General features: G+C 43.0%; 3 protein-coding genes across 4 annotated transcripts; 2 read left to right on the forward strand and 1 right to left on the reverse strand.

Annotated features, from left to right (window-relative positions):
- Window positions 1–2,717: 2,717 nt before the first annotated feature.
- On the forward strand, window positions 2,718–75,778 carry ATG10 (autophagy related 10). Of its 2 annotated transcripts, XR_005954274.1 has the most exons (9): window positions 2,718–2,811; window positions 4,895–5,020; window positions 9,090–9,209; window positions 40,615–40,741; window positions 47,190–47,287; window positions 60,456–60,553; window positions 60,839–60,952; window positions 73,203–73,435; window positions 75,704–75,778. XR_005954274.1 is itself a non-coding variant. In XM_041426652.1 (8 exons), exons 2-8 carry the CDS (start codon window positions 4,907–4,909, stop codon window positions 61,326–61,328), a joined length of 684 nt encoding a protein of 227 aa, XP_041282586.1. In that variant the 5' UTR covers window positions 2,718–2,811; window positions 4,895–4,906; the 3' UTR covers window positions 61,329–63,332. The 2 variants fall into 2 exon arrangements, 1 of the variants encoding a protein (XP_041282586.1); XM_041426652.1 differs by lacking the exons at window positions 73,203–73,435; window positions 75,704–75,778 and adding an exon at window positions 61,316–63,332.
- RPS23 (ribosomal protein S23) lies at window positions 66,410–68,773 on the reverse strand. The gene is made up of 4 exons (XM_041426653.1): window positions 68,692–68,773; window positions 68,281–68,440; window positions 67,084–67,204; window positions 66,410–66,609 (listed from the first exon to the last, which is right to left on the reverse strand). Exons 1-4 carry the CDS (start codon window positions 68,693–68,695, stop codon window positions 66,463–66,465), a joined length of 432 nt encoding a protein of 143 aa, XP_041282587.1. The 5' UTR covers window positions 68,696–68,773; the 3' UTR covers window positions 66,410–66,462.
- A 1,129-nt stretch (window positions 75,779–76,907) lies between the features above and the next one.
- Window positions 76,908–91,692, forward strand: ATP6AP1L (ATPase H+ transporting accessory protein 1 like). The gene is made up of 7 exons (XM_041426654.1): window positions 76,908–77,033; window positions 82,568–82,608; window positions 83,420–83,481; window positions 84,965–85,212; window positions 88,317–88,367; window positions 89,200–89,443; window positions 91,053–91,692. The coding sequence occupies exons 1-7, from the start codon at window positions 76,945–76,947 to the stop codon at window positions 91,353–91,355; spliced, it is 1,038 nt and encodes a 345-aa protein (XP_041282588.1). The 5' UTR covers window positions 76,908–76,944; the 3' UTR covers window positions 91,356–91,692.
- Window positions 91,693–143,263: the final 51,571 nt, after the last annotated feature.

The following is a 143,263-nucleotide window of genomic DNA, read 5'->3' on the forward strand; positions in this document are numbered from 1 at the left end:
TGTTAGCAAAAATGGCCTACAGAGAACACTCCACAGTGAAAAATCCTCCCCCAAAACTCAGGGGTGGGTGGCACCATGGTGTTTCACTTGACAAATTAAAAAAACATCCATTCAAAAGAAACAGCAAAGAATGATATAAATAATTAATTACAATGATTAAATAAGGGCTATAGCATCACAGCCTACAATGACATCACCTAAACTATGCAGCTGATTTTAAAAATGATGCATGCAGTGAAAATACCCATCTATGAGGGCACCATAGTCTGTTCAAATAATACAATTAATACACATAATACAATTAATAATCCTCCAGAATAACTTAATGAAGTAAAACTTTGTTTATATATATCTAATGTTGAAAACCACAGAGTGATATGGAACACTTCATTGATCACAAGTGGTGAAAATCATCTTTGTACATGAACTCTGGTATTTATTTGAAGGACTTGGCTGCTAACAGGAATTTTAAGAACAAAGAGAGATATAGTTCTCAGGACTATAAGAAAAGGAAAAAGAAGAAGAAAAAGAAAAAAGAAAAAGAAAAAGAAAAAGAAAAAGAAAAAGAAAAAGAAAAAGAAAAAGAAAAAGAAAAAGAAAAAGAAAAAAGAAAAAGAGGAAAAAGAAGAAGAAAAAGAAAAAAGAAAAAGGAAAAGCAAAATAAAAATAAAAATAAGAAGAAAAATAAAAATATAAATAAAAATAAAAATAAAATTAAGAAGAAGAAAAAGAAAAGGAAAAAGAAAAAGAAAAAGAAAAAGAAAAAAGAAAAAAGAAAAAAGAAAAAAGAAAAAGAGGAAAAAGAAGAAAAAGAAGAAAAAGAGGAAAATAAAAAGAAAAAGAAAAAAGAAAAAAGAAAAAGAAAAAAGAAAAAACCAAGAAAAATAAGAAGAAGAAAAGAAGAAGAAAAAGAAGAAGAACAAGAACAAGAAAGAAGAAGGAAGAAGAAAGAAGAAAGAACAACAAAGAAGAAGAAGGAAGAAGAAGAAGAAAAGAAGAAGAAGAAGAAAAAAAAGAAGAAAAAGAAAAAGAAGAAACCAAGAAAAATAAGAAGAAGAAAAAAAGAAGAAAAAGAAGAAAAAGAGGAAAATAAAAAGAAAAAGAAAAAAGAAAAATACAAGAAAAATAAGAAGAAGAAGAAAAGAAGAAAAAGCAAAAGCAAAGCTTTGGCCCTCCTGAGCTCTCCACACCCAGAAAATTACAAGGAAATTTGGAAGTGCACAGTTGGGAAAATGTCACATCACAACCCACGATTTGCATACAGAAGCTTTCCCTGAGTAGTGTGGTCTCCAGACTGGTGGGGGTAGCTGTGGTTTACTATACACACAAGAACCCTGGAACTATTTAAAACAGCAGATTATAGCTAAATAGGTAAAACAAATGTTTTATGTCTATCCTGTTGTACTGCATTCTGCACGCCCTACCTTGGACTGCTTAGCTGTGCCAAGCAAGATTTTACCACTGGAAAACGTATGGTTTAATAGACTCTTTAATTTAAAAATAATTCCAACAGCACTTGCGTAACAGAACAGCTTCAATGCTCCTCCCAAATTCTCAGACCTACAGGCAATTACAGGAACAGCACAGCTGGGTCATGGAACACTGGAATACATGCTGGCACCTCCTGGAAATGGCCTAGGAAGTGCTCAGGTGACCCCCTTGCCATGTTAACTCCACACCACCTCCAGTTCAAAGAGTAACATTATACATTTTGACAGCGGGGACAGGAAGGTGACTAGGCCTGCTATTGCCGAGCGCTTGGTGCAAAAACAGCCTGGGCTGGATGCACGGAGGGCTGGCTCCTCCAGGGCTGGCCGGGCACCCGCACCCCTCAGCGGGCTGGGCTGGGCGGCTGCAGCCCCCAGGGTTCCTCATCGCCCTCAGGACCTTCACACCCCGCAGGCACCTCCAGCCCGTCCCTCCCTCATGGCTCTGGGCCCCTCATCCCTCATTCCCGCTGCCCCTCCAGCCCCTCATCCCCTCGAGCCTCTCATTCCCCTCAGCCCCTTCACCCCCTCAAGCCTCCCATTCCCCTCATCCCCCTCCAGCCCCTCATCCCCTCGAGCCTCTCATTCCCCTTATCCCCCTCAGCCCCCTCATCCCCTCAGCCCGTCCAGCCCCGCTGCCCCTCATCTCCGCCACCCTCACCCCTGCTTGTCCCCCTCAACCCTGCAGCCCCCTCAGCCTTCACCCCCTGGAGACCCCCATTCCCTCACCCCGCTCTTTTCCTTCGGTCCTCTCATTCCCTTTACCCCCTCGTATCCCTTATCGCCCTCATCTCTTTCATTCCCTGCATCTCGCCATTCCCTCTCATCCCCCTCGCTCCTTCATTCTCTCGTCCCTCTCACTCCCTGAGCCCTCTCATTCCCCCATTCCCTTGCTCCTTCATTTCCTCATCCCCTTTGCTCCTTCATCTCTCTCGCTCCTTCATCCCCCTCTCCTTCATTTCCTCATCCTCTCGCTCCTCCATTCCCCCATTCCCTCACTCCTTCATCCCTCTCGCTCCTTCATTCCCTCATCCCCCTATTTCCTCATTCTCTCATCCCCTGCATTCCTTCATTCCCCCCCTATTCCCTCAGTCCCTCATTCCTCCCATTCCCTCTCACCCCCTCAGTCCCCCATTCCCTCCCGCTCCGACCCGCGCGCACGCGCAGCCGACCCCCAGCCCACCCCCCACCCCGGCCCTAGGCCCGGAGCGGCGTGGGCGCGCATGCGCAGCGGGGGCGGGACCGGCGCGCGCCCGGAGCGGCGGGAGGAGGAGGAGAAGTAGGAAAAAGAGGAGGAAAAGGAAAAAAGGAGGAGGAGCGCACGGTACGTGAGGGGCGGCGAGCGGGGCTGGTCCCTCCCGCTCTCCCCGACCCTGTCGGATGGGGCCGGGAAGACCGTGGAAAGGAGGAGAAGGAGAAATCTGTGCGGGTCTCGCCTGGCCTCCGGCAGCCAGCCAGGCCCGTGTCCTGCGGGACGGGCCCGGGCGGGTCGGCTCGGGGCTCCTTCACGGGGTCTGGAGAAGGGAACACTGAGGGGGGATCCATCCACCCATCCGTGCAAACATCTGCCAGGGCTGCCAGAGCACGGGCCGGGCTCTGCTCAGGGCTGCCAGTGGCAGCAGGAGCAGCAGTGGCCATCCCATGGAGGGCAGCGAGGTGCAGGCCAGCAGGAGGGAGAACTCGTGTCCATGGAGGGGCAGAGGCCTGGAGCAGCTGCCCAGGGAGGGCCTGGAGTGTCCCTGTGTGGAGCCGTGCCAGCCCCAGCTGGACACGTTCTGTGCCACTGCCCAGGGCACCCTGCCTGGCCAGGGGGAGCTCCAGGGGGAACCTCCCAGACCCAGGGGTGTGGGATTCTCTGATCCTTCACAGCTGCTGTTTTCCAGAAGCACGCAGCTCTGTTTCAGCCCTGTGAGGGAATTGTGCACTCCTCACGTTTTTCAGTGAGGGCGATTTGCATTCCTTCATCAGGGTTGGGGAACTTAGGGAATTGCAGAAACACCTGCACTGTCTGTTTCCTGCTTTTCCCCTTTCCTGGCATCCAAGAGGCACAGAGCCTTGGCTTAACTGCTGTTGAGAGCAATGTGTTCCAAGTGCCAATAAGTAATTTTTGTCGTGGGCAGAGAGGATGATGGTGCGACTCAAGGTCAGATACTGGAAAATAATGAGCATTGTGTGAGGTGCTGTGTCACTTGTATTTCTTGTTAAGGAGAGTTGTGGTCTGGTTGTAATGGTTACAGGTTATTGTTGCTACAGCCACTGACAGGACAAGGGGAATGGCTTTAGAATTGAAAAAAGTGAATTTGGAGTAGATCATGGGAAAAAAATCCTTCCCTGTGAGGGTGAGGAGGCCCTGGCACAGGGTGCCCAGAGCAGCTGGGGCTGCCCCTGGATCCCTGGCAGTGCCCAAGGCCAGGCTGGACACTGGGGCTGGAGCAGCCTGGGACAGTGGGAGGTGACCCTGCCATGGAACAAGATGAGTTTTATGATTCCTTCCATCCAAACCTTTCTGTGATTCAGTGGTTTGTTTGTGGTGCTGCAGTGCTGCCTGATGTGTCCACAAACACATTGAACCAGCTCTGTTTATGACACATTCTGCTTGAAATGGGCAAGGGTTGTGGGGAGGGGGCAAGCAAAAATGGCCAAATGATCTGAGAAAAACTTTATCTTGAAAACCCTGTCAGAAAAACCTTTGAGCAACAGGGAATGTTTTGAAGCCGTATTTTTTGGGCTGCACTGCACTATTAAGGAAATACAAGTTAGAAGTGCAGCTCTGGGCTGCCCAGTACAGGGAAGATGCCACAATACTGGAACCAGCCCAGCAAAGAGCCCCAAAGATGATTAAGGGTGTTTGATGTACGAGGCAAGGCTGAGAGAGCTGGGATGAATCAGCCTGGAGAAGAGAAGGGTCAGTGGGATCTTCTGAATTCCCATAAATAGGTGGTGGGAGGGAATAAAGAAGATGGAGCCAGACTTCCTTCAGTCGAGACAACACAAGAGGCAGCAAGCACAAACTGATAGGTAAATGCTCCCAGTTGCACAGAATAAAAAAAATATTCCCTGCGATGGTAATTGAGCACTGGAACAGCTTCCCTGGAGAGGCTGTGGCATCTGCATCCTTGGAGATAACCAAACCCCAAGTGTAAACAATCCTGGGCAACCTGCTGCAGCTGACACTGCTGAGAGCAGGGGGAATGGACCAAAGGTCCCCAAAGGTCTCTTCCAGCCTCAGCTGTTCTGCAGATCCACGATTCCCTGATGGAACTGAGGAAAAGTCTTTGTGTTATTTAAAGCAATATTTATTTTTTCCCCCTTATGCTTTGTTATTTTGCTGTACAGTTGCTATGAATTAGTGGAATTTCTTGGTGTTCTTCTCATCTGCCAGCACTAACCTTCGGTTTGCTCTGCAGGTGTCCTGTAGCATGGCAGGTGAAGAAGACTTCTTTTTGGAGGAGAAAAGATTCAGGCAGTTCTGTGAAGACTTTGTTAAACACTCGCAGCAGATAGGAGATGGCTGGGAGTGGAGAACCAGCAAGGTAAAACAATCAGAGTGTTGACCTTTAGAAACTCTTGGTGGGCTTTTTGAGCTGCTGCCAACCACCACAAGCTGAAACATCCTTTAACTGCACAGGTGTGTTGGGGTGAGGGCTTAGGCCAGTGCAGGTGTGGAATAGGGATGTGGATCTCTGAATCCTGGCCAATCTATCAAAACCCTTTCTCAGCTCTGGGCAGAACCAGACAATGAATGTCACTGTGAAATTCAATCCCTCCTGCTCTGGGCAACTTTGTGTGGTTTTATGTCCAAGGTTCACTTTAACTCTTCAGCTGAAATAGCACATAGCCTTTGTTCTAGATCCTTGCCTTAGTATTTTCATTACAATACCTGTCAGTTGTGTACAGCAGCCAGAAATATCTGCCAGTATTAGTGATCAATTCTCATTATTTGCTGCTTCTCCATAACTTTCAGACCCCTACAATAATAACTACATATTGTTTCTAGGTCATTAATCAAAATTTTAAATAGCACAGGGCTAAGACTGGTCCCAAAGGACCCCATTAGAATCACTTCTTTTATGATGATTTATCCGTTTTTTTAAGTTACACTTGAGATCTGTGAATTAATAAATTTTCATCCTATAGCAGAATGTATAAGATTAGTAAGGGGTTGTTTTAATATTTTTAAATTTCCACTTGTGGAATCCACTGATATCTTGGGGAATTCTGACCATGTATTGTTCCAACTTATATGTTTATCAACCAACCAGATCTTCTGAAATTGCACAGACAAATTCTGTTTTCTTTAAGAAAAATGCTTTTACTATAGATATTTTTTCATTTACTGAGTTCTATATGGCTTTTGTTATTTTGCTGAGGATAATGTTAAACTAATATGTGTATAGGTACACAAATTATCCAGTATATGTATTATAGTGTAGAAGTATGTATTGATACAGTATATAAAAATTATTGTTACAGTATATGAAGATGTGTTGATACATGCTGGCTTTCTTCAGCATGTAGGTTTTAATGTTCTCTTTTTTGTATGTTCTTTCTATTGTAGAAAATCTGCTACTCTAAGCTTTTTTTTTTTTAGTTTAATGGCTTCAGTGGTTTCCCATGTTTTCATGAATTTTTTTGGAGAAATGTCATGCTTTTTCCAATGTGTGCCATCGTTTTTACATGTGTAGTTGTACATTAATATTTGTAACCCTTTCATCACAGACAATCAGAGTTTCAGTAAGAGGGAGGACCTTGGACTTAGATTTGTTCCATCTAGGAGTTTTTATAACAGTGCAAATATTAGCAAAGTGTTACAATGCACCCTTTCTTACAGAAAACCATTTGAAACTTTAGATTTCAGTTCAAGGCTATATTTGTGAGGATTTATTCAACAAAGAAAGATGCTCTGAGCCTCTACTGGGAATTTAATACATGGGTCAAAGTCTGAACTTTCTGTGAAATAAGAAGCTTTGCTGGAAATAGCAGAATGAGATAGATTTTTGTTCTCATATAAAAAAATTCTAAGAGGGCTGTTTTCTTTTTTTAATGGGCCAAGTTGGCGACTCTGTGATTTCAGTGTGTGATAAAAACCTGGCCATGGAGACCATCCATTTGCAGTGTGGAGTCTGGGAAGAAAGCTTTTCCTCAACAAGATGTCTCATTGTCTTTTTGCCTTTTTTTTTTTTTTTAAACCAGTATATGTGTTGTGGGTAGTTTGGGGCACTCTTAATTTTGCTGATGTAATGCACTTGGATCCCATTCCTCATTCCTGACTCACGTGAATAGGGCCATTGATAGCAGTGAGACCACACAAGTGAGCCAGGCTGGTAGAACTGTGTTCCCGTGTTTTCTGTGGAGATTAAATTTAGATGATGAAATACTCATTGTTCTCGTGGAGCTGGCTCTTGGTGCATAAGCTCACATGGCCCAGGCAGAACCCTGTATTTATAGCTGTAAGTGAAATGTTCCAAATGATGTTATTTTTATAATGTGTTTTCTTGGTTTAGGGTTTTTTTTCCACCGGAAGAAAGCTGTAAAAAAGCCAAGAGCACCTCTCCTGCAGGAGCTGGTGGAGCTGAACTTGGGTGCTGCTGTTAATGGTTAAATCTTGCTGTGGCAGTCGAGATTTACCTGAAGCAAATGAGACCCTGTTTGCTCTCTGCTTTATGTTTGTTTCATGTTTAGTGAGGTTAATCCAGGTAATCATACCAAAAGCTGCATTAGTTCCCTTTGGGTTGTGGCACAGCTGCAGTAGGAAGGGACTCCCTTAGCACATTAGTGGGATCAGGGTTCTGGCTGCAGCTTTGATTTATAGGGGTGTAGAAGAGTACAAAACACTACAGAGTGCAGCAGGAGGGATGCTGCTCCTTGCAGCCTGCTCTGACACAGCTACAGAGACTGCTGGCTCCAGGTCTCCATCCATGTTTTCTCGTGGCTCTCCCAGGATGCAAGGGCTGTGAAGTTTGACTGCACTCTGTTGGGGGCAAGAACTGGTTCAGGGAGGAGGAGGAGGCTCAGTCCAGCCCTGCTCTGGCACAGCTCACTGTGCCGTGGGGCATTTCTCCTCTGTGGGTGGCTGCAGCCCTTCCTCTGCTGCTCTTAGTGGGACAAATACCTCTGCAGGTATCTTTCCTCCTGCTGGCACTGTTGGGAAGCTCCACGAGGACACACTCGAGGTGCTTGAGAGTGAAAGAAGAGAATTTTCTGTCACCAGTTTAGGCTTAGTTTTTCTTTCACCATTCTCTGTGCTCTGTGTTTCTCCCTGCACAGGCTGCGCTTGGCTCTGCAGCCAGGATTTGCAGGAAAGTTTGGTGGGTTCATGCTCTTAACGAGTTTTATTGAGAAAATAAGGCATATAGTAGGAGAAGTGAGCAATGTAGTTGCATATAGTGTTATTAATGCTTAAAAATCCATGGAAAAAAGTACATGTAGAGAGCATTATCTTTTTTTTTACTGAGTGAAACTTGGTCAGAACAAAGTAAACAAGTAGCTCATAGTTGATTTTGGAGGTACGTTTAATCTACAGTGTCTTTGGAAAGAGAGAGCTAGTGTGTCAATATAAAACCTGTGATGGTTTAAAGGTAAAAATAAATGGCATAAACTGTGTCAGCAATGACAAATTAACCAAAGAGTTAAATCATAGTTAAATTTGCAGTCTTGTCAAGAAATTTAATGCTATGTTGATGAATTTTGTGGTGAGACTGTTTTGAATAGAATCCTTTTTCATCAGATGTTGTGCATATGCTGTTTGTCTAAAATAAAATGTAATGAAACAGCTAATAAACTCCCAATTTATTTGTTTCCTTTGAGAAGTAAATCCTTGACGTGTAACTACTGTTGTGTTCTGTACTTGCTTTCTTCCTTTCAGATTGTACCTCTTATGAAACATTTTCTCTCCTCTTGCTCCTAATTAGGAAAAATAAAATGTGCAGGTAGACAGGCCAGTAATGCAGGAAAACTCCTAAACCTTTCTTCTGCCACTCTGGGATTGCACAAGAGCACTTAACAGCTGTGGGCTGTGTGGCCTGGGAAGCAAAATGATAAAATGGGAACTGGGAGAAGGCACAGCTTGGTCTGTTTTCTCTTACGTTTGACCTCAGAGGTGATCAAGAGAAGGAAACAAGTTGTGACTCTGCATACATAAATTCTGAAGTGGTTTTGTTTTGTTTTCAGAACTTTGTGAAGTTAAGGGGGAAACAGAGCAAAACCCAACCAGCCTCTCAAGAGCTGGGAAGTTAATCCTGGCATGAATGCATTGAAATAGGTCAAAATCATTAATAGCTCTTCATCTCTTCATCACCTTGGTACACTGCCTTCCCATTCTTTGGCACTTACCCTGATCCCCAGGGTGCAGTTGTCTTATTCCATTAATAGCTGTATTAAACTTTATTTTTGCTGTTGAGGTCTGTGACTTCCTTCAACACCAAGAACTGGTGTAAACCATCCGTGAGAAGGTGCTGAGGAGCACTGCAGTCATCGGTGCCTATAAAAAGATTTGGAGCCTGTGCCTAAATACCATGCTCTGTTTATTTTCTAGAACAGTGAAGGCATTTGCCACTTTGGTTACAGAAAATTTCTTTTTTCTTTCTCTTTTTCTGAACGCAGGACCTTGGTGATGGTTATCTTAGTAAGACACATTTCCAAGTAAGAAACAGACACATCTCACCAGACCTCAAGGAGAAAAACAATGATAACACTGAACAAATGTTATTTGCACATGTAGAAGTAAGTACAGATTTTTGAACTTGCGTGTTTATAAAATAAGTAATGAAATTAGAAACCACTATGCTAGTAAGTCCTTTCAGCAGGACTTCAGATTTGGAGTTACCAGTGGCTTTTAATTAATTGTCCTTACAATTATAGGAAAGGTAATTAATACACCTCATTGAGGTATACAGAAAATTGGGAAGAAATGAAAAAGATTCCAGCATCCTTTATGTAGGTGTTCTCCTCACAGGATATTTCTTGGCAGCTTGATTCACTAACATTAAAGAAACTTTTTTTTGTGTGTGTGTATGTTTGGAAAAAGGTTAATCATTGAGATTGATTTATCTTAGAGGTAAGTGTTAGTTAAAAGAATAAAGGAAAGTTTGAGGTTAATACTAATTTGAAGTGATATAAATTGAGTAAGACTTTTATACTCAGTGGCTACTTTTCTGCTGTGGAACTGACTTAAAGACTGAGCAATTTTTTGAAACTGATGGGGGACAATGAGATGTTCCTGAAGGAGAACAAGTGTCTTTCTTCCAGAAAATGAAAACTGTTCATCAAACTCTGGTCGGACTGATGTGAATAATTATTTACTTGCTTGGGTCTTCATTAGACCTCTAGATTGTTGACTAATCAGGATATAAATGATAGGAATTTGCTCCCTTGTTATGTTGTTCCCGTAGAAAAGAAAATAAATCTTGGATTATAATAGACTGAAAGCAATGTATTCTGTGTGCTGTAAGCTGTTGAATAGGTGGATGTGTGGTGGTAAACTTTGCAGTTACCTTTTCTGCAATTCCTTTCCTTTTTTCATCAGCACTCTGATTGCATTTTTTTCTCCCACTGAGACTCTGGTACATTTAAGACATTTCTGGTCTGAAATGAGTATTCTTTTGGCCTGGTTTCTGAAGGAAATGGCACTTAAAACAATTGTGCTGTTAGTCTGTGATACAGTCATTTCTACTGATTTTTGAGCTCACTCACAGGTTTCAGCTGCATTTTAAAAAGGGATAGATATCCAAGTCATTTAACAAATAGCTGAGGCATTTTTCAAGTTTTTCTTTAAATTGTATTCTGGTGTTTTGTAAAAAGAAGGTGGGTATCAATGCTTCAGGTGTTGTTATTTAATTGTCATTAACAGCAGTGTTTGTATACTTCAGTCCTGACTTGTAACAACAGATTACTGTTTATATTGAAATTTGGTTTTGATTATTGTGACCTTTTTTTCCTTAAATAATGAATCAAGTCTTCGTTACAGAGTGCATTTTAAACGAACACCTGTAAAAAGCTATTGAGTCCTTCTTCTGTTGTCACTTACAGAAAATATCATTAAACAAAAAAGATTCAGAATCTCTAACATGCTGAAATGTTAAATACACTGAAATATTATAATAAATAATATACTGAAATAAGATTCCAGGCCAACATTTGTGATTTTCAAGATACTGAAGTGAGCAGTCCTTGAGAGATTTGGAAAACTGTCTTTGTTTTTAGCCACAGTAATGTGCAGGCTGGAAGGACCCTCTTGGAGAAGGAGCCTTTGTACTTGTCATGTAGGAGCAGTAAAGATGAAGAGTGAAACAGGAGAAGGGTCTTAGAAAATTATGGAGGTTATAAGAACATAAAAAAAAAATTAATTTCTTCTCCAAAATATTCAATGCCTAATAGAGATGATGTAAAATTTACATTCTACATTGAGCTGAAGGGTAACCAGACTGTTAAAGTTATTTAATCTATCAAACAGGAAAATGAAATTAGCTTTGGATATGTAGAGTAAAGCTGTGTGTTTAACACTAAGAAATATGGAAGTGGTGACTGTTGAGAGGTTACATTTCCTTAGGCATAGCAGTTCCTGTGTAAGATGCATGTTCTTTTTCACAGATACTGATTGCTAGAGACCAATTCCACTCTTAATAACAATCTGTTATTTAAATAGGTGTTAGGTTTTGGTTTTTTTTTTTTAGTTTTAATATATGTTGCACCCATAAATCACATGGTGTAATGGAATTACTGCAATCTGTTTGAGTAAGTTATTGAAATACATTCTGATGAAAAGCAAAAGTTGTGATCTTGGTGGAAATTGGAAAGGTTTCTTCTACCTATATGCATTCAATATTTACTCTTTTTTTTAGAAAATTAATACTTGTTATTTTTGTGTATTTGGAGCTTTTAAAAAACTCTAAATAGGAAATACAATTTATTTTGTAAACAAAACCAGCCATTGACTGGTAGTTGCATATTTCACAAATTTCAGTTCCAGAATTGCTGTTATGATCTTGATTTTTGTGTATTGTATCTCTATTTGTATCTTATTGGAATATTTCCATCTGACTAATCTGATGTCCTCCAAGGTGTGGTAGATATGATGCATGTGCATATAATAATATAATTAACCAGGAACAGTAAGAAAGGAAAAATACGGAAATTAAGATCTGAGTAATCAACATTCGTTGTTAGGAACAATCAGTGTTGACACGAATAAAAAAACAATGTGCTGTGGAATATGCCAGGGCATAAGAGGCCAGAAGATTTTCCTCCCCTCATTTTGAAATCCAGTTCAAAGGTTAGAAATAGAACATCAGTTTTGGCAGACAAGGTGAAAATTTGGAGGAAAATCAGAAGACAGATGTTTTGAGTGAAGTTATGGGAAAGTTATTCATAGCAAGGATTCAACTCCTGTGTAAGGGGTTGAACCCAAGACACGTTAGGGAGGGGGTGATGTAGAATAAATCATAAATATATCCTGTTGTAGTGGAGTACAGTTAGGATGATAAAACTGCAGAGGGGTAAAATTATCATTGTTATACTCATTTTTAGTCTATGAAGAGACGCTGAAACCTATGATAAAGATATGATAAAGAAAATACACAAGTAGCCTGAAGTAACTTTATTCAAATAGCAAATCAATTATCAGTTATCACAGTTTCAAAAATGTGCTAATCTTATGGGATCTACTAGAAACCTGACCAATTTACTTGGAGTTTATTTCACCTCATTGATTAGCACGGATGGTTAATGTTTCCAACCTTCCATCTCATTGCTTGGTGTCTAAATATCAGGAGCCTTCCTGGTGAAGGAGTGATGAATAACTTTGTATTCTGGTCTTTTCCACAGAGCAGTCTGTATTATGTGCTGGTTCCTTTTATACAAGTTGTGTTTTCATCTGAAAACCAAGAATAAAATTCTATGTGGGTTTCTTTCTGCTTATTTTAGATATCTGCAATATAGAGCTTGTCACTTAAATCTTTGTTTCAGCCTGAGGAGTTAAAAAAGCTTTTTTTTTGGGTATAAATCAGTTGACCTATTTTAGGTGTCTCCTCTAAGAGAGGATGAGTCTAAAAGTGTGTGGTTTTCCTCAGGGGTGATCAAGGTTAAGCTACATGGCTGTAGGTGCCTGCATGTTGTCTTGTGAGCCCCCTGCAACAAAAGGTGGCTCTGGGCTCCTTAGAGCACTGGGAATTTGTGCTGGTGACTTCACTGGAGCTGAGATTTCACTTTGATGGTGGAGCTCATACTTAGTTGAGGATTGTGTTTTGTAAAGTAGCAACTTAAAGACAGTTTAAGGAATTTTGTCTTTTTATACTTGGCAGTGTCTCAGTTGTCAAGCTGTTTATCTTAATGAGGTGCCTGGGGATCCTGTCTTAGGCAGACCCTATTTTTCCATTTTTCCATCCTCCTGGAAAAGGATTCACACTGCTCTTCTGGTATGCCATCCTCTGATTTTTGTGGTTTTAGTTTAATCAAAATGTTTATTTCAACATTCTGATTGGTAAACAGAAACTACTAATGGCATTGTGACTGATGATGAACTTCAGGCCAAGTTGTTGGAGGATGCTCTTCTGACCAGTGAGATGAGATTCAGTCCCTTGGATATGAACTGAAGAGTCATAAACCTTTTAGAGGCTCTTCCAAAAGAATAAAAATAGCCTGAGATGCAAAGCAAGGGACAGATAGGAGCACATGGGCGCCATTTGAAAATTTTTAAGTTGCCATTTTGTTCTGGTTAAATTTTTATTGAATCAGTTGTTGTCTTTCTGAGCTGCTCTGACTTTATGCCAGCTGAGTGTCATCTGTACTTTTCCACAGACAGCATAAATCTTGTGTAACCACCATAAAGCGTTCTGGCTAATTCAACAACAATCTTCAGTATGTATTCTTTCTTTATCCAAATCAAATCAGTCCTCCCAGGACATCTGTCAGGGTCTTTATCAGTGAACATGGGACTGTGTTTTCTTTTCTAGCAAGGACAGAACAGTTACATACATTATTGCATGAATTGTTGATAAGGTGAAAAATACTGTACAAGATCCAAAGTGAAGGTAGTTCTCCTGCCTCAAAGAGCTTATACTCTAAACGAGTAAAATGTGAAAATCTGGATTCACTTTATGCATTCTCTTTGTTTGTTATTCAAATAGCCCAAGGGAAGCAATAACTTGGAGTAATAATTCTCAGTGTGTGGTTTGTCTCAGCTCCTCTGGGTATTGCAGAAGAAGTGAGTCAGCATGGAACCATTCCTGGAGCTGGAGCCACTGCCACTTTATGAAGGAGTGGGCAGGTTGGGAATGCTGAAGGTCTACTCATACCTGATATTGCCTTTGGAAAACGAGCACTGAGCCCCAGCAAGCATGCTGATGAAGGTCTGCATTTGCTGCACTGTGGGCTCCACCTTTGCTGGCAGCTGTTCATGAGTGTTGGTGAGGATCTGCCTGATGGGGGATGTGGCAATGAGTCTGACAGCTTTCTTAAAGATTGTAATTCCTTTATTTGCTGTTCAGCTGTGCTTTTAAGTTTGTAGAAGATAGAAAACTACACTTTTTAGCAATTATTGATAATTTTTTTCTCTAAACAAATCCAGTATTTTTACAATTAGGAACAGCTTCTTTTTGTTTTTTTCTGTGCAAAAATAAATAAGATGAACGCAGTGTAAACATTTGCATAACCACAGTATTTGTTGGATGGTTAAGTGAAAACCCAGCAAACAGTGCTTAAGGAGAAAAATGTAAATACATTTAATAGAATCCAGCATTCACTGCAGGAAATTATGAGGGTACCTTAGTAAAGAGGAAGAAAATCAAGTATTGCATACCCAGACCATCAGTTTGTAGTAAATGTGTCGGGCTCAAGAGTAGTGAAGTTGCTTGTGTACCAGCACTGTTTTCAAATGTCACAGAAATGAAACCCAAATGGAGACCTGTAAAAATAAATCAAGAAACCACTTATGCAGGAGAGTTCTAAAATGTATTGCAAAAACACAGTGAAGATCCTCATGACTTTGCTTAAAAATCTATTAATCTGAAAGTGGAATTAGCCTTTATTAAACCACAGGAAAATATTCCAGTGTGGATTTTATTAACTGTTGTCTGCATGGAAAGGCTTGGCAAAATAAAGGCATTGTTTAGAAATATCAGGGCTGGAAGAGACTTTGGTGGAGGCATTGCACCCCTTCCTTGAGCTGGAGAAGAAGAAGAAAAAGAAAAAGCAGAATTCCTCAGACAGAAGCCACCTGAGTCCCAGCCCTGCTTTGGGGCTCCTTCTGTGCCGGGATGCCTGAGTTTTCAAGGAGGAAGTTTAAATGCTTCTGCTCCTGTAAAGTTCTGGAGGCACGGGAGGTTTTTGTCTCCCACACACAGACCTTTGTGCATCGTTTTCTGCATGTCACTTTGGAATCCTGGCAAATCTTGTTAGCAGTAGTTAGATTTAGTTTCCAACAGCTTTGATGACATGCTGTTGGCTTGACTGTCGTTGAGGGTGGTGGGACCCTGATCTGAATTCTCTTATCTTGCACATTCTCTGATTGCTGTTCTGTTTCACCCACTAATAACTTTCCACAAATCTTAGGAAATATATCAAAAGCAAGTATATAACCTAATTATGATGCTTTTGGGAGAGCTGGAGCAGCGCTTTGTATGACCCCCAAAAGTGATTAATTTTCTGTTTAGATGTTAGCATGGAGTGATTTCAACTTTTTATCTGCCATCTTGGTATTCAGAGCTGTCACTTAATATTAGAAGAAAATGCTACTTCAGACGCAGGAAAAGATGCTCTAATTAAGGTTTGGTAACTGAATGTGACAGATGAGTTGGAGTCAGCCTGGTTGAAGGCATGATGTCATTCCAGCACAATGTCTTTCTTCTGCAGTAAATAAACCTTCATTTCCTGTGGAGCACGCTCTGAGGCTGTGGGGAGTGAAGGTGATTTTCCCAGAATTTGAACTTTGAGAGAGCAGTAATGCCAGAGACAAAACTGTTTATAAGCTCACCCTTTTGTCCTGGTGATCCTGTGTTTTAGATAGCAAGAAGGGGTGTTGCTGTTTTGTTTCCATTTAGTGCATTTTCTCGTGATGTCTGGAAAGGTGTTTTGAAAAACCTTTACAGTGCTTTTAGATCAGAATCAGAGTATTTACACTTTTTTTAATGCTTCAAGGTAAAATTTAATTAAATAATTCTAGTTTGATTTAATGTCACAAATGTACATTCTGGTGGGTTTTCTTTGTACAATAAGTCATTTTTATGAGGTTGTAAAAAATATTTTTTTTAAATTGTGCCAGAGAAGACTTGAACTGTGGTTGTCTTTACACAGTAAATTGTGTTAATTTACCTTAGAACTGTGTGTAATTGCATATACAACAGCAGTATCAGAGATGTCTACCTACGTGGACTGTGTGCTTCCCCTCTCAACTTGCTGGGTTAATACGATTTTTTACAAGTCTTGGTGACTCTTCCATCAAATGTTTTGATGCTTGGCATGCCTTGATAGCTGGGCAAAACATCAAGAGATCCCAGCTTCAGCAGTTTTATCAGTGGAAAGGCTTGTGAGAAATTAAAATCTGTTTTTCTGTTTCCAATTTGAAAAATACTACTGCTGTGGTCTTAATAGGACAGACAGTTTTGGAAAAAAGACATTTTTCCTTTCTTGTGTTGTTCACTTCCTCTCTCTCCCTCCTTTTTTCTCCTCAAAAAATGTTCAAAATGCCGTGAATGGAGGAGATACTGAACTGATGGCCATATCAACAGTGCCTGTGTTGGCACATTTGGCCACACTTTGGCTTCCTTTTATTTAATATATTGAACTAATGCACGTTGTAACACAGTACCACTGTGACATTTCCTAAGCAATGCTGTGTGCCTGGTGATAATGGGAATGCAGAGTTTTGGGGAGATCTAAATTCCACAACTTTTATACAGTTTTGGTATCAAGACACTTTAGGATGCACTGGATCACGTGGGTCATAGTTGCTCAGAGTTTTGTAATCACTGAAATACACACATTGCAGAAGGATTTTTTCTCCAAAACGTGCATTGGGATGTGATGTTAAATACCACAGAAAGATTAATGTTAACATTCTTGCATTCCTGAAAGGAAATCTCCAGTATGTTTGTAACAACCTGACCATGCCAGGTGTAGGTAAATTTTGTAGATAAATACACATTTTCAAATACTTAACGACATTAATTCACAAATGAGAGACAAGACACTGTAGTTTTTGTCAATACTGTTTCACCACAATATAAACAAAATCACAATCTGGTCAATTGTTAGCTTTTTACTTTTAATGGTGAACCTCAAAACACTTCACGTTTCCAGCCTTGCATATATGCCTGCTTTTGTTTCTCTTAAATTAAATTGTACTGGTTCAATGTTATGCTCTAATTTTCTGGGGATGATGATGCTCATCTGTATTGGAACAATGCTTTTATTTTGGCCAAGTGCCTGTGTTTTTAGCAGTGTCATATGATTGTCTTTCAGTGTGTTTGGATTGCTCGCCTGCAGCACACAGGTCGTGTTGGCTCAGAGTGAATATTGCAGATTTAGGGCCTCAGAGTGGCTTCCTGAGAACCAGGCTAAATGGCCAAACTTCCATATGTTGCTGCTTTGTGGAAAATTCATGGTTATTGTCCTTTTAGCTGTGAGGTCCAACTGTGAGTTTTGTTTCCTTCCCAACACCATCTCACTCTCATTGTCTCTCAGCTCTCAAGATACATGAAAAAATGCTTTTCTCCCCTTTGTTACAAAGAATGGTTGTGATTTTCTGCTCTTGAAAAAGATACAGTCTCATACTTTGTTTTCCGCAATGCATGATAAGGTTTTCTTTACCATAAATCTTATTGTTAGCCTTATTAATTAAGAAGCAGCCACTGCAGGTTGGCATTAATATTGTAAATAAAGCAATTCAGCTTTTTTCTTGAGGTCAGAATGTGCTGTTTCTCAAGAACATTATAGACTGAAATTGTGTAATCAGTGTGTGATTTTGAGGTCAGGTCCTTTCTAGATATAACTAAAGAGCATTGAAGTTCACTGAAACCTAGGAACTTGTGCAGGAAAATGTGTTCTAGAGTTACAAATTATTTTTCATGGATCGTAAAAATATCTTATTTTTCCCCATACAGACCAACACACAGAGAGAAGACACTTCTTTTTTACCTTGTAGGAGTCAAGACTTAATATATATACTTTGAAAACATGTCTATATATAAAATGTGTATATAACATAAGACTTTTTTCATACTGCACTGATACTCAACATAATGCTGCCAATGCAGAGTGCTAAAATTTGGTACTAACGAGATTATGAATGCCCCAATTTAAAAATTTCTTTCCTAGTATATGGCAGAAATTAATTTGGTTCTGCCAACTTCTGTGATACAGGTGTTTTTCTGAATGAGCAAAACAATAGATCTTTAATACAGACCAGGGTTTTTTTTTCACTTGAATTGGGTTTGTTAATGTTGTGTAATCTTTCTGCCCTCGTTTGCCAAGGACTAGTTCAGGCAGCACTTGGACATGCTCGCTGGCTTTTTAAATGAGACACTCACTTCTGAGTGCAAGATACTGAAAGCACATGGGATATTAATGCCTGGGAGTGGAAAATACACTTCTTGGCATAAATGGATGGAACTGGGAATATTTTGCTTAATGGGTGGCTTTCTCTGATGGTCTGGGGTGGTAGCAATGAAAATGAGTTATTTGCATTGACTCAGACATCTCTTACCATCATTTTTCTCTGAGTTCTGAGGAAGATATAATGTTGTACACTAAATAAGATTTAGGTTTCCTGTTTGAAGAGGAAAACAATAAAGTGTAAGAACTTGTTGAGATCATGAGATAGACATTTTTCTGGGATAAGTGATCAATGAAGTTGTGGAAAGGCAGACGTGTCTAGTATGGGAGAGAGAAAGCTGAGAGACAAAAGACTTGTGCTGTAGGTCATACTTTATAACATAAGCTTTGTGTCCATCCAGTGATTTTTGTAATATGATCATTAGTGTTTCCATCTGTATTTTGTGTTTTTCCCTATTTGATAGCGTGCCAATACAATTTCTTTCCCAGACAGCTGAACCTAGCTCGCAGACTGACAGGGCACAAAAGAACCCCCCACCTTCAAAGGGAAGCACATTAAAAAGCTCAGAAATCACCCGAAAGCGTTAACGGCTCTGTTGGCTGTTACACGATGGGATGCAGGAATTGCAGTAATGTTCTCTTCCATCTGGTGCCTGCAAACTTGCTGTTTTCGGAGGCATTCACTGCTGTAGCAAACTGTTCACTTATTCATTCTTGTGTAGTTGCCCGTTATTCTTTGGAAAAGACTTGGGTTGAAAGCGGCTCGGTTCTTTGTTGCAGAAGTGCTCAGTGTCAAACATATTACGAGGAGATGTCAGTCCAAATGCAAATACCATCAGCTCTCAAAGCCTCTCCGCCTGTTGTGTATATTTGGAATGTGCTGTGAAGGTGTAGTCCCAGGAGCGAGGATCTTGACTGACAATACTCAAAGGAAAATCATGCAATGTCTGTGCCAAAACGTCTATCTCAGGCTGAAATTTCAATTTCCGCTTTAAATTTCCTGGCTTGTGTTAGCTAACATTACAGCCTTGGTTTTCCTTCTTTTCCTGGGATCTCAGTGGTTATTTTCTTTGTTGCATCTGGACTGGTTAATTTTCAGGAAGGTGAGATAGCAACTGAGTGGAAGGTGTTGCTCTGAGAGGGAGGAATGGTTTAAGGAACTCAAGCAAGTGAAGACACATTTCTTATTGCCAGACCATGAGGTAAAGGAATTCATATATAATTTCTGAGCACAAACCACTCAGAAATGTCCAAATTTTGGTCATCCCTGAACATCTAAAGTCACTGTGTTCATGCAGCAGTGGTCTTTGGTGATGTGTTTGTAACAAGGTGGGTTAGCCATGACCTCTCATACATGATTCTGTCCCAGAATTTAAATTAGTCTCTTCAGTCTTGTGGTGTTGAGCAGGTAGATTAACTTATTAATAGTTTTCCTGGAAGTATTACAGGAATTCCCAGCATTCTGCCCGTTTTAGTTGGATGTTACGTAATGATGACATTTATGTAAATCTTGTGTTGATTTCAGAAATTGTGAGCAGTATTGGGGTGTGTTGAAATGACCTTGGAAACATTAATTTCACTACATGTAAATTTTCAGGTGCTGTACAATGTGCCTTTGCCTTTTTCAGCTTTTTTATTTTCTGTAAGGGTTTGGTGCTGCCTGTATTGTGTGTGGGATGTGGCACTGCTGTATTTCCACGTGCTGCAGGTGCAGTCTCTGAAATACCAGCCACAGGTCTGCTCTTGAGGGCCTCAGGGCTTTTGGGATGAAAGCTTAGCTCTCACAGGCAGGTATGTGGGAGCCAGGCGTCGTGCCTGGATTTGGCTCAATTCCTTTGGAAATGTTCTGGGGATTAAGATTCTGTTTGTCACCACAGTGTACTCTTGAGGTTGTTTTGTGCTTTTGAGTATCTCTAAATTAAGATATTATCTGCTTGAGTTCAGGCAGCAGCACTGCAGATGTGGGTAGATGGTCATGGTGACCTGCAAAACCAGCTATTTCTTCACCAACTAACTTGGAACTTTAGCCCTGAATATGATTTAACGATGAATATGATTTAATGATTTAAGTGTCTAGCCTAAGCAAGCTGAACTCCATCTTCCAGCTTTGTTAGTATTTCAGTTAGTGCTTGTGAAACTTTTGTTTTCCTTCCTACATACTCAGTGAAATCCATACTTTGGGGATGCTGGTAGGTAACACTGATCTTTTTGGAAGGGAGATGTGTCAGAAGAATTAAATACTGTTATCTGGGCCATACAATTTCCAGCAGTTGTGGAAGCTGAGCTGTGTCCGAGCTGACCTGGACCTTGGCAGCACTGGGTCCTTTGCCTCCCTTCAGCAGCAGCTTCTGAGCACAAATGCTTGGGAAAATCAGGCCATGTGGGCACTTAAAGAAAGCAAAGCCAATCCAAATGAGAATCTCTGGTTTTGAAGGTCTTGTCCAAGACTTAGAAGCTAAGGCAAAGTTAAGTGTCTTGAGTAGCTGAACAGGTTTACAAGAGAGAACACAAGAGCTAGAAAAACTTCCCATATGAAATCCTGAAGCCTAGTGGGATGCATGGAATATATTTAAACATCTCCTTTGCAGGATTCCTGTCTTTCAGCAGTCACAGCATGTGTTCTAATACATGTAAATGTATATTTATTTAGTCCAGTGTTTAAGATGCTGAAGTGTAGTTAAAAATTAAAGAGACTATTGAATGAAAATTTTGATCCCGTGGTTTGGTATAAGCTAGAAATATTTAGCACTCAGAAAAAAAAAAAAAAAAAAGTATTACCACCCTATTATTACTCCTGTCCATTTAAATACAAATGTAAATGGCAGACTATCTCATGGGTTTGTAATTGTAAAAATATTTCTAACTGCTGCCCCTTGTTAGATGCTTAAATTCCTTGTTAGATGCTTAAATTCCATATTCCCCAGGTTTTGTCCTATATTTTAGAAGGATAGAAACACATTTTTTGCTGCTTAACATCAGATGTAGTTTTTGTGTAAACCATAACTGCACTAACTTGAATTCTGAGAAAAATGTTAAACATTGGAAAGATGAGACTGCAAAAGGTCTGCTACACCATGGTTAGCAAGGTATAACACTTTCCTTTGGATTGTGTTAGAAAACCTGTTTTGATCTGTTTTTCTGTGATGTGTGCTTCACTCTCTGCCCTTGCCCCTTCTCAGAAATTCTTCTTTCTGTGGAGTGATGCTAACCCCATTTCAGCAAAGCAAAGGTTTTAAAAGATAATTAAGCTCCTGCAAGTTTTATGGAGGTAAGTGGCTGAGTGGAGGACAGGCCATGAAAGTTCTTTGCCTGAGGTAATTTACTGTGTGCCAGAGAGTCCACACCACAGAGGCCTTTGTAAATGTCCCAGCTGGGGCAAGAGCCCTCTCCTTCCTTGGGCCTAACACTTGATGCAGATATGAAGGATAGAAAAATCAGCCACACTAAACATTTCGAAGTAATTCCAGATAATTTTGAGCTTGCAGTATTTAGCAAGCAAGTTGATAAGCAATTTCAAAATATTTTGTCACCTGAATTTGAGGCAATACAAAATAATAAATATGAATTGATTAAAGAACTATGCTTGCATGAAAAAGGAGACTGCTTTTTTTGCTATTGATTTTTTCCTCAAGTGCCTGTGCTTTGGGAAGACAGAGAATGCATTAAATGGAATGTGAGTAAAGGCATCCTTGTATTCCTGGCACAATATGCAAAGTACATACATATTAAAACATTGCATTCTTTGGGGGAGCCCAGCTTAACTGTAGCTGATGCAACCTTTGTCCCTCTGAATGGCAGATTTGAATGCCTGTGAACAATGAGAATACCTTGGCAAGGTATTTTTTTCTCCACTGTTAACCAGATTTCTGGTATTGGACTTTTATTTCCTGTGCCAGGCTTTTTACCTCATCTACCAGCTCTACTGATTTTCTTTGTCTCTGCATGGAAAGTGCTGCCACAGTAGGGTCTCATTATAGAATTTTATTTGAAACCCATGTCTAGAAATACCTCTAAAAATAACTAGACTTTAATGTCCTTTTTTAAAAAGGTATTTCTGAAAACTGCTGAGATAATACTGTGACAGAAATCTTGGTAAAAAAGAAGAAATAGAAAAATAACTTGAGTGGGGTGGTTGGTGATGTTTGTCAGTTAATGTACTTCATTACCTTAAAATGTAATCCCTGTTCTGGTACACTTAGTTTTCTGGAAGGTGTTCTCACACTATTTCAATTAGCTGGTACTTTCAGATTTTGTCCATTGTGTTTCTGAGAATTCACTTTTACCTGTTGTTTTTCGAAGGCAGCTCAGGATCACAGACCTTGTTACCTTGTGTAAGCAGCTGTAGCAGGTGTTCCATCATCTCTTTTTTCAGTCATGTCTGGGAATCTTGCTGTGATGAGCTGTTCCCTTACGTGTGTGAGGCCCTTCACAAAGGACAGCCCTCCTCAAAGATGTAAATAATACGTAATTAAAAAGCATTATCAGTTTTCTGCAGTGATTGGAGAGCAATTAATGGCCATGCATGAGTAATACAACAAAGTGCTGAAGCAAATCAAATTGGAATCAACTGCCTCAAAGTTTTTAAAACAGTAATTATTAAGAACTGAATACTTGACACTTTGAGCTGAACTTATTAATATTTTGTAGTCATAGAGGGAGGGAGTGAATGAAGGAATAGAAAGAAGTGTGAAGAGTAGGAGGGATGTGAGCTGATGCAATATTTTGATAAGGAAGGGGATGAGCCCATTCTAGTACTTTACAGATTTCTTTTTTAATAGCTTCATAATGCCAGAATTAGGTTACAAATGGTTTAATTTTCAGCGGCAGGACAGCAGAAGCGTGAGTTTTTACTGCTTTTTTTTTTCCTTTTTCCCTGTCCATTTTTTGATTTGTCTTTTACTTAAATTTTCCCCTACCAGTATAAAAAACCTGATATTAGAAATTTCTTTTTTTGTAGAGTAGCTACAGCTGTTTTCAGTTATTCCTGAAGTGAAATATTTGTTCTTACATAGTAAGAAAAATACAAAAAGCTTCTTCAACACTTCTCTCAACAAATAGGTTAGGGATACTTGTTGTGGGACTGTAAGTCAATTTGAGAGGATCCACAACTTTTTAGTTTAAAAAAACAGTTGAAACAAGCTTTGAGTAGGTCACTAATTGGATTTGAAGTCAGACTTGTAGAATTATTTCTCCCCACTAATCTATTGCAAGTGGCTTGTTGATAACTATGGCATTATTAAAATTAATTACTATTCTGGTTATTATTTCTAAAAATGGTAAGAGTACTTGGTATGTAACAGCTGATGCATTTCTCTCAGCAGTTGTTTCATAATGAGCACAACCTGAAACTCCTTCAGAATTGGTTTTAGCATGTAGTAAGAATTACAGAACAGCTGGCCTGAGAAAACAGGATCAAAAGGCCGTATCATTAATTGATTCTGTTTAAAATAAATAGATGGACAACTTGAGTGTTTATGTTTCTTAATTTCCAAAGGGCAAATTTTAATTTCTGGAAGAGGTTTAATGGATTTGACTGAAGCACCTTTCTTCAATCAAATGTGTGGGATAGTCTGAGAAGCAGCCATTGTACCTAGATCATTAGAAAAGAAATCCCCAACTTTTAGGAATGGCACAAAAGTATAGTTTAAGCTTTCTAGATTCAAGAATTTTCAGAAATTTTTTGCTTTATATATGGAAAATAGGTCTGAAAAGATGCTGAGACAAATACCAGAAGGTTATTTAACTCTGCATATAGCAGTAGTAAAGAAAGAGAAACAAGCCCAGGGGAAAGATTGCAGACAAAATTATATTTTACTCTGTTCACCAGGTAAATGGAAATAAATTCCTGTTTCCAGTAAAGATTATTTCCGATGAGGTAGGATGTCTGGTGAGGATGGGTCTGATGAGTGACTACTCTAGATAGTAGATGCTTCAGTCAAGGGGGAAACAATTTTTGAATGGAGATCATGCAGAAGAAAGTAGGAGATAGGTTCTACCCTAGAATTTCAGGTGTCAGAAATCTGTTGGGTTTTAGGTGTTTTTTCGATTTCCAAAGGCAAAAAGCTATATATTCATTAGTGGTATTCAGAGTTTTCAAAGAAATCCTTAAAGAAGATTTCAGTAAAGTTTGAATATGGAAATAGGATGGAATGCAAGATGATGTTAAGAAGGAAGTGGATGTATTGAACAATTATCTATTATCAGGCAAAATAACTGATTGACTGGACAAAGACAATTTGGTGCTCCTAATCCATGTAGACTTCAGTAAAACTTTTCATCAGTGGACCACAAGAAAGCAAAGCTGTGTGATAATACCACAAAAATTCACTGTCAGACAAATCTCATGTTTTAAGTTGCAGTTGCAGGAGAGGGAGTCAGAGAGGGTTAATGAAATTGGCTGATGGCAGAATATCTGGAGGCATTGTCAATACAGCAGGAGGTAAGAAATTCCTGTGGAGAGAGCCAGAGGAGCTCGGGGCCTGGCACAACAGAGCCAGGATGAAATTTAGTGGTGCAAAGTATAAGGCCATGTACTTGGGGAGTAGGGGTAAGGTAATGCTGCTTCAGAAGCTTGGGGCTCATTAGTTGGAAATGACTGAGGAGGAGAAATAAATGGGTGTTTTAGCTGATCATAGGATTACTGTGTACTGCTCATGGGCATGAATGAAATAGAGACAGGTTTAGGTTCTGTCTGGCTGTTGCTCTCTGATGGAATTGGTATTAAGCAAGGATGTTGAGGACTTGTCTGTCATGTTGTGTGTTTAATTGCAGCTGCTCCCACTGAAACAAAAAATAAAGAGAATTAAAATGTAATGGATGTTTTATGTTGATTGGAAAAATCAGATTGGGAAAAGAGAAAAGACTAGAAGAATTCTTGTTTAGTGTTAAAAAAAGAAAGCCTGAAAGGAAATATGGTTTATCTCTGTTCTACATTGGGCAAAAAAGGTTTGAAATGCCAAGGAATGAAAAAAAATCTCCTTAAACTAAACTATCATGTTGGCATGAGAATTTACAGTTATAAACTGAGCTTGGGTAAACATGCAGTAGAACCAGAGAAGTTGGATGCTGAAACAGCTTTCCAAAAGAAGCAATAGTATCCTGAAGTCAGTTAGGTTGCAGATAAAAGTATATAAACCTAGAACGGCATTCTGTGGTGTTTTTGATACCTGTGGTAACAAGATACTGAACTTCATCACCTAGGAGGTCCCTTAGCCTCCTCTTTGATAGATCATTGCTCTTTTGTGCAGTCTGTGGCTGCAGTGCAGGATGCACACTTAGAGTTAATGCCTTTGTTTATATGTAAAATCAGATTCTGCAAGGCTGCTTGGAGAGCAAGGAAATCAAAGCAGAGATTGCACAAGAGCGAATATTTTCCCTGTGTGAAACAGGACCCTCATCTTTACATAGCTCTGTGAGAGGGTTTTTACTTTTGGCCTAGATAAAGGGTCCTGAAAGCCTGGGATCTGATTCTGAGAGTGTGTGATCCTCAAAATCCCTCAGATTTTATTCTTTTAAAAAACTGTCTCCCAAGTTCTGTTTTCATGTGAAGTTCAGCTAGGAGTTTCTTCTTTTATGTCCTGATGGATTAAAGAAGGAGAATGCTGCAAGGGTAGTCAATTATTTCACCTTTGTAGCCAGGCTTTGTCTTGCAGCAGAGAAACGCTTTGGTCTTTAAAAATGCAGTTATTAATGACACACAATTTTAGATTATTCATAGCTTTAGATTTTTACCTTTTTCTTGGTAATCTTGTTTCCAGCTCTGTTAACGAGAACATAATATTTTCCTTTCCTGGGTGGAATTTGTTTTCATTTTTCAATCATTTGGTGTTGAAAAGGACTAGAACAGACAGTCTTCTCCAAGGAGGATGTGTAACAGGAAAGCAGCAGGGATGTAGAACTTGAGATAAGTTTGGGATTTTCTAGAGCTCTGCAGGAGTCCTCCCAACTGGAAAGGTCCAAATGAGCACCTGGAGTCTCTCAGGTGGTAGGAAAACACTCTGGCAGCTTCTGTACAGAGTGCCTTGGTTGAAGTTTATACTGAAAAATAAAGAAGCTAACCCTGATGACAGAATTATAATTTTATGTGACAAAATCTAATATTAATATGCTCTTTTCAGGTTGATTTTGTCTGAGTGACTCAGACAGTTGCCAGTTGTGATTGGCATCCAATAGCAATGATATGAACAGTGTCATGTTTCCCCATGGAAATGACAGGGCTCGGAGCAGACAGCATAATTGTTTGCTTTTCTGCACAGGTTCAGATGGGATTGAACTGCTTTTGTTCAAAGGAACAAGTTCATGGGACTGAAGAAGTTATTGTCTAAAATATCAGAGACAAAAGACTTCTGCAGAGGGAAATGTAAATATACAATAAAATGGGCATTGAGTAAGTTGTGTTAAACATTGGCAACTCAACACCAAAAAACCAAATTACACCTTAAAACCAAATTAAAATCTGTAATAACTTTTTTTCACTTCCCAACATGGCATGTGCTTTTTCTTCAGGCTTATCTCCATAACTAAGAATTCAATATTACTATTTTTTTTCTATTTTAGATTAGCAAAGTTGCATGTTTCTATCTTTCTTTCCATCTGATTTTTCCTTTTGCCCATTCCAAATTTGGCTTGGCTCTATGTCTATTACTTAATATCTGCAGTATCAACAATTCCTTTAATGCCTGTGTGATTAAGAGATAAACAAAAAAAATTACTTATTTTGAAAGCACCTTACATTAAAGGGATGAAAGACACAGTAGTTCTGTTGAACCATGGCAAAATGGAGCAAAGCAAATACATCATAGCTAGTCAGTCAGTTTTGGAAAGCTGTGTAACACACACATCATCCTTCATAATTTTAAGGAAATATATGTATTTTTACTTTTTGTTGTAAAATTAATGTTTCTTTTTTCTTTTGTGTGTTCGTCTTTCCTCCAAAGACTATATAAAGAGTTGGTATTTTCTTCTACTGAGGAAAGTGTGGGAAAAGATTATGTTCAGATGTGTTTTAAGTATGCTTTTGGCACTTATTTCAGTGATTAATACTTTTTTGAATAGAAGACAAAATTTTCAAAAGTGTTAACCTTCCTAGTGTTGAAATTACATTTTCAAGTTAAAGATACAAAAAAAATCTTGCATTTACTGTTGCTTCTCTAGCGTCCTGGGTTTACACTGGAAGTTACTTACTAGCATGGTAATATTGTTAATTCTACAGACACAGTTGTAGTGTTTTCCTGGGTCATACCTGATAAAAGTCTTGCACCACCTGAAGAAATGAATAAATTTTGGTGTTTGCAGCTCTGGGTGTTATTGTGGTCTGTTCCTCAAGGTTGCTGGAAATGGAATTCTTTCTGCTGTGAGGGTCTCCAAGCTTTGAAAATATGTCTGATAGTTCACAGAACTATTTGGCAGTGGCTTTGTTTTTAAAGAAGTGTTTAGCACAGAGAGTTGTTATTCTTCAAAGAGTGATTTGTTAGATAGTTTCAAAGCATGGCTTTTACTGTTGGTGAAGCTGTAATAGGTGTGCTCCAAGGCTGTCTGAGACGTGATCAAGTTGTCCTGTAATTAGAGTTCTCCTCACCTGTGGTGAAGCATCCAGCATGTGTTTTACCATTTTCAATTGTAAAATTAAACTAAAAGGACTTTTAAAATACATAGGTATTTTGCCACTGAATGATTACAGCCCAGGAATATTTGATTTAAATTTTGGAATGTTTGGATTTGAAGACAAAGATATCTAAAATATTTGTTGAGTATTTTACTGCCATCACTTGTTTTAAAGGTTGCTGATGTTCCTAAACAGAACCAATATTGAAGTTATTTTACTACAATAGCGAGGTGTAAAGTCACTAATTCGGGGTGGTCTTTTTATTTCTGTAGGTGTTTGGTTTTTTTTTTTAATGTTTGGAAATACTCAGCATTTTGGCCGTAGGGATCAGGATAACTAAATTATACTCTGTTCTGTTGTGATTTTGAAATGTACATTTGATCAAAGATTTTCACTTTTTGGTCTCTGTTTTCACAGAGTAGCTCTTGCTTGTAGGGGGTAGAAGCAAACAGAACGAAATAACTTTGTAAAAGTAATCTTGATTTAGAATATTCAATAAGCTCTGTATTGTCACTTTGTATTGGAAAACCTTCTGAAAATATTCAATGAAACCACTAAGGCAAGAACTTTACCTTGAATTAGTCCATCACTGCATTGCAATGTTTCCTTTCAGCTATTCCTGTGTTAAACAACAAAAAAGTCTATTTAGGACTTTGCCTTTCCTGTTGTATCTTTGTCTTCTTGGGTTTTACTGCTGAAAATTTTGCCTAACTTCTTTTAAGGGTGGAGCTGTAGGGTGAGCAAACATGATGCAGCTTAAAAGTCAATCACTAAAGACTGTTTTTGAGGACAAAAAACCTCAGGACAGAGCTGTTGGATATTTATGATACAGATGGTCAACTATCCTTGAAAGTTGGAACAAACTTTGGGTCACATCAGAGCTGTGTATAATCAGTATTTAATGTAGTGGTCTGCATTCCTTTACCGTCCTAAAATTGGTTGATAATAAAAACAAGAAAAATGGGATTAAATTTCTGTCTAGCTTAATATTAAGTTACATGTTTTAATGTACTGATATGAAATAAATGGATTTTCTGTGACTATGAAGTGGCTTTATTTTTCTCTTCTTTCAGAATTATGGCTGCAGTTTTAAACATTCACTTTTCTTTTGCTTAGTGCTGTGTGGATACTGCAGTACAGGGGAAGGTGTCAAGAGAATTTTTGAGTAGAAAATCCATTTTCTACAAACTCAGATTTTTTTCAGGAACTTAGTTTTCTAATTAGACAAATGAAGTAGTTCATCTAGGATCAGATTAGTCATACCGAAAATGTGACAAGGTTTTAAAGTTTTCTGAAAGTGTTTTTTTTTTTTTTTTTTGGCAAGTTTAATAATCTGCTGCATTGCCCAGCAGAGATGTATTTTTAAATAATGCCCTAATGCACACTACCAGGATTATCAAACTGAATGTCCAGCTGATTCCAAGTGAGCCAGTTCAGATTTATATAGCACGCTTTAATTTGGAAAATCTGACATTTTCTATTTTAATATTTACCATCTCAGACCAGAAGGTTTTTTTGTCCTGTGAAAAGCGCTCATGTTTAACTTCTGTATTGATTAAAGAAAAAGACAAATGTTAAAATCCCAGATTTTGTCATGCAGTGGAAACGGCAGCATTTGGGCGAATCTCAGCATTTCTGGTTCCCTGCTCTGGGTGTAAATCACGGCTGAGGCAATGAGCTCTGTGGAGTGTGTGTGGGATCCCTGGTGGCAGCAGGGAATGAGGGGCATTTGTCTTGTGATTTGTTGGCCCTGTCAGTAATCGTGTGACAGGGGAGAGCAGAGCTGAGATCAGCTCGTGGGCAAGCCCAGCGTGGCAGTGCTGGTTATAAACTCCATTTCCTGCCACGCTTTCCATCTCCTGCTCTATTGACTGCGCTGCCCAGCTTTGTGTCATCAGCAGAATTTGTCAACAATCTCCTGCTTTTGTGCTCAGCTTGTGGAGGAATATTGTAACTAAGATTACTTTACAGCCCAGCTGTAGAGGTGCTTTGTTAGTTGACTGTCTCCTGGTCAATAATTCTCTTTTTAGCTTTTCACGTTATTCTCTCCCCTTTCCCACTTCCTTGTGTGTTACATTTTGAACATAATCCCCATCTTCTCCACTTTAAAGAACTGCTTCCCATTTGGCCTGGTACCAAATATTTTACTGCATCCAGCCAGATTGAATCTCCTGCATTTCCTTGTCCACTAATTCAGTTATCTTATCAGAGGAAGGTATCAGGTTCCTTTGGCTTGCTCTTTCTTTGACAAACCAATGTTAAGTTTTAATCCAATTTCTGCATAGCTCTGTATGATGAATCATTCTTTCCTTCAGAAATTGTTCTAATCCCTTTTGCCATTTTTAAGTACCACTTGAATTTTAGCAGTTCTTACTTTCTTCTTTAAACTTAGGCTTCAAGAAGTAGGGTTATTTGCTTGTCATACCTGTTTTTTGTTCTCTGTAGAGGTTTTCTTTTTGCTGTAATTTGTGAGGTAGTTATTCACTCAGATCTGCAGTTTTATCATGTATGTTTTTTTCAGTAGTTCAGGGTTAGGGTTAGAAAGTTTTTGTATCTCTGATTTAAATAAATATAAGTCTCTTCCAAATTCCAGTCCTTCCCCATTTAAATTTTTCTGCTTTAACTCATGATCTCCCTTATTTCTCAAATATTTTAAAAAATCTTAAAAATTTTTAAAAATATTAAAAATCTTTAAAAATTTAAATATTTTATTTCTGCACAGATGCTGAGGACCCATGAAATGCCTGTTCTGTGGTTCTGTGGTCACCTGGACGTTTCAGGCCAGAACACATTTCCCTCTCCACCATACAAAGATCTGTTACAAAATCCTGACTGCCACTTCTTGAAGTTGTAAAATTCCTGTCTGATCCTAGAAAGCAGAGCATGCTCTTGATTTTCCATTCAAGACATTAAAATTTCAGTAATCTCTGCCAGTCTGACGGCAGATGAGATTCCCACCTGACTTGGTGTCTTGCAGTTGGTTGTTTTTGAGAGATTGAGCAAGACCCAGAAGTCAAATAAACTTAATATCATGTATGCACCTATCTTCACGTATTTTTGCTTGTATGTAATTCTAATCTTTGAGTCAGATTTATTTTATGTAAGCAGCTGTCCTATAATCATCTTAGAACTTTGTTAATCCGCATAAAAATACTTTCGTTTGTTAATTCAGGAAATTTAGGTGAAGAAATAATACCAATATTGCATTCAAAACCACTAGAAACATAATTTCCTGCATCTTGCGTTTGTTTCTTTTTGTGTGGTGGATTTATTTTTTATTTTTATTTGGTTTTTAAAAGTTTTTTTTTTTTTAATATTTCATTTTATTTATTTTATTTTGCTATTTTTTCATCTCTGCTTGTATTCTCTGTTTAGGTAAGAGGCAAATCTCTCACAACACTTTTCCTGGTTTAAAGCTCTAACTGTACCAGGATCCTGTAAATATGAGTGGCCATGGTGTCTTTTTATTGAGAGAGGTCAATTTTGTGTCAATGCCTATCAACATTTGGACTCGATGGTTTTAGGTTTTGCCAGCCTACATGATTCCATGATTCTACAAAATCCAAAGCAAAATCCAAAGCTTCTTTCCTCTGGGAAAGAAGTCTGCTGTAAAAAAGAGTTCCACATACCTGCACTCATGCTGTGCATGGGTGTGTAGACGTTTGCAAAAACAAGCAAATTGATATAAAAAGGCATCATTAGCCTTTTTCTGTAAGTTGGGTGGAGTCCTCTGGAATTCAGCTGATGAAAGACCCTGGGAGCTGGTTTCATTAATTCCTGATCCATTCATGTGTTACTTCCAGCTAAGTCAGAAACTCTTCTGTTACCTGAAACATGATGGAACAGGGACTCCAGCAGTACTGTCTGAAATATCTTATGGACACCAAGCCTTTTTTCTAAAATTATCCGTTCAGGAATTGCAGTTGAGTTGCAGAAACCTATAAACTGAAGTTAGGAAAAAAAATCAATTAACTTGTCTTTGATTTTGGTGCAACACTACCATTTGTAGCCTCTGCCTTATGAATTAAGCTATCTTATGGGATGTTAAAAATATATTAACATATTTTTAATTGCTTTTTCTTCCCCAAATTCCCTGGTTTTGCACTTGGCTGAAGTTTAATATTTAGGGAAGCATGGTCCTGGTTGTCTCCAGTTGATTCCTTTACATTACCAGAGACAATTTAAGTAGTAAATCTCTTGCTGTGGGACCCTGTTTGGGGTACAAGCAGCAGCACGCAGTACAATTAAAGGTTCTTGCAGCAAATGTTTAGGAAAATACTTTCCAAGAGATCTGCACATGATTAGAATTACTGAGTGCTCTCCTCTCTGGCTTCCTGTTTTGGAATTGAATGCCTTCAGGACACTTGGAATATTTCAGTTTTTAGAAGCAAGAGCAATTTAACCAAGTCTGTACTTCATTGTCCTAGCTATGACTTCAGTTAGTTGCAAATAGGGATAAATATATGAAATAACCCCTGAGATACCTTAATCAAATGGAAGGAATAAATTATGGAGCTGCTTTTGAGGGAAATGAGAGCAGATAAAATGTCCCAACAGTCAGAGCCACATTCTGGCTGTTTCTCTGCACATGTGTACAATTAGTGGCTCTTTCCTTGCTTCTTGTTTCCCATCCTGTGGGATAATGAGTTTGAACATTTTTTGGAACAACTCACTAATTGCTTGAAGTATTTTATGTAGGTTATTTATAAAGTTTGAAGGGAAAATTTGGTGTGGTTATTGAACAGTTGTATACAGAACAGTTTCTTGAGGTCCCTCCACCTAGTTCTGAGCAATTCGACTACAGGAATAATTCCTTGAAATGAGATTAACTTATTTAACAATTCAGCCATTATGCTGATTTTTGTGGTAAGAATCCATGAGCTTGGCCAAGCACATTTATGTACATCTGTACCATTTTGTGGTGTTTTTAACCCTTCTGCCACAGTGGTGTTGTCTGGTCTTTGTGTTTGTGGGTGCTGTTGACCCCATGTTTCCCACCACATTCAGCAGTGGAAATATTTGGGTATTCTTAGTTCTGTATTGGGCTTTCTTGTCAAATAAAACACAGTTTGAATGGAGACTGTTAGAGGAGCCATTCCAGACAAAAACATTGTCAATAATTCATGCAGATTTCCTACTTGGCTTTAAAGAAGTGTAAAGCAAATTCCAAGTGGTTAAGTTTGCATCAAGACTTATTATGTACCACATTTCTGGAAATTGAAGAGACCATGTAACACTCCATGGCAGTTTTTCATTTGAGATCAGACTAATAAAGGACTTCTTTACACTATGAATGTCTCCAATATACATTTGGTGTGTTTGTGATCAGAGACATTTGATAACTTTGTGTTTGTTACTATTTAGAATATTCTTACAGAATTATTGTGCTTGAAAATGAACTTAAGGGCTTTTGACCTGCCCCAGTCTGAGTTCAGAGTTTTGTATTTCCTTTGTAGCAGTAATTACAGAGATGAAGGTAAGTGCATCTTTATTGTATCATTGATGAATACAATAAATAGCTTTTAAGAGTGGACAAAACCTGAACGTACTTGACTTAATAGGATCTGCCCCTGTTCCATTTAAAAATTATTAGTAGTTATTATACTTGGGTATTACCAAATGCAAACAGTCAGTGGATCCTAATGTACTATCATTTTTGTGTCTAAGTGTAGGAGCAAATTCAGGTTTTCTTTTGGAGATTTTAGGAGTAACTTCACAACTATTTTGAGTAATTTCTTAATCATTTTTAGTGATAGCTAAAATTTTTGAAATCAGGCTATTTTAAATGTGAAATAGATAATTATAATTTAGTATAATCTTTGTGTTTTCTTAATAAAAGAATAACACATTTGCTTTAGCCCTAACATATAGGTAATAGGATTGGATTGCTCACATCCAAATAAGCCAGTTGTAATTAAGCCACATTGTTTATGATTATTGTTTCTAATGGTTGTGGTTATCTAATACAGTCTATGGCCAAGCTTAGGTTAGCATCTCAAGTAACTTTCAAGATGCATCATTTTGTCAGATATTAACTTAATCAGATGCCATTTCCTTTTTCAAGTGGTCAGCATCCAATTGTTTTATTTCTTGCAGTAAGTCACTGTCCTGGTGTCACAGCTGTTCCCTTGGCGTGTCCTGGGCGGGCAGCACTGCAGCCACTTCTAATTGCAGCCCTTAATTTCAAATGTCTTGTTTTTACAGCGCCAGATTTTGTGATAATTTGAGCATTTCTGTCTGTAACTTTTTCACCAGAATTACTGTTAAACACTGTCTGTCAGTCTTGGCATCGTTTTCATACAGTTTCCCATCTGAGAAATTAATGAGGATTTGAGTTTGTCTTCTAAAAAGTAAAGGTTTGTAGGCATTTGCTGTCAGTCTCCCTGTTGAATTAAGCGTGGCCAAAACTGGGTTGCTGCTGTGATTCACAAAGCAGAAATAATAATCCTTGTTCTAAAAAAATAAAGCTGACCTAAAATACAGCTGAACTGTGCTACTGTTGTCTTCTAGTGTAGCAATTTTTTTTCCTTTTTTTGCCTGTTGTAAAGCACAGAGCCCAGGTCCTGGAAGCACTTCAGTTCTGAAGAAGCAATAATCTTGTGGAATAGTACTTAACCTCAAAGCAGTAGCTTACTCCAATTTGTGCAAATGGAAGATAATGACAAAAATGATGGGAAAATCCTTCAAAAGGAGTCTCAGGGGGGCCCTTGTGGCTCTGCACAGCTCCTGCCAGGAGGGGACAGCCGGGGGGTCGGGCTGTGCTCCAGGAACAGGGACAGGAGGAGAGGGAACGGCCTCAGGCTGGGCCAGGGCAGGCTCAGGGTGGGCACAGCAGGAATTTCCCCATGGAAAGGGGGCTCAGGCACTGCCTTGGCACTGCCCAGGGGGGTCTGGAGTGCCCATCCCTGGAGGTGGCACCTGGAGGTGGCACCCAGAGCCCTGGGCTGGGGACAGCGTGGGGATGGGGCACAGCTGGGACTCCATGGGCTGGGAGGGATTTTCCAACCTCAGTGATCCTGGGATGCTGTGATTGTTCCTGGAAGGCAGGTGGCAAAAATGAGTGAATACAGGCATTACTATCTCTGACTGTTCCTTATCCCACCATACTTCCATGGAAAGAAAACTGCTGTGAATTCCTCAGTCTGAGGAGTAACATTGGCTTAGAACATGGGCTGGGGGCACTGGAGGTGTTTCCAGGTTGGGCTGTCTGATCCTCTGTAAGGTCTGTGTCCGTAGCTTCAGGGAAATCTTCCTTTCAGGAGTTATAGATCTGTTGGTTTGGTCCATCTTCCCTCAGTAGATAAGCTGTGTCCCTCTGTCTCCTTGGATTTGTTTGCCTCATTTCCCAGATTTTCTGTCATTCCCACCGGAAGAGGTTTCCTAACACACCATGCCTCTGTTCCAGCCCTGTGCAGACAGCCTTGTACTCTCTACATTAAAACAAGAGAAAATCTTTCTTCTGTGGGAGGAGAAAAGTCACCAAATTCTGCATTTTATATGTGACAACTCAGGAAGAATGAGGAGAGATTTTGTAACAGCTCCCCACCTTTGTATGAAGACAAAATTCACAACTGCTCCGTTTTCACGGTCCGTTGCTTCTTTTGCTTGAAAAGGCTGTGCTTTCACTTGTGATAGTGGTTTTGAAGCAATCAAAAGACAAATCTAATTTCCAGCTGTTAGAAATGACTGTTCATGCATGAGGAGCTACTGCAGTTTATGTGCCGTGTCTTTTTGGGATGGAAGTCTTGGTTTTGGTGTTTTGGTGTGCCATGAATAACAAGGCTTGGGGTTGAGGTGAGGGGGGGAACTTTTTTTGGGAAATAGTTACTTTGAAAATGACTGGATGCTTTCATAGTGAAGTGGCAGGGTGGTGAGTTCAATCAGAAGATTTCCCTTTGGAAAATGACATGTTTCAGGGATCCACTACCTGTTTACCTTGACTCCACTGGTGACATAGTGGCTTTTCAGGGCAGCTGTGTCTTGCAAAAGAAGGCTCCTGGCACACAGTATTTCAGGCATCAACAACTGATTTAAGAGCCACTTTCTTTCTCTGTTATTGGGTATTTAACCAGGTTCTTCACTTGGATGACTAAATTGTAAGAAGTCTTAGACATTGGGGAGGATTTTGTAGCAGCACACAGAAAATAAATCCATAAGATAACTTTGTTATGCTTCAGACCGCTTCTGCTATCCTTGTGTTTTCCTCATCTGTCACCAGTGATGTCAGCACTAGAGAGCACCTGGAGGTGGTTGTATTCTCCATGTGTTCTTCACTTGAGAGAGCAGTTTATCAATGCACATAAAAGTGGTGCAACTGGTGGTAAAGGGTTTTGTACAACATCCATATTACACTGAAATTCTTCAGGGAGATGCCTGCATTTTTACAGGCTGTGGCAGAGTGGGCTACTTTTGATTAGAGGCTGTAAATTTGAGCACAGTGTGAATATTTAGTAGTGATGAAAAGCAGTGACAGTCAGTAAATGCACTCAGTGTCCCCCTCCCCAGGCAGGGTCACCTCACTGTCCACTGTCTGTGGTCAGTGACCAGCGGTGGCAAAGGCACCACAAGGTCTGGAGGTCTCAGTTGAGTTGAGATCCTGCACAGGAGGGACCAAAACCTGCAGGAAAATGTCCTGCAGAGACCGGACCCACAAGGGCAACAGCAAGAACTGGATCTGGAAGTTTGGGTGCTTGGGAGAACAGCCGGGAGCAGAGCAGAGATAGGATCTCACCACGTGGCCACGCCCTGCTCATCAGCCTGCTTTAATTCTCCCTGATGAACATTGTCCTGCCATTCAGTTTCCATGCTCAAATCTCCCTGTTTGCCAGAGGAAAAGTGTTGGAAGAGCTGCTCCTGAAAGTTCTTGTGTTTCAGTGGTGGCTCTGCACCTCTGAAGAGAGAGGAAGAGTGATACACTTTCAGCTTCAGAGGCTGAAATGAAATTAGATGTAAATGTATTCCAAGCAATGAAGGCAGATTTGCTTACTAATCTGGGTTGCATCTCCTTTTCCCCCTCCTCACACTCAAAGCAGCATTACCAGAACCTGTGCCTGTGTCACCTCTTCCCAGTCCTGCTGTGTTCCTGCAGGAGCATCTCCCAGGAGCCTGGGCAAGGCAGGAGTGAACAGAGGCCAAGGCAGCAAGCAAGGAGATGTGGAGCATGGGAGCTGGGAGAGGGGCAACAGTATCTGGACATCCAGGAGAAATGTTTATTTGCACCACTTCTCTTTTCCCCCAAAAGGGGGCCTGCCTCTTAATTTCTAAGGGAATTCAGGCTGAGCAAGAAAGTCTGGCTCAGTGGGCCTCTGCAGGTGAAGTGGAGATAGGAAAATATTTGGTGTCAGTAGGGAAATCCATTTTTTAGGTGATTCTGTCACCTTCCCAGCTGACCCTGTCTGCCTTGCCTTTCCTTCATGGTCTCCCTCCAAAGGTACCTTAACCCACACCTCCCTGCTGCCACCAAATTACCCAAAACCACAATTAACTCTCTCTGCTGTCAAATTAACTTGTTGCCACAGGTTTTAAACTTGCCTTCTTCCTCATCAAGAGGAATAGAAATAGTACAAATATGTTATTTTGCCTTCAGAGTGACACCTGGCAGTGTTTCTTACCTATTGATTTAAATAATTTAGCATTTTAAAAGGAACAAATCAACTTAATTTGTTTTGGGGATACTTAAAGGTTGAGGACAATTTTATATCAATTAAAATCAGTGGTAATTCATTTATGATGGAACTAATGTAATTAATTAGGTAGTTGCTGCTTATCTTCTTTCTAATACATACATTGCTTTTAAACATCTGCTCAATAGTCCATTATGATAGCACAGGAGTGATTTTACCTGAGAGCAATAGAGGAGCAGATGCTTCCTGATGACAGCTTCCCAATTTATTTAGGAAACAGCCAGTCAGTCCTGGATTCACAGTTTTAACTTGAAGCATGGCAGGCATGCAAGTAAATTTGAAAATCAGAAACAAAAAATTGAGAAACAAGTTTCTTCATATCATTTTCAATGATTGCAGTTTGCTTAACATGCCTTTTTTGCTTAGTGTTGTATATGACATTTTTTAAGGCTGATGTTTGTGTTTTGTCTTTTGTGGTGTCTGTACACCTTAATGTTTTGCAGCAGTTACAAAACCATCCAAATTTAAATTTGATTTCAGTGTTGTCCACTACAGTACTAAAATTCAGCATTAGATCAAAAAGAGTCAGAGCAACAATACAAATAGGAAAAAAAACCTAGAACAATTATTCAGAGAAAGAGATAAATAGGCTAATTTGACATATGCAAAAATAAAGTGAATAAAATTTTCTTTTTTAAAATAAGTTACACCTGTGTTTTGTATTTATGGCTTTATCAGTATCTGGTTAGAGAGTGAAAATGAGGTCTTTTGGGCTGATATAAAACTGTCTGAGGCTCCTTGGTTCTAGTGACCCATTTGTAGATTTTTAGATGTTTTGAAGATCACCTAAAATGACTGCACTCGTTTTATTCATCTCATCAGCAAAGTTCATCTCATCAGCTACAGAGATACCATCAAAACTTGTAGGCTACAAAATGTACTTTGCCTGCAAAAATACTGTGGGCTGTACTTGCAGAGACTGTAAAGAGCACGATTGCACATCAATGATGTGTCTTTTAAAATCAGAAAACGTGAAATTGCTGTTTCCTGAGAGCAGGGGGGATTAGAGTAGCCCTGAGAAGGATTCAGCTATTTGCCTTTGTGTGCAGATCTAAAATAGTCACAAATTAGTCATTTTACCATTATATACAGAATGCAGTGTATGCAGATAGTCTTTTTTTTCTAGAACAGTGGTATTTAACACAGGAACAGGTAGTCTTGCCATTTCCAGAAGTATCTTTTAGGGCAGGGTGAGCTGGTGAGTAAGCAGGAGGCAAGGCCGTGGTATCTGATGAAACATTAATGACTGAGAAGCACCATGTAGGCTCAGTTCTGAGCGCAGACTCTTTCTCTTCCCCACCCCTACACACATGAAAACCATGAAAACTGTAGCTGGGTTTGGGTTTTTTTGTTTTCTTTTCCCACTGGCTGCTGATGGTCTCTTTGCTATTCTTACTGAAGCATTCATCAGTTTTAAAGAAGGTTCAGTGTTACATAGAGAAGAATTTTTTTTTTCTAGTCTCTTTTTTAAGCTGTATTTTACATATAACCACTGGGTATGACTTGTGTGAGAAGGAAAAGAGCATCACTTCTTGGTCTGTCACTCATGTGTGTGGGAACTGGGCATGTCACACCTGTCTTTATCTGATAGAGAAGAATTTTTTTTTTTTCTAGTTTCTTTTTTAAGCTGTATTTTACATATAACCACTGGGTATGACTTGTGTGAGAAGGAAAAGAGCATCACTTCTTGGTCTGTCACTCATGTGTGTGGGAACTGGGCATGTCACACCTGTCTTTATCTGGCCTGTGACGTCAGGAACAGCAATCAGCACTGTCCTTCTGGCAGGTTGACTTCAGGGTCTCTTCACATACAGTTTTTAAAACTAGGTTAACCCAGAGAGCATGTTTTCAAACATTCCCATTCAGTGCTTTAGGCACTTCTTTCCCCATAAGCAAAAAATCAGCCATTTTCCTGAAGACATCTGGGGTTCACCAGGAAACCTCCGCTCCATGGTCATCTGTGATCTTCCCACTTTGTGTCCAAAAATGTATGAGCAGTTCCTCGGTCTGCAGCTTCCCAAGGTCTGGGCTTTCATTTGTGGACTTCTGTCCCTCTGCCTCAGCAGCATCTGGGTGCCTAATACACTAAATTTGGGAGAAGTCACATCAGGAAAAAAACCCTGAAAATATCTTGGGTGTCGTTGTAAGCTGTTAAAGTTTATCAGTTTTTATGTTTTTTCATATATTGATTAATCCATTGCTGACTTGACTAAGGATGTGAGATAAAAATGCAAAATAGCTTTAAATTTCTGGTGTGTTTTATGAACATAGTGTTCTGAGGATGGTTGGGTCTTTTCTGCTCAGTCTTTTCCTGTTTTGCTTGGACAGGTACCATAAGCCAATATTCAGGGTTTCTTGGCAATAGCCAAGTCATGAAATGCACACCCAACCTGTGGGGCATTATGGTTGCTTAGTTCATGCATGTAAATTTGGGGGTTTGAGCAATGAACAAGTCCACACCCAGAGTGTCTTCTTGGAAAGTTTGTTCTTATGTTTAATCTTAATGGCATTATTAATTTAATGGTTCCTTTCCAGAGACATTGAGTTATGACAGCTTTTAGAAAAGTCCAAACAACTGGGTGCTTAGCAGTGTTGGAATATTAATTTGAAATGTTGTGAAGTTCATGCTGCAGCTGTAGTATATCTCAGTCCAATCAGTTTCCATCTATTTTGATTTGTTTCAAATCTACTATAAACTTTGGTACTTTACACCTGGAATATACACTAACAGGGAAAAAAAAACCCCTCTCATTTTAATTATTGCATTTTATGTTATTATTATAATTACATTATATTATATATTTTATATTATTAGCAAAAGCAACTCCTGGCAAAAAGCCTTTAAAGAAAGTAGATCAGAGGATTTTTGGTGGATACATTTGATTTGTCTTTTGGCAAGCAAAACCGGATTATTTAAGGATACACTTCTAAAATGGTCTATACTGAATGTAATGAGGACAGGTACAGCTGTAGTCCCCTTATTGTGCCAGTTACTGTGCCATGAAGATTTTAGAGAGAGCCTTGGTGCAGCTTAGAAAGATCTCAGTTCTGGAAAGGCTTGCAGACAGTTCACAGATTATGGAAGGGAGTGTGTAAGATGTCTTTGCAGGTTTCAGACTCCTCTGATTTTCCTGCTAGCGTTGAGAAATTCCCTTGGGAGTTTGCATGAGTAGTGCAGTGAAAGGGGTGGTGGTTGCCATTATTTCTGTTCTGCGCGTTTTCCGAGTCCATGACAATTTCCCCGGGCTCAGGAGCAGAGGCTGACGTGCTGCTGTGGCCGCGTGTGTCGTTTCAGGAGCCCTCGGATGACTCTCAGGCCGCCGGCGTTTGCAGCGCGGAAGAAGTGGTTCGCTATGAGTACCACGTCCTCTACTCCAGCAGCTACCAAGTGCCTGTGCTGTATTTCAGAGCCTGCTTTTTGGGTAAGGCCAGCACAGACTCCCTGTGCTGCGTGCAGTAGTGTTGAAAATTTCGTTTTAAGTTGAGGAAGAGGTGTAAGAAGAAACTAAGAGATGAGGCTGCTCACCAGAGAATTTTTTGATGCTTTGGACTCTGAGCTCCAGGGCCATGGAGGAGATGATATCATCTCAGCCTGAGGGAGGCTGATCTTTGGCTCCTGGCATCTTGCCTGTGGTTGACTGAAACTGCCCGTCATTTTCCTTGCTCTTTTCTTGAAATGACTACAAAAACTTAGTGCTGCAGGTTTAAACCGGGCTGGGCAATCAGTGGACATAACCACAGTGCTTGAGCCACAGTTTGAGACACAAGGCTGGGGTGTAAACGTGTCTTTTAAAATGTATGCTCTTTTCTGTTTAAATTTGCTGCTTAAGGGAAAACAAAATAATACCGATAGGATATTGAATTTTTTTTTTTGTATTGAAGCTGGCTCTTGGAACAATCCAATCCCATCCCCTCCCTGGTATGTACATCTTGCTACCCCACTGCTCTGTAGCTGTAGCTGCTGTGATTTCAGCCCCCATCCTGTCAGGGGAGGAAGGGGGAACACTCAGCCTGCCAGGGAGGCCACTGTTGGTGTCACTCATTTAATCAGCAGGCACGGGGTGATCACACTGCAGCACTGGCTGTGCTCTGTTCCTCGCTGCCCCAAGCCTGTGTGCCTGTGCTCCAGTGGCACCTGGCTTCTGCCTGCAGTGGTGTGGCCAGCAGGACCAGCTTGTGGCACTTGGGGACAACGTTGAGTGGTGAGCACGGCTGTGTTGGGTTAAGGCTTGGACTCGATCATTTTAGAGCTCTTTAAATGATTCTATGATCAGCATCTTCTGTGTTTTGAATAATATCTTAACTTTATCTAGATAAAGATGTCTGAATGTTGCCAGTGATATCTTTTGCTTTTTAATTAAAAAGTAGCTTAAGCTGCTTTGAATGTGTTTGGTAGATTTAATCACTCTCTGCCTTATATTGTTTAATGGTTTCTAATTTTGCAGTGTTAGCGTTTCAAAAAGCACTTCAGATTCAAAATTGAAGAACAAATTCTTGTAGGCTCCCTGGTGGAAAGATTTTAGTCTGAGGTGCAGTTTCAGGAATGGATAATTTGGGGTAAATTTTCAGAGTGGGACATGGGGAACTGGGGACATTGCTCTGCCTTTACCACCGACAAAACTCATTTGCACACATCCTGTTGCAAATTTATTTCCAGCATTATTACAGGCATTTACAAACGTGCAGTGTTTTGCCTTTGAACTTATTGTACAGACAGGAAGATAAAGGTAGTTTTGCTGTTAGAGACGGGTTAGCCTATTTGTGGTCCTGAAAAATGTCATCTTGATTTTTGCTGAATTTATAGTGCAGTGTCTCTACAGAAGAGGACGGAGATGGTGCAGGTAGAGGAAGTAGGACAGTATCTCTACTGTACTATACTTCCATATAATTAGTATTCACCATAAGCAGTTAATCACCAGAGAAGAGCTCACAGAGACAAAACAAGTTGTTTAGCTTGTCAGCACCAGGGAATCGGAGGTGTTGAAACATGACTCCTTATAGCTGGAAGTGGATATTACAGGAGCCAGTGGATGATCTAATGCACAATCATGGTATTATGTGCCAACAGCTCCCCTTGCAGTACAGAACTGTAATTGCTCCTACAAGTACAATTATCCTTTAAAACACTTCTTGGGAACATTTCACAATGGAAAACAAGGGCTTTTTTTAGATGTTTCAGAAGGTCACCTGGGTTCTCTTCAGCATTTTGCATTCTCTTTTACATTATAACAATATCTGACTCTTGAAGGGAGCAGGATACTAAATGCTGGCAGTAAGTGTGTTTCCTACAGTGTTACCAGCTGGTAGTCTCTGATTTTAATTATGGGCAGCTTACTTTTGAAAATTAAGAATTCTGTCTTCCATGCACGTTGCTGGTCTGCCTGTGTTGTGCTGTCTGAAGGTCCCAAAGCGGGATTTTTGGAAATGTACAGCTGGCACGTGCTCACAATCACTTGAGATACCTGAGCAGAGTATCCTTTGTCTTGTCCCAAACCTGCTGTGAGGAAAACTCAGGGAAATGCCCTGAGTTTTTTTCTGTTGAGGTAATAGTCCATGTGATGGGCTCCTCACTTTGTCAGACAATCAGCCGTGCTCACTGCATTGCTCACCTGCTCTAATCAAGGAACAATCTCCCCAAGACTTAACCTCAATTTCCCAGTCTAAATTCCTACCATTGTTTGTAGGCTCGGCAACAGGAGGGGTTCCTCACAAGTCTGTGAGCTGTTCCTGGTTCCCCTGGGATCCTGCCCATACTGATCCCCGTGCTAATTAGAGCTGGCTTCTGGAGGTAGAGCTGAGCTGTAATCCTTCCAGTGGTTCCACGGCCCTGCCCCGTCTTGCCTTCCCCAGCACAGGGCACAGAGCTGGAATTCAGAGCTCTGCTTCCTCCCTGGCAGTGTCTGCAGTGCCCATCACACCTGGGAGACAATGATTCTTCTGTTCAACCTGGCTGAGGGCTTCTGCAGCATTCACTTCCTCCCTTTGTGTAACAGCAGCTGATGCCAGCCTGTCCAAATCTGCACTCCAACAGACACTTTACAAACTTCTCTAGAATGTTGAAATCAATGAAATCCTGCCTTTCTCCTGCTGCATGTGAGTGCAGCTTACATTTACCTGGTCTCTCAGCCCCTCCTAGGAAAAAGGCTCCCCATGGAGCTGCTGGGGGGATTTTCTTGTGATCTCCAGCTTGGTTGGCATCCTCAGGAACTTGTGCCAGTGAAGACATCTAATTTTCACTCCTCTCTGCTAGAAGTGATGTTCAAGCATTACAGATCGCTTCTTCTGCAGAAGGGAAAATGTTGCATTGTATCCTTGTCCCTTGCTGCTGTCTAAATTGGATTAAATAACTTCCTTTCTTTAACTCATCTTTTGACCTTTTTTTGTTGTTTGTGAGATGAAGTTTGCTACATTAGGTAGTCCAAAGTAAGGTTTGAAATTTTGATTGCAACAGAACTAAAACATTTTGAGAGACATCTAAAATTTTTGTAGTCTCAGGGGATGGATTTACAGGGAAGATCTTGTTCTATGCAAGGACAAATACTTCAGTTGAAAATAGTGATTAAGCATGATGAGACTGTCTGGAAAGGTGTTTGGGAACATTATAGGGTACAAGAAGATATTTTTAGGCAGTGTGTACATAAGAAACATTTTTCACTGCCTCATGATGCTTGCCACGTGGCATATATTCCTAATTTCAGACCTGCTGAAGTCACAGTCAAGTGTCAGGAGCTCACAGCAGAGGCTAATTTCTCCAAAATCAGCTCTGTGCCTGCCACACCATCCAGAAACGGAGCCCTTCTTTCTTCCCCTGGCTTCTGAGACTACCAAATAGGTAGCTGAAGAAATGCATGAACCCCTGCTGATATCTGATGTCAGCAATTAGCCCTCTTGGAGACAGATGGTGTAGGCAATTATCCTTCCCCTTCAATGCTGGCATCAGCCAGATGGGCTGAGCTAGGTCCAGTAAGCTTTCTTTAATCAGCAGAGTATTTTCCTCTTTTCCTACTCTTTAAGATGTCAAGGAGCTTCAGTCTTTTCCTGAACCATCCCCATCTGAAGCTGGGCATTCAGAACCCTCTTGCCATGCATTAGAAAACTCACAGTGAGGTATCAGCAGCACAGGTGAGCACAGGCACCATTCAGGAATCGCCCCGTGTGTAGAGAAAATAATGGCTTGTCTCACACTTATCCTTTTTTTCTGCAAAGGCAGAGGAAGCAGCTGGAAAGCTGGCTAAACACTGAAAAGAAAGAGCAGGACTAATGGGAGTCAACAAGGAACTGCACCCTCACTCCTCTAGAGAAGAGAAAAGGAATGAGGTTTTCAGGCTGACCTGCTCAAAATACTCTCTCAGCTCAGTGGCAGCTAAATCCCTGCCAATAAAAACCATGCTAATCAGTGGTTAGAGAGAGGGAGCTTCTGAGATAGGGCAACTTCCTCCAACCCTGAAGGCATGACTTTCTGTATTCACAACCACACTGGGCCTGACTGAAGTGCTTTCCAGAATACAGATTTACTTCCTGAGCTCAAAAACATGTAACCACTGGGTCCTTTCTCAGAAACACAGCTGCTCTAAAGACCATATCCTGTAAGAACTGGTTTTATTGTGGCTTTGGACATAACTGAAATTGAATAATTTCTGTGATCATATATTCTCTTAAGCTGTATGAGGTTTTTTCCTCTTTTGGCAGTGGTTTCTTAATATTGTTTCTTTATAAAATACATCAGAATGAAGCCTCAGAACAATTTGTGCATCATTTTACCCAAAGTGTCAAATAACCTTTAACTGAAAATCTTAAAAAATGTTAAAAGCTTTTAATTGGGAATCTCTGAAATTACTAAAAGCCCTCCCTACACATGAAGAAAATAGAATACAGCGACTTGGGAAGCCTGAAAATGTTTTCCACATATTTCCATTTTCGCTGAAAATAAACATGGAATTTTATCTACCTAAAGAATTTCTGGTCTTTGCAGAAATTAAGGCCCAGCTGAGATTGCAGCTCCTGTGTGGTCTGACAGCCTCACCTTGCTGCTGTGAGAGGGCACTCAGTATTCTGCCTTTAACTATTCCTTATTTGTGGTGACATGCCCAAGTTAACCCCAGCTGGGCACTCAAGAAGCTTTTCTCAGAAAAGTTTCTTGTAATCTAAACAGTGTAAATAATAAAACTATCCCAGCTGAACTTGGGGTAAGCCTTGGGACGCCCAGCAAGCTTGTCCTTGTGGGTGGGTGGTGACTAAATAAATGCATGGGTTGGTGAATCTGGAGCCTTCACCTTCCTCCCCTGCCCCTTCTCTTGGCTCGGTGCTGCTGTTTCCTTCAGGTTCTGGCTGAACTTCCCAGCTCAGCTCCGTCCCAGGGAAGAAAAGAGGCACGAAGGCAGGAGGCTGCTTGGCTCAGCAGGTGCCACAGTGGGCCCTTGTTGCCAGCAGCAACAATTACTGACTGCTCTGTCAGACCAGCTGGATGTTTGCGGTCTCAGTGGGTTGTAAGAATGTGTAACAGGGTTGCTAAATGTGTGAGAGTGCTGGAAGAAGGGGGTAAGAGAGCCCAAAGAACACAGATCCATGTTTAGAGCAAGTCTGGGAGCTCATTAATAGAATGATTTCACTGTGTGGTAAAGACAAAACTTGTTTTTAACTAGAACGTGGTTAATATTTCAGTAACTTCCCATAATTTGTAAAAATGGGATTAACAGAGTAATCCATTGCACGTGTATGTGAATCTGCTCAGTGTTATTATAAAATTCTCAGAGCAAGGTGTGCAGAGCACAATCTAGTGTGGCAAATCAGATGTTGCACTAGAACATCTGGGGTTATTGTAGATTTTACACTTGGACTTTCTCTGCTGAGAACAAAATTGCAGGTATGCATGGCATTTCGTATCACCTGCACACAGGTGATCTGAGTGTAAGTACATCCTTCTGAAATAAATTTATGCTGTTGTAGCAAATATCTTTGTGAATGTAAGACTGTTCCCAGCACAGCTCTGGTATCTGTCATCACAAGACAGTGGATGTGATGGTCTAAGTCGTCTCACCTTTGTGAGGGTAGCATGGAAAAGCTGATTAATATCCTGTTACCCCCTCAGATACTTCATTTGCCATGTGATTCTGATACATAGTGCTCATATAAGTTCAGAACTTCCTGGGGTTTTTTTAATAAATATGTGCAGAAAATAAAACAGAGGCTGTGGGCAGCTGGTTTGAACTTGTGTCTAAACACAGCATTCAAATATTAATTGTGTGAGTAAATCTTTCTCATTTTACAGACATACAAATGTCAGTACAGTAAAAGTGATGATCAGAGAATGATGGTTTCTGACACCTGATAAATTCCAAGATGAAGCTACTTACTAAAGTCTATCAAAATACTGTTTGCCATAAACAAATATTCATTAAAAATAGACATGCTTATTTTCTAAGTTGTTGACAGTAATATCTTGGCATAATTCTAGCATCACAGCTAAAAACCTGATGCAGTAAAGCTGTATAAATGCAGCTCAAGAAAACATTGTAAACACACCAGAATGCAGTAAACTCTTACCTGCAGAATTTTCTTCCTTAGATTTTCTTCACTGTCTCACTATGAGTTGCATATATTTACAGTAGGTGATTCTTCATGATGTTATTTTGTGGTTTTAAATCCACCTTAGCAAAGCTTTGTTTTACAAAACCAGTTACACTTCACACCTTACAATCAGCACAGTGAGTTGTTACTCTCAGGTGACATAAAACCAAACAGGGAATTTAGGGTGTTCTCTGTGCACCTTCAGCCAGGATTTGAACAGTTTTCAGTTTTAATTTTGCTGTTCTCTATTAAACATACAGCATGCCTAAGAGCTTTGGCTAAAGTGGTTGTTTCTTCCCCCAGATGGAAGGCCTTTAACTCTGGATGAAATATGGGGAAGTGTTCATGCATCCTACCAGGCTCGTCTGCAGGAGGGACCCTGGGACACCATTACACAGCAGGTGAGAATCCTCTGGTCCTTCATGAAATTGGGGAATGAAATATATGCCTGGGTCCTCAGTGGCCTTATTCCTCTCTTGCACAGAAGGGAAGAAAATTAAAATAATATAAAAAATATATGTCTGTATTGTGTCATGCTCAACCATTCACCAGCAATAGTTTCAGTCCTGGATTTTGAAGGGTATATAGGTGTTCGCCATTTAAGGCTTGCTTTGACAGTATCTCACGTTTAAAATACTTCTCCAAAGCCAGTCCTCAAAAATTCAGGCACTTTCTGCATAATTGTGAATTTGGGTAAATACAAAAGCAGACTTGTTTATGTAAATAAAACATATCAGTGCAACATTTCACGGATTGTCTGGTAATCAAATTACCAAACGAGACTGTGTGTAATTTTCAGTTTTAAATAGACTTGCAGTCTTCAGGATTGAACAAGGGAAAATTGGTTTCCTATCCCAAAATAAGCTGGTGCTGTCTAATAGCCACATGGCTCATAGCTGAGCTGATTGTTCTGGTGTCTTCCCTTTGCTCCAGGTCTCATGAGCAAGGCTGACAAAGAACTGAGACTCTCCAGGTGTCAGTTTTTTTCCTATCAGACCAAGATACTAATGTGTCTTCTCTCCCTCCCCTTCCCCTCCTTGATTTTTTTATTTTAGCTGTTTCCAGGTTCTCAGGTCTCTTGCCACAGCAGCATGACAAGGATGTGACATCCACCAGGTCTTACAGGTGCTCCATTAATTCAAATAACACAGTTTAATTACAGGATGCCTGTTTGTAGATGGTGCTCAGCCATGGGAACACGAGCAGAATTCTTGTTTTTTGCAGCCACAGACTATTATTTATCTTAAAACAGCTTCCTTAGAAGCTGCCAAGCCATGGGTGTTCTGGTGAGTGCTGTGTGTGTCTGAATTCCAGTTGTGAGCTGGCAGGTTCTTATAATACACACTTTTCACATGAAACATTAATTATCTGGCTTGTCTGTGAATGAAGATGGAGAAACTGGGTTTTAATAACATAGTGTAATAGTGGGACACGACTGAGAATACAGCATAAACGGATGTTTGGAATGTGTGAAATCAGAGTTGTGGAAGCCAAAAGGAAAATCAGGTCACTCCCACACGGGGATTATTTTTGCTTCTTAAGGGACAGTAAAGTAAAAATTGTCCTGCACCTAATAACTGGAGGTGTGTGTGGGATAGTTACACACAAATTCCTGCAGAAACAAGAGTTGTGGGTGGCAGATTATGTGGAGTGAGGAAACTGATTCTGAGACACTCTCCAGAGGTGGTACAGCGAGCTGTGAGTGAACTGACAAACACAGGAAGAACATTTTGGAGAAATTAGCAGAGTTAAGAGTTGCAAAATGTGACTTTGTGTGAAATAAGGAGATTATGGAAGATAATGAAAACTAGCCTGCAAGCCTCAGATCAAAGCAAGAGTCAGGTCTACAAGAAAAAAACCTGCTTTTCTCTGTCAAATGAATCAGGGTTCAGAACTGAAATACAGAGTTTTGTCTTGCCTTGCTGCTTTTCTGCTGACCCATTTTGTTATGTGGGTTAGGCTTTGCCTGCAGGGACACAGATCCTATAATGCAAGTCACTGGGCAAACTCATCAAATCAGGCTTGAGCACTCTGTACACATGAGCAGCAGAGTAAAAAAAGGTTTAGGATTTTAATCCAAAAGAGATACAAATTTTAGATGCTACAAGCACTCCACCGCTGGGAAGAAAAATTGAGCTTGCCAAGGGTCCATGCATGTTACTTAAGTTTTAACTGGAGCTGATCTGCACTGTGATTGGCAGACCAGGAAAAGAAAGGCTTACTGACTTTTTGGGACTTTTTTTTCTCATATATGTTATGAAATGAGGGTGCCTGACCTGTGCACATTTCTGATACAACTGATATTTTGGTGTATACTCCCTGTGGTAGAATACATCTGTAATAAAATACATTTCGGGAACTGAGACAAGCTGCAGAGAGTGGAGATATTTGACATTTGAAAATTTTAGGTAAAATTTGGACTTTTATAGTTTTGATTATGGTGGAGAGTTATGCTCATTTCCAGAGAAGGCATCTTGAAATATTTTTCCTGACTAGATTACTGCAAAAAGCAGAAGTCAACTAGTTACCTTCTCATAAATAAATTAACATGATAAGGTTGCATAGTATTTTATAATGATAATTGATAAATGGTGATGATTTAATTGCACTTCCTCTAGTAATAACCTTAAAATGCTCAAATGAAGTTCCTGTGATTGGCTTTCTTGTGAGTTAAATCTCCCTGGGGACTTCAGTCATCCCTTCCCTACATCCGGCGATAACTTGCTTTAGCTGTTTTAAATAATACAAATCAATTAGAACACACAGCTGTTTAACAAAACTTCCAAATGTTGCTACAGGTCTCTGTGGGTATTTCCTGATGACTTATAATGACATCAATTTAGCACACCTGGTAAGATCTGTGTGAGCTGGAAGTGGCTTAATTCTGCAATGACAGGAAAATTAAGGAGTATTTATGGATTACTGTTGCATTCCAGAAATGTTGCCAACTGTGATTTTCAGCTTCTTTTTAGGAGGATTCAAAAGTAGAATTACAGATACTGCAGCCCCATCTCCTGAATTGTTTACTTGTGACTTGGTGTTTTTTAATGTTATTTATTTATATTAGTAATTTAAATACCATGTAAACATATATGTATGATGTATAATATTTATATTTGTTATTTATAAGATAGTATACACAAATACATAGTGGTACTGCCTAAACAGCTCAAACTTATTGGGCCCTCTGTGTGTAATAAATATAATAAATAGCAGGTGTAATGTCTCAGTTAAGAAAGCAGCAGCCCAAAAGTGCCATGGTCAAATGCTAAATGGTGAGGCACATTGAGAGAATAAAACTTCACAAGAACAGGAAAAAAGATTTTTTTAAAAAAAACCAAACAGAGAGTGGAGAACAGAAATGAGACAAATGGGGAGAAATCTTCCCAAATATGAAGGTGAACATAATTTGTCACATGGTAGTGCGTGATGTAAGAACCAGGAATTAAAAAAAACCAAACAACCAGATAGCTAATACTGAGTTAATTTGTAGAGGCTGCATTTGACCTTTTATCATTTTGGAAACCTCTCTGAGGATGGGTGGGAGGTGTGAAGCAGCAGGGAGTGACTCTGTGGTTATAGCCAGAACTTCAGGCTGCGTGGCCTTGGTTGGGTCCTCTCTGGGGAGCTGGAAATGCAAGACTGAAAGGCTTTTATTGTTAGGATGGGTGTGGGGTAGGCATTGTCAGGGCATGAATTGTCATCCTGCTGTGGCTGAGGGCTGTACACGGTTTGGAAGTGCCTTCATTAAGATCCAGGACACTGGTGTAGCCTTCACATCCAGGTATTTTCCACAGAGTGTGGAATGATGCTGGAGTGATGGATACAGTCACCTGCTAGGAGGTAAACTGAGGCCCACCGATTTCTCAAGCACCTTCTGAAATTTAACAATAGTGGAAGAAGGCATTGAAAAAAAAAATGTGTAAAGGCACTACTGAATCTCTGTAATTTTTTTTGCCCTGATGGGAATTTATAAAAGTGTAGACAAAGCAGAAGGACTTCAACAGGGGGAGAGACAACACTCTTGACAAATATGTTCCTAAAGATTATGATGAAACTCAGTATTGGTGTAATTAATTCTATGAACACAGGTGCCCAAGTCCATTTTTGATTCTTGTTGCTTCTGCTAATCCACGCCTTCCATTAATTTTTTTCTGTGTGGAAGCAAACTAGCAAGAGAATTTTGTAAGCTGATGAATGAAGCTGATCATAGTCAGTAGCATCACCAACAATTTTTTGTTTTTAACAGAGTGATGTTGTCATAAAGCCTGACCTTCCCCTGAGGAAACAAAGTCGTAAACACAATCAAGTATATGTGCTAAGGCTTAATCAATGCTTGGTGATGATGGAATGTAAAACCAAACATCCAAGGGTAGAAATCGAATTGCATTATTACAGGAGGCTCAGGGGTTGAAAAACTACCCCATAAAACAAGAACAAAACTTGGTGACTTGAAGATCCTGCAGAAATAGTCTTAAAAATTAATCTGTCAGTCAGGATTCCAAGGGGCTCTAGAAGGTGTGGAGCACATGTATCCATACATGATTCCCCTCCTTTTTAACCAATACTGTTCAGATGCAATTACTTCTGCAACCAGTGCTCCCAGGCATGGGAGGTGACACGTTTCATGTGTGACACCTTGGTTCTGGATTTGCCAACAATAAATCAGCATTTTCCTGGTTTAGCCATTTACTGTTGCTGCAGATAAAGTAACTCAGACCATTCTGATACTGACTATATCCTACGTTTGTGAGTAGTGAGTGGTCAGGAATTTTGCATCTGTTTCTTCTCAACCATTCATTTCTTAGTTTCATCTAAACTAGGTGGTTTTCTTCTGTCATGTGATACTTAGCAGGTACTTTTAATATGTCCTTTCTGTCATATAAAAGTATTCAACCAAACCTAAACTGTGGAAATCACAACACAGAACTGCAGCTATTTCTGAGTTAATCCAGCGTCTTTTTCAGCCAGGAGTTAGGAATCTGGAGGACACATTCTTTATAGTACCTCAATAATCTTGTCCATTACATCATTTAATTTATAGCAGTGTTAACAGAAAAATCAATAAACATTATTTCTAAAATGTCAGGGATGTTAATAGTGTGATTTAAAAAAGGAGAAAGAGTCAAAACTCTGAGCAGAACACATTGATATAGTGCTGTAGAGGCACATCTTGCTGAAAATGTGATAGGGAGGATTTAAATCATTACGGCTCAGTCATTTTGAAAAATGTGGTAAGGTATCTATTCTTAGACACAAAAATCTTTCTTGCCATATTGTGGGATTTTGCTAAGTGGGGGAGGCTGTATACAGTATTTCTTAACAGAAGGTTGCTAGGATCACTCTTAACGAATATGAGTTGCATCAACAGTTGCTATGGATCCCCTGCTAATATTTTTGGAAAATTATTAGTACAACTTCCTGAGAAAAGAGAGTCTTACCAGTACAGACTGGAAAGCTATTTGACAGGGGGAAGATGGCAAAGCTGGGTGGGTATTTGTTTCCCACTAAAATCTTCTATGATGTGTTGAACTCCTGGGGTTTAAACCAAGCTGTAGTATTGTACAAGCTACTAAGGAGGTTTTATTTTAAAACTAGCCACTGATTAATAATTTTCAGCTGCCCTGCAGGTAAAGTCATGCTTTTCCCCATAAGACTTCATGGACAATAATCTAGTTGAACTAATTTCATAGAGGGAGAACACCAAATAATGAACTAATACTAAATGTAGAGTAAATGCAAAAGCTTAATGGATAAACAGATGACAGATGTGCAGCGGGTGGCATCGACCAGGACTTGTGCAAGGCATCTGACAGTGTCTGACAGGACATCCTTGTCTCTGAGTTGGAGAGCCATGAGTTTGGTGGATGAACCCCTTGGTGGGTGAGGGATGGGGCTGGGCGGTCACACTTGGGCACTTGGGGTCAATGACTTGGTGTCCAGGTGGAGACCAGGGACGAGTGGTGGGACCATGGGAACCTCATGGAGCTTGGCAGGACCCAGGTCAGGGCAGTCCCAGGCACCAGCACAGGCTGGGCTGAGCAGAGGGAGCAGCCCTGGAGCAGCCCTGGGGTGCTGTGGGGCTGGGCTGGGACCCCAAAGCCTGTGCTGGGAGGGACCCCAGAGCCCTGTGCTGGGCCGGGCCCAGCGTGGGCAGCAGGGCAGGGGGATTCTGCCCCTCTCCCCTCAGTCAGAGCACACCTGCAGAGCTGCCCCAGCCCTGGGCCAGCCCAGGAAGGAGCTGGAGCTGCTGCAGCCAGGCCAGAGGAGGCTCCAGGATGGGCAGAGGATGGAGCAGCTCTGCTGGCAGGAAAGGCTGGCACAGCTGCCATGGCTCGGCTGGGCAGGAGAAGCTTTGGGCTGAGCTCAGGGTGGCCTCGCAGGGCCCGAAGGGGCTGCAGGAAAGATGGACACAGACAATTGCCAAGGCCTGCAGGGACAGCACACAGGGAATGGCTCCCAGTGCCAGAGGGCAGGGCTGGCTGGGAGCTTGGGAATGGGGAATTGTTCCCTGGCAGGGTGGGCAGGCCCTGGCACAGGGTGCCCAGAGCAGCTGGGGCTGGCCCTGGATCCCTGGCAGTGCCCAAGGCCAGGCTGGACACTGGGGCTGGAGCAGCCTGGGACAGTGGGAGGTGTCCCTGCCATGGCTGGGCTGGCACTGGATGGGATTTAAGTCCCCTCCAACCCAAATCATTCCATGATTCTGTAATAATTTACATGCAGAGATGAAAGCGTTGTGAAGTTCCCTGCCAGCTTCAGACTTTCAAGTCCCAGTACTATCGTTACTTGAGTTACTCTTACTCGAGTAATATTTTCCATGCAGATTTGTAATTAATCAAACCAATTACAATGTAATAGTATTGATTCTCAGGATTATTTTCTACTTCTGTGGGAAAATCTGTTTCAGTGCTGTGCATTGCATTTACAAATAATTTTTGTAGCAGTGGTTCTGCTTCCAGAGAGCTTCCCAAGCAGAGGTTTGTGCAGTAAGTTGTAAGACACCTTCCCTGACTGGTGTGGCATTTCTCCTTGTAAGCTGAAGTGGGTTCTGTTCTGCCTTCACCCCACCTTGACTGCTGGCTGTTCACTTCTGGAATGAATCTGCCTACTGAATATTCCCCCCTTATGGAAAAATCCCAAATTACACAACAGCATTGACTGCACAGTATGAAAGAGGTGAGATTCATATATGGCACACTCAGGTCCATTTGAAAGGCCACTGGAGTGGCCACAGGGCATTGTAAACCATATTTTTTTTTAACTTTATTAATTAAAAAAGGTATTTTAAGTGCTGCTAAAATGGGAGCTAGGTATCTGTGCTAACAGAAAGCAGTTTATACCTAAGCACCTGTGCTCTGGAGTGGTGGCAGCAGATGGTGTCAGCAGTTCAAAAGCATTTAGACAAATTCCTGAGGCCACTTGTCCATAAATGGATGCAAAATTACCTGGCAGGAGTGAGTCCTGCAGTGCCTGGGGTGCAGATCTGCTGGAGCAGTGCAGGGAAGAGTGAACCACAGAAGGAGGCCAGGCTTGTGGTGTCCCAGGTGCTGCTGGGGGAGGCAGGGAACACTGCTGGGGCATCCTCTGGAATATCCGGGATTATGGGATATGAACCCTTTCAGGCCACTTTTGTCAAATGCCAGCATGGGTTTGGGGATTTTTTTTTTTTTTTTAATATTATTTTATTTTTATTTTTTCCCTTATAATTTTTTAATCAGGGTAGGAAATCTGTCTCCAGTGTCTTTTCCATACTTCCACAGCTTGTTGGATCGTTCAGTTTTGCACCTTAGATGAATCTCATAACTTAAGAACAGATTTTAAATAGTAATTAATTAAGACTATATGCTACATAACTAAAATGGTGACAACTGAATTAATCTACTTTTGGCAAGCATGGAAGAAGAATCATCTGTTTATTTTCTTAGGAAAATGGCTGAGATGCCATTTCTTGACAATGTAACTATGGACCTGCCAATTTTTAAGTATAAAGTTTTCTTGAAAAATCCTAAATGCATAAGTTACGTGCTTGTGAGAAGCTTTAAAGCCTTAAATTAAGCTTGTTAAGCTTTAGAAACATGCCTGAGTGTCACCTAGTGCTTTGATTCCTCCTGTTCTTGAAATTAATAATTCAAACCTTATTATATATGTATAAAATACATAATTATGGACCAGCAGTGTTGGCTATTCTTGATTACTGTTTTGATTGTCCTGCATTAAGTCTCCTGCCTTTCAGGCATCTTCTGTTAGCTATTTAATGAAATAATTAAATTAAAAAAAAATTAATAAAATAATAAAGTTACAAAATGTAAAAAATATTCACCAGCTCTTCAAAACTATAAATACTCTAGAATCAGGCAGAATTGGGGCATAAAATATGAAATACAGAGTCACAGAATGGTTTGGTTTGGAAGGCACCTTTGCTGGGATCCATGATGGATTTGAAGCAGCAGATGCAAAGTGGTAGGCGTGGTTCATCTCAGAGAAATTCTGGCTGTGTGAAGTGTCCTTGTATTTCTGTGTTGTGGGATGTGCCAAAGCATCTCTGCTTTCCTCAGGAAAACGTAGCCATTTAATTGCCTTCTCAGCTTGGACCTGGTGTTTGATGAAAGAAGGACAGGATCCAGCTTGGTTGGCTGCGTGGTGTTGGAAGTGGTGAAGGTGTTAATAAAAAATCATCACTGAGCTTGGTTGTGGGTCTTTGGGAGCACATGGGAACAGGGACGTTAAATCACTGCAGGGGCAACTGCAAGAGCTGGGGTGTAAATCAAACCAGCCTCCTCACAAAGACAGGCTCAGTAACCACAGAAATCTGCTTTTTGGGGATGGTTTTCACTTCTCTGTGCTGTCCCTTCACGCTTTCCCCTGCTCTATGCCAATGTAGATCTGCTTTGATTCAGCAAAGCAGGAGAGCAGTGCCAGTGGCACTTGCCAGGACATTCCTCAGCTCTGTCCCAGGCAGGGCAGGTTGTTCCACCTTCAGCTCCTGGGTTTGGTGGGGTTTCTGTGTTTTGTTGCAAAGCTGGGGAAACTTGCCTCAGTTATGCCAGCAGGATGAGTTGGCTGCTGGCTGTGAGTTAAATTCACTGACCATAAATAGATTTTATCTGTCCCAGGTCACAGAATCCCTGACTGGTTTGGGTTGGGAGGGACCTGAAAGTTCATCCCATTCCATCCCCTGCCATGGGCAGGGATACCTCCCACAATCCCAGCCTGTTCCAAGCCCTGTCCAACCAACTTCCAGGGATCCAGGGGCAGCCCCAGCTGCTCTGGGCACCCTGTGCCAGGGCCTGCCCACCCTGACAGGGAACAATTCCTTCCCAAAATCCAGCATAACCCCAAGTGAGTAGGATGGAGAAGGCCTGTGCAATTACTGTGCTACCAACAGCTTTATTACTGTGATTTACACCTTCTGTCAGGATTATAAAAGTTCCCTGTGTCATTACAGTTCCTTAACGTGGTGCTTGCAACACAGTGATTCCATAGTAATAGATTTTCCATTGTAGTAATTCCATTATTAGAGGAGAATCCCTTTGACCTCAAGACATGTTTGAAGTTCATGTGTGCAGTTGCTGTTCTGGCTCTGGGACTCAGGGTCAGTCTGAGGAGAGGAATCTTCCTGCCTTCTTTCTGAATGTGTAGACTTGGAATGTAATAGCAAGTAAGTTATTGTTGATGTGTATGAAAATAAGGAATACAGAAGGTAGACTATGAATTGAAGAACATAAATTATATAATCTTGAGTGAAGAATTTTTACTTAAACTCAGCTGTTTGTTTCAATGAATGTGGTCAGAAATTGGGAGAAAGGGAAAAAGTTATATCCTCTTTATTAATTGCATCACTATTTCCTTTTCCTAAATGGATGAGATTATGGGGGGCATGTTTTATTAATTCTGCCTTCTTTTTCTGACCTGGCGACTGCTGGGAAAATGTCTGGAATCAACTGGAAATGGCTGTGGTGTTTGCTGGTAGGGTCCTGCATGAACTTTTTGATACCCCTGTGTGAATTTATTTTTACCAAGCAACATCATGCAAACCAGGCTGGGGAAGAGGCCGTTTCAGGCACAAATCCCCTGAACTATCATCAATGGGGAGACCATAAATGTTGTGATGGATGCTTGAAGGCAGTTTAATGTAGCACTGGAGAAAATAGAAGCCATTACCCCTGGAAGAGCTCCAGTTATGACAGAGAAAATAAATGGTGCTGTTACAAGAAATGTACTGACAACAAAATTCCTGCTGGCTGGGGAGGAGAGCAGCAGAGCACGGTACAGAAACCTACAGACAATTACCCCTTACCTGAAGTAATGTTTATTTTTTATTTAAATCCGACATGGAGAATGCTTGGTAAAATGACTTAATCCAATCTGATGGAAGTTTAGTCTTAATTGTCCTTGTGCTTGGGAGCTGCCCAGTCTTTGCCACTGCTCAGATCAGTGCTGTGACATTTCCCTGCTCAGCCCCTGTGCGTGGAGGGCTCTACCTGCACAGGCAGTGAGCTGAGCTGTGCTGCCAGAGCTCGCTCAGTCCCAGCCTGGGCTGCCATTCCTGGGCAAACCAGGTTCAGGACAAGGGGGAACAGCTTCCCACTGCCAGAGGGCAGGGCTGGCTGGGAGCTTGGGAATGGGGAATTGTTCCCTGGCAGGGTGGGCAGGCCCTGGCACAGCTGGGGCTGCCCCTGGATCCCTGGCAGTGCCCAAGGCCAGGCTGGACACTGGGGCTGGAGCAGCCTGGGACAGTGGGAGGTGTCCCTGCCATGGCACTGGATGGCCTCTGAGTCCCCTCCAACCCAAAGCATTCCAGGATTCTGTAATAATTTCCATGCAGAGATGAAAGCAGTGTGAAGTTCCAGTACTATCGTTACTTGAGTTACTCGGAAATGAAGATTCAGTAATATTTTCCATGCAGATTTGTAATTAATCAAACCAATTACAATGTAATAGTATTGATTCTCAGGATTATTTTCTACTTCTGTGGGAAAATCTGTTTCAGTGCTGTGCATTATTTACAGATAATTTATCTAGCAGGAATGGGATGAGCTTTAAGGCCCCTTCCCAAACCAAACTATTCCAGGAGTCTGTGATTAATTTTCAGTCTGTCCCATGGAACATTTTGTGTCTTGCATCCATCTCTCTCTCCCAGGTTTTTTTAATGGCAGGAGTTGAGGCAGCAGCTCCAGCAGCAGGCACAGAACATCCTCACACATCTTTCCTGCATCACCTAGGAGAGAGGTCTTTCTACAGAAAATAAATGAAGCAACATTTTGAGCTTCCAAATTCAGCAGAGCTGGTGCCTGCCTGTGGAAGTGTTCCTTCCCCATCCCAGCTGGGTCAGACTCAGAGGGATATGCAGATGTGTGATGGATTCCAGCGTGTGGTGCTGAACAGGCACTGCTGTAAATCAGCCTCATAGCTAGATAGATGCAAAATCATAGACAGATCCAAGAAAATAATGCTGTTGATTTCAAATAAACTGTGTGTCAGAGTATTACTGCCCAGAAGAGTTGTGGGCAACCTGCAAATGGGTTCTTGCAGTACAGCGCCAGTGAGTGCTTGTGGGAATTGACTTGAAACTCTCACACTGCCCTGGTGCATGACTGACTGGAAAAAGATTAATTGTAAACAAGAAATGGATGATTCTTACATATTGTTGGTACTGTTTTGGCATTTTTTCCTCATGCAGTCCCAGCAGGACTGTATATTTTTGGTGTAACTGGCACAGGACCAGCCTAGATGAAGGGTGGAATTGCTGCCCTAATATTTTGCTCAGGATGCATTTCAGTGCACGTGGAGTGTCATTGTTCTGCCAGGTATGTGCAGCAGGCACTGAGCTAATGCTAATGAAGCTGATGCAGCACAAACTTCCATTTTTTTTCACCCTTCTGACAGTGTTTGAGAAGGACTTGGGGTTCATCCCACCACAGCCAGCTCACCCTCTCCCAGGGCAGGCTGGGCCCTGGCAGCGGGAGGCTCTGTAGCCCATTACCAATTCTGAAATCATCCAGGCCTTTGATAACTCCTGCATTTTTATTGGCAGCTTCCCCATGCTTCCTCCTCTGAGCTGCTGTGTCAGTGGTTTAACCTTGAGTGCACATCAGAGCCTCACAGGATGCCACTGCGTGCAGGATTTGGAAGGCAGCATTTGACTGAATCAGAGCTGATGCTCTCAGAGTGTTTTCCCTGATGCTCCACAATCATCCCCACCTCAGCCTTCTCCCTTTTTAAAGGCTGCTCCTTAATGGCTCTTGGCTCAGGATTTCTTTTGGTTTCTTTTACTTCTGTGGTTTTCCTGTGAGTGTGTGACACATTCTTGTCTTGAGTAGCATGAAATTCCTGCATTTGGGAAAGGTTTTAGTGTCACTGTTGTCACGTAAGAAGAGGAAGGACTAAAAGAAGAAAGATGTAAAATGTAAAGGTAATGAACTGTTTTAAAAAGTCAAGTCTGGCCTCTGTGTTTCAGTAGTGGTTTGCTGTAGCAAGGAGTGCAGGGCAAAATCAAAACCTGGGGGTCAGGGTGGTTGGGAATAACTTTAGGCTGAATATTCAGCTTTGGGAATTGTCTTCATGCCTTGTTAATAGAGTTGAGTCGCTTCAATCTGGGTTACTTCTCTCTTCTTTCTGGGAATTTGTGAAGTTCGCTGAAATTTTTTTCACAATTTACTTTTTTTAATTTTTTTTTTTTTTTTACTTTGCAGAATAGTTTTGTAAATATTTTTAGCTTTTTTTTTTTAATTTTTTTTTTTCCCTCGTGTCTTTAAGGTATACCATTGGTACAGTCCATGTATTTTCTGGAATTATTTGGAGGCCTAAGTTAATTTGAGCAAATACTGAAAAGGGTTTTAATTCAAAATATTACTCTTTCTCAGAAAAAACCTGCATCAATTCACTTTTGACAACAGCAGATGGTAGCATTCTTATGCGAGTTATCTGTTTGCAGTGTGAAACAAAGCTTTCTGAACACCTTTTTTTTGGTATATTCTGAAGCTTCTGTGAGTTTTTTAAAGGTCTCTTAGACATAAAGGGACTGATCCTCATGAGAACATTTTCAGCATCAGAACCAAGTGGAAGCTGAAGCCACCTTGAGAGCACTTTCTTCTCCCTTCTTGCTGCCTCTCCAAATGGAACCATGTGTATCTCCCAGCACCAGCCTGAAAGACAGCAGGGCTCAGGGTGCTTGAAGGCCTTTTTTCCTGAGGGGAATGGGTTTTGTGTGTTATATTTGCTCACACTCTGGTTTACACAGTAGCTTTGGCTCTCCTCAGCCAGTTAATGCTGATACAGTAACTGGAGTTACTTTCACAAACCCTTGTGTTTTAACTGAAATAGTGGCGTGGCCTGGTTGCTGATCTTATTTCCCTTTCAACAGAGCAGAATATGTATTATTGATGTGTAATATATACAATATATTTTAATTTGTCATGATGGTGATGGGAAAAGCAATGTGAGCTGAGATTCTGAAGTGAGAAAAGTTGCACTGGGGGCAGATTGCACCCTGCCTTGTGTTTTCCAGATGCACGTGATGAGTTTTCTGTTTTTCCCTTCCATGACCAAGCAAATTCTGTTCTCTCTTAGGAGCACCCCATCCTCGGGCAGCCTTTCTTTGTCCTGCACCCCTGTAGAACCAAAGAATTCATCTCTGCTGTGCTGAGAGGCTCACAGGAGCACCGCAGGTGAGGGGCACTGCTGGGCCTTGCAAGGCTTTCTGCAATGCAGGTGAAGTCAGTCAGCTGCAGGGTGGAAATGGGCAAAGCTGCTTCCTTAGTGCCAGCAGAATAAGATCTCTGTAATGTCACTTCAGACCTCAAAATTAAAATACATTTGTGGTAGGAAAAATGAAGGAACAGCCCCTTCTGAAGTTGTTTTGTGGCTGTTGAGTCTGTCTGCAATTCAGAAAAAGCTGGGATAATAGATTTATGGTGCTTTTTTTGTGAGTTTTTTTTTTCTTTTCCCCCTAGAAACACAAATTACATCACACTGTGGCTCAGCACGGTAGGCCCAGTTGTGGGCCTGAATCTGCCTTTGAGTTATGCAAAACTGGCACCTGAGCAGAGCACAGCTGTGCCTGAAAGGTAAGAGAAAAGGAAATCATCCTTTCCTCTCCCACCCTCCTGTTCCAAAGATCAGATGGATAAATGGCAGAACCATTTCCTCCTCCTTTGAAGCTCTTGTGTAATTTAGAACTCACCTGTCAGTGTTTTGCTTACCTGCCTGCCTTGTTGCCTCACTTTGCAATGAAAATTTGTGCAGAGAAGTGCTCAGCCCACTGCTGACAGCCTTCCTGAGTCCAGAGGGCCCCTGAGCTCCTGGGGTCTCTCTCAGGCGTGGAGAAGTGTTTTATATTGGTTCCCCCAGCACAGGGTTGGGGGCCTGGCCTAAGTGCTGCAAGGATTTTAACTTAACTCCTTTTTCTGTGTTTGCTGTCCCCTCTCCAGAGCCCTGAGCTGAAGGAATGGGAGTGGTTAGGCTCTGATAAAGCTGCTGCAGACTTCCCTGGGGATGAAGTGGAAGGGTCCCTCCTGGCTGCTCAGCCATGCCAGAGTGGAAATGGTTGCTCATGGCTTTTTTTGTGGCCAGAACTCGCCACTGATGACGGTGGGAATTGGCTGCTGCTGGGGGAGCACCTCCTCAGCACCACCCAGACCTGACCTCCCCTGAAGGCACTCATCTCCTGCCTCCTGTGCCCTTGCTGAGGCTGCACAAGCCAGAGCCGAGCTGCTGGATCCACTGACCTTACCTCTAGAAAACCTGCACCATCTGTGGGGCAGAAAATGCAGTATAAACACAGAAAAATGCTCGTGGGACGTGGCGGGAGCTTGTGGCAGCCAGGCTGTGGGCTGAGACTGCTTCACCTGGGAGCCACCTTCTCCAGCAGAGCCTGGTGAGGGACCAGCCCGTGTTCCCCAGCACACAGGACATCCTCATCCCGGGAATGTCCCTCACACATCACACCTCAGGGAGCAGACGGGGCCGCACGGGGTGAGCAGGTCCAGCTCTGGAGCTCAGGTGCCCGGAGCAGCCGTGTGGGAACATCTGGCTCTGCCGAGCTCTGCTGCCTGCCAGGGAAGCTCTCCGTGCCCCTGGGAGCTGCTGTTGTTCCCAATTAGTGTTTCTCCTTGTAGCTGTGGTTGTTCACAGGTTTGCTCCCTACCCTGCACTGCTTCTGCAGCCTCCCCTGGCAGCTGTTGGGTTTTGGGGGATTGCCTGGTGCTGCTGCCACAGAGAGGCAGATGATGAGGAGCTTCCCTACCACCCATCCTGGCTTCTCTCCCGCTCCCATTTTATTTGCAGTGTGAAACAGTCTGAGCAGCTGGCACTGGAGCACAGATTTCACTCTGTACATCCAGCAGTTGTCACTTGCACGCAGAGTCGAGGCTGTGCCACGTCAGAGCTGGGAGTGTGAAATGCGTCCAGATTCTGTTTTTTCAAATTACGTTTTTAACTTCCATTGCTTGCCATTGGTGGACATGGAATACAGAGTGCAGGCCTTCAAATTCCATGGTAGCAGAATTTGTTTGGCACACGCTTGGAATTAATAATGAAAACACACAGTTTATTTTCCTCTGTGTCATATCAACCTGCAAAGCCATTTTTCCCATATAAGATTTACAAAATATGGCCCACAGCTACAATGATTTTTTTAACACTTTTGGTAACACATGCTTGATAATTGCATCCAAGTTTTTAAATTTAAGAGAGACTTAGACAAGAGGAAGAGCCAACAAAAAGAGGTAACAGCAGGTTTAAGAGCTGTTAAATGTTCACCCCTGCTCTGTGATCTTCACTTGGGATACCCTGGAACAGTAGAAGCACTCAGCTTTCAAAATGTGGAATTTATATGTAAAGGAAAATAAATATTTTTATTTTACATGGAACAAGTCTCAACACCCATTGCTTTCCACCTTAATTCACCATTTGCAAACAAAGAGGAGGATTATTTGACCAGGGCATTACACTGGGCTCAAACAAGGAGGTGACAGTGCTATGTCTCATCAGTATCAATGCTTCCCTGAAATTTGGCTGGAAAACCAAAATTCAGCTTGTTTACTACAAATACATGGAGGTTAGATACAGAAACAAATACAGGGTAACATAAATATTTGGGACCAAGGAGATAAATATAAGCCCATTTGGATATCTCCTTTTTAATGGCTGGGTGGGAGGCAGGCACCCAATTTCCTGCTTACATTTATGCCTTAATGACCTAGGACATCTTACTGAATTTTTATGCATTAAATTTTATATATATATACATTTTTAAATTTGATATAATTGTGATATGTGATATGATTATATATTTTTTTCTTTTAGTGTGACACTGTTTTGTTACTATATTTTATGTTGTGATTCATTATTTAGTTAAACTATTGAAGATCCTTAGACCTGAGCTTGGATTTTGTCTACATTGCATTGTCTGAACTCTTGCATCCTACCAAGGAGAAAATTTCCAGTTTAGATTTGTAAATTTGCTCACTTGTTCATTTTTGCTAATCTGGGAAGACACATCATGGGAGGTTCTTTCCTTCTGGGGAGCTCTTGTAAGAGAGAACAGTCTCAAAGCTGCCCTGGATTGCCAGAATCATCAAGAGGAATTAATTTTTTGTGTTCACCTAAGCCAAAAAATGTGTTTTTCTGGGGGATGCAGTTGGTAGCCACATACATAATCCCTGATTTGTGTCAGCATGACCAGGTAAGAATTTAACCCCCTGCCAGGAGATTTGGGGTTGCCTGGCTTTGCTTACTAACAGGAACATTCCTTTCCACGCAGGAAATGTGCAGCTACTTAATTACAGCTCAATACAGGCAAGTAATCAGTATCAATTCTTGCTGCAACTCCATGAATTTCAGCAAAACTTTCCCAATAACTTTTTTCCCCCTCCCTCTTTGCTATGATGATGGTTTCATGAGTCTGTTTGGACATCTGTATTTATATTGCACACGTGTAAATTCAGTTCCAGCACAAAGGAGGGACGATTGCTCTTCCCTCTGAATGGTGAAGTTACAATGATTTCCTCAAAAATACTCTCTTCTAGAGAACAGCATGTGTATGGGTATTTATACCTATTTTTAGCAACATGTAGGCTTTTAAAAGTGTTTCAAGGAATTTAGTGCATTTTTTAGCAATAAATTCTTACCACCTAGAATACAAAAAGAAATAATAAAAAAGAAAAAGCCTGAAGCTGGGAGCTGCAAAAGTAACCCTGTAGTGAGTGCTCAGGATTAGGAAAGTGTCACACAGGTTTTTATCTTTTGGATTTCAGGAAAATCTTAAAAACCCCTGCACCACGAGGAAGCTTTCAGTTCCCCACTTGAGAGCTTGTTGTGGCTGTCACCTCCTGAAGACAAATTCACCTTAAGGCAGAGGGGATTTCACTGCTGTGTTTGAACAGAGAATGGATTTACGGAGCGCCCTCTTAACACCTTCCTCAAGTGTCTCACAAAACAACATCTCCTGTGGCAGCGTTATTACTCAGTCAGGTGTTACAGGTGTCAGATGGTTGGCCGGCTGCTTTAATAAGTGAAAATATTAATTAGTTCTGGTGATGAGATGGAAAACGTGGCCAGCTGTGGATTTTCCTGTGTTTTGGAGGATGTTGGGTTCCATAACACATATTTTTTTAGGCTCTAAACCCCTCTAGTAGTGATTTGATGATGTTTTGCTCAGCTCATCTTTCTCTGAGTTCTTCCTGCAGTGTCCAGGTAACACAAGCTATTCCTGGGCACTGGCACAACCACAGAATCACAGGATAGCTGGAGTGGGAAAGGACTCAGAGCCCACCCAGTGCCACCCCAGTCATGGCAGGGACACCTCCCACTGTCCCAGGCTGCTCCAGCCCCAGTGTCCAGCCTGGCCTTGGGCACTGCCAGGGATCCAGGGGCAGCCCCAGCTGCTCTGGGCACCCTGTGCCAGGGCCTGCCCACCCTGCCAGGGAACAATTCCCCATTCCCAAGCTCCCAGCCATGGCTGCCCTCTGGCAGTGGGAGCCATTCCCTGTGTGCTGTCCCTGCAGGCCTTGGCAATTGTCTGTGTCCATCTTTCCTGCAGCCCCTTCGGGCCCTGCGAGGCCACCCTGAGCTCAGCCCAAAGCTTCTCCTGCCCAGCTGAGCCATGGCAGCTGTGCCAGCCTTTCCTGCCAGCAGACCTGCTCCATCCTCTGCCCATCCTGGAGCCTCCTCTGGCCTGGCTGCAGCAGCTCCAGCTCCTTCCTGGGCTGGCCCAGGGCTGGGGCAGCTCTGCAGGTGGGCTCTGACTGAGGGGAGAGGGGCAGAATCCCCCCAGCCCTGCTGCCCACGCTGGGCCCGGCCCAGCACAGGCCTTTGGGGTCTGGGCCCGGCCCAGCACAGGCTTTGGGCCTGGCCCAGGTTTGGGGTCCTGGCCCAGGCCAGGTTTGGGGGTCCCAGGCCAGGTTTGGGGTCTCAGCCCAGCCCAGCCCAGCCCAGGTTTGGGGTCCCAGCCCAGCCCAGGCCAGGTTCGGGGTCCCAGCCCAGCCGCACAGCACCCCAGGGCTGCTCCCTCTGCCCAGCCTGTGCTGGATGCAGCCCGGGGCTGCTCCCGTGCCTCTGGAGTCCCGCTTTGCCCGAATTCCCTCGTTTCCTTTGTCACCACCCACACAAGTTCGTGGCTCGAGCATTTCCGTTTCAGCTGTCCCCTCCCCGCTCCTGTCGCGACACCTGGTGGCGACAGGGCCTCACGACAGCGCCCGGCCGCGGGCCTGCTCCAGCGCCCGCTGGATGCTCCTCTGGAATTTGGGGATTCAGAACCGCCACGGGGACACTCCCCTTCCCTTCTGAGTCCCTCAGGAGCTGGACTAGAGGGGACCAAACCTCAGAGAAGATTCTCACATATTCTTACATTCCTTCTCCATTTCCGTGTAATTTGCTGAATTCTCACATGAATTAAATTCTCACATAAATAAGTGAATTATTTGAATCAGAGCCTTTCCCTCACCATGCAGACCACCTGCAGTTGTAACGGGAATTGTTCACTCTGACTTCAGCCAAATATTTTGAGGTTTTACTGCATTAAGAAACTGCTGAACTGTGCATTTTTTATCTGGCTAAGCAGGTGAAAATTCAGACAGCCAAGTCAGAGCACATCGCTGCTGCACCACAGCAGGTGTTTTCACACTGGGCAGACTTGCCCCAAAATAAGCAGAGTTAATTTATATTAAACAGAGGTGAAACTCTGGGTTGGGTCCATGGTTCCATCCCCCCTTCAGGGCCCAGGAGTTCTGTGCCTGTGCTGATCATACCTGAGGCTGGCAGTGCTGCCACAAACACCATTCCCAGCACTTCAGTGAGGATTTTTCATGTTGAGAAAGGCTCTTTTTTCACAATTATGCATTAAAATTCATGCGGTTTGTGATGACCTGAGGGAATGTTTTGATTCCTGATTAGTAGCTCTAAAGGAAAATTAGGGTTTGGGCTTCGTTGGCCAGATCTAGAGAGAAATGTAATTTTATAATGGGAAGATTTTTGTGACCGCCCCATCTCCTGCAAAAATCCCTGAAAAAGAAGCAGAGAACTCCTTTAAAACACAAGATTTTAATGGTGTTTTTGTCAGAGGATTTCTTCAGAGGATTTACGATCTGGGTCTCTCCTTCTTGCCCTTGTAGAGGGCCAGCAGGGACACGTTGGCCACCTTGACCACCTTGAAGCGCACGCCCGGGATGTCCCCCACGGCGTGGCCCTTGCGCCCGAACCCGGCCACCAGCACCTCGTCGTTCTCCTGCGACGGGACAGGGACAGTGAGAGCAGCCCTGAATCCGTGACAGGGCAGGGACAGCAGAGCCAGCCCTGAATCTGTGACAGGGCAGGGACAGCAGAGCCAGCCCTGAATCTGTGACAGGACAGGGACAGCAGAGCCAGCCCTGAATCTGTGACAGGGCAGGGACAGCAGAGCCAGCCCTGAATCCATGACAGGACAGGGACAGCAGAGCCAGCCCTGAATCCATGACAGGACAGGGACAGCAGAGCCAGCCCTGACTCTGTGACAGGGCAGGGACAGCAGAGCCAGCCCTGAATCCGTGACAGGGCAGGGACAGCAGAGCCAGCCCCAAACATCCCCCCGAGGGAGCTGCACCTGCCCCAGCACAGAGGGTGCTGACCAAAACCCATGAAACCCAATTCCATCAGTGCTAAGGGAATAAATCTGATCAGCACACCTTTTTCCCCACAGGATTTTAGGGTGCTTGGCAATTACCTCGATGAAGTTCAGGCAGCCATCGTTGGGGACAAAAGCTGTGATTTTTTTGCCGTTCTTAATGAGCTGCACCCTGACACATTTCCTGATGGCAGAGTTGGGCTGCTTGGCTTCTACTCCCCTGCAAAGGAAACCAACCAGCAAAGGAATCACTGTGGTGGGCCAGGAGGGGCAGTAATTAACACAAAACCTACTTTTTTACCTTGTGTTCAGTGTTAATTGTCTCTGTATCTCAACACCTGTGAGCTGTTTGAAGTACTGAATTAGCACTCAATTAATATGTATTAATCTAGATTTATGCTTCAATCCACAAAACACCACTTCCTAAGCCAAACAGGAACTTAAATAATCTCCAGATAAATTCAGTAAAAATCTAAAAAAAAGCTAAAGAGACATCCCAAACTGAAATCGCAGAAACACTGCCCCAAAACCAGAGCTGTTGCAGCATCCCAACGAAATTTATAAATTACTAGAGAAAAAAAAAAAAAAAGGAGTAAGTAGGTAGGATCTATGACACACAAAGACTATTTCCTTTCCACTTGTGCCAAAAAATCCTGATCATCATCTATGAAAAAAAGAAAAAAAAATGATTTTCCTGATTTTTAACTAAAATTCCCTAACTTGGAAAAGAAATTTATTTTTTTTACCTCTTGCCACAAATCCCGGTTTTCTCTAATTTTTTATAAAACCCCACACGTTTCTCATTCTGTCGTAAGTTTTGCCAGCCCCTCCCATCTTTTTTTTTTAATAATTCTGGCCCAAGATCTTTATTCCCCTCCCCGCCCCGCCATTTTTTTGCAAAAAACACCCCGAATCCCTATTTTTTCAAAGACTATTTCCTTTCCACTTGTGCCAAAAAATCCTGATCATCATCTATGAAAAAAAAAAAAAATTATTTTCCTGATTTTTAACTAAAATTCCCTAACTTGAAAAAGAAATTTGTTTTTTCTAACTCTTGCCACAAATCCCGGTTTTCTCTAATTTTTTATAAAACCCCACACGTTTCTCATTCTGTCGTAAGTTTTGCCAGCCCCTCCCATCTTTTTTTTTTAATAATTCTGGCCCAAGATCTTTATTCCGCCCCCCCCGCCATTTTTTTGCAAAAAACACCCCGAATCCCTATTTTTTCCCCATCCTCCGGGAGAGCTGCATCCCAGGGGCTCTGGGACGCCCACTCCAGCCGGGAGGATCACCCACACTTTCTCCAGGACGATGCCCTTGGCGTGGGAAGCGCCCCCGAAGGGGTTGGCCTTCAGCGCCGTGCCCAGGTGCGCCTTCTTGTACTGCTTGTCGTGCCACTTCTGGTCCCGGCGGTGGCTGCGCAGCTTCCGAGCGGTGCGGAGGCCTCGGCACTTCCCTGCAGGGCGAGACGGAGGCGGCGTGAGGAGGGGAGGGAGCCATGAGGGGAAGGCGGCGTGAGGCCATGGCGGGCATGCGGCCGGTAATGGCGGACGCGGCCTCACGGCCCGCAGCGCTGCCCGCACCGCACACAGCCGGTTGCGGGCGGGCGGGCTGCGCCTGCGGAGGGCGGCGGGCAGCGCCGGAGATCCCGCAGCCCCAGCCCCGGTCCCGTTCCCGGCCCCGGTCGCGGCGCGGTGCGGAGCTCACCCATCTTCTCCGCGCGGCTGCCGAGCGAGAAAAGAGGGAGGAGAGCCCGCGCCCGCCGCCTATAGCCGCGCCCGGCAGGACCCGCGCGGGCTGCCCGCGCCGCGCCTGACCCAAATACCGACCGGCACCGCGAGGGGCGGCCCGGCGAGCAGAGAGGCTGCAGGTTCGAGTCCCGGCAGGGCGGTGCGGTGAGGACCCCCTCCCGCGTGTGGCCGCGGGTTCGAGTCCCGGGGGTGTCAGATTTGTTGTGCCCTCACAGAAAATCGGGAAGAGAAATTTTGGAACAGAGCTAGGCATGGAAAACCGACATTGATGTATTAGCGCATCAGTGTGGAGTGTGGAGTGTCTCTCTTCCTGTGACCAACACCGAGCTGCTTGCTTTTGTGGATCATATACAGCTTGTTATACCAGTGTGTTTTTTCATTCCAAAACCCGTTTCCAAAAAGCCTTCTACAGACACTAATCAACGTCACGGCTGTTAATACACATGCACACGTGTGCCCCAGCTCTTTTCACCCTCCCCTGGCCGGGGATGAGGTGATGCCCCGGGCTGAGGTGATGTCAGGCCTGCTGACCTTTGCCGCCAAACCCGCTGCCCAAGCCGCTCCGAGGAGCTCCTGGTTGCTACTGGTGTGCAGAACTGCCGATAAAACATCACCTGGTTGTTATTGCTGGCAGGTAAAACCGTGGGTTTTGGGGTTTTTTTTTGGTGTGGGCCCTTGTTTCCACAGAGGCCTTTTGGCGGCCCTGGAATAAAGGGTTGGAATCCCGGAGGTCACGGGTTCGAGTCCTGCGGAGGGTCTGGGGTGGGCCCCCGTGGGCTGGTGGGGCTTGAACCAGGATTTCTGCCTGGAATGAGCCTGTGCTGAGCTGGGATTCCGCTCTTCCCCCAGGGAGGAAGCAACAGGATGAGCGGAAATGGCATAAAGTTGCAGCAGGAAAGGTTAAGGTTGGATACTGGGAAAATTCCCTCCTGGAAAGGGCTGTCCAGCCAGGACAAGGTGGGGTCCCATCCCTGGGGGGAATCAAAAGCAGGGTTGGGGACATGAGTGGGGTGGCCTTGGCTGTGCTGGAACATAGTTGGGCTGACTGATTTTATGGGTCTTGTCCAACCTCTATGGCTCTATGATTCTTGCAGATTTTCATGGAATCATGGAGTGGTGTGGGTTGGGAGGGACCCTAAATCCCATCCAGTGCCAGCCCTGCCATGGCAGGGACACTGTGACAAATGTGTATTTTATGATTGGCTTTTGGCAAATGTTAAAATGAATATTATACATGTTATGTTAGAAAGTTATGCTGTATTAATTTTCTCAAGTCGTGTGTTAAATGTAGTTTTGGGTTATAACATAATTTTAAAATAGAAACTATGCTATGTAGGATATTTTTTTCTAAAGAAAGGACTTGAGATAGCAGCCACAGGACACCTAAATCTTTTTAAGAGAATTTATTGCTCCATTATCAGAATAAACTAACTTCTTCCTGCCTCCTCAGCCCTGAAGATGCCTCAGGATTCAGAGGAAGAAGTTGACACTGACCAGACAGAATCCTGTGTTTGAATGGAATTTATGCACCATGTGTGAGGTGTATGAATATGCAACAGACTGTTGTTTTTAAGCGTTAATGGGGATCCTTTTTTGGGCTTATTTTGCACAGAAAGAGGTACCTGGACTGTCCCTAACTCTCCTAACTCTTTGTTTTTATTGTCTCATATTGTCCTAATGTCAATTGTTCAAATTTTTATTACTCTAATTATAGAGTCCCTAAACCAGGACACTATTTTTATAACCATTTTATTATGAATAAACTTTTAACATTTTAAAAACAAGTGATTGGCATTTTTCACAGACACTTTCCACCATCCCAGGCTGCTCCCAGCCCCAGTGTCCAGCCTGGCCCTGGGCACTGCCAGGGATCCAGAGACATTGTGACTTCAATTTCTGCTCTGCCCCAAGCAGATTTGCACAGGGTGAAGTCCTGTAACAGAAACAAGCTTGTATTCCTAATTTCTGAAAGCTGCTTCAGTCCAAAGCTGCCAAGCTGCATCCATCCAAATCGTGAATGTTCCCTTCCCTTTTGGGAATGTCTCTGAAGAGGCAGCAATTAGATATAAACACATCATTTTTAACACAGCCTGTGCTCGTGGCTTAAGTGGGAAATAGATATTTTGTGTGTTTGCATAGGGCTGGTTTTACATTCAATCTTTATACAATCATTAAAAAAAAATTAAATACTATAAAAATCCAACCTCCCCCTGCAAAGGAAACCCCAAGCAATCCCAAAGAAAACCATCAACACTTTGGGGAGAAATCATTACTGTTATAAAAGAAAGCTCTTGAAAATGCAGTTCCAATGTTGGAATGCAGTTGTAGTTTTGTAATTTCAAAACCATTTTGTCTTTGTGAAAATGCTTTGGTTTACAAAGGTAGGACTACTAGGAATAGTCAAAAGCTGAATAGGAAGACAATTGGTGAATATGACATAAATACACCACGACAAACTGGTATTTATTGGACAAAAATTCATTAAAAAGTCAAGATCTGGGAAGGAGATGGTTTGCCATGGAGCTACTGTGGGGTTTGCTCTTTCTTTTTAAACTACACCAGAACTTTGGGGCACTTCTGTTGAGACAGATTGTCTTTGTTTCTCCACATTCTTCAAAATTACTGCTGTTTTTTTTTTTTTTTTAAATCCGATATGTCATTTTTTAACCCCAGATTGCAGCTAAACACCACACAGCCTCTCCCTCATTCCTCTCCCTCTCCAGGAAGGGAATTGTACCAAAAATTGGTTCAGACAAGAACAGTTCAATAAGTGAAATAAATAATAGTTAAAAACACGTGCCTGATTTGAGACAACAAATAAGAATAAATTCAATATTAAGGCTAATGAGTGCGAGGTGTGCAAGCAGAGCTGGCCTCAGGGGTGTCCCTGCAGGGACAGGGGGTTGGAGGAAGATGACCACTGGTGTCCAACCCAAACCATTCTGTGTCTCTGTGCCCTGCAGAGAGCCTGAGACTCCTTCCTTCCTGCAGACCTGCCCTCCTGGGCACAGCCCTCGGGGCGCTGAGGGCAGCTTTGGAGAGTGCTGCCAGATAAGCGCTTCTAAAATTAAATGTCTCGGGTGGCCAGGCAGACAAATCCACCCAAAATCCCACCACTTATCCTGGAACTCCCGCTATAATCTGATCTCTCAGGCCCGGCGTCCCGTGGTGCTGCACAGCCAGGGGCAGCTGGGTTGTGGCACACACTGGGATTTTTGTGGGGTTTTTTTTGGGGTAATTTCCCCCCTCTGACCCTTCCCTGAAGGTGAAGGAAGGGCTGGAGTCTGCATGGGGATTTCTCAGGGGTAGGATCCTGTGGGGATGTGGGACCCAAAAAGGTAGTCCCGGAATCCCAGGCTGTTTTGGGTTGGATGGAACCCTAAATCCCATCCTGCTCCACACCTTCCAGGCTGCTCCCAGCCCCAGTGTCCAACCTGGCACTGCCAGGGATCCAGGGGCAGCCCCAGCTGGCCTGCCCACCCCGCCAGGGAAGCAGAAAAGAGTTGCAAAAGGATGAATTTTTGCATGCTATCCCAGAAGGATGCTCTTTGGGCTGGTTAGGTTCCCAGAGGGTGGTTGGTGTTGGAACTGAGACAAGACTTTTGTGTATTTTAAGGCCAGTTTTCAGTCCTTGCTTAAGTTGCATTATCAGTGAATCAGAGCAGCAATGATATATTAGATTTAAAAGGTGATGCCTTCAGTGCTGATACCTGAGAAGTGGCTGACACCTCACTCTTTATAATTTAGGAGGCTTTGTGGTGACCTGAAATGGCACTGGGAGGTAACTGCAAACAGCTGGAAATGATTTGTGCTGTGTGTGCCCGAGGAGACGCAGCTACAGCGACAAATTATCCATCTTTGTGCCGTGCAAACCCAGCCTGTGCACAATTCCTGCAGCACAGCTGTCATCCCAGGGTCTCCAAGAGTGTCCTTCTGGGCACTCTGTGTGACAGGGGGTGGCCAGGCTGCCACCTCTAACCTGTCACTCTCTGACTGCTTCACAGCCCTGACAGAGCTGTGGGCCTTTGCACTGGCTGGAACTGAATGTAATTACATTTCCTGTGAGGTAGATTAAAAAAAACCCCAAAAAACAAAATGAAAAAAAAAACCCAAAACCAAAACCAAACCAAAACAAAAAAACCCCCAACATTGTTTAAAGTACAATAAAAACTGCAGGCTGCAAACAGCAGGACAAGAGGGAACGGCCTCAGGCTGGGCCAGGGCAGGCTCAGGGTGGGCACAGCAGGAATTTCCCCATGGAAAGGGGGCTCAGGGACTGCCTTGGCACTGCCCAGGGGGGTCTGGAGTGCCCATCCCTGGAGGTGTCACCTGGAGGTGGCACCCAGAGCCCTGGGCTGGGGACAAGGTGGGGAACTGGGCACAGCTGGGACTCCATGGGCTGGGAGGGATTTTCCACCCTCTGTGATCCTGGGATTCTGCTGACTTCCCACTGACTTTGCCCTACAGGTGATTAATTTGTGGCCAGAAAAATTTCAAGGATGAAGCTTTTTCTGGTTGATTTCAACATAAACCAGACAAAAGTGCAACAGCAATTCAAAAAAGGAATGGCAAGAGCTCCCCTAACCACACCCTCGTCAGGACTGCTGCATGCAAGGCTCCATTCAGAATTTCTTACAAACCCCAGAGATGCTGATTTTGTCATCATTCTTCATCAGAATGAGGATCTCATTTCTTTTCAGGTCCCAAGTGTATTTTCTTATGCTTGAACCTCATAAAAAAGCAGCATTAAAGAAATGTTTATTTGTTGTTACTATCAGCGAGTCATGGGGCGAGGAAAGACTTTTACTCTTGCTCTTTGCTTCACCAACATTCCAGTTGATTGCTGAATAATGATTTATTATCAGTACCCCTAGCATTAATATACAGCAAGAGAGTCAGGATATTTTCACACCGAGTGTATTTTTTTATGCTTGAACCTCATAAAAAAAGCAGCATTAAAAAAAATGTTTATTTGTTGTTACTATCAGCAAGAGTCGTGGGGCGAGGAAAGACTTTTGCTCTTTGCTTCACCAACATTCCAGTTGATTGCTGAATAATGATTTATTATCAGTACCCCTAGCATTAATATACAGCAAGAGAGTCAGGATATTTTCACTGATTTATTCTGGTTTAACCTATGCTGGCAGTTTGGTGTTAAGTGTTTTCTGGGTTGTCTGTGACCCCCCATTTTTTTCTGAGAAAATCTGCAGTATTTTTTCTGAGGTGGAATGGTGATCCAAGACAGCAGGTATTGATAAATTAATAAATGGAAACACAGGAGGTGGGAATGCAGCTGAAGGTGCATCCAGTTGTCACAGAGCATCCTCTGGGGTTCAGCCTGTGCTGACTTTACCTGTGGCCTGCCAGGTATTGTTTATGCTACTTTCTTTCACTTTCTCTGCCCTCAAAGGACACATTTTTTTTCTTCTTTTGTCCCCTACTGGTTTGTATTTCAGAGTTTTTATTTCTCAGCTTTGACTCCCAAGTGGATGAGGACTGCTTGGGAAATATGGATCAGATCTCAAGGCACCACCAGAAAGCCTCTCTGTGCCTTTTCCTCCATTTTTTTAGGAGCCAGCAGTGCTGAGGCATTGGGCAGTGACATTAGTGACCTCACAGTGTTTAGAAAAGTGTGTGATACTTCTGCCCCCCCTTCCCTGGGCTGCTTAAATTTTTTAACTGAGCCCTGTGTCCGTTGTGGTGTAATTGCTCATCATGCATTGCTGGTGCTTCTCAGAAAATTTAGGGGTTATCCTCGAGTGGTTTTTGCTTAATCCTACATTCCCTCATCTAATTTTTCAATCTGGGATTGTCACATAAGCATCTTTACTCCTCCTTAAATTGGATAGAAGCCGCTCAACTGAGGACAAGCTGTTGGGGGATTTCTCAGATGAGCAGATACCCTCTGCATCCCAGAAGGAGAAATGAATTAAGATGGCAAATCCTTTTTAATGATTACAATGCTAAAGCCCCAATCATTCCCTAATATCTGCAGTGCCACAGGCAGGAGCTCCCAGTCAGCCAAGTGAAGCTTCTCTGGTGGTGCCATCAGCAGGTAGCAGGGCAGCACTGGGTGTCTGATGCCTGCAGGTTGGTGCATGGCTGTGTCCTGCCTGATATTCAAGGGTTTTGGAGCTAGGTGACCTCTAAGGTCCCTAAGGTCCCCTCCAGCCCAAGCCATTCCATGACTCTGTGATTCTTAGGGGTACCAGTGTGTCTGACCCACAAATCTCTTGAGGGTGACCCAGAGCCAACCCTCTGCAGTCACAGTCATGTGTGGGGGCTCTGCTGTCTTGATCTGAAACAGCAAACTGTGATTCTGTGGGCATTGCACGGCTGTGAAATGGCCTAGAGCTTCCCACTGCCAGAGGGCAGGGCTGGCTGGGAGCTTGGGAATGGGGAATTGTTCCCTGGCAGGGTGGGCAGGGGCTGGGATGGAATTCCCAGAGCAGCTGGGGCTGCCCCTGGATCCCTGGCAGTGCCCAAGGCCAGGCTGGACACTGGGGCTGGAGCAGCCTGGCACAGGGGAAGGTGTCCCTGCCATGGGACACTGGGCACTGGATGGGCTTTAAGATCCCTCCCAATCTAAGTCCCTCAGCAGTTTTAGAATTCAAACCAACAAAACAATTGGTCCAGAAAGTTGGACACACACAAACTGAATTAGTGCTGAAGAAAGGAAACTGCTTCCAAATATTTGGCTCCAAAGCTTGCAGTGTCTTACTTTCACATCAGTTAAGTTGAGATATTTAACACACATATATCTATCTCATCTCAATAATATGTAAATGACATAAAATATTGTAAGACTTCAGAATACACACCATTATTTCTGTGAACAGAAGGAGAAATTCCAGAGCTGCTCATACACATCACCCTCACATCCCTTTCAGGTTAGGTTTAGTACAGATGAGAAGTGAACCTCAGTGTGATTTTAGAGCCCATCTGATCCTGTTCCTTTTCCCCCGTAGCAGGCAGCTCTCACCCGGGTACAATTTCCCCAGACCGAGTGATCATTGCTTTGGGAGATCCCGGGGAGGTGCGGGGAGCACATGGAGGGCAGTGCTGGTGGGGCTGGAGCGGGGATGGGTCTGGGATAGGAAGGGGATGGAGCGGGGATGGGTCAAGGAAGGAGGGGGGATGGAGCCATGGATTGAACCAGGGATGGAGCGGGGATGGATTGGGGATGGATTGGAGATGGAGCGGGGATGGATTGGGGATGGAGTGGGGATGGAGCAGGGATGGAGCCAAGGATGGAGCCGAGATGAGGCAGGGGATGGAGCCGGGGATGGGGCGGGGATGGAGCGGAGATGGAGCCGGGGATGGAGGCAGGGATGGAGGCAGGGATGGAGCCGGGATGGAGCAGGGATGGAGCTGAGGATGGAGGCAGGGATGGAGCCGGGGATGGAGCTGGGGATGGAGTGAAGATGGAGCCGGGATGAGCCAGGGGATGGAGCTGGGGACGGAGGGGAGATGTAGCGGGGATGTAGCGGGGATGGGGCCGGGGATGGAGCCAGGGATGGAGCGGGGACGGAGTGGGGATGGAGCCGGGGACAGAGCCGGGGATGGATCTGGGGATGGAGCCAGGGATGGAGCCAGGGATGGAGCAGGGATGGAGCGGAGATGGAGCGAAGATGGAGCGGAGATGGAGCCAGGGATGGAGCCAGGGATGGAGCCAGGGATGGAGCGGGGGATGAAGCCGGGGATGGAGCAGGGATGGAGTGGGGATGGAGCTGAGGATGGAGGCAGGGATGGAGCCGGGGATGGAGCCAGGGATGGAGGCAAGGATGGAGCCGGGGATAGAGCCGGGGATGGAGCGGGGATGGAGCCGGGAATGGAGCGGGGATGCAGCGGGGATGGAGCGGAGAGGGAGGCGGGGATGGTGCCGGAGATGGTGCCGGGGATGGAGCCAGGGATGGAGCCAGGGATGGAGCGAAGATGGAGCGGAGATGAAGCCGGGGATGGAGCGGGGATGGAGCGGAGATGAAGCCGGGGATGGAGCGGAGATGAAGCGGAGATGGAGCCGGGGATGGAGCGGAGATGGAGCCGGAGATGGTGCCGGGGATGGAGCCAGGGATGGAGCCAGGGATGGAGCGGAGATGAAGCGGAGATGGAGCCGCGGCTCCGCCCGCAGCCGCCGCCCCCGCTGCTGTCCCGCCCCCGGAGCACCGGAGCGCTGCTGTGCCGGGCGTGGAGGGGCTCTCGCCTCCCCATGGACGGGATCGCTGCCCTGCCGCTCCTGCTGCTGCTCTCCTGCGCCGGGCTCGGCGGCTCCGAGGAGAGGAGCCCCGCGGGGAACAGGTCGGTACCGGGCGCTGGCGGAGCGCAGGTTCTCAGCGCTGTCGTCCGCGCTCAGAACGCGGCTCTGCTCTCCTTTCCAGGTTTGAAAACACCCCGGGCTAATGCAGAAATTAATTATTTTGAAGCAGGCGGTGCGTTAGGGATGTAACTTTGCAACAATTTCGTGAATGTGGTTTACAGTCGGGTGTTTTCTGTGCGTCCGCCCTAAGTTTCATTTTGTTTTGTTGACTCCCACGCTGATTTTCCCTGGTCCCTGGGAAAAGGGAGTTATAAATAGCATAACAGCAAGGGTGTGAAAAGTACTACAAGAAACTCAGGCACGAAAATATTCTGCTTGTGTGGAGTATTTGAAGTGTGAATTCAATATTGCAAGTGAGTATTAAACTTAAAAAAAATTACTGGAGATTTGGGTTTATTATTAATAGTGCTGTTTCACTCTCTAATGAAACACAGTGAGCCCAGATCATAGCAGGGGGAAGAGGGGACTTTGTTGAGCCAAGCACTAAGAAAGTGAAAACAGCCTGAGCAGTGTGAGTTGAATGATGCCCAAAGTCACCGAAAACAGAAACAAAACCACAGAACAAACATGCTGAGGAAGGTCACAGCTGTCAGCAAAATCTGTGCATTTGAGGCAAGAAGGACATGTGGTGATTTGCCTAAGCTTGTATTAAGAGATCTGGTAGCCAGTTACTGATAAATACTACAATATGTTTTCATTAAATAGCTTACTTGCTGCTCTCCTCTGCCAGTTCTCAGATTTCTTGCTGCTCTTCTTAGTATAATTTCACTTCTCTGTCTTTCAATGAGACCAAAATCTGACAGATAACAAGCAGTGGATCATTACCTGAACTTTACTGCAATAAATATTAACAGATGAAGTCATGATCTTGATGCCAGTGAATCAAATGGGAATTTTGCCTCATTGGGAGTGGGATTGTGCCTGCACACTGTTAATTTGCTAGAAGTTTTATGAGCTCGGTTTCTCTTTTTGTGTTAAAAATGGAAGCTTGAGTATCATCTTGCTCTGATCCAGACCCTGTTGGACATTAATTGCATTCAATTGCAATTATGTATTAATCTGCAATTAATTAATTACAAATCAGCCCCAGTAATCAGTGCTTTGTAAAGTATTTATGTAAATCTGTCTCCCTGTGTCAAATCACACATTAAAAAACCAGAAGACTTGTGGGGTTTGTAGATATCTCTTATTGATAGAACTTACACAGAGGCATTTAAAAGTCAGTGATGTTTTTTGTCAGGGTGTTTCCTAAAAAGAACCAGTTCTTTCCTTGAATCTGGTCTCTGCAAACTTCCACATTTATAGCATTAATAACTTCACTGCAATTCCTTATGCTGAGTGTCCCTGGGACTACAAGCAGTGCGTTGCCCCCAGGTGCTCCTCACCTTTCAGAATTTTATTTGTAGTGCATTTGTTATTTTCCAGTTGGATGTCTCATAAATTAGCTGCAACCAGTTCAGCAGCCAGTGAGGAATTCTGCATCTGGAGATTATCAGTGGCAGGGAGATGACCCTGGAGTAATGGAAAAACAGAAATACTGTTTCTGTAGATGTAGAGTGCATTTTCCCATCTGGTGCAGCTCATCAGAGCAGTGACATGAAGAGTAGAAGTGTGGACAAGGCATGAAAACTGCCTGTGGGCTCCCCACTCAACCCCTGCTGAGTGCCAGGATTATTCATGTGGTTATTTGAGTGGAGAAAATGCTGTTTACATGGAAGTCCTCAAGAGCTGGAGTGTTTATCAACTTTTGCAGACAAACAAGCCAGACTTGGTTATCTTTTGTAGATGGATAATGTCATCTGATAAGAGGAAATTTACACTTCTTTATACTTATAATCCTATTTAATTGGGTTTTTCACAGTGATTAGTCATTCCAGTGCTTTGTATTAGGGCTAATCCAATTTCATGTGGGTTCCTAACATGCTTGGTGTGGTAAATTCAAGGTACAGCATACGTGCCTGGGTGCTTCTGGGAGAGCTGTTTACCAATGGGTAAGGGATAATATGGCTCATCAAACATACTCCACTTGTGATCAAATGAATTTGAAATTTCAGACTAAGAGAGGCTGATAAAAGGGTCTCTAACTCAAAGTGCTGGAAATTATTTGCTGTGGAGATTACTCTGGTGCTGGCTATTTCTTTTCTCTTATACATGTAATTACCATTTTTATAATCAAAAGGGAACACATATTTTTTAGTGTGCAGCTATTTTCCCCTTTCTCACTTTCAATACTTTTATTTCCACGGGACACACTCCAGCTGAGGACAACAGGGCTCTGCTGCCTGTGGGTTCCCCAGCTGACCTTTTTGGGTAGAAAAACTGCTGTTTTGGCAGCAGGGTGGCCGTGGCATGGACCACACCCTGGTGACAGCTCAGGGTGAGTGTCAGAGGCCGGTGACAGAGCTGACAACATCAAATCCACCCGTGCCTGCCCCAAAACCAGGACAGCAGGACGGGATCATCCCCATGCTCCAGCCACATGGAGCATGTGGCTGTGGCACGGGCTGGTGGATTCCCCTTCCTGCTGGCACTGCATGCCTTCTGCAGGGTGAGAGCAGGCAGCCAGCACTGCTAATTAACGGGGTAATTAGCAGGAGGGCCTGGCTGGTGGCAGGGTGCCTGGCACGGGGCTGAGGCACCCGGGTCACCCTCTGCTCTGCACTCCTGATGAAAGCATGAATATTTCACCAGCTGTGCACATCCATCTCTGTTTGAGTGTCTTCATGCAGAAAGCAGAGATGTGACATCTCTCCCAGAGTGGCTGTGCCTACGCAGGGTGTGGAGGAGCCAGGATTCATTTTTCTTAATGGACAGCCACAAAAAAACAGAGTTAACCTTTCCTCTGGCGCAAACAGCATAGAAACCTGTCAGGGAATGGAATGAATTGCACAGTTTTACACCATTCTTCTTCCAACCCCAATGTTTTAGTCCAGGTACCACAGCGTGGTGATTTCCAAGCTGGAGTAAATGGCTGTGAGTGCTTAATTATGCATATATGCATACAGTGTTTAATTATGCATACGGAGAGGAGCTAAAAGTATAACTAAGCATAACTAGGTGGATATATATATAGCTGCAACTAAGTACAACTAAAGTCAGTGTAACTAAATAATGGACATTCATACATACCATTTTGGCATGCCTTGATTTTGTAGGTGTCACCATGAAAAAAAATGTCCCCCCAAATTGCCTTTTCCAGCCTGTAGGCATGATCTGTCATGAGGAAAGACTGGAAAGGATGAAAAAAGCTACATCAAATTACAAGATCCATGTTCCTAACTGTAAAACAGCCTGAGAGAGGGTTTTGCTTGAGAAAGAAAACAAGTTTTGGTCCATTGTAGCCACATCTTTTGTTACCTGCGTGTCAAAATCTGAATATTTCTACCCATCTCAGTTTGCTGTTGGCATCAGCAGCCTCAAGCCTCCTGAAGACCCAGGTTAGCACTAACCCTGGCACCCAAAAAGCACTTGGAGAAAGAAGAGCCACTCTGAAAGTGCTTCTTGAAGCCACTGGGGTTTCAGAGCAGCAACTGAGGACAAAGTTGGCCTCTCCATATGTAAATAACATCACCAGATAAAAATTATTATGGAAATAACCCTGCCAGATGAATGCTGAACAGAGTTGAACTTTTCTGAATGTAGGATCTTTATGAAGTTCTCTCAAGTCTGGGCAGAAGGCAGGGTGGGCTCTAGGCTGTCCCATTTATCTGCCCTTGAGGATGCTGTGATGGAAATTAGGTTGGGATCACCCCTTCCTTGTGTGCCAGTGGGTCACACAGATGCCCCTGCCCAGAACCCACCTTCACTGTGATATTTTATGAAAATCCTTTGCTAGGGTTTTTCTCCTGAGAAGCCTCAGAAAAGAAATGTAAACAATAACAATAAACAAAACAATGGCTGTGGAATGTGCTCTAGAGGTTGTTTACCAGCAGGTGCACCTTGGATTGGTTCATGTGAATTGTTTTTACTTGATGACCAATCACAGCCAGCTGTGTCAAGGCTCTGAGCAGTCATGAGTTTTTATTATTCATTCCTTTCCTCGCCTTCTGATGTTTCTTTTCTCTCTATTCTTTTCAGTATAGCTTTTTAAATATAATATAATATAATACAATATAATATAATTAATATAATGTAATTATTATAATGTAATTAATATAATGTCATATAATGTATAATTGATGTAATATATAATATAATTGATGTAAAATATAATCTTGTCCTGGGACCCACAAACACATTGACACTCACCAGGGGAGGGTTCACCCTGCTGTCCAAGCACTCCCCAGGAGAGCCAAGCCCTGACTTTGCAATTCCAACAACCAATTTATGTGAAATTTGCACATAAACACTGAAAACTGCTCTAATTCCTAATATTTACACGCCAGCCTCGGTGTAAATATATCCACACATTTTTCCTGCTGTGGTGGTTTGGAAAGATGGTAATAAATGGGGCAAGGGAGGAAGATTTGAGTGTGTTTTTCCCTGTGCAGTGGAGGGTGAGGCAGCTCTGGAGGGCACTGAGGGCAGGGTCTGCGGGCTGGTGCTCACCTGGGAGAGTGGGAATTCTGATGGAAGCCTTGGGAAGGGCACAGAGGCCATCACAGGAGCAAATCCATCCACTGAAGGGGGATGCAGTCCCAAGGAAGCTGCTGTAACGTGGAAAGTGTTCATGGACTCAGGGAGAGGGTTCTGGTCCTGAGGGAGTCCTGGTTTCTTGGGCTTTGCTCTTCTGGTGTTTGTTGGAGTTTGTGGATCCACTGGGCTTCAGTCTCCAGCTCAGGAAAGCTGACACCAGCTGAAGACATGCCTGAGAAGAAAACCAAATGCTGAAAAAGTCCGTGAGCTTGGTGGTTGTCACTTGAGATGTGCTTCGCCTGAGCCCAGCCTTGCAGTGCCTCCCATGGGATTTGTTATTGCCTGGAACCAATTCAGTCTCCAGCTCAGGAAAGCTGGCTGTGCTGACACCAGCTGAACACATGCCTGAGAAGAAAACCAAATGGTGAAAAAGTCCGTGATCTTGGTGGTTGTCACTTGAGATGTGCTTCGCCTGAGCCCAGCCTTGCAGTGCCTCCCATGGGATTTGTTATTGCCTGGAACCATCCAGGTGGTGTAAATCTGTGCCTGAGGCATGCCAAGCCCCTGCTTTTGCTCCAAATCCAGCATGTTGCTTCTGATCCTCCCTGGGGAACGAGGGTGGCCCTGAGCTCTCCTTGCTTCCCCTGCTTGTGCACTGGAACTGGCTCTGTTCCCAGCCCAAAACTGACATCCCATGGGATGTAAGGACATGGGAGTGCCTGCCAGGGCTCAGTGATCTCTGAAAATTAGACAATTTTAGCCAGGCTACAGCAGCTTTGGGATATTTTGCCCTATTCCTGTGGTCTTCACCAGCCAAGGACCTGAGTTGCCTTTGGAATGTTTTGTGGAGTGAAGCAGCAGCAGGAGCTCTCCCCACTGAATTTGCTGCAGACTTTGAATTCAGATGCTGCACAATAAATATTTTTCTTCTCTCTCCTAGCTCACATGAATTTTCAGATCAAGATTCTCTCCAGAGAACTGGTAAGGCTGTCAGGGGGCTGAATCCCTGGATGCTGTTAGTGTAGAAGATTTAATTCCCAGATGTTGGAGACTTTTCTGTTACATGTTTTGTTAAAGCATAACCCTCTTTAAAAATACCCTTTAAAGGATTTTCCTATTGAAATAATAACTTACTGTCCAACTCCAACATGCAGTAAGAATGTGGGAGGAAAAAGCTTTCACCTTTTTTTAACCAAATGAAAACAGAGTTAGGTGCCTGAAGGATGGAACTGTGAGAGTGCCCATGGAATGATCTGTGCTTGTGAAATTTCACCCTCCTGGCAAGGAGGAGTTGGGATGTCAGGGCATTTGTCACAGCTTCCTGTCTCTGGCAGTGCAGGGAGAAAGTTCCCACCACAGTTACCACACTTCTGCCAGGCAATCCAGCACACACCCTTTGATGAATTTGCTGCATGAAGAAAAAAGCAGCTTTTAATGTGTTTTGAGATGAATAAGTACAGATATAGACTGAAGCCTGTAATTTTGGGTCACTGGAGTTCCTCCCAGTGAGGGTGTCAAGGTGTGCAATGAAAACAAGAGGAACTTTGGTGAACAAGAAAGGCAAATAAGAAAATATGTGTAGTGAAGGCAGTATTTGCTGCAAGTCAAGTATTTTCCAAGGCAAAAGCAGTAATTCTGACATACACATTTTATGTAGAGATAATTACCATTTGCATAGGAATGTGCAAAAATTTATAGATGTATGTTTATATAAATATGTGTTTTTATAAATGTGTTTATAAATTGGTGTTTATAATATGCTAATAATGAAAGAACACTCCTCCTCCTGCAGGTCAGCACTACAGTGGTGGTATGAAGCCAAAGTTTAATGCCAGTCAAGAGGCAATTGCACAGGTAATTCCTGGAGGGCTGGGTCTGTGAACCCTTTTCACAGCACATTTAGGTCTTCCAATTTAGTTACATTGCTGAATTAAATTGGATTTATTTTGTTCACAAGAAACAGCCAACAAAACCATGTAAAACATTGTGGTCCAGTTCTGCCCCACCACTTTACAAATATTCTCTGCTTTTCTGAGGGCTGCAGTGACACCTCAGGTGCTGGTGCTGGCTGGCCATGGATTTGGGACAAAATCCTGATATCCACACGTCTGTACAATGGGATTTCACAAATCTTGTTCTCATATCAGCTGGTCCTGAAGGAAGAGCTGAAACAAAACTTCAGATTTTTAATGGGAGCTTTTTACCTCGGACCAGGCTGTAGGTTTTGTCAGAAACTGAGCGTAAAAGGCTTCCTTACCAAAAGTGATTTCAGTAACATGTTGACTAAATTTCTATTATATGGACTTCTGAGGAGACAGCCCTGTCATTTATATAAATACACTCCTAGCCACTCAGCATATTTCCTGACCATGATCTTGCCTTGCTTTCAGCTCATTGCTGTCAGTGCTTATTAATTTTAATCCTAAAACATCCTTGTGCCATATGTAAGGTCCAGTCTCAAAAGGGATCTTTCAGGGTCTGAGCTGAGAGTTATGATTTGCTAATCTGAACAGCACAGCACACACAAAAAAAATATCTCTCTTTAAGCCAAGACAAAACCTTGGGGCTTTACTGTGTCCTTTCTGGAGCCTTAGGTAAGATGCTGCTTATGACTGGGACTCAAAAAACCTTTTCTGTTTTAATGTGAACTTGCAATCATATGACATGGTAAAAACAGTCATGCCGGTGTTGTGTGTGTTATCCTGTTTGGATAGGACAGAGGTGGTGACTGGAAATCTGAGTGTGAAATTTGAGAATGAGAGTTAAATTCTTTAGCTCTTCCTGAGCCCTAAGTCAAATCGTCTTGCTTGACAGCCAAATTGTCTTTTTGAAACTTGAAATTTGGCTATGAAATTAGGCTTATAAGGGATGGCAGTTTTCTGGTGTGTGCAGAGGATAGGAAGCTGCAGTCCCTGGCTTTTAGTCCTGCAGCTCATTTTGTAAAAGCAGGCATCCCTACTTGATCCATCCCATTCTGCAGTGGCTATTTCTCTGATTTAAAGCCATGGTGAGCCAAGCTGCCTGCAGGTAGGTATAAACTCAGACATTTCTCTCACTGGACAGCTGCCCAATGTGCTTCCAGCATGGTGGGCTGTGTCCTTGGCAAAACCTGAGTCTTTTCCAGTGGGCTGAAGAAATTTTTAGAGGTGCTCTAGAGAGTCTTCATCGAGGGGGCACCTTCTGTGCTGGGGCTGGGTGTTCTGTGAGGTGCCATCCCTGTGGTGGGAAGGGGATACAGCCAGGAATCCCTCTGCTTCCTCAGCCCAGGGCTGGCTCGTGATTTCTGGTAATTCCAAAACCACATCTTCTGACAGAAATCTCTTGTGTGGTCCCTCAGGTTGTCAGCTACAACCTGAGCAGGGGAGGACAGTGGGAAGGAGCACCCTGGAGCCACGCTGGGTTCCCCCACGGCCACTACAGCCCCCTGAATGTCACCATCAATGGCACCCCCTGCATCCTGTTCTGGGCCAAGAGGATCCTGATCAGGTTGGAGAACCACACCCAGCTGGATTTGACAGAGAGGACGTTTGGAGCCCGTGCCACCGTGGATGTTGGGGACTCAAACTGCAGCGAGGACAGTGCCATGTAAGCGGAATTCTGCTCTGCTGGGGGAGCTGCGGCCAGACAACCACTCTGGGAGCTGCATGTGGGAGTGGAGCCTCAAGGTTTTAGCTGTTACAGTTTTCAAATCCTGTGCTGCTTTAGGGTATAACTCTAAACTCCATATACAGTGTTAGCTGCTGTCTTCACATTTGGGTCAGACAACACAATCCCTCTGGGCCTGAAACTCAAGGGTACCCTACAGCCTCAGGCCCTGAAGTATAAACAAAAGTGAATTGGGGGAGCAAACTGGGGGGAAATGATTCATTACCTGAAGCTGGAATTGGAGGATTAACCCCTGAAATGTAAATGGACCAAACTTAAAATTGCCTGAAAAGCTCATGACCATTGTCCATCTTGGGTGCGGCCTGTGGGAGGCTTCTGACAGCCCAAGCTGCACCTATTGACGGCCTTTAATAAATGCCCACTTTATTCTATTAATCTTGTCCAGCCTTTGTTCCAGGCAGCCACTCCAAGGCATCATGAGAGCAGCCCTTGCAAAGTCCCACGTTTTCCTGACCATGTCCTGGCAGTGTGGGCAGCAGGGGCTGTGCAGTTTAGGCCCAGCCTGGCTTAAACTCACATTGGGGTGCTGCAGCCCCTCCTGGGGCACCCAGCTTTGCTCTCAGCGCCCGTGGGGCTGGAGCTGTTGGTCTGTTTCACCTCCAGCTGTTGCACACAGCTGCTTGTGGGCTTGGAGAGGGGATCCTGTGCGGAATGTGGGGCTCAGGTGCTGTGCATGACTAATTTTCCCCTCCCAGTGATGCCTTTTTGGGGCTACCTAAATACAGAGGTCAGACAAAATTAAGGAAACAAAAACCAGTTATATTTATTGAAGGGCATTCAGGTACATTTTGGGCAGGCAAAGCCCATCCAGGGCTACACCCAAAAATGAACAACTGCTCAGAGGTTTTCACACTTTTATAAGTTTGGTCCATTTGCATATTGGGGGTCAATGTTCCAATTCCAGCTTCAGCTAATGAAGGCATTTACCCCAGGTTTCTCCCCCCAGCTCACTTTTGTTTCCATTTCTGGCCCTGGGGCAGTGAGGTGTCCTTGATTGCCAGGCCTGGAGAGGAATTGTTGTGTCTGCCCAGAACGGGACAGCAGCAGCTGACACTGAATGTGGAGTTTGGAGTTAGGCACTAAAGAACTGCAGGATCACAAATACATGAAAAATATAAAAGCTAAAATCCCAAGGCATCACCAGCCGTGCTGGTGCAGGTCTGTATTTGGATGGTCACCCCAAATCCCAGGCTGTGATCCCTGAGGTGCTGCAGACAGGGAGTGGCTTCATCACAGGTTTACATGTGGCACAAGAGTGTTTGAAAACCTGAGATCTGCACTCCAGCCTGGCATTAATTTCTTCAGTATCATCAGCATTTAGCAGTTTTGCTTTGTGTTTCTCACACTGAGCGAGAAGCATTCAGCAAAATTTTGCTTTTTATGCCTTTCACCCTGAGTGAGAGCTAAACATGAACCACAGTGCATCCAAAATCCTCCAGTGCCTTGGCTGTCCTGGGAAGGCAGCTGGTATTTTTTGGTTTCCTTTTGCCACGTGCTTGATTGCTTCTCTCCCCCATGCAGTGTGCTGACCTCATGGCTCGCACCAGATTCCACTCTGGGAGGCCATAAAAATCCTAACTGAACATCAGCACTGTTTCTACCCCATAAAGGGAGTTTAAATCTCCAATGACACACAGAGCAATAAAAACAACATGGCCAAACCCAGCATTTTCATTTATCTCCTACACAACATTTCACCTGTACATCTAAATAAGTTTTCACTGAAGAGCAGGTGTTACCTCTTTGGGATTGTACAGACATTTTGGTGAGGTTACCAGAAAGCTAAAAGTGAAAATGAAAAAGAACCCAGTGTCACACTATTCAGCAAGGCAGGTTGAATATTACATCATCAGCATGTGAATTTATCCAGTACTCTTTTGACAGACAGAGGTAGAGAATGGAATAAACTTATATTAAAGATAAAAAAGTGATAACAAACTTTCCTCCCTCTCTTCTGGTCTACAATTTGAAAATAATCTTAGTCTGATTATGAAGTATTTTAACCTAACAGAAAATAAACTAAGGCAAAATTGAGGGTTTCAAAACACAGAGAATAGCATCAGATATGATAATCCAAGCTGCATTTTTGTTTTATTTTTATTTGAATGGCACATTCGCCTCTGTCTAATCCTCAACTATTTCTGACTTCCCTTTGTAATACAGCAAGGGATGGTCTGGATTCAGTGTCCTGTCTTAGGGGACCAGTGTTATCCAAGAAGTCTAGATCACCTATGAAATTGTGGGGTTAGCTGTTTTTTACTTTGGTTGGATTTTTGTTTAAAAATATCGCTGATGTTGTTGGTATTTTGTTTTGTTTTCTCAAGTAATCCTCAACTTTAATTTTGGAGGCCTTTCAGAACCTGCATGCTTTCACTGTGCTTTCTTTTCATCTTTCTTGAACAATGAGAATCTCCATGCAGGTTTGAATAGGAAAAATAATGCTTTTAAGCAAGATTAATATATTTAGCTTAATCATCTATTGCATTAATTCACCTGCCAGGGCCTTTCACTTTACTGAACTTCAGGTGCCCAAGAGTGCTGCAGGTGAGCAGTGCAGAGCTGCTCACAGCCTGGGCATTTGTGAGTGGAAATCTGAGCTCTCACCTCTACTTTCCTTCATGCTCTGACACTTAAAAAGATGAGAACAAGGTGTCTGTGTACAATTTCTGATGACAGGCAGGGGTGATGCTACACTGAGATGTCGTGGCTGGAGGAGGAGAATAGACATCCACTGAGATGAATTGTCAGCTAAGGTGGCAAGCAGTGGGATTGAGTTGTGGTGGAAGTTAAACATGGATTTCTATTCTTTTTGGGTAGTCTGGGCCTGATTCCAATCAAGAGGTGAATGAGTATATTTCATTGGAGGAAGATTTAATCCTTTCAGGTTTTTTCCCCAATGACTTTAAGGGTGGACTGAGCAAAAAATTCCATGTATGACTGACCTTAATCTTTTGTGGTGTTTTTTTCTCTGGAGGTTTCTGATTTTTTTTCCTTAGCCTGATGTTACTTGCTTTTTGACCTAGGCTTTCCCTGAAGTTTGGTGACATTGACAATCTAAAGGGACTTGTTATCAGGTAAGTTTATATAATAAAATCCTTACTAGATAATAACATAATGTAAATACATTGCTATGCAGTTTTGTGGGGAATTAAAGAGAATTTGTTTAAGTAAAAATAATGTGAGAGAAACTCTTGTATAGCTGAAACACCTGCATTCAGCATGTCTGTCACCTGACTTGTTTTATTAAGACATTTTTTCCTCCTACATTGAGTTTTCTACTCATGGAAAAGTTTGGGTCGTGTCTTTTGTGTGGAATTGTCCCATGTCTGAGATTTTAGCTAAACCTTGATAATTCAGTATGGCATCAGACTCTGACCTACTTTATGTTGGTGATAGAAGAGAACAGCATTTCTTGAAAAGTGACTTTCCATACAGCGGGTACAATACTAGTCTTGCATTCATATTTTTCCAAGTAATTAGGCAAAATCCCCTCATACTCTTCTTGTTTTGTGGGAGAAACCAAACTGCTTCAGCTGCCAAGGGAAATAACCTCAAATGACAGAATCCCAGGATATTTGGGGCTGGAAGGGATCTCTGGAGATGATCTGGTGCAATTCCCCTCCCCAGGCAGGGTGCCCTGGGCAGTGGCACAGAATCTGGGGCTGGGGTGTCTCCAGACAGGGACACTCCAGGCCCTCCCTGGGCAACTCTTCCAGGGCTCTGTGCAAAGCTGTCCCTCCCTTTCCAGACTCCAAGGAAGGAGCCAGAGCTCAGATAATTCTGATTATTCTGACACAAACTTCCCACGCCAGCGAGCCTTTCGGAGTCGCTCTGCGCGCGAATTCACCGCTTGCAACCCTCTGACCGATCTCCTTCCTCCTCTCTGCTCCAACACGGCATTCCCAGGCTCTTGTTAACCACCAGCTACTACCAGCTGTCTGTGCAGAACTGGTTCAGCCTGCACAGGCTGCAGCTGCTCTACAACCACTCGGTGCAGGCGACGTTCAACGCCACGGGGATCCACGCGCCCGCCGCCCTCTCCTTCCACTGCCAGCACGTCAGCAGCCTGCAGAGGTACCATGCTCTGCTGGTGCCCAGCTCTGAGAACGACCTCTCCCACCTCTGGGAGGTCACCTTCGTCGACTTCCAGGTGATGCCATGGATTTCAGACAGATGGATGCCGTGGATAGGTTGAGGGGAGGTTTTGCCCTTCTAAGGAAAGGCTGTCACCTTCCACGCGCAGTTTGCACTTGTGCCTCACCTGTGATGTTTTTTTTGGGCTATCTAAAAACACAGACCAAAGTAAAGAAAATGACAAGTGTTTATATTTATTGAAGGGCCTTCAAGTACATTTCGGGCAGGCAAAGCTCTCCCCAAGGCCTACACCCAAAATGAACAACTGCTCAGAGGTTTTCACACTTTTATAAGTTTGGTCCATTTGCATATTGGGGGTCAGTGTTCCAATTACAGCTTCAGCTAATGAAGGCATTTACCCCAGGTTTCTACCCCCAACTCACTTTTGTTTCCATTTCTGGCCCTGGGTGTCCTTGATTGCCAGGCCTGGAGAGGAATTGTTGTGTCTGCCCAGAACGGGACAGCAGCAGCTGACACTGAATGTGGAGTTTGGAGTTAGGCACCAAAGAATTGCAAGATTACAAATGTATGAAAAATATAAAAGCTAAATTCCTAAGGCATCACATGGAGCACAAAACAGAAACTAAGACTTTTCCTGACCAAGGAAATTAAAGGCTGTTTTTTGTAGTCTTTCTGCTTGTGTTCCCTCTAGTGGTGAGTGAATTTGATTTCTTGTCATTACATCGTTTTGAACTGAGCTCTCACACTCAGTGCCAATAACAGCACCACCCACCCAGGCATGGGATTAATCTCCCTTCACTTTTGATGCCTAGGAATTTATCCTTGTACCCCCCTTACAGTCACCCCAGCCTGCCTCTAAAGCCACTGGATAATTCCCCTGACCCATCTTAAGCCCTTATTTTAGGATGAGATTAATAATCTTCTGGAAGTGGCAATTCTTCTGCGTTTGGCAATGAGGGAGCCTAAGATGGCAGGACTAGAGTGCCTTACATTTAGATACCTGAGTCAGGGGGCATGAGGAGCTGAAGAAGGAATGGAAAAACCTTTTGTCGCCATGTGAAAATTGTCCATGGGCTGATTTAGTGGAGCAGACAGTCAATTCCCTGCATGCCAGAGTGCTAAAATCCATTTTAGAACTGAAGCCACGAATAAAACCTGTTGGTGTTTTCCATAGCTGGGTGCAGCCTTCTGTGGTTTGGCTGGTTTGCTGGCACCCATGTGGAACTGGTGAGAAAAATCTTCTCCTAGGGCAGGCACTTGAGAATATTTCCTGGTTTGTCATCTTGGAGTTTGTGCAGTCTGAAGCAAAAACTCTTTGGACTCTCAGCAAGTGATGCTGGAGATGCACAGCTAACAAGAAAGGCACCATACCTGCAATTAAATATTGCTGAGCCACCATAAGTGAGCATGGAAGGGTCTGTTTGAAACACAGCTGCAAATCCTTTGGGCAGCAGGGCAGAGTGGAGGGGATTAGAAGAGCTGGCTTCAGCTTCAGAAGACTGACCTGGATAGACTCTGAGCATTAGCTCCAGCTATCAGTGGCAGACACAAATTTGTGCAGGTGTTAAATCAGAAATTCTTGCTGCCACCAGGAGCCAGTGAGTGAAACACAAATTAATGAGGCAGTACTTTATTTAACATGATCTCTCTGGTTCTCTCCGTAGATTCAAGGCTTTAACATCCAGGAAGGACATTTTGCCTACGCCAGAGACTGTGCATCCTTCTTCTCCCCAGCAATCCTGATGGGGTTGGTGATGTCCCTGATTCTGCTGCTGGTCCTGGCCTATGCCCTGCACATGCTCATCCACCTGAAATCCCTGGACAGGCACTACGAGTGCAAAGCTGCTCCTGCCTATTTTGCACAGATGAGGGACAGTGACATGGGGGATGAGAAGGAGCCACTGAGAAACAGTGGAAATGAGTCCTATGAACTCAGGAGCCAGCAGTTTGGCAACATCTACATTTAGCAGCCTGTCTGTGTCTCAGTGGAACAAGAGGTGTTTTCCTCTGCTGGCACTGTTGTATGTAGTCAGTGCAGATTTTTGTACCAGCTGATGAAAGGAAAACCAGGTAACAGATTGTTTAGCCAGTTATTCACTGATAACCATCTCAAAGATGCCTTGGGAAAGAAGGTGATAAAAAAAAAAATTCCATTGTGAATTAGAGGTATTCGTGTTGTGGGACTTTATTCCTGTAGCAAAAAGACAAAATAGAAGCATAGCTCTTCATCCAGCTCACCAAGTCTTGAAGAGAGAATCTGTAATGGACACTTTGAAATTAAATAAAGGTTAAAGAAAAACCCCCAAACCAAACTCTTTGCTTATTCTTTCAGAAGGCAAGATTTCCCCTCATTTAATATTTGCTCTGTGTCCTGACAAAATAGCATCAGTTTCTTTCTCAGGATGTGTTTTCCTTCTATTTCCCAAGTCACACCCCCTCCTTTTTGTCCCCATAAACTCCTTTTCCTACTCTGGAATCTTCAGGGCCACTTAGGGTGTGTTTTTATCCACTGCACAGATGAAATAGTGGCTGCAAGACAGCAGCATCCTGGTGCTTTCCTGTGTCTAAGCTGGAGGTTTATCCTGAGGATCTGATGGGAAAACACCAGACATCTGCTCACAAAAGCTTACCCCATGGCTCAGCTCCGTGCCAGGACATGGATTATGAGCATTATATCCTGTAATTCCAGGTAAATTTCTTTTCTACCAAATCCCATCAGTGTCCCTTGAGATTTCTACCTAAATGGAGAATGCCAGATGGAAAAAAAAAAATATATATATATATCTAAACAGAGAGGTGGAGGGTGCCAGCAGTGAAAAGGATACTGTGCTATGCTTTCCCTGCTGCTTCTGAGAATTTAGGATACTGCCATCCCACTCATCCTTTCTTCTGTTAGGGGCAAAGTTTGGGAACTCCAAATTAGCCATAATTTGGCCCTGATTTCTAGCAAGAAAGAACACAGCAATGTTCTCAGCACTGTAGTGCTTTTATGTTACAAATTATGGGAGCCACAGCATGACAGAAAATCAATCAAAACCAGATTTGCAAGAAAATGGCTTTTTACATTTTAGATTCCAGATGTAATTGGTTGTTTGAAGCCTTTGCAAATGGTGCTGCAGAGGTCTTTAAACACCTTGAGAGATGTCCACATGTATCCTGTTTATTAGTACAGGTGACACACTTGACTAGATGTGGAGTCCTCAGAGATTAGTTCACCTAGGAAGGCATTTCAGAGGGGAAAAAATATATCTTTGACTCATAACCAGGTGTAAAAGACAAGCTTTTGAGGACTTGCCAAGGCTGCCTGTGGCCAGCTGCTGCCAAACTTTTTATCTTTTCCATGAAGGGAGCAAGCAAAATCCTGAATGTCTGAGTGGGGCTGGCAGGAGAAGGTGAGAATTCAACCCTGCCCAGGCTGGTCCCCCTGTCCTGCACACAGAGCTGGCTGATGCTGGGCACAGCTCGGGATGCCAGGGCCAAACAGGAGATGTTCCTTGTGCTCTGGAGAGCTGGGCTGAGGAAATAAAACCTGGCACTGCTCAGAGGCAGCCTGACAAATTTACTGTGAGTCCCTGCTGTGAGATCCTCACCCAGCTGAGCTGCCCTTCCCAAATCTGGGTTCTTGAGGCGTAGGGGAGCCTCTTCCTCCCACAGAGGTAATTTCTCCTCCTGGCTGGTGTCTGATGGAGCTGCCAGGAGAGTGCTGACCTGATAATTCATTTCCTTGCATGGGTTAAGTGGGCAAGTCAACACCTTTGTTGTGAGAGGTTGTACAAGGCTGAGATCGGGAATGAGGGAATTTCCCTCTGGTCCTGTCCCTCACTCCTCATCCTCTTTTCCAACCCAGCTGTTTTCCTTTTGCTTTTCCTTGTTTTTCAGGATGAATATCTGCTGGCTTAGTGCTCGAGATGCTCAGCACTGCAAACCTCCAGCATGTGCCAGGCCAGATTTTTGGTGCAGAATTTCAAGGGTTGTGTTTGTGCCCCTCCCAGCCCCTCCTGAGCAAGAGACAATAACTAGTGCCTGATAACTTAAAAGGAAAACTTCACAAGTAAAAGAGAATGCAGGTAAAAATGAGGAAAAAAAGTACAACCAAGTAAAAAAAAAATTCTTTCAGTTCATCAGCTTCTCCTAAACCATGGCATGACTGGGATGTCCTGGGGGAAGGAGTACACACAGTATTTATCTCTGCTGTGACTTTCTGTGTTACTGCTCTGCCTGGCAGGGACAGGTAATTCCCTCTGCCAGGTAGCCCCTGTGCCATCACAGCTCCACTCAAATGACAGAAGGATTTAGAAAGGATAAATACACTAATTGAATTAGACAGGAAATACACTGCTGGTCACAAGACTGGAAGGATGAGCCACATATTTGTAAAGAGTTAATGATGCTTTGGTGGAAAATGCACCAGAGGGGGGAAAAAAAAATCATCTTCATTGCAGTTTCTGTTTCCTGGTGCCATGTATAAAAGCAAGCACCCATGGCTGAAAAACACAAAAATATGTATTCTTACATTCCCAGTAAACATGAGCCAAACAATCCTTATCAAATGCACATTTGGCAAAAAACAGAGACATTCCACTGCCTTGGTCCTGAAACAGGAAAATTCAAGTTAAATAATTTGTGTGCTACAGAAATAAGATGCAGTGGCACTAGCAGACTGGTTTATAAAATACAAGCTTTTTTCCACATGCATAATTTCCTTTCTGCATGAGAACACCTCAGGCTTTCCAACGTGTATGTGCTCACTCACACAAAAACCTTACAGCATCTTTTCAGAACCGATTCAGTGCTCCAAATTCAGGGTCCCATCCACTCCCACTCAGAGCTGAAAGGAAAAGTCTCACTTCCTTTAACTCAAAGAGGACAAATGTCACAGGGTGTGATAATGCTGAACTGAACAAATGAAAACATTTGCTCTCCACACATTTCATCTGCAGCAGTTAAAATGTTGGGTAATTGCCCCCCACCCCAGTATTTGGCAATTTCACATTGTCAGGAAAGTGGATTTTCAGGCAGCACATTAAGCACTGTTGCTTGAACTGAAGTGGTGAAGTTTTGGCTTGGCATTAATTAAAGATGCACAAGGAATAATCAGAGCCATTGTCACTGTAAAGGCAGGGAGACAAACCATGAGCCCACCAGCTGGCTGAGTTCCAGGCAGCCAGAAGAAATAGATTTATTTCTTTCCTTCAAGGGTTTTAAGTGGTGGCATTTCACTCTCATCCTTGAAACTCTGATTTTTGCCACAGCAGCTTTGGTGTTTCTGCTGTTTTCCTTTTAAATCAAGGATTTCCAAGAAGCTGTCTCATTTCAGAGACTTTCCCCAGCAGCTCAGAGGGCATTTTCAGGGTGGCTCTGTTCTGCACCATTACTGAACACCTCCTGAGATGTTCTCCACCTGCAGAAAGCCTTGTGACATGGCATTTAACTGGTGTGGGACAGGCCTGAAATCTGATTTAATGGTTCCCAGGTCACCCCTTAACTTGTTCACTGCAACAGTACAGCAAATCAATACAAAATGTGATGTTATAGGGCAAAACCTGTATGAAATCAGAAGTGCTCAATTTTATATACACACATTTTTGCACTTTTTTCCCCCTTCAAGCTGATAACTTATAAATCAGAATTTGCAGCTTGTTTCTCCTGAGTCAGTAGTGTAAATTTACTCATGACTCACATTATGTTTGAAGCCTAACAAAGAGTTTCAGTTCCTGAAAATTTTGGAACAGCCTCCCTGAACATTGTCTGAGTGCTTTTTCTGGGTGAGTTTTTTGGTTCTGGTACATCAGCATGCTCTGTTGGCTGCCTAAATACCTGAACTGGTTATTGCAAATAATTGCCTGTTTGTAGGTAAGTGCTTGGGAATATGAAGGAATTTTCACTTGGGATGGAAGCTGGAAAAGGAGGTTTTCCAGCTAAATGAAGCAACAATTTTTGTTTGGCCCCATGATGTCCCTTACACACTGAGCTGCCTCTCAGGTGTCCTGGAGCCAGTCCACAGCTTTTCTGTCATTTCTACATGTCTGCAGTGGAAAAAATTAATTGGAAGTATTTTTCCATTAAAACAAAAAAAAAAAGCGCCAAACCCAAAAAACAACCATAAGCCTCCAAAAAAAAAAAAAAAAAAACAAAAAAAAAACCAAACCAAAAAAAGAGCAAACCCCAAATAACCAAAAAACAAATCAAAACAAACAAAAAACCCCCAACAAACAACAAACCAAAAAACTCAAACAAACCCCAAACAAAACACACACACACACACACAAAAACCCCCCCAAAAAACAAAAAAACTCCAAACAAACAAACAAACAAAAAAACCCCAACAACCAAAAAAACCCCAAAACCAAACAAAAAAACCCAACAAAAAACAAACAAAACAAAACAAATCTGAGTTTTTCAGCTCTGGTTTCCCATTGTTTCTTCAAGCCAAAGCTGGTCTTTCCAGTGAAAAGGAATTCGCAGCATTTTGTCTTATCAACAATGAGCAGGATTTTCACTCCCAGCTGCAGTTTTCTGTCACAAAATATCAATCAATGTTCTTCAACAGGCTGAAAAGCTGTGTTCCAGCAGTACCACAACTGCACAGACGTTGAGCCTTGAGAGAAAGGGAGAGTTTTAACTTCACTTCTTGGAAAAAACCCCACATTCAACCACTCTGCAAACACGGGTGTGAAATGGAATGTGGGGTCGTGACAAATCCTGCCCCTGATCAGCAAAATGAATTTGCTGGAAATCCTTAAACCTGTTCCCAAAATAAGCACGTCCTCAGCATTAAAGTTCTTCCTTTTCAGACCTGTTCCAACTGGCTCGAGGTACGACACACGGAAAAAAAACCAAAACCTTAAATCCCTTTGGTGTCAGGGCTGCTGCCTGTGGTGCCACCTTGGAATTTTTGAGGGTTGGAATGGATTGCATGAACACAGTTGCAGTGAAGCTCATGGTCTGCCAAGGTCCCTTGGGATTGCTGTCCCCAGGATGTGCCATGCAGGCCCTGGAATTTTGCAAAACTCCCCAGGGAAAATCCAAAAAGGTGCAGAACTACACACATAATCTTGCTGCAGAGTTGGGAGGATTAGTGGGTCACCAGCAGAGGGGAAATTACAGTGCCAACCTCTCCAAAGGCAGATCCTTCATGTCATTAAAGTGATCAGGAAATATTCAGTTCTCCTGAAAATCTGCTTAGTGAATTACAGAAATCCCTGGTGGCAATTTGTGTGGAAGTAGCTGGAGCATCCTTCTCCAGTGGTGCCTGAATATGTTTGGCTCTGTTCCTCTGGCTGACTGCTAGGAAGACATTTCTAGGCCACGTTATAATATTTTCTTTTTGTTGATCTTTGCTCTACAGAGCTAATTTTAGGGTGAACTTCCACGCCATGTGCAAGCTGTGCAGGATCTAGGCTTGACACTGGGACCTCACCAATTTCTCTTTTATCCTTCCAAACTCTGAAGTGAGTTGCAGTTATTAGAGGATTGTTGGGTTTTTTTGGTGGTCCTTTGAGAGACCTGAATTACTCTGAATTAGTAAAATCTCATTGCTTCCAAGGACACACTGGGAAGGACGGCTGGGAATTTTGAAGGAAATGCAGGTAATAACTGAAAGATGAATTGTGGAGAGTGAAACTCCCCCAAAAACAGAACATACCCAGCCTTACAGAGAAGCTTTGCTGGGTTGTGTTAAATACCTTTGTCTGCTGAGGCAGGCCCTCAGCTGGTGTGTAAACCTTTCTAGATGCTGTATGTGCTGCTTTGCCTTATTTATTCCTACCACTTCTGGCCACGTTTAAAACACAGGAATGTGTCACTTATTTTATGACAAATCCTTTTCCCAGGATCTTTTCCCCTGAGAAGCTGGGAAGCTCCAGCTTCTCCCTGTTTTGCTGCTTTGGAATGTGATCTGAAGAATTGTTTACCCAGCATGTGAAATTGTTTTTACTTGATGACCAATGATAGCCACCTGTGTCAAGGCTGTGAGCAGCCACAAGATTTTGTTATCATTCCTTTCTATTCCTTTCCAACTTTCTGATGGATCCTTTCTCTCTATTTTTTTAGTATAGTTTTAGTACAGCAATGTAATGTAATATAATGTAATATAATAGAATATAACATAACATAATATAATATAATACAATACAATAAATGCAATATAATATAATATAATATAATATAATATAATATAATATAATGTAATGTAATGTAATATATATAATATAATGTTACATAATGTAATCTAATATAATCTAATAAATATAATATAATATAATATAATATAACATAATATAATATAATATAATACAATATAATATAATATAACATATCAACCTTCTGAAACATGGAGTCAGGATTCTCATCTCTTCCCTTGTCCTGGGACCCTCAAACACAACCATAGGAATGGGCTGAAACACTGGAAAAGCCAGTGGGGATCTCTCCAGGGGGCTTTGGAGCTGGCACGGGGGTGAGACCTGTGGTGACCCCAGCACCCTGTGCCTCCTGCCCCCTTCCAGGGGTCCCTCCAGCAGGAAGAGGAGCCCCTGGCCCCATGTTTGCTGGCAAAGCTTCATTTTTGTTCTCTCTGCCCATCTCAGCCCTCTCTGCCAGGCTGTCCCCTGCTGGCTGTCACTCAGGAAGATTGGCAGCTGCCCTAAGGAGCCCCTGGAGCATCCTGCTTGTGCCCTTGTCACACCAGCCCTTGATGCCTCAGGTTTGGCTTTTTTATTTTTCAGGTTCTGTGCTGCTCTAGAGTGTGGGTCTGGGCTTCACATTATGGCATGGTGAGCTCTGTGCACAGAGCAGGGAGACAAAACAATTCCTGCTCCAGCTGGGCACCAAGGACAAATGATCCAAATCTCAGCCCAGGAGCACAAACCCCGTGGGCTGCAGAGAGAAAAACAAGCAGGATGGGAGTGCAGGGGCTGAGCTGGAATTGGACACTGAACTGCAATGTGCACGCAGAGAGCTTATAGAAATGAGAGACCCTGTGACCATTTATCTGTTTTTTGTGGCCATTTCGGGTTGTGCTGCCCAAGGTGCATCCATGGAGGCCTCTTAATAAATCCCTGCTTTATTCTGTAACTCTGTCCAGCCTCTGTTCCAGGTCAGCCTTCACAAGGCAGCATCCTGCCTGGCCTTCTCCGTGCCTGCTCACCAGTTACACCCCAGTTACACCCCAGTATCACACCAGTATCACCCCAGTATCACCCCAGCATCAGCTGTGGGGCATCACCTCACAGGACAGCAAGGAATTCTCCCCCCTCTTCCCTCTCCTTGTTTTCCTCCCAGCCTCTCTTGAACTCTGAGTGGTTTCATCCTTGACAAGCCTCCCCTGCTGCAGATTTATTCCCCGGGCTCTGAGCTTCCCCTGTGGCTCCCTGTGGCTGTCAGATGTGATTTCCCCTGGTCCTGCACACGGCTGATGTGACACAGAGGGGCAGCCACCAGCTCCAGGCTCCTCTTCCCAGGAGAGGGTCAGGTCATGCCTGGCTGTGATGAGTCTTGCCACTCTGGGGTAGGCAATATATTGAGTAAAGAGCATTTAATATGTTTAAATGCTCTTTACTGAACATATTTAGCATTTAATGTATTTAAATGCCTTGGGGAGAAGGCAGCTCTCCTACAGTCCCACGATTAAAGGTGTGGGAAATGTTTTTTTTCCTCCTCACATCCTGACAGCTTCGTGGCAGATGAATGTGTCTCGCTGGAGAAGAGAGTAAAGGAGGCTGTTGTGGGGCAGAAAGGGTCTGGAGTGTGGCAGTGGAAACCACTCTAAAGGAGAGCTTCAAATTCACCAGAAATATTTACCAAGGAAATCTGCACAGGGGGAGGAAACACGAGAGCACACAGAATTTTATTCAAAGATGCCAAACCAGCCCAAGAATAGGAATTTTCTCGGACAAGCCCTTTGATCTAAGGAGATGGGGTCCCTTTGCAGGGTTGTATCTCTCAGACAATTCAGCTGAATTTCTTTGTGCAGGTGTAGTTCAGGATGGCACAAGGGGTGCAAGGGATGGGGATGCTCTGCCTGGCCTCACCTGCAGGAATGTCAGCTGAATTTCTTTGTGCCTTGCACAGGTGTAGTTCAGGATGGCACAAGGGGTGCAAGGGATGGGGATGCTCTGCCTGGCCTCACCTGCAGGAATTGCTTTTGGAGGTGATGACAGGGACAGGGAGACTGTGAGATGGTCAAAATAATCTGAATTTAGGGTGGGCTACCCAGGCTTATTTACTATTTTAGGAAGGCTAGTAATGTTTCTCTACAATGATTGGGTTAATCATCATATAAAAAAGACTTATACATTTTACAACACCTCATGCTTGCAGAAGTCTTGATGTAATTTTCTTTTCTGATTTAATTCCTGATTTAAGTCCTGATTTAACCTTCAGCTTAGTCCTGATTTAATCCTCAAAGTTCTCTTTGCTCTTGCCAAGGCGTCCTGTTTATCAAATGTCTTATGCTAATAAGGTCCAAGGTCCATCATCTGTCTTGTGTGTCCCAATAAACTGGGATCCTCCAACTGCCCTGGGGTTCAGCTCCTTGTGATGTGTTTGTGAGTACCAGGATAAGGGAAGAGATGAATCTGAACAAAGGCTGGTTTTGTCATTAGGGGACACACTCCTACACAGGACTCTGTGATATCAGAAGGCTAATTAATTACTTTATCATACTATGTTATTTTATGCTACATTACACCACGTCCAAATTGAAACTGAACAAGAACTCAACTGAACAAAATCTCGTGGCTGTCTCCTGACTGACCAAAAGGACACAGCTTGCAGAGATTGGTCGAGAGAACAAAACACACCAGAATCCAATTGCCAAATCCCTTCAGGTAAACCGTCTTCCGTAATGCTTTCCACTTGTGCCCAAACACAGGAGCAGAAAATGAGATAAGAACTGCTCTGATCATTCCTTTTGCTGCTTCTCTAGGAGAAAAAAAACAAAAAAAAACAACAAAAAAAAAACCCCAAAAACAAACAAACAAACAAACAAAACCCCAAAAAAACCCAAAAAAAACACCAAAAAACCCAAAAAACAACAAAAAAACCCAAACAAACAAACAAAAACAAACAAACAAAAAAAACCCCAAAAAACCCCAAACCAAAACAAAACAAAACAAAACAAAACAAAAAACAAAACCAAAAAACCCCCCAAAACCAAAAACAAGAACAACAACAAAAAAACCAACAACAAAAACCCCAGAGAATTGTCTGTCTCTATTCAGAGAGTGTGAATCCCCCATGGCTCCTGTGCCAGACTCCAGGAGGCTCCATGGTGAAAGCTCTCTCTGGGCAGCTCCCAAAATCACAGAACCTCTGAGGCTGGAAAATCCCTCCCAGTCCATGGAGTCCCAGCTGTGTCCAATGCCCAGAGCTCTGAGTGCCACCTCCAGGAATTCCTTGGGCACTCCTGACCTGGAAGAGAAGCCCCCTGAGCAGCTGTCTCACCACCCCTGCAAAGCCACACTCCACAAGTATTTTTTTTTCCCCCTGAATTATCAGGTAGAAGTACAAAGACCCTTTAAGCTCTGGTCTGTACAAACCACAGCAAGATGTCCTCACCCACAACTGCACAAAAAACACATGTCTAGTCAGGTCACTCCTTCAGTTCCTCCTTGCTGGATGCCTGGGTTGCAGCATCATCATTTCTCCCTTCTGTTAAACAGGAGAAATAAAAACATTATTCAGAATGCCGGGGAAACACTCATCTTTTACTCTCTAAATGCATCAGGCAGAAATCTGAGAAATCGTGTGGTAGTTACTTCATTATGTGCCTGATAAAGTCTTTGATACTTTTTCATGCAGTGCATCTTCAAAATCCAGGATTGCTTTTCAAATACGTCCTGTGCAAACACCCGCTGCCCCAGTGTCCAGCCTGCTGCAGAGACACCTTCCCTGAGCCTTGCTAACAGCCCAGGAAAATTTGGGTCTGCCACATCACATTCCTCCAGGGCACAGCAGGAAAAAACCATGATTTGTTAACAGAGCTGGACTGACAAACTGCTCTGAAAGCAAGCCCCTGCAGGATTCCTTTTCCAGCAGGGTTATGACATATCAAAGGCAGCTCCTGCCAGCCCAGGCTCCTGACACCCTTCCTGGAGTGCCAGAGCTGCTGAGTGGCTCAGGAATCCTCAGCTCTGGGGCCAGGATGGATGACTCTGTGTCACCTGCACGTGCTGTGTGTGGGGACAGGGACAGCCAGGTGTCCTCCAGGATGTGGGAACAGGAGGGATGTCTTGGTGTGACCAGACAGGTGTCTGCTAAGGAAGGCAGGAGCCTCCCCTGAAATGGAAATTGTAAAACCCCTCCTTCTGAATTATTGTAATTTTGAAATTAAGGGGCTGTCAGGAAAAGATTTGGGAGCAGGAATAACAGTGCTTTACTAGGAAAACTAAAAATACAAATATCCCAGGTACATCTTGGATTTCCAAGACAAAGGAGAAGACAGACAGGATGGGAAGTTGACCTTGGGAGTGGCAAATCCAGAGGGTGCTCAGAAGGATCCCAGGAGATGTGGCTGCATTTTCCATCTCAGAGCAGTGTGAAGGTGCCTCCCTCCTTCAGGTCTGTGTCTGGCGCTGGCCCAGCTTTGCTCTGAGTGATGTTTTATGGAGAATTCTGCAAATTGCAGGTCTGATTCCACTCCTGCTGGCTGGGAGGGAGGCAGTGTGTTTAGCAGGAGATGGATTACCCCTGGCCCAATTAAAACGTTTTTATTTTCCAGCTGTGTGCTGACGCAAGGAGCTGGAATTCAGAATGTCCTGCATCACGACCATCCACCATATTTTGCATCAATTTCCCTCTCTGTGTCTTAATTCTATTCCCTGTGACTTTTGCCAGGACTCCAGGGAAGGCTGAGGAGAGAAGGGCTGGTTAAGGTTTCCCTGACTGACCCTGCACCCACCACCAGCTCTGCAGAGTGAAGAGACCCCCAAAATCCAGCAGGTATCCCCCACCAGGGTGCACTGATGGCAGCATGCCGTGTCAAAATGTCATTTTAATTTCTTTATTGTTGTGAAACACTAAAGCACAGCAATTGCACACAGGATTTATGGGCAATTTTGTGTGCACAGAAGCTCTTTCCAGAAGGTGGGTGCACAGAAATTTTGTGCTAGCTTTGTCCACAGCAGGAAACCAAGAACTCTGGCAAACTGCCAGGTAAACGTCTAACTTTTCATTTTGGTCCAGAGAGAAAATGGAACCAAAAAAAAAAAAAAAAAAGAAAAAGAGAAATGTAAACCATTAAAGAATTTTTATTTTGACCTCTTCAGGCAGCTGAGAATTCTCATGCTACCTCTAGATCAAAGCAAATAAAAAACTTTGTGTTCTTGTGGCAAAGTGGAGCTCCTGCTGGAAGCTTCCTACTTGGAATTAAAGCACTGCAGCACCAGTGCTAAGAGAGCAGTAACACTGGAAGGCAGCAGCCTCATCAGCTGCTTCCTCTCCTTCTGCCTCCCTCTTAGGTACAAATCAATGTTTCTTAAATTTCTCAAGGATGCACTAATTAACACCTCACTGCCCAGAGAGTTTGGTTCTTGCTGATCTCAGGGTAAACCTGGACGTCAGAAAACTGATTTTTCTTGTTAATTCATGGACTTTTCTTGGGATCTAAATTAGCCAGTGTTAGGTCTCCAGGGGCAAGCTTGTTTGCATGGGATTAGTAAAATCAAAGTAACTGTGTTTCTGCAGTCCTCTGAACAAAAGAAGTTTTGCTTTAAAGTATTTAATTTTTAGTTATATTAATCTATATTAATCTATGTAAATATACTAAATATTTATAAATATATATCTAAAAAGTTATATAAATTAAAAATTATATAAAATTTAAATTATATGTATAATTCATATAATTATATATAAATTATGTATTTATAAATTTGTATATATAATTTACATATAAAATAACATGTAATTAAAAATTATTGAAATCATTGAACAATTATATATATAATTTATATAAATATACATACATTACATATTTACAAATATATAGAACATAAATATAAAAATTATAATAAAAATTAAACTATAAAAATTAAAATAATTTATTTTAGAAATAAAAAAATTAAAATTATAATTTTTAGTTGTATTATTTTGCAGTTATGTTTATTTTTACCTGGGTAACTTTATCTAAATAAGTCTGGTTTAAATAATGATGTGCCAGGGTTGTGGAGCCACACTGTGTTTTGGAGGTGAGCAGGTTCAGCTGCAGATGTAAAGAGGTGAGGTCAAATTTTGTGTCCAGGCCATTTCCAGTTAATTCAACCTCCTTTATGCCACAAGCTGCAGAGGCTTTTATATTTTTTCTGTGGATTCAGGGAGAGGTTTGCTCTTCAAGGCAGCTTCTGTTTGGACCAGATCAAGCAGAAAGTTGGCACAGACTTTTTTTTTTTAACCAATTCCAAGGTATAAGCAGCTGAATCTTCAATTAGAGTAAAAGCACAGTTGGGTCATCTTAAACTACAAATTCTCAGATAATTCGTATTACTTCTTATTTTAATTATTATTTGTTTTAGGACTAGATACAGAAGGGATTTACCAGCAATAAAGAGGGATGCAGGATTATTTCCACAGCACATGGATGGGTGGGGAGCATGCCCATGCTCCTTCCTTCATGGCAGGACTTTCCCTAATCCCATCCAGGGCAGGTCAGAATTCACTGATTCCACTGGATTCAGGGGGGGTTTTGGTTAAAACCTGCAGGACATGTGAATTCAGCATGACCAGGAGCTCGTTTAAAATGCACCCCAGCTGCTGCAGGAGCAAACCCCTACAACTTTCAGACTGTCCTTTGGTTCCAAATGCAAATTCAATAATTGCTGGAGTGCCAGCAGCATCTGGGGTGGGCTTAAAACACCCAGCAGGAAGGTTGTTCATCCCTCACACCCCTGTGTTCTTGGGAAAAAAAAAAAACCGGCAGCCTCTCCAAGGTTATTCACAACATTGTCAGGAGGAGTGCCAGCAGCATCTGGGGTGGGCTTAAAACACCCAGCAGGAAGGTTGTTCATCCCTCACACCCCTGTGTTCTTGGGAAAAAAAAAAAACCTGCAGCCTCTCCCAGGTTATTCACAACATTGTCAGGAAAATTAACCCTCAAACACCAGAGGTTTATGCCCAAAAAGGAGGCAGAGGAGTCCTTTGGCTTTATTCCAATAAAGCCAGAGGCCATGGGCCATTCCCCTGGGGTCTCTCCAATTTATCCTTCTTTTATCCCAATTTCCCAGCCACATTTCCCTTCTCTCTCTCCCCATTTCTGAGTCCTTGAGAGGTTCAGACTTCCCAGAACACCTGATACCAGAGATTCCCCTCTCATGTACAACCCTCCCTTTTAATTTGTAATTCTTGTGGAATTTAGGGTTTTTCTCCCCCACTGTCTATTTCATCTTTCAATATCCTGTGGTAAAGGCAATTTGCAAAGGCAAATATCTTTTTCCATTCACCAATCAGTGGAATCCTTCCCATTGTTTCTCTCCTTCCCCAGTGCAGGTTTTATCTACCAGCAGACCCACAGCTTGTCTGTAAACACAAATCCCTCATTCCTCTCAACATTTTCCTTCTTTAAGACAGGCTTCCTTTGCAGAATATCGATTTTTCATCCTGTTAAAAAGCCAGCTCAGCCCTCCCTGTACTGAGGGCAGTGGTTTTGGGGTTTGCATGACCTGGTGGGAATCCACAGGGAGCTGTTTGTCCCCCGGTGCCAGAGCATGGGCCAGGCTCTGCTCAGTGCTGCCAGTGCCAGGGATTTTGTTATATTACCTCTTACATTCTTTTCTTTAAAAAGATGTACATGGGGGAAAAAAATAGTTGTGGTTTTCTGGAAGCTTTCTGAAGGTAGAAATATGACAGCACTCCTGTGGGCAGGTTGCTGCTTCCTGGGTGCTGTGGGGAAAAGGGGAAGGGAAGATGTGGGGATGCAAGGAAGGAGGACTCCTGTGGGCAGCTCTGTCTGCTTCACTTGGAAAGGAATGAACAAGAAACTCAGAAAAAAAAAAAAAAAAAAAAGTTTATTTCTATGAATTCCTTACCGTGATTATGAATAGATTTTTTTTTTTTTGAGGTATTTTTTGAGCTAAATCTGGAAATGGTTAAATAAACAAGTAGCCTCAGAAGCAGACTGCTGGCTTGGTGTAAGGTCCCAGAACGGTTCTCACTCTGTCTTGTCCCTTTTTTCCTGTGCCTGGAGCACGGTGGGAGCTCAGGGGCTGCTGAGAGGGGGTGAGGGGAGGGGGTTTGGCTCCCTGCACTGGAAATTGGGGTTTTGGGGAGCAGGGACCCTGCAGGCGTGGGACAGGGCCCTCAGGGGGAGCTGAAAAGCCCCAAAAAATCCTCACAAAATTCCCCCAGAATCACAGGATGGTGTGGGTTCAAAGGGCCCATAAAGGTTTTCCTGTTCCTCATTCAGCATCAGGAATTTGCACTCACGTCCTGGTCTTGCCTCCTTGTTTGTTACTGCCCCAGTCTTTCTGCCATCTGCCACTAACAGTTTAAAATATTTACCCTGGATCATTCACAAAATGTTGTATGGTATAAACTCAATAACTAATCTCTATAATTTGCAGTAAAAACCCATCTTGTCTTTTGGTTTTCTGTTTACAGTCACACTTAGAAATCTGCCAATTAATGTATGCCATGTGTGGGTTATTTTATTTTCTTTTTGTTTTTTTTGTTGGAGTGCTCTGTGTGCATGCAGAACTGTTTGTATATCACTGCATTATTAGATTGACTGAAAAGTTTTGCATAACTATTTGACAATTAAAATTTTCTCTTGACCCAAAGGATTTGTGAACTTATGATTAATTCAATGAAGAGCTGAGGTTCAGGCACATTTTAAAATTCCAAAACGAATAATTAGGTTTTTTCATACTGGAACATTGCAAGTTTGTGTCAAGCAATACTCTGGTAGCAAAATGCCATTTAAAATAAATTAAGGGTTTTCTAAATAATAAAGACATTTATGGTACTGTATTCGATAAGCTGAGATGTAAAATAATTGCTTTTTTTTTTTTTTTTTTAATTCTTTTTAAGAAGAATGTTCCTTCATACACTTTTGCTTTGCAGAATTTGCTTCTCAACCTTCCCAGTTTCATATGGGGTGTAATGCTGATGACTGATATGTAGGAATTAGAGAATTGTGACAAAATAATGTCCCATATTACCAGTCAGGCAAAACCATACAGACTTGGTCTGAACAAGTCCTGAATAAATGAAAGATTTAGAAATAACATGACATGGTTAATGGGAGTCAACAAGGTAAAAAAAAATAAATAGAGGATATGATGGACTACCCCGTCAAGGTCAGACCATTATCATGGTCTAATTAAGAATAACTTGTAAAATGCCTATTTGAATGTCACTAATTTCTGCCTCTCACTGCCTCTGCCAGTTCTGGTGTGTAAACGATCAGAATTTAAGTGGAATGGAATGGAATAGAATAGGATAGGATGGGATGGAATGGGATGGAATAGAATAGAATAGAATAAAATAGAATGGAATGGAATGGAATGGAATGGAATGGAATGGAATGGAATAGAATAGAATAGATAGAATAGAATAGAGTAGAATAGAATGGAATGGAATAGAATGGAATGGAATGGAAGCCATCAGAATTTAAGTGGAATGGAATGGAATGGAATGGAATAGAATTGAATAGAATGGAATAGAATGGAATGGAAGCCATCAGAATTTAAATGGAATGGAATAGAATAGGATAGGATGGGATGGAATGGGATGGAATGGGATGGAATAGAATAGAATAGAATAGAATGGAATAGAATGGAATGGAATAGAATGGAATGGAATGGAATGGAATGGAATGGAATGGAAGCCATCAGAATTTAAGTGGAATGGAATGGAATGGAATGGAATGGAATGGAATGGAAGCCATCAGAATTTAAGTGGAACGGAATGGAATGGAATGGAATAGGAGTAGAATAGAGTAGGAGTAGACTTGACTAGAATAGAATCCTCTGAGCTGGAAGGGACCCCCAGGATCAGGCAGTGCCACCCCTGCCCTGCACAGACCCCAACAGCCCCACCTGGCATCCCTGGAGTGCTGCCCAAGCTCTCCTGGAGCTCTGGCATTCCCTGGGCAGCCTGGGCAGTGCCAGCAGCCTCTGGGGCAAGCAGAACCTTCCCTGATCTGCAGCCCCAATTCCCCTGTGCCAGCCCCAGCCTGCCCTGCTCCTGTCCCTGTCCCAGAGCAGGGATGGGCACTGTCCCTGCGCTGTCCAGCCCCACGAGGTTTGCACCCTTTTGTTGCTGTGCCAGGGCTGTTGTTTGGCCTGAGAGCCGTTCTTCCTGCCCAGGGTTTCCCTCTGATGTATTTTTAGAGATCAATCACTCTGCCTGACTTTGATATGCTAAAGCAAGCCTTTCCCATATCCTCCGTGCTGGCCCTGCCTCCTCCCCAGTTGTCCCAGCAATGCAGCCAGCTCCAATTCCATTCCCAGCTCCTCTTGGAGCACAGCTGGCTCAGCAGCAAAGGCAGTTCCAGATGAGGGTTCATCCCTGTTTAATGAAAGAGCATTAATGGCTTACCTGTCTCCTGGTAAGCCAGAGGAGGCATTTCCCTGGCTTTGATGGTGGGGATGTGCTCATCAGTGCAACAGGCACTGGGATTTTGGAGTGACCCCCATCTGGTGCTTGCTCTGCTCCAGCCAGGCATCCCCACTGTGACTGCACAGTTCCATTGGGATGTTTCATTGCTGTGGAATGTGCAAATCAGTGGTGGAGCTGCTTGGTGCCTCCCCAGCACAACCCTTGGCCCTTGCTGGTGGTGGGAGTGTGGTTGAGTTCGAGGGTGCCAGGACCAGTGAAGAGAGGAGAATCTTGACTCCACGTTTCAGAAGGCTGATTTATCATATTATGATATATATTATATTAAAATTACACAATAAAATATGCTAAAAGAATAGAGAGAAAAGGATCCATCAGAAGGCTGGGAAGGACAGGAGAGGAATGATACCAAAGGCTCCTGACTGCCAGAGAGTCTGAGCCAGCTGCATCTTTGATTGATTATTGATTAGAAACAACCAACATGCACCAACCCCAGCTGCACCTGTTGCATTCCACAGCAGCAGATAATAAATTGTTTACATTTCTCTCCTGAGGCTCCTCAGCTTCTCAGGAGAAAAATCCTGGCAAAAGGATTTTTCGGAAAATATCACGGCTGCAGTGGGAGTGTGATGGGAGCCACGCCACCCACACAACTGGTGGTGTTTGGGATGGAAAATAAGGACTAGGGAGGCTTCTGAGGGTAAAAGGAGGAGGAACACCTGCATCCAGCCAGGATAAGCAGGGCACACGAGGAGCTGGCAGCTGCAGAGGTCAGGGTGTACAGATGATGTTGCCCAAATAATTGTTTGGGGGGTGTAGTCCAGGTCCTGTAGTTTCTGTAGTTCAGGTCGCATGGCACATGGAGAAATTTTTTCCAGTGCTTGGGTCTGAATGTGAATATCCCTTTGACAGAAATTGCTGAAGAAGGATTTGAAATTGCAAGCACTGGGAGCTGTAAGGCACTTGGAGTTGAGGGGATGAGGTGGGGAACTGGAACAGGGAAAATTCTGGAGGTTTAAACCCAGTTTAAATCGCTGCTGCCCAGTGCAGAGATCCCATCCCTGCAAAGGGTAAGCCCTGGCAAGGAAAGGGTTGAGATCTCCCTGGGTGAACCCTCCCTTTGTGAAGAAATGCAGGGAAAGCAGAGGTTAATGAGGAATTTAAAGGAGTCTGCAATAATTTTAAGTCCAAATGAATGGGCAGTGTCAGTATTGATTAAAGCAGGGTGTTGTTAGAGTTGGCAGAAGTAAAACTTCTGTCCTTAAACTACAGAAGCCAGAAATGAGGAGAAAATGAGTGGGACCTGGGTCTGAATGTGAATATCTCTTTGACAGAAATTGGGTGCTGAAGAAGGATTTGAAGTCGCAAGCACTGGGAGCTGTAAGGCACTTGGAGTTGAGGGGATGAGGTGGGGAACTGGAACAGGGAAAATTCTGGAGGTTTAAACCCAGTTTAAATCGCTGCTGCCCAGTGCAGAGATCCCATCCCTGCAAAGGGGATAAGCCCTGGCAAGGAAAGGGTTGAGATCTCCCTGGGTGAACCCTCCCTTTGTGAAGAAATGCAGGGAAAGCAGAGGTTAATGAGGAATTTAAAGGAGTCTGCAATAATTTTAAGTCCAAATGAATGGGCAGTGTCAGTATTGATTAAAGCAGGGTGTTGTTAGAGTTGGCAGAAGTAAAACCTCTGTCCTTAAACTACAGAAGCCAGAAATGAGGAGAAAATGAGTGGGACAAGTTCAAGGGCAGAATTTTATGTGGTGAATTTAAGGGTTGAGCAGATGTGACCACAGCTGGAACAATTTTGTGTCAGAGCACAGGGGAGGTGACAAAGCACAGCCCAGTGGCCGAGGCAGGATGAGGATGAATATGAATGTTAACGTGTTTGAAAAACACACAGGTGCTGAAATCTGAATGAAGAGGGATTCTTCTTTGTATTGGAAAGGTTGTCACTCTTATTTTTCTCTAGAAGAGTCCTTCTCCTTCTCCTTCTCCTTCTCCTTCTCCTTCTCCTTCTCCTTCTCCTTCTCCTTCTCCTCCTCCCTCTTTTTCCTTTTCCTTCTCCTTTTCCCCCTTTCCCCTTTTTCCTCTTTTCCCCTTTTCTCCTTTCCCACTTTTCTCCTTTTCCCCTTTCCCACTTTTCTCCTGTCCCTCCTTTCCCTTTCCCCCTTTTCCTTTTCCCATTTTCCTCTTTTCCTCATGTACGTCCATGCCCAAAGAAATTTCAGATGTAATTTCACAGAAACAGAAACTCAGAGCTTAAATCACTATATTGCACCACCACCTGCACCAGTTTCAAAATCTGGTTGCACCTTTGCATCAGTGAGTTGCACGAGCAGATTCAAAGCCTGAGGGCTCCATGAGAGGAAAAATATACATAATTCAACATGCAAACTCAGCATCATAGTTTTCACTTCGCTCTGGAATACCTGGAATGCTTTACCTGGTTCCAGTCACAGGTGTGGTTTGCTTGCTTGCTTTTGTCTGTGTTATTTGTGCAGCTGGTGAAGGAAAACTTTGGGCAGATCCATCAGCAGATTCACCTTTTTATTTTTGTTCCCTAGTGACAGCACTGCACTGATAAAAACATAAATATTTCCCCTTTCTGGGTTCTAGCATTACCACGTTGACAGAAGTATTTATTTTATGTTCTGTTAGAGAGAAAGAAACTATTGTTATATACATATAGGGAAGCAAAAAAAAAAAAAATAGTGTTGTTAAAATTAGTATTTTTCTCAGACTAAGAATTCTGGATTGTATTTATTCAACAACAACCACAGCAATACCACAAAATGAAGCAAACAGCCCCATAACAAAAAACCAAAAAAAAAAAAACAACCAAAAAAACCAAACAAAAAACCACCACCAAATCCAAATTTAAAAAATCAATCACAAAAAGCAGAAAAGATTCTAGGTAAAGCCTGCATGAAAATCACTTTTGATGAAGGATAAGATCTGACAAGTGAACCAGGTCAAGCAGCACACATTTTCTCTTCTGAGTCCTTCTGAGTCATGCTTTTAATTTAATCCTAGCTCTATTTAAAGCTCACTTTTTGATCTTTTTTTTTTTCCTTTTCTTTTTTAAAAATTTTTATTTAGGAATGTCTGATGACCATTGGAAAAGTAGTAATTTGCTTTGCAAGAAAAATTCCCAACAAAACACAAGGTCCCTTTCATTTGGTCATACTTACAAAAATTTCACTTTTTTGACATATGTAATTATAGATGTATAATCTGATTGTTTCTTTTATTAAAATATTTTATATTAAAAATAAATTTTATAATAAAATAAAAATAATATTTTATATTAAAATAAGTAAAAAGGTGGGTAAATTATTTATGTTTTCACACATTTGTTGCTGTGAAGGAGTGGACAGGTGCTGACCCTCTTCTACCACTGGTAATTTCATGAAGCAGAAATACTGATGGGCTAAAAACCAGCATGATTTTTTGAGTTTAAATCTGCAGTTATTTGAACTCCACTCAAAGTAAAGGTAGGTTTGTGTTCCAAGTGTTGTGCTGGGCAGGGCTCTGCACACAAGTGAAGGCAACACGTTTTTATAAACCAATTATTTGGTTTATACCTACACCCACTTTGCTAACGCCATCCTTCTCTCCATTCTGGGCAATTCTGTCCGTCTTAAAAATGGCTTTGAGTGTTTGAATGAGGGAAACTCAGTGAAAACAAGGTTGGTCAGTGGCTCAGAACCAAAAACTGGTTCTGAGTTTTTGGCACGCGCAGCTCAGCCTCTGGTGCAGTCCCTCTCTGGCCAACGCAAAGGACCGTGATCAGAAAGCTGCAAACCATTCTTGCCGGCTTAATTTTGGCATGGGATGGCTGAAGGGTTTATGATTTCACAATGAAACCTTCATCTCAGGCTGGTTGAGAGCCGGGGGAGGGAGAGGAGCGGAAATTGTGGTTCCAAGTTCACCGGCGAGCGCGACCCCGGCGCTGTCTGCATCCGGGTTCTAATTAGACAATATTCCTGGTCTAGACTGCAGCCGTGATTAAAACCAGACCTGACGCTCTCGTTTGAGGGAAAATCGAGTTAGCCTTTATTAACTTGCAGTTATTAACTTCACAAGGTACAAAGGGATCATTGAGCTGAAGCTATTTTTGGGGTTTCGAGCCGTAAATGCTTTCCAAGACCAAGCTGTACATGGGACAGCGTGGCTGTTTCCTCACTGAGCATTTCACTGAGAGCCTACCTCCAAACAGAAATGAGTGTGGCCACCTAGGACTGGCCACAAGAAGCCTTTTTCTCCAGCCACTGAAGCCCAGCATGGTTTGGGTGGTTGCTCGCTGCCCGTGGTGGCCACTGGGGATGTGCTTGGGCCACCACGCTGAAGGACAGTGGCACGGCCACCTCCTCCTCTCCTTCACCCCCAAATGGTGTTCCTGGTTGGTCCTGGGATCCAGGTCTACCAAAGAGCTGAGGAACCTGAGCTGGAGTGCATCCAGCTGGTGTTTTGGGAGGTTCACTCCTCACCTTGTTGTGGTATTACCCACTGGCAGATGGACTCCATGACATTCTCCTGAAAACACTGAACTTGCAGCTGTGTGCAGAGCTGAGGGAAGGTTTATTTATTCTGCTTTGCTGTAAGAGTTGTTTATTTATTTATTTTTTTTTTTTCCTGCAGCAGAAGATTTCTTTACACCTGGAGGGAGAAATCATCTCCCCATGCTGCTTTCTCCACCTGGTTATTGCCCTTTAATGTGGTACCTGCTAACCCAGAGGAAATCTGTGTTTCAAGCACTGGATGTCTCTTTTTGTACTTGATTTAGAAGCCTAAAAGTTTTCCTGTCCTCTGGGCAGCTGAAGTTCATGGCACCCCTTTGGATTTGTAGCTTCCTCAGGAGCTGACATCCCACAGGACCTGCAGAATTCCAGAATAAGGACTTTCCCCTTTAGTCAGGTGAGGCTCAGGTTCGCCAGGGGAGGCTCAGATTAGATATTAGGGATTTGTTTTTTTACTGAAAGAGTGACCAGGCATTGGAATCAGCAGCCCAGGGAGGTGGTGGGGTCATTGTCTGCAGAGGTGTCCAGGTGTGGCACTTAGGGACACGTTTTTGGGGTGGTTATGGTGGTGCTGGGCTGACAGGGGGATGGAGTGATCCTGAGGGTCTCTTCCAGCCTCAATGATGATTCTGTGACTCTGTAAATATGGGGACACATATTTACAAAGAAAAACCAAACCCCAGCCACTTGAGATGTTTTCATTTTTTTTTCCCCAATTCATTCGTCTCACAGCTTTTTGCCACATCTCAAAAGCATCAGAAAATGTGAGGAATTTAAATTTTCCAAAATTTGAATGATTTCAGTTTCCTAATCAAGCAGATGCGACTGGAGTTCCTTTCTTTTGCAGAGAGGAATAGATAGGGAAGAAATTAAAAATGATGATTTAATTGTTCACTACACAAATGACATTCTCCATGGAAAATACCAGCAGAGTCGCTGTGCTTTGGATAGATTCAGTGTCAGGGGGCAGAGTCTGATTTGTGCCTGGGATATCAAGATCATCTGGTGGGAGATTGCAGCAGGCTGCTTTTGTTTTTAAAGCACATAAATGACTACACAAAGGTAATAAATTGCACACAACCTTTATTCTCTTGAAAAAAATTATTTTTTTTTCTGTGAAAAAATGATGGCATTGCCCAGTAGCAGCCTCTGCTAATGGAAAACACTCGAAATCCATCTATATTGTTTAACCTGAGACATTTGTGTGGCAGAGCAAGTGTCAACATCTGCCTGGAGCCCCATTCTTCAGCGTGATTCTGGTGATGAGGAGAAGATGCTGGGGTGAAATTCCTGTCAGGCTGAATCAGCACAGGCCTGATGGTTCCTCTGGGTTCAGGGTGGCTTGAAAAACAAAAGAGGTAAAAGACCTTTCCTCTGCTGGGAGACTGCCCTGCTGATAAATCTTCTGCTGGCCATTTTACCTGGTCCTTCACTGTTAAGATCTGGCTATTAAAATTATCAGAGAGAGGCCCCAGTTAAGGTGCAAACAAGACCATATGTTGAAATCAATAATATGGATTACTATTTAGCAGTAAATGTGAAGTTGAGAGGGAAATAAGAAAAAGGTGTTGAGGCGGGGACGGTGTGGAAGAGAAAGAAAATGACAGAGAAACAGACCAAGTAGGAAAAATATCACCACTGTGCAGATTTTGATGAAGTCCTGTTGATCCTCTTCCTCTAGTGCCCTTGATGGCTGAAGACTGCATCCATTGAGAGGTGGAGGGGAGAAAACAGGGAGCACAAGCTCTGCTCAAATAAATAAAAAACCCACAATAAATAGAAAAATAAACACGTAATAATAATAATAATAATAATAATAATAATAATAATAATTTAAAAAAACCCAACAACACAAACCTGGGTTTGTGTTCACCCCCCCAGGCTGGGGAGTTTCACAGTGGACACTGGAATGGTGTGGGCCACAGGACACCTGGGTGGATCAGGGACAGTGATGGTGGATCAAGGACCCTGATGGTGGATCAGGGACGTTCCCTGAGTCCTTGATACCTCCTGGGAGGTTGGAGCTGTCTCCTAGGTCAGGCTCAGGTGTGCCTGGATCCATCGTGGCCCATCAGAGGGGACGCCCTCCATCCTCCCTGTGCCTGGCCCCGTGCTTCAGAGGGGAGATTCTGCAGGCACTGTGTAAGGGGGGACTCTGCCACGATAAAATCAATCCACCTTGAGTCTTATCAGCCTCTTCCCTGACCTGGGAACACAGTTTGGAGCCCAGGTTCAGCACCTGGGGGCTGCTCTGTGCACCAGCAGCAGAGCAGAGAGGGTTGGAGCCATTGGCATCCCCAGCCCTGGGTCCAGTGTTTGAGTCGTTAATCAGTGTCCAGGCTCTCACATCCACTTCCACACAGGTTGTCTCAGTTGTTTTTCCCCCATGGTTCTGATAGTGAAATATTTTAAAGTCGTAGAAAATTCGGGGAGGTAGAAAGAAAGCTGGGCTTGGTAGGCCCTGGGAAAATGTTAAAGGTAGGCCCTGGGAAATGTTAGGCCTCGTGTTTGCCAGATCATGTGAAATTGCACCTGTGTAACCGGTATGTGAGAAATGATATAATTGTTAGATGTGATGATTGTTAAGTAATTAAATGTAATTATTGTTTAATCGTAAGAAGAATCATGAGAAACTACATCCAAGGGTTTGAGGGGGGGATGACGAGAAACCCATGCTTGGATGAAATCAGTGTATACAAGAGAACAATATAAGTTCAATAATTAATATGTAAATTATACAATGATAGAATATAAAAACATGTTCATCCCGAACCCATGTTGGAGTCAGATTTGGGTCTGTACCCCTGACACCCAGAGCTCTTCAATAAAAGCACCTGCATGTAATCACTCTGTGATTATGTCTTCCTGAATGCTGACCGTGCCAGCATTCCAACTGCCACCTGTTCCCTGAGACACCCCTAAATTTAGGGCCTTTCATTTTTCATTCTGCACCTCAGAAAATGAGAGAAAACAACACAGCCCAAGCTGCTGCAGGCCCCAGAGCTCAGCACCCCTCCTGGCCCCCTCCCTGCCTCCTTTCTGTGCCCTCATGCAGGGCCAAAGTTCCTGAAGGAATACCAAACTCCTTGGCTCAGACATCTGGTCCTGGTCGCTATCGTTTGGGAGGTTGTGAAAAATGTGTATTTCATGATTGGCTTTTGGCAAATATTCAAAAGAATATTATATGTGTTATGTTAGAAAGTGATGCTGTATTGTCTTAAGCAGTGTGTTAAATATAGTTTTAGGTTATAACATAATGTTAAAATAGAAACTATGCTATGTAAGATCCTTTTTTAAAAGAGAGGACTCACACTGGGATAGCAGCCACAGGACACCTAAATCTTTCAGAGAAAAAGAATGTATTGCCTCCTTATCAGAAGAAACTGACTTCTTCCCACCTCCTCAGCCCTGAAGATTAAGAGGAAGAAGTTGACATGGAAGAGACAGAATCCTTTGTTTGAATGGAATTTATGCATCATGTATGATGCATAAAAATAACAGGCTGTTGTTTTTAAGGGTTAATCCTCTGTTAATGGATGTCATTTTTTGGGCTTATTTTGCCCAGAAAGAGGTACCTGGACTGTCCATAACTCTTTGTTTTTATTGTCTCATATTGTCCTAATCCTAATTGTCTAAATGTTTATTACTCTAATTATAATGCTATTTTTATAACAATTTTATTACTATTTAAGTTCTAAAATTTTAAACAGAAATGACTGGCGTTTTTCACAGAGGTGACGTGTGGGAATCCATAAGATCAGAAGGTTTTGGGAAAGCTGCAAAAGGCAGCACCCAAAAAAAAAATCAGGATGTGGAGCTGGTGATCCAGTGCTCACACTGTCCCTGTGGTGTCCTCTGCAGCAGCAGAGCAGGAAAGAATTGATGATGAAAGCTGAAAGTGTAATAATAATGGAGCTTGGTTGTCACGTATAGAACAAGAGACAAACACAGACTAATGAGAAACAGAGTGGCCTGAGAGGAAGGCAGAAACAATGCCTGTACTATGGGGGGAAACATGAGAAAGGCAAATAAACTGCCAGCTGCAGGAGTTTATTGCCAGGGGAAAAAAAAAAAAAAAACCCAAACCAAACCATTTTGCAAACAATGACAGAAAAAGACTGGAAGTGTGTGCCAAGTGGAGAGTGACAGTGACATCTCCTTGGACTAGATGGATTTCACTGCTTCCCACTGGGCTGGAGCTGGAGGAGCGAAGCCCAGAGCTGGATTGCCCAGCTAGAAGTTTGCATGGAAGCAGGCAAGCTCCACACCTGGCAGTGGCCTGGCTGACAGCTGAATGGGGTTTAAAAAGGGGTTTAAAAGCAGAATTACTCTGGGTAAGTTCCCTAAGGTGCAGGGGCACAGGGAAGGGGGGAGTGATCAGGGTAATTTCAGGTGAGTGGCAGATGAAGAGGCTGATAACATGACTATGAAGAGCCAGTGTGTGATGGTCAGAGTGTGAAGCTCCTGTGCTTTGAAAGACAAAAATCTTGGTGCATTTTTTCCATGTGGCCCCTTTCTCCAGCTCTGAACACTCTGCAATATAAAGGGCAATAATGGAGTTTTATCATGCCTTTATCAATAAAAGCTCCATCAATTCCTTATTGCTTTCCATAATCTCAGCATATCTTGCCAGTTTCCTTAAATATCGGCTTTTCATTTACCTGAAAAGTGTCTCCTGAGCTGAATTCCTCCTCATGACACAGGCATGGCTCCATGTGCTGCTCCCTCCTCCCTCCCTGCTATCTGCTCAGAGCTGCACTTTTCACGACAGCCCTTGTCAAATGCATTTCTTAGGCATCTTTCTTTGTCCAAAATCCACTGGCAGAAGGGTGCAGTGTCCGGGCTGTTTGTGTGTCCTCAAAGGACACTGCTCTGAGCTGCTCTGGTCACTCTCTGCCTTCATCTCCTGCGCTGTCAAATTGTTTTCACCCGTGATGGCCCTTGTCCATCAAACTGCTCTGCCTGTAAATACCCTCAGGCAGGAAACCCATTAGCAGATGGACTCCATGACCTCCTCCAGAAAGCACTGAAGTTACAGCTGTGTGCAGTGGATGCAAGAGAGGGAAGGTTTATTTACCGTGCTTTGCTGTAAGATTTTTTTTCCTTTTTTCCTTTTTTTTTTTTTTTTTTTACCCTTGCGGCGGAAGATTTCTTTACACCTGGAGGGAGCAAACATCTCCCCATGCTGCTTTCTCTGCCTGGTTATTGCATTTTAATTTAGTACCTGCTAACAGGAGGAAATCTGTATTTCAGGGACCGAGCACTGACAGAAAATGCTTCTTCAGGCCTCCAGCTGGAGTGAGATCTCACACTGAGGAGGGGGAGAGACATCCTTTGTTTAGGGAAAAATAAAAAAAGCCCCTGAGGGAACTTTTTTTCCACCCAGCTGGTGGAAACAAGGTGCAGGCCAGGTGTGGGGCTGGTCAGTGCTGCCTGCATTGGGGGCAGATGCAGGAGGGCAAACTTTGGAATTATCCCAGCCAACTGTGTGGGGCACAGCCCCCAGAGCAGTGAGGGTGGAAAAGCCAGGGGCAGAGGGGGCACAGACAGCCAAAGCCGCATTTTCACAGCATCCATAGGGAAAAGGGTAAGAAACAGTCCTCAGGAAGGGTCCTAGCTGCAAAAAAAGTGCTGGAGTTCTGAACGGAAAATCTCATCTCCTGCTGTTCAAACACAATGGGGGAAGGGAAATGGGGCTTTGTACATTCACTGCAGAAAAATAGGAGTGCATCAGGCAAGTATCTGATTTCTTCATCAATTACTTCTTCTAATGGAAACAGCATGTCTGCCCCTGAGTTTTGGCTAGCTGCTGGAGCTGCACAGGGTGACAGTGCTGTGGGGTCACCCCACAGAGCCAACGTCCCCCTGCTGCTGCCCAGGGATGCTCTCCTCATGCTTATCCACAGAGAAGGCAGAAATTAACTTTTTAACACTCTCTCCCCATTGCTGTCTTTCCTTGGGGATCAGACCAGGTTGTTCCTCTGGCTGAGGGACCCCTGGCTGCTGTGGTTTCCCTCTCACAGTCAGAGCACTGACCTGGCTCTTCACTGCTCCCAGCCCAGGGTGGTGTGTCTGTCAAAGCTGGTGGCATTGGAGCTTTTAACAAGTGGTATTTTTATTACAATATACTCAATATTTATATTTTTTTATTATTTTCATTATATTTAGTGTATATATATTTATAATTTTAAAAAAATTATGTATTTATTTATTTATTTATTTATGCATTTATTTTTTATAATGCCCTCCTCTCTTTTTCCATTAATTCAGCATTAGGAACTGATGAAATACCAGCACTAGCACGTCACCATTCCAAAGCAGAAAACCTAGAATTTAAACTGTGATGAGCACTTTGTTCTGATGTCTGTTAATAGATTTGTGACCTGCTCAATACTTGCAGAAAGCTGTTGACAGCACACAGATGTTTGTTAGGAATGAAAATCATACCTAGCAGGTTAATCTTTGTAGGAACAGCAGAATATCTCCAGAAACAGCAAAAACCCCTAAACTGACACCGGTGGAGCAGCAGAGGGCATCCACAGCCTGCATTTGGAGGCTGGAATGAGGGGAGTGCTTGCAGACAGCGCTCAGCAGGACAATGCTGCCTTAACCAGTGCATGGAAACCCTCAGAGCACACTGAAACTGATGCCTCAGGTTTTGGCTTTTGTATTTTTCAGGTTCTGTGCTGCTCTAGTGTGTGGGTCTGGGCTTCACATCAGGGCATGGTGAGCTCTGTGCACAGAGCAGGGGGACAAAACAATTCCTGCTCCAGCTGGGCACCAAGGACAAATGATCCAAATCTCAGCCCAGGAGCACAAACCCCGTGGGCTGCAGAGAGAAAAACAAGCAGGATGGGAGTGCAGGGGCTGAGCTGGAATTGGACACTGAACTGCAATGTGCACATGGAGCAGAGCTGATCCCAGGGAGAGACCCCGGGAGCGCTCGTGCATTTTGGGATCATTTGGGTTCCTCTTGGGTTCCTTTTGTGCCATTTGGGTTCATCTTGGGTGCAGCCCTGGCTGGGCTCTTGTGCTGCCCAAGGTAGATCCATGGAGAAGATCCTTGTAATCAATCCCTGCTTTATTCTGTAACTCTGTCCAGCCTCTGTTTCAGGTCAGCCTACTCAAGGCATCCTAACCCTGACAGAGCCAAGAAGCGTTTCCTGCTGCAGCATCCTCTTTATAAATAAATTAAAAACGGGGCACACAATGTCCTGGTACTGGAAAAGAGTGGGCAACGTGTAAAGGCAGGACAAGCAGGGCAGGTCACTGTGCTGTGCTGCCTCTCCAGCAGGAGCACAGGGCTTTGCTGTGGATTAAACAAAGCCATGTGCTGTGTGCAGTGTGGTTTGAGTTTGTGCTCGCAGAGTTTTTGCAGTGCCCCCGTGGAACAATAGCTCACAGGGCTGGGCAAAGGGGAGCAGCCCCTGAACAATGAGCAAACAGCAAGAGGGAGCTGGGCTGTTTTAATTCCCATCCAAAATCCCAGCCAGCCGGCTTCTTGATGGAAAATAATGAAAAAAAAGCTCATGAAGCTGCTGGTACATTGTCACCATTCAGCATCCTGGAAATTGGATTCAGATTTTTGGGAAGGTTCTTGGACCAGGGGATGGAGCAGCACTGGATGGTGCCAACCTTCCCCCTCGCTGTGGCCTTTGCTGTTTCCTTTAAAGGATTTTGTCACAAATGGAGGTTTCTAAGATGGCTGCAGACAGAGAAATTCAGAAATCTGCCCCACGTGTCTAGCTCTGAGCAGGGAGTCTGGGGAAAACAGAAACAAAGAGCACTGGATCATCCCTGTGCTGTGAACACTTTGTCTTGCATTTCACATCCTCTAAATTGGGATAAAACCAGACCATTTCAGCATCCCTTGTTCCCCCAGGGTGAATAACAGTGCTCCTGCAGCCTGAGGGCAAGGTTTTTTCATCAATGCAGACATGAAGAACCTCGGCTTGCACAGGAAAGGCAATGAAATTCCTCTTCAAGAAGTGAAAGTGGTGACCATGACCCTTTGTTGTGATAGATTTACCCCACTCCTAGGGATATGAGGCAGTTTCCTCTTTGCCTTTCCTTCTCCTGCATTTCAGAGAGCAGAGAAAGAGGAGGATTGCTACAATATTGAACCCAATACAAAAATATACAAGTTTTACCTTTTTTTTTTCTTTTTGAGATGCTTGCATTTCCTCTGACTCTAAATCCCCCAGAAACTGATAGTTTAACTACAAGGGCGATGCTCAGCGAGGAAAAGCAAATGAAGACAAAACCACACATGCCAGTGAAATAAATGGTGCCTGAAATGTGAACTAAATGTCTTCACAGTTCAAAGGAGCTCGCGGAGGCACCGGCACTGCCCTGACATTTCCTGTCCCAGGATCTCATTTGTCACCAGCTCCATTTCCAGCCAGGCTGGGGGCTGCTTTCTCAGGAGCTGGGGGTGCCTGGGGAGCAGGGGCTGAGGGCTGTGGGAACCTCAGCTGTCCTGGAGGGCTTCTGCTGCTTGGCTTTGCTCATTTCTCCTCCTGGCCAGCACTGACCCCATCCTGGGGCTGCCAAGGGTGTGAGAGACAGGACAGAGTCAGAATAATAAAGTGGGTATTTATGAAAGGGCTGCAAAAGGTGCATTTTGGGCAGTCAGAACCCTCCTAGAAGCTACACCCAAAATAGACAAAAGTTTTTCACACAATTGTAAGTTTGGTCCATTCACATTTCAGGGGTTAATCTGATGCCTCAGGTTTAGTTTTTGTATTTTTCAGGTTCTGTGCTGCTCTAGTGTGTGGGTCTGAGCTTCACATCAGGGCATGGTGAGCTCTGTGCACAGAGCAGGGAGACAAAACAATTCCTTCTCCAGCTGGGCACCAAGGACAAATGATCCAAATCTCAGCCCAGGAGCACAAACCCCGTGGGCTGCAGAGAGAAAAACAAGCAGGATGGGAGTGCAGGGGCTGAGCTGGAATTGGACACTGAACTGCAATGTGCACATGGAGCAGAGCTGATCCCAGGGAGAGACCCCGTGAGCGCTCGTGCATTTTGGGACCATTTGGGTTCCTCTTGGGTTCATTTTGTGCCGTTTTGGTTCATCTTGGGTGCAGCCCTGGCTGGGCTCTGGTGCTGCCCAAGGTGGATCCATGGAGGAGATCCTTTGAATAAATCCCTGCTTTATCCTTTAGCTCTGTCTGGTCTCTGTTCTAGGCCTGCCTTCACAAGGCATCAAATCCTCCAATTCCAGCTTCAGGTAATGAAGTCATGTACCCCCTTTTCTCACTCCTTTTACAAAAAACTCCCTTTTATTTCTATTTTTTGGGGTCTGAGGCTGTGAGGATGATCTTGCTTCTCAGGACCACAGGGATTGTTTTGTCTGACCAAAAAGTGAAGACAGTAGCTAACACTCTATATGGAGTTTGGAGTTATACCCTAAAGCAGTACTTGACCCCAAAAATATAAAATCTGAAACCTTAAGGCATCACCATCTCAGGATCACACCAAACAGGACCTCAAGTCCAAGCTCCTTCCCAAAAGCTGGGAAAACCAAGTGCTGCTGACTTTGGTGCTCCCAATGTCTTGCATCAAGGCTCCTGTGGCACAGCAGGAAACTCTCTTTTCCCAGCCTTTACCTGTCCTTCAGCATCATCTCTGCTTGCAGGGTGACAAGGTGACGAGGTGAGGTGAGTCCCTCTCACCTTTTGGGCTGCCAGGACCTGCTCCTGGATGTTTGGAGCCCCATACCTGAGAGGAGGGTCTGAGGTGCTGCCCCTGTGCCAGGTCTGCTGCTGTGGTGCTCAGGTCAAACCCAGATTTCTGATGATTTCAGGATTTCTGATGATTTCTGGGGTGTTTCATCAGTCCTGACAGGGTTTGCTCCTAAATTCCAGCAGGACTCCCTTGGACACAAATTGGATTTTACATCACCAGGGCATGTGAGCACTTGGTTACTCTCCATAAACAAAGAAACCTTCAGTTTTTTTGAACACATGGGAAAGATTATGTCAGGGTGAAAATGTGGGAAGGGAAGGAAGTGGAGCCCAGCATATTTTCCAGAGGTGTGGATAAGCATGAAGATTTCATGCTATTCAGTCAGTCATTATCTTTTATCTCCTCTGGAAAGCAAAACATCAGTAAAATGGAAGTGTTAAGTTTAAACCCTTTTCCAGAAAGCTGAATTTATCCAGAGGGGATTTTTTTTCCCCCTGGAAGCAAAGATCAGGAATAGTTTTTCTGGGAATTATCCAGCTCCTATTGTTGAGCTGAGTCTTCTTTCTTCCTTTCATGATTACCTTCTCCCAAACACATTTTTTTAAAGAACCTCTGGAAAGGTTTTTCCTAATGGAGCTCTTCAAAGGAGAATAATTCCTCTTGGCTCATGGGCCCAATTCCCTGGTGGGTTGGTTAGTTGGATTTGCTCCTTTTGTGTAAGGCATGGTAGAAAAAGACAGGTTTTTAACATATTTTCATGATGCCTTTTCTTGTTTTAATGAAACTAGCAAATCAGAAGATAATTGGAGGATATGCATAGCTCCTAAACTTTGGGGAAAATAAATTTGTCCCCAGGATTTAGGCTCCAATAACTAGGAGGTGATAAGAGTCTGGAACAGAGGAAAAAAGGCAATGCTGACATCCTTAGCTCTGATGAGGTTGTTCTCCTCTCAGAAGAAGAAAAGTGCTTTTTAGGACTGATGGATATTATCTTTGTTTATTTTGACTGCCCATCTTGAGAAGCAAATTGCTCTCATTTCTCAATTATCAAGACTGAGGCAGGCCTGGAATATTTTGGAGAAGAAAAAAAAAAAGAAAAAAAGAAATAAAAAGAAAAAAGAAAAAAAGAAATAAAAAGAAAAAAGAAGAAAGGAAAAAGAGAAAAAAAAAGTCAAAGTAGCTTTGGCATTCTGCAGGCCTACTATTTTTTTTTTTTTCTAGAAGCATCTTTGTGGATACAAATGGATTAGCACATAATGTTGAAATATTGTGAATATGCTGACATCTCATTGTTTTGCTCAGGAAGTAGTTTGTCATTGTTACCAAAAAAAAAAAAAAAAAAAAAAAAAAAAAAAAAAAAAACCAAGAAAACAAAAAAAAAAAAAAAAAAAAAAAAAAAACAATGTGGGCATGCAGTGAGCAGGTGGTTTGGTGCTGTCTAACTAAAAAGACATGACTTTTTCAAAGATAATTGAGTGTGTTGCAAGAATTTTTAATTTCTCAAGTAAACCCACTGGTCAATAACCAACTGCAGGTCCTTGGATGGAAAGGGCTTCCCATAGGAGATTGGGAAATTCTCCAGATGACTGGTAGGAATTTAGGAGTTTATTCAGAGTGAGAGATTAACGTCATGGTCATGCTCAGAAGAGCCACGGAGAGGCCAGGGAAGAGAGACAGCAGCCTGGACAGCTTTGCAAGGAAGGAATTTGATGTTAAAACCCCTTCCTTTTCCAGAGCTCATGACCAGAAAGGTGGAATTGAGCACGGTGGTTTTGGCAGTGTCCAAATCTGGGTGAGAAGAGCTTTTCACTGTGATGCCTCCTCTCACATCTCTGGAGCACCACCCCCAAAATTGGTGCTTTTCCTGGCAGGTGGAAGGGCTGGGTCTCCCCACCCTGGCTGGGGCCAGTCTCAGTGGCAAGAGGAGTTTTCTCCCTCCACGAGAGCAAAGCCCAAAGGCAGGCAAAGATCTCTCTTGGGAACCCCTTCCAGGCTTTCCAAAGCCAGGCCTAAAAATCTTGGAGACACCTGAGGCTCCGGGACATGCCAGCGAGGGGAACCTCCAGGGAAGGCAGGGTTTGGGGTTAAATGGAACTTTGTGAATCCTGGAGACTCCTAGGAAAGTCCCCTGAAAAAAAAAGCCCTGGAGGTATCTGTTTGTAAGTGACTGAAAAAAAGAGAAATGGCTTGAAGTGTTGGTTGAGAGCTTCATCCTTTGTGACCCAAAGGATACCCCTGTATCCCTGGCTTTACCTGCTCCTCCAGAGCTCTGCTGGTCTGTGCAGAGGGCAGGAGGCTTCCACCAAACCCTGAGGTGAAGCAGAGCTCCTGGTCCCTTCCCTTCCCCTTCCCCTTCCCTTCCCTTCCCTTCCCTTCCCTTCCCTTCCCTTCCCTTCCCTTCCCTTCTGGGCTATTGGTTATTCAAATTGGGTTTCTCTCATTGCCAGAAAGAGCCTGATCTACATAAAAAAAAAAAAAAAAAAATTAAATCCCATAACTAGGCATGTGAGCTCATGGCTGCAGCCCAGCTCATTGTGTTTTCAGGCAGATTTTTGTCTCCAAAAGACAGAAAACAACAACAGAGGTGCCAATCCAAGGGCAGCTGGTGCTCACCTGGGGTTTGAACCCAAGACACGTCTTCCCAGCTCTCGAGGTGCATCTCTCACATCCTTTTTGATAGGAAAATTAGCCCACAAACATCAGAGGTTTATGTCCAGAAAGGAGGCAAATGAGTTCTTTGACTTTATTCCAGTAAAGGGAGAGGCCAGGGGCATTCCCCTGGGGTCTCTCCAATTTTTGGAGGATGCAGCTTTCTTTTTATCCAAATTTCCCAGCCACATTTCCCTTCTCTCTTTCCCCATTTCTGAGTCCTTGAGAGGTTCAGACTGCCCAGAACACCTGATACCAGAGATTCTCCTCTAATGTACGACCTTTCATTTTTAAATTCTTATGGAATTTAGGGTTTTTCCCCATTGTATCTTTCATCTTTCAATATCCAGTTTCATTAATCAGCAAACCTAAAGCTCATTTGTAAAGGCAAATATCTTTTTCCATTCAGTAATGTACAACCTTCACTTTCATTTTTAAATTCTTATGGAATTTAGGGTTTTCCCCCATTGTATCTTTCGTCTTTCAATATCCAGTTTCATTAATCAGCAAACCTAAAGCTCATTTGTAAAGGCAAATATCTTTTTCCATTCACCAATCAGTGGAATCCTTCCCATTGTTTCTTTTCTCTTTGGTTTTATCTACCAGCAGACCCACAGCTTGTCTGTAAAGACAAATCCGCTATTGCTCTCACTTTGGATTGCTCTCAAACTCGATTTTCTGGGTGGACAAAAAACAGCTCCACAAGGTTTTCTCTGGCTTCATGACCCTGAGGAAAGGGGTGTCTGGTTGGGAATCCCTCTCTGATGTTCTCACAGTGGGCTGGACTCTGAGTGAAGGTTTTTCCTGGGGAGGAAACCTTTCATCCATGGTCCCAGGACAAGGGAAGAGATAAGAATATTGACTCCATGTTTCAGAAGGCTGATTTATTGTACTATGATGTTATATTATATTATAATGTTATACTAAAACTCTACAAAAAAGAATGGAGAGAAAGGATCCATCAGAAGGCGGAAAGGAAAGGAAAGGAAAGGAAAGGGAATGATAATAAAATCTTGTGGCTGCTCACAGCCTCGACACAGGTGGCTGTCATTGGCCATCAAGTAAAAACAATTTCACATGCTGGGATAAACAATTCTCCAGACCACATTCCAAAGCAGCAAAACAGGGAGAAGCTGAGGCTTCATAGCTTCTCAGGAGAAAACATCCTGGCAAAAGGATTTTTCATAAAATATATCTGTGACACTCATCTCTGCAGGGGATCAAGCAGAGGGCACCTCCTCACTGGGAATTTCCAAGGTGTGGTTGGACAGGGTGCAGGATAATCTCATGGATGCTCCCTGTCCCACAGAAGTTGGATTAAGTGATGTTTTGAGGTCACTTCCAGCTTGGGCTGTTCCATAACTCTGTGATAAAATGCACCCAAAAAGAGAAGAAACTCAGTCCTTGGAGCTTTCTTGATTGTTCCTGCAAATAAATGCAGAGTTTGGGTACCTTAAAGGGGTCTGCAGTTAATTTTAACGTGCTCAGGAAGTGGCTGCTGTGACACCTTTCAGGGCAAAGCTCTGAACCACTCCAGCTGACTCAGCCAGAGGGTTCTGATCCTAATTCAATTGCCTTTTGTGGACTCTCTTAAATTGGTTTACATTTGCTGTCTTTTGGCACATGTTAAATCAGAAATAAATGTTAAGTCAATAAATAGTCTTCTCTTGACTGGAATAATAGAGCTTTTAGGAGGAAGACTGTTATGTGCTTCTCCAGTGCCTAAGAAAACAGAGCTCTTATCTCTGTTTAAGTAATAATTACAACCTAAAGATGTTTGTTTGACTGCATTTAGCCAATTGTTTCCATGCTGATGGAAGTGGATCACTACAGCTCCCCTGCATTGATTTATCCTGGATCACAGGGCACTGATTTCTGCTCCAGACAACAGCAAGTTGATAGCAAATGAAGGACAGCATATGGAGCAATTAATTAATTCTTTTACTTCATACAATTGCGTATATTGCTGTGATTGTCAGCAGCTTTAGTGAACGAAAACCCTTTTATGGGTAACAGTAACAACAAATTGTAAGTGTTGAGGGTCATGGCTTTTGTCTTGTGGCACGACCTCTGTAGTTGCCCCATTCTTTTGTTTTGTGCCAGTCTGAATTAATTAAATAGAAACTGGTGGTGAAGTAAGATGATATTGAATGTCAAAATTAATACTTTGCACATTATTTTGGATGAGTTTCTGCTCCTTCCTGGGCTGAAGCTGAAATAGATGACAGTAGTTTCACTGACTCTGAACTCCAGGATTGTAACTGACAGCGAAATCTGTTTGCAGATTCTGTTTCTATTTAAAATGTGTTGGAAATGTCAATGAATTCCTATCCTTACGATTAATAGCTAGCAGCATTTCTGTCTTTTACAAACTAAATGCATTACAGGAGACATCAGAGTGAGAATATGGCATGAAGGTGGTTGTGGGAAAGGTGGTGGAATGGCTGCACCTAAATCCCCTCTGTCTGAGTGACCTTGGTGTTTTTCATCTGCCCTTTAATAGGAGTTGGACTGTGGCAATCAGTCCTTCCATCAGAAGTACTGTCCTTCCAATCCTTTCAGCGTTTCCTTGTGACTTTTTTGTGCCCTTGGAAGTAATTTTTCACTTCCATTTAATAGGAGTTGGACTGTGGCAATCTTCCATCAGAAGTACTGTCCTTCCAATCCTTTCAGCGTTTCCTTGTGACTTTTTTGTGCCCTTGGAAGTAATTTTTCACTTCCAAGCTAAATGGGAAAAAAGAAACAAAAAAACCCAGCAACCCTCAATTGAGTCATTAAAGTTAAATCATAAAAAAATGCTGCAATTGAGTCATGAAAATGAAAAATATACACAAAACCAGTATTGGGCATTTTGTTTCACTTTGGTGGCTAGGAGTGGCAGTGAAAATTGAAGGCAGTTTCTTTAATAGCGCATTTAAACGCTTTCTTCTGCAGCTGACTTTCATGCTAAAATAATAAAAAGGAGATTAAGTAAAGAAGAGGACAGCAATCTTTCCTTAAGTGGGGTGTTATTTTGCTGATGAGGTAAACCCAAGTGACATCAAGAATAGTTTAAATCTGCCAACTACATGCTGATGTTGGCTGGCTCTGCCTCCCCCCAGCCACTGCTAAAACTGGGAATAAACTCAAGTCATCTTCTATGGTTCTCCCTGTTGAGCACATTTGGGATGAAATCAAGGAAAATAGGGTGCAAAAGAGAACATGGAGGTGGTTGTAGTGGTGTCACGGACTAGTAAGTAAAATATTGAATTCTAGAAGATTTGTGGCATTTAAAACTGGGGTTACATCACATTAATACAAGAACAATAAACCACAACTGCCAGGGAGCAAGGGAAACATTTGGCATCTCTAAAACTCCCAAAACAGGATTTTGTGTTTGGGATCATCAGTGCTCTCACTAAGCCCCAGACAGCAGCTGGCACAGCTGGGTCACCTCTGGTGGTGAATAACATGAAAATTTAGAAGTTGTAATAGAACCATATAAGTAGATGTAAAACAGAAGCTCATTAGATAAATGTATCCACAATATAACAAAATTAATCAAAAGTGATAAGTCAAAAAAGCAAAATAAACCTTGTAACACCTACTCATTAAATTATTAAGTTATATATTACCTTATAACAAAGAAACTTATGACTAGTCTTAAACGATGACCAACAACTTCTTTAAAATCTCATAGCCTCTGAGACTAAACAATAAATTGATCTTAACCCAAAAACAGTCCAATCCCTTCATTTGGAGAGCCACCCCAGCCATGTATGGTGGATCACCCAAGCAGGAGAGCTGCTGGGTTTGTTCCCCTCCAGAGAGCTGAGGGTCACTGGGGGGGGGTTTATGAGATTCAGGGTCATAAAACAGCAAAAAGGCAGAGCAGGAATGGTTTCTGCATCCACCGTGGAGCCAGGAGGGCTGGCAAAACACACAGACATGTCACGCTGATCTGGCTGCAGGGAGCAGGAGATGCATGAGCATGGCTCCTTCCAGGCTCCAGGAATGAAAAGCAAATTTTTCCCCCCCCTGTTAGGAGCTGCTTTGGCTGCTAAGCAAAATGTAATAATGGCTACCCATTGAGTTTTAAGAGGTTTTGTTTTCTTCCTATTTTTTCCCCTTAGGGACTTCAGGGACTGTTCTATTTGATGGGCTTGCCTAGAGACTTTTCACATGGTTGCATCGTGAGGGAAATTTATTGTCATTAGAAAAACGGGGGGTAGTATAAAAAAAAAAATCACAGGAGTTTTCTTCCAAACCCTTTTCCAGATTTATTTTTCTGCTTCATCCTTCATGGGAAAATCTGCGTATGTGGTTGTACATCTATTTTAGTGTTTTCACTTGTCAGTATTTTGTTTTCGTAGCTGCTGTGAATCTTTCAGCTTAGGAGCTGTTGTGCTGTTTGGTGATGGAGGAAGAAATGGCACTGGAAACTGCAGTGATGTCACATCTGGAGAGGCTGCAATTAAGAGCCCAGCCTCTCTCATTAATAATGACCAGGAGGAAGATTGGTGTTGTCAAGGCAGCAGCTGTGATTCTCCACAGCCCAGAGGTGGTCACTCCATTGATACCATTTGGTTTTTGCCTTTTTCCTTTTCTGTGTTCTCTGTATTCTTCACACATTTATTTGTAACTCTGCAGGCTATTGTACTGGTGACTATCTCTCCCAGTAATTTCCCCCTATTTCACCCCATAGGGGTAGTTCTCAAACATTTATTATTTATATTAATAAATCTACATTTTGTTTAGGGAACGGCCTTTTGCTGAGAGCTTTCCCTAAAGAAAAAGAAAATGAATTCCAGAGCTCCAAGCCCCAGGGGTACAAAGCCCCTGTGCTGTCTTGGTTCTTCCTGGCTACCAAGGCTGAGAGCAGCTCTTGGAGATCCATTTCATGGACAAAGTACAGCCAGTGCCAAGGGAGGGCTCCAGAGAAGCCCTCACCACATTCCATCACCACTTGTGCTCCTAATTGGTGCTTTCATCAATTATACTGATTTCCTAATTATACTCACCCCTGTGGGGGAGGGCTTTTATAGACATCTTTCCACAACTGCCCCTGAAAGCCCCCAAATAAAGATTCCCTTTTATGATACCTCCTTACTAAAATTGAGTTTCACTTCCAGGCTGGGAAAAAAGGCACCAGTCTCTCAGATGATAAGAGATGTCCAGGTCCCACTGGGAAAACTGGGGTGCAAATGGTCACCTGAAGGTGTTTCCTGAGGGGGATCCTGAAGGTGCAGCCCTGGCAGAGAAGGCAGGAGGGGAACAAACACCCTGGGTTTTGGAAGGTTTTCTTCTTTCTTTTCAAACATCCTGGGCTGAGCTGAGAAAGGTTTTCTCCTCCAGGAGGGTCTTTTAGAATTGTTGTGGGTTACCCGGAGGAATCTTCTTCCATGGCGAGGGAAGAAGAGGGGATCAAAGCCACTTTTGATGCTGGCAGAGCCTTGGAGCAGGGCTGGGCTGGAGATACAGAATTCCCTTCCAGCCAAGTGATTCCATGGAGGGGCGTTAAAAAATTGTATTTCACAGCAGTCTCAGGTTTCCTACTGTTGGGATTTTTTTTTCCTTCTGTCTGGTGTAATTTTGCCTTTGTCACACATTTTGGGCTTAGGAGAGAGGATCAGTCTGCAGAGGGAAGCTCAGAGGAGGTAATTCAGTGAAGAGAAGGGAGGATCAGGGAGCTGGAGCTGGATGATCCTTGAGCTCCCTTCCAGCCCAAACCATTCCATGATTCCATGATACAGGAAACTCTTCTCACATGGATATGCAACATGTGCTTAGTTTTTCCAGCTGGACTTCACCTGCTAAACAGCCTGCTGAAATGAATAATTATTTTTTACATGCTGACATATTTTTAACCCCACATGAATAAGTGAGAGGAATGCATCTTTTTTTTTTTTTTTTTTTTTTTTTCTTTCCTCTAAGAAAGGATTAATATGAAATAACTGTGGAATGGTATTGATGTAAAAGATGAATAGAACTTTTTTCCTGGGGCCAAACTTAATAAAAAATACTGGAATTCTACATTCCTGCAGCTCATTGCAGTGGAGAAACTTATGCTGGCAAAGACAATTGACATCTTCTGAGGAGGACAAATACATTTACTGGAGGAGGTGCAAGCAAACCTGGACACAGCTAAAAAACTGTTATTCACAAAGCATGTCAATAGTTTTTTTTTCCTGTGTCTCAGGGGCTCTGGGATGAGTGACATCATTTTATACATTACAAGTGGTTGAGGAGAAAGTGACAAGAATGCTTGGGGATTGGAAAATTGTCCTGATGAGAGACTGAAGAGGTTGAGGCAGTTTGTGCTAGAAGGAGAGGAATAAATGCATTGTAAAATGTCCTAATGCGACCAGAAGTTTGGAGAAGGATGTTCAGAAGAGATGAGAGACACCTTTCTCTCCTTTGTGTAACAGAGAAGAGGGAAGGCATCAAAATTTGAGTCTGCAAGACTTTAACTTTGCGCACAAAAAATAAATGCTTTGTCCAGTAGCATGCCACACCTGTGGACTCACTGCCTAGGTATGCTCCTCAGTCTAAGAAATCAGGAAAATTAAAGGTCACACCTGTAAAAAGAACATTTGGAGCCAGATGCTTCTGACAAGACTATAAAATCTCTTAAGGTTTTAAATTAATCTCTAATATCTTGTGATTAATAAGAGAATTTTACTCAGCAGATCTCCCATCCTGGCCCTGTATAACAGATTGCAGATCCTCATTTTAAGCATTTAGTGCTTGTCAGATCCCTTATAGCACAGAAATTTCTGGGCCTTTACAAGTTGCTGGGTGCTCCTGGCTTCACTGTCCCCTTTGGGATTTTTACTTCAATGGAAAAACAGATTAATTGGATTCTAGCTCATTAAATAATGACTTTCAAACAGCCTGAATATTGTCTCCTGCTTTGTTTTGAAGCCTTTCATGGGTTGCAATCACTGAGCAGATGTGTTTTTGTGCAGCCCTGTCTGTGCTGGAATCCCACTCACTGCCTTGGGCTGGGCTGAGTTTCTGTGGCTGCAGAGGGTGGGTTGGGCTTGTGTTCACCCCTCCCAAACTTCACTTTTTAGCCTGTTCAGCTGAGTTTTTCAAGTTGTACAGCTGAGTTTTTGGAGTGGGGTTTGAGTTCCACAGGCTGCTTGTGGCTGTGGTTTGACTGTAGCACAGGGGTGGGAACACTTTTCTCTTAAAAATCAGATTTTATGGCTTCCTCTGCAATCCAAAAAAGCAAATACAGCAGTAGTGCCATTGCCTTGATAGTGCAAACCCAACACCCCCTGGGCAGGATGGTGATGTGTGATTAAACCTGTCTGGTGAGGATTAATGATGTAGCAGCATCCACCCAACACTCACCCCACCAAGGTGCACAGAAATACCATTTATGTTGTGGAAGGCAATTAGTAATTTCAATTTCTCTGATTGCCCTGGTTTGTGCCTCCAGATTGACCACAGAGAAGGAAGAAAAGGGGATGCTCTTTTCCCTCCTTCCCTTTCCCTTTGCAGATTTCCAAAAACCTGTGAGTTTCAGGCTGCAAACCACCAAAAACAGAGTGGTTTTCAGGCTGAAATTTCCACAGCCAGCCGCTGCTGACAGGGATAGAGATTGGGGAGCAGAGCTGGGGCTGACAGCTTTATAATCCAGTTGCGTTGAAATGCATCATTGTCAGCTCTGTTATGTGGAGGAAAATCCTCAGTTCGACTCAGAGGATGATTTATTGTGAAAAAAAAAGATGAAATGTCAGCATCTGAGAAGACAATATGTGTAAGTAACACACCAGGCTCACTGTGTGCTCCTGCATACGTGAATTATCACCAGGATGTGTCTCCTGAGCTCCACACCAAAGCAATATTCCCTGGGGCTCACACACAGGCAGCTGCCACCCTTTTCAAAAATAAGAAGAAGGCAGAAAGAATCTGGGGTGGTTTTTTTTTTCATTTTTCCAGAATTTGGCACCAGCAGTGGACCTGGTGGGATGATGCACAGGTGCAGGGGTTTGCTGTTGATCAGCCTTGCAGTTTCATGTCAGATTTGGGACTCTCTGTCCTCCAGGAGCAGCCAAACAGAGTTCCTTCATGACATCACCTCTAAAAACTGTGGAATGGGCACCTCTGAGGTGGATTAATCTCCATTTCTCACACCTGTGCCTTGATTCCCAGACTCCTGCAAAGGAACCAAGGCGACCAGAGAAGGACCCAACCTCTGTTTCACTGGTGCTGAAGGGCTGTTCAACAGGTTTTGTCTCCTGTGAGAGGGAGGGGAAGGAAAACAAATCTTTCTACGGGCTGCCAGATGCTTCTGATCACTTGTAAATGATCCTGTCTCAAAATTCTTTGGGCATCTATGTGTGCGTGTGGATCTACCTGCCTGTCTGCTAATTTACCTGTGCACCTGCATCCCTGTGTGTGGTTCGGGATTGGCAGTCACTGCTGCCTGCCTCGTGGCTGGGTTTTGTTGCTGTTCGACCCCTGCAATGAGGAGAATGGCAATTTTGCTAGGAAACATTCCAGGACATCTCTGAAATCTCCTGCTCCCTGAAGTCCCCACAGGTTTCCTTGAGCACACAGCTTAAGTGGCCATGTTGGGAAGGATGAAAATTTGAAAAGGAAGTCTCACAGATATGGATGCTTGGCAGAAAGATTTTTGAATGCAGAAGCTGAGGAAAGAATAGAGATGGAAGCAAGTTTTGATATAGAAGGAAAGAACTACTGAGCCACTCTCACTGGATAACCAAGGAGGCAAAGGGTCTGTTAGTTAGAAGGGGTTTTAGGGCTCAGAGTAAAGGATAAACCCACCTCAAACAAGAAGAAGTTTTTACCAGGCAGGAAGATTCCCCAGGCAAACAGTGAGCAGATGTTGCAAGTAGAAAAAAGAATTTTCCACTGCGAGAAAACTGAAAACCAACTTGTAGCTTAAACTGCAATGTAGTAACTTTCAGTGCCTGCAGAACAGTGCCATGAATGTGGTAATTGCAGTAGCTCTGATGGGCTGCAGATCAAGGTTCAGGCACAGACTGGTTCTGCTGCATGAAGGTGCTCAGCAAAGCAAAGCACAGAATGCATTTGTAACCCAAACCCAGGGTCCCCAGGCCTGCCTGGAATGTCCAGGTGATCCTTGGAGATAGCCAGACTAGCAAAGCAGGCAGGACGCTCACACCAAGGTTGTGGTTGTGCACATTCCCCCATGAAATAAAGCTGGCTGCAGGCAGAGAGTTATCAGCAGCTGTGCTGCCCAAACACCCGGTGGCAGGCTGTGTAATTTCAACAGAGATTCCCGAAAATCAACTGTATTTATTCATGTTTTGTTGCCAGATGAGGCAGCTGTCAAGAGGGTTGACTTTGGGGAAATGGATGTGAGTTAGGAATTGCAGAGCATGAAGCCCTGATGTTCATTTTGCTTGTCCATCAGCATTTGAATATGTGTGCTGAGAGGATACACTGGACATGCAAAGCCTTGTGCTCTGGAAAGGCACTTCAAGTTAATTTTAAACTTAAAATTTCAGTATTTTGTGTTAATATGAACTTAAAAAGTTAGTTTTCTGCATTTAAAAAAAAACAAGAGGAGCCGTGTACTTTACAGGAGATTAATTCTGAACTGATTTTTCTTGCTCTGTCCTCCATCCTCAGCTATTTAGGAGGTGTTGGCTCAAAGTGCAGCTCAGAACAGAGCAGCTGCTGTGTCCTGATCATCTGCTCTTCCCTGTGCTCAAAAAAAGGGAGGGCAGAGGGAGAGGCAAAAGGGAAAATGCTCAGGTTGGCTGTAAAAAGAGTTTCAATTAAAGACCTGTCCTCATTAAACCACTCTCTGTGCAAAGGCTAATTGCACAGGCCATGCATTGTGGCTTCACAAGTGGCCTCCTGCCCCTTTTCTGTTCTTTCTTGGTCCCAATGTACTTAGAGGGCTCTTCCAACCTTAATGATTCTCTGATTCTACAAGCAGGGATTTATGTTCTCCCCAGCTCTGACACTTTCCTCACTGCCCTAAGATCTCTGCCCCTGCTACATGTGCCCAGCAGAGGGTTGATCCATCTCAAAAATGCCTCTAGTGTTTCAGTACTTCCTTCCATTCTGAGTCAGAGAAGCACTCTGAAGAATTCCTGTACCAATGAATGCTAGGAAAAAAACCCCTGGAGTGTTAAAAATTAATTTTTTTCACCCACCTAATTTTACTTACCTAATTTTCTTTCTATGTACTTGCACTCTGCTAATGTTGAAATGGAATCCTTCAGTGTGGCCAGAGGGTTGTTTTTTTGTTTTGGGTTTTTTTTTTTTTTAATTTTTTTTTTTTAAATTAATTTTTGTGGGTTTTTTTTTTTCCAACAACAGCGCTGTGAATTAATTTTTGTGGGGGATTTTAGGTTTTTTTTTTTTTTTTGGTGTGTGTTCTCTGACTCCAGATCCCCTTTTCCACTTGGGTTTATGAGGAATTCGCAGCCTGGTTCTGCTGAGGGAGGAAGAAAGCCCACAACAAATTCCAGCAATGAACATCTGGATAATTATACCCTTGTCTCAACTGAAAAGAAAGAGAAAAAAAAAAAAATAATAATAAAAAAAAAGCCCATCTGCTTTCTGATTCCCACTCTCCTGCCAGACAGCTTCTGCTGACAGGTTGGTGAGCCATGGGAGGGGTGGCAGGTGAGCTGCACACCTGAGTGCTGTCAGACTGGATGCTGACAGACTGCAGGAGCTGTGGGCTCACACACTACAGATTTTATCTAAATACCCTTCTGGCATGTGTTTGCTTTCCAGGAGCTTTTGTCCCACTGCTGGTGCTGCGTGGGGAGCTGAATGTAGCTGGAGAAGGAAGGAAAGAAGCTCTGAACTGTATTGTTTTAAATAAAAATAATGGCTACCTTGAGATTTCCAGCTTCTGTTAGGTCCTTCAGGACCATAAGTGTTTGGAAAGGAGCACCAAAAGCAGTCAGTTGGTAGATTCTACAGAAAAAATGTAGTACAAAATGACATAAGAGCCTCTTGATGTGATGGACTGAATTGGATTTCTTTTTTTTTTTTTGTGTATGGGATTTTTCTTTCTCCTTTTCCTTCTTTCTTTCTTGCTCCCTTTCCTTCTTCCTTTCTTCCTTTCCTTCTTTTCCCTCTCCCTGTGGATTTATCCTGCAATTAGAAGAAAGAATCAGGACCCAAAGCTGCTGAACCAGAATTATTTCCTCACTCTGGTAACCAAAACTCTCATCCAGCAGGGGCCCAGGAGAATGCTCAGTGCTCCCTCACCACAAATGCTTCAAATTAATCACATGCTTGAATGTTTTGCCTATTTAAAAGAGGATAACTGTGCCGTGGGAGGGTAATTCTGGTGTGGGAATTGGCACCATATGGAGGGGCATGGCAGTGACTGCACGGAGCAGTGCTGGCAGCACGAAGGCTCCCAGGTGCTTGCTCCTGTCTCTGCTCCAAACAATGCACATTTCATTGTGACCTGTGCTAGTCAAGTGGTGTAGTGGAGTTTGTTGAATGGAAAAGAGAGACAAGAAAATCAGAGAAATGCCTCATGACTATTCAGGGAGGGTTTAGCAGCCTGTTTTAGGCACCAGGGGTGAAAGGGCTGGCGGTGGTTCAAGTGTTTGCAAGATGTGTTTGTTTTCTCAAATCTCCAATTTACCCTAATGGCCATGTTATGTTCAAGCATGAACAACTAAATAATATGTGAAACAATGAAAATGCTCAAAAAACATGGTACATTGAGCCTGTAAATGTCTAGGCCTTGGCTTCTGTCTAGGCCTTGGCTTCTGTCTAGGCCTTGGTTTCTGTCTAGGCCTTGGCTTCTGTCTGTTTAAGCTCACAGTAAAGCAAAGTTTCACTCAGTTATTTTCTGTTTAAGCACAGATTTGTAATGTCTGCAGTTTAGCTCACAATGAAGGTAAGAACCTCATCTACTTACCTGGATGCTTATTTGCCAGTGGAGACAAGGGGAAAATTACTCCCAGGTAAGAGGAGCTGCTTTTGAGGCACGAGCCCTGCTTTTCCCCATGACTGAGGGGGCAGCTCTCTTCAGCAAGCTCATGCATGGCACAAAGTGAATAAAACCACAGACTTGTGGGCACACAGAGTGGTTTGGGTTGAAGCCCACCCCATCCCACCCCTGCCATGGCAGGGACACCTTCCACCAAGCCCCAGAGTCCATCCTGGCCTTGGGCACTGCCAGGGATGGGACAGCCACATCCCTGTGTGAGAGACACCACCTGGGATATCAATTTGGCCTTTTCTTCACCATCTTTCCTCATTTCCCTTTGTCTCCATCACCATTCAAGCCCACAGCAGCTGCTGCCATCCTGAGGTGTTGGTCTCTCAAAGCACAGTTTGTTCCTGCAATGTGAAATGCCAAAAACAACAAAAATGGTGCAAGAATAAATTCCACACAGGAGAAGAAGGAGCTGCCAGGGGAGCACCAGCTTTGGATCTCCCTGACAACCAGGTCTTGGCTGTGTTATAAAGGATGCAGACCAGGGCTGCCCAAACAGCAACCACAGTGATATCAAGAAGTGGTAGCTGGCTCTGTGAACCTAGACGGATTTACTGGTTACTAGCTAATTCTATTTTCAAGTGCTGTAATAATTAATTTTGTTTTGGCCTTTTTTCCCCCCTTCTGGTGATAAGACTCCTTTGATCATCGCTTCTCCCTCTCCCTAACCATTCAGTTGGCATAAATGCCACTAATTTTTACCATCTGGTCCTCGGGTGAAAGCCCTTGCCTGCTACTGTTCACATGTATCTACCTTGACAGTAAATGTGGGAGTGTTTTCCAGTGTGAGCTCAAACAGCCCCTCCAGCTTTGCTAGCTGTAAGCTCCAGGTTTTGCCTGGCTGTGGAAAAGAGAGTGGGCACTTCTGGGTCTGTCTAGACATGTCTCTCTCAAGTTCATGTGTGATCATATGAGTTACTCACTCCGATAATATTAATAAATGGGGCTGAGCCAAATAAAAGACAGTTCCATTAAATTCTCTGAGCTCATAGGGTGGTTATAAAGTCAACATGCTGTGCTGTGTTAACATCTGACCAGTGAAATAGTTGTTTCCTGATCCCAGGTTTGGCTTCCAGCCACAAAAAACACAAGACAGATGCTGTGCTTCAGCAGGGTCAGGGTTATCAAGGGGATGTGATTAATGGCTGGTTACTGTGCTTTCGTGACACTTCTACTTTGTTGATTACAAAGGACTCCTAGCCATGATTTTTCATTGATTTGGTCATCTCCACAGCCAAATCTGAGCCTTCCCTGGAAAAATACAGGCACGTGCAGTGCCTGGACCTCTGGTTTACTCTGAGGTTGTTTGATGTGGATGCTACTGACAGTGGCACCTCAGAGGGCAAAGGGGCCAAAGCCTCCTCACAGAGGCAGCAGTGGAAATGCAAACAAGGTGTTCTGAGCTATTTAATGATTTCCCATCAGGCAAAAACGCTGGAGAATTGACTTTAAAAGCGCATCAAAGTAATTTGTTAGCCTTTGAAGTAGGAGGTTATTTATAATGGAGGGTGTTCTCTGATGGAGCCATAGGCTCGTGCTGTGTGTGAGTTGGGATGAGGTTTGTAAAAGGGTATCACAGGGTTATAACACAAATTTGGGAGTGCTTTATTCCCTGAAACATGGGCATTCTGCACCCTGACTTTGGTTCTGGTTCAGTTTATCCCCTTTTCCAAGCACCAAGGCGGACTGAGTGCCCTGGTTTGGTGTGTGACAAATAAAACCCAAATCAGGAAAATCTCTCGCTCCAAACCATTGGTGAGCAGGGGTGACACCCTCCAGTGAAATCCTGCTAAGCTGATTGAAAACAGAGATTTCCAACCTCAGTGCACGTGACTTGGGTGAGATAAATCACCTGTGAGCTGTCACGAGGCTCTTTAAAATTCTCCCAATAACTGGATGAGGTAGAATTTGGCACCAATTTGTGTGCCAGGCCCTGCTGGCTGCAAGAAACTGCTGCTTCTCTTCTGATGCCCACCATATGCCAGGAGGGCTTTTCTTTCCCTATTTTTCTTACTTTTACCTTTATGTTTTAGCATGACAGGAGGTTTTGATCATTACTGAGTTGTGGCAACCATTCAGACAGATTCTGTGAGAGGGTTTTCCCCTGACCCAAGGTCAGGAAACTCTTGCTTCTGGGACACCTCTTTGCCTCCACCAATTATCATGAGTGGCTGAATCATTGGTGCAAAAACAGGGAGTGAGGAACACAATTAACTATCAGCCATTCTCACATTTATATTTTTTTGGTGCTGTGGTACATGCAGTGCTCCCTAAGTTCAGGCTTATCCTTCAAATCTATCACCTTTTCCCCAAAGTTTTCATGATCTGTGTTTCCAGGTAATGCATAACTCCATGTTAAAGTACAAGGTACCTGGCCCAGGAAATAGAGGGATAGAATAATTTTAGTAATAATTTTTTTTTTTTTTTAATGTACATGTGTTGCTGTTGTCTTCCTGGCTTGATAAGCTAAAATATTAGTTCTGGTTTGTGTACCTAATTAACTTTGCTTGGTAAATTTCAGCTGAGCATCTGAACATGCTCTCTGTCTATTTTTCTATTACTTCCTGTGTTTGTTTGTTTTTTTTTTCTTCTGTAGAGCAGAATATAAATGTGCAGAATTTTTACTTCAAAGTAAAAAAAAAACAAACTGTGCCTTTCTCAGCAATTGCCAGAGCTGCAATATGTTTGTTGCTGTTTGCAATTGCTGATTCTCTTGCTGCAGGTCAGCACTGTTTTTGGTTCAAACATCCCAGGAATGAGTCACAAGAACAACAGCAGAAGTCAACTTCATTGTGATGCTGCTCGGAAAGAATAGTTGACATAATTACTCTGCCCTACTACTCCTTTCCCTTGACTTCAGTGAGATAAAATCTTATTTTGTCAGAAGGGTTGAGTAACAGGTTCATTTGGATGTCAGGAGGAGCAGTTTATAAACCTTCTGATCTCATCCCTGAGTGACTGCCTAATCTGCTGATCTCTCTTGGTTCCTCCAGTGACATTCAATAAAATGTGGCTGCACGAGGTAGCTGGGAGCTTAGATGTCAATGAACCCTTAGTAATTATTTTTTCCTTCTTTGGAATGTAAAAGAAAGTTGAAAATAAGGAGAAATTCCTTTCATATAACATTGGAAAAAACTGGTGAAGAAAGAGGAAAAACAAAAATGGAGTGTAAATATAGACTATAAAAATAGTCTATATATAAAAATATAAATATAGACTATAAAAAACCCCAATTAACATCAGGAAATGTTGGCACACATTTTATGCTTTTATGATATTGCTTGAAGGAAGGAGTCTGATATGGAATTGAGATTAAATATTGAGAGCAATAGTGGATTTGTCTTTACAGACAAGTTGTGGGTCTGCTGGTAGATAAAACCAGCAGTGGGAGAGAAAAGAAACAATGGGAAGGATTCCACTCACTGATGAATGGAAGAAGATATTTGCTTTTACAAATGAGCTTTAGGTTTGCTGATAAATTAAATTGGAGATTGAAAGATGAAAGAAACAATGGGGAAAACCCCTAAATTCCATAAGAATTACAAATTAAAAGGGAGGGTTGTACATTAGAGAGGAATCTCTGTTATCAGGTGTTCTGGGAAGTCTGAACCTCTCAAGGACTGAGAAATGGGGAAAGAGAGAAGGGAAATGTGGCTGGGAAATTGGGATAAAAGGAGGAAAAATTGGAGAGACCCCAGGGGAATGCCCCTGGCCTCTGCCACTATTGGAATAAAGTCAAAGGACTCCTCTGCCTCCTTTTTGGACATAAACCCCTGAGGTGGATTGATTTTTCTAATAATATAGTAGAAAGCAGTGAAAGGAACTGCTGCATTTCCCCAGCCTCAGAAAGCCTGTGTGTGCCTGTGCTGAGAGGAGCAGGGCCAGCCCAGGCTGGGCACTTGCTCTTCCAGGACAAAGACCCCTTCCTCCCCCTGAATGTTTTGACAAGTTGTGATTTCTGCCCACTTCAGAATTTAAAAAAAACATTTCCACAGTCTACTTGCTGTTCTATTTGTTGTCTCCACTGTGCCTTTCCCCTTGAGAGAAAAGGGAACCCAGCACCTCTTTTGGTGGAAACAGCTGTTCTGCTCAGCATGTTCTTCTGCCTTCCTAAATTGCTCCGTAAAGTTATTTTAAATTCAGGTCTTTGGTGTGGGGAAGCTGGCTTTATACTCCTGGTAATGAAATGGGTTTTTTGCATGGCAGGGGCAAGGACATTGACTTCCTACTTGCTCTTTTTGCAGATATTATTGTTTTAATTAACAATGGCACCAGAAAAAAGGTCACGAGTGGGTCCTGCTTTTTCAGGTGTAAGGTGCAGGTTTATTTATGGCTATCTGATATTTGGGAACTTGCAGGTTGCTTCAAACAAGAGACCCAGCAGTCAGGTATTCCTGTTCACCACCCAGTCCTAACACAAACCAAGCAAAACCGGGAAAGTTCTTGGCTCAGAGATCCAAACCTGTGATTTTTACCTCTGGATTTCCTCCCTCTCAAGGCTACAACAACCATAAAATCTGTTTTCCAGTTTTCCTTTCTCTCAGGCTCCCCATTTTCTTGCTGTCTCTGCACTGCTGGAATAATTTCATGTAGACTATAATCAGGGGACAACTGATTTTGCTATGAACATTCTATAGCCAAGGAGCTCTCCCCTTTAAAAAAATCCCCAAGCAACAATCTAATTGCTATAAAAATTAAATTAAAATAATATAATATATATAATTAAAATGATATAATATAATTATACTAGAATATACTATAATAAACCATATTATATTATATAGTAATATAATATAATATAATATAATATAAATATATATATATATACACAACACCAAAATGTAAATACAAATACATAAATAAATACATGGATAAATAAGCATATTATACCCTGAGCTTCATGACTCCTTTTATAGGGGCAGCCCAGTACAGGTGGCAGTGGTAACAGAACACTGCTGCCTTCTGAAGGGTTTTTACCTGACTTTTTAAAGCAAGAAATGAGAGATCATTGATTCAACAAAGGCGAGGGAGCAGGAGGAATCTCTCCTCATTTTTGTTGGGACACTTGTTGGATATCTCAGCTGGAGAAGGTTGCACTGTGCAACAATCAAGAAATAAACCAAACTACAAAAATATAATTATCAAAAATACATTAACAACACACACACACACACACAAAATTATTTCTAACTCAATAAACCCATAATATCTCAAATCATCAAAATAAAAATACCACCTGTAAATAAACACAAAACCAAAAAATAAATGTAACCACACCCAATATTTCTCAAATGATCCATAACTATAAAATGTACACCACCATCAAACAAACCAAACAAATAAAACCCCTATAATATAATAAACAATACTCCAAATCCAAATTTAAAAAAAGCTACAAAATGCAAATATATAAATGCAAATATAAAAAACATAACAAATTAACTACATCACACTACCCCAAGCACACCAAAACAAACACTACATACTCACAATAATAAAACCTGCCACAAAATAATTACAAACCTACCCTACGTGCCCTGATGGGAAATACAAAGCCCTAAAAAATTACAGGTAACCTCAAAAATGGCTGGAAAGTATAAGAGGAAGCTCTTCAGATTTCTCAACTGGATACTTTATGAAATAAATTGACAAGGAATTCGGGGAGAAGTGTTATAATTATGCCCAGTATCAGACATCAAGTGGAACATCTTGAACTTGTAAAACAGCCACTGGGCCACTAACTGACTCAGGAAAAAGAGAAATCTTCATTTTGCCTGCCAATTTATCTGGTTTTCAATGTATTTGTCAAGTGCTGATTAGCATACCCTACAAGACAAATTGAGCCTGCTGTGAGATCAGTTTTGGGGCGTCCTACTTTCCCCACCTTTGTTTGCCAGTCCTGGCTCTGTGTTTGGAGATTATTCTTTGGGAAACACAACAAACAACCCACAAACCAAGAGCACAAAGCCTGTTTCTCCCCAGAGAGCGATGTCAGGGTTTCATTTGGGTTTTTTTTTAATCCAGCCATAGCTGCTAGGACACTCTCCAAAGAGCACAGCACTGGGAAAATTATGATGTCATTGTAGATGCCTTGCTTATTTCCCCAGAATAAATGAACATCATCACGGAACTCCAGGAGGAAAACTTGGCTGGGCTGGAGTTATGGAGCTATTAAAGCAGCTGAGGCTAAGGTTTGCATTTCAGTCAGGGGTTATTTGGAGGTCACCACCGTGCACTTTTTATCTGGAGTTCCAAGCACAGGTCTAAGTGCCACACTTAAGTAATTTTGTCCGTAACAAGGTTGGTTTGGCTTCTCGTCTCTGAAAGGCAGTGGAACAAAATGTTTTACAGAATCACTGCAAATTCTTTTGAAATTCTAAAGCTACGAGGAGGACAATTCCTCTCATAATTCCTCAGATGTCTATTTCACAGCCTGCCTTAAATGAAAGCTGCAACACGGAGTCACAAAGATGAGCAGCGTGCTGAAACGAGCTGTCTCTCCTTTCAAA

The sequence above is a fragment of the Onychostruthus taczanowskii genome, unplaced genomic scaffold (assembly GCF_017590055.1).
Source record: "Onychostruthus taczanowskii isolate IOZ18803 unplaced genomic scaffold, ASM1759005v1 scaffold92, whole genome shotgun sequence".
NCBI classification, from domain to species: domain Eukaryota; kingdom Metazoa; phylum Chordata; class Aves; order Passeriformes; family Passeridae; genus Onychostruthus; species Onychostruthus taczanowskii.

Coding starts and splice junctions, on each gene's coding strand:
- ATG10 (XM_041426652.1), top strand. CDS start 4,907: ATGGCAGGTGAAGAAGACTTCTTTTTGGAGGAGAAAAGATTCAGGCAG. Junction 5,021..9,089: donor GGGAGTGGAGAACCAGCAAG/GTAAAACAATCA, acceptor TTCTGAACGCAG/GACCTTGGTGATGGTTATCT. Junction 9,210..40,614: donor TGTTATTTGCACATGTAGAA/GTAAGTACAGAT, acceptor GTGTCGTTTCAG/GAGCCCTCGGATGACTCTCA.
- RPS23 (XM_041426653.1), bottom strand. Junction 67,205..68,280: donor GGCATCGTCCTGGAGAAAGT/GTGGGTGATCCT, acceptor TTTCCTTTGCAG/GGGAGTAGAAGCCAAGCAGC. Junction 66,610..67,083: donor GCTGCCTGAACTTCATCGAG/GTAATTGCCAAG, acceptor GTCCCGTCGCAG/GAGAACGACGAGGTGCTGGT.
- ATP6AP1L (XM_041426654.1), top strand. CDS start 76,945: ATGGACGGGATCGCTGCCCTGCCGCTCCTGCTGCTGCTCTCCTGCGCC. Junction 77,034..82,567: donor AGGAGCCCCGCGGGGAACAG/GTCGGTACCGGG, acceptor TCTCTCTCCTAG/CTCACATGAATTTTCAGATC. Junction 85,213..88,316: donor TGCAGCGAGGACAGTGCCAT/GTAAGCGGAATT, acceptor TTTTTGACCTAG/GCTTTCCCTGAAGTTTGGTG.